This window comes from Cryptotermes secundus, unplaced genomic scaffold, assembly GCF_002891405.2.
Source record: "Cryptotermes secundus unplaced genomic scaffold, Csec_1.0 scaffold813, whole genome shotgun sequence".
Classification (NCBI taxonomy): Eukaryota; Metazoa; Arthropoda; class Insecta; order Blattodea; family Kalotermitidae; genus Cryptotermes; species Cryptotermes secundus.
Genome location: NW_019735471.1, coordinates 462102 through 606280, shown reverse-complemented (window position 1 = coordinate 606280; position 144179 = coordinate 462102). Strand labels below are relative to the sequence as shown.

The window sequence follows — 144179 nt, the reverse complement described above, 5'->3', positions numbered from 1 at the left end:
ATTATTTAACTCCACGGAGCTGAACTCTTCTTGAGAAGACACCAATTGTGCAACTACTCAAGAATTTCCCACCATTTTATGGAACCCAAAGGTTCATTATTGTGTTCACATGAGCCCTCCACTGGTCCCTATCCTCAGCCAGATCAACCCACTCCATACCACCTCATTCTGTTTTTCTAAGATCAATTTTAATATTATCAACCCACCTACTTCTTGGTCTTCCTAGTGGTCTCCTTCCTATATGCATTTCATTTCACCCCCCGTTTGTGCTACATGCCCTGCCCATCTTATCTTCCTTGACTATCATACCTGGAGAAGAGTACAAGTTTTGAAGCTCCTAATTATGCAGTTTTGTTCAACCTCCTGTCACTTCATCCTTCTTCGGTCCAATAATTTTTCTCAACATCCTGTCCTCAAACACCCTCAGTCTATGTTCCTCCCTTAATGTCAGAGACCAAGTTTCACACCCACACAGAACCACAGGCAAAATTATGGTTTTGTATATTCTAATTTTTACATTTTTAGACAACAGACAAGAAGCAAAAGGTTCTGGACTCAACGGTAGCAAGCCTTAACCGGAGTCAGTCCCCTCTTAATTTCCTCTTGAACCAAATTTTGATTTGTTTCTGTCATTTCCAAATATTTGAAGTGTGCCACGTTTTCAAAGGCTCTGTTAGCCATTTTTATATCATGATTTTGCCCTGCATTCTAGTGACAAGACAGCAACATATACTTACTTTTCTCTGCATTTACTTCTAGACCAGCCTCCTTACTAGCATCAGTTAAAGTTTCTGTGTTTTTCTTCATAGAATCTATGTTATGTCCTGACAGATTTACATCATCAGCATAAACCAGAAGCCATTGTGTCTCATTTAATTTCAGTCTCACCTGGTTTCCCTGGACTTTCCTAATGGCATATTCTAAACAAAGTTGAAAAGTAATTGTGACTAAGCATCCCCTAGTTTTATGTCATTTTGGATAGGATACTTATCAGACAAATATTTATGTATATGGGCTTTACTATAAGTTTCATTTAAAACATTTTAATCATCCTAATTATTTCCATGAGTACCCCAAACTCTGTGAGAATATTTTAAAATTCTTTCCTCCTAACAAAATCAAAGGCTTTCTTGTAGTCTGTGATCAGCCACTGTACTTCTTATTGTACTCTCATTTTTGTTCAGTATCTGACAAATGTGAAAAAATATGATCAGCTGTTGATCTGTTTAGTTTATTGCCGTTGTATATTGGTATGATAATAGACTCCTACTTATCATTCTTTTTTGTCCCAAATAGAATTAATGAGTTTATGGATCTCAGACCATAATGTTTCACCTCCTGCTTGAATCAGTTCAGCCGGAATTTGATCACTACCTGACGATTTATACTTTTCAACTTTGCAATAGAAATTTCAACCTCTAAAGACTAGGATCAGGTATGCATTTCTATCAGCCTAATATCACTGAGCTCAATAACAGAGAAGTAGTTCTTCCATCTATTCAAAATTCTGTGGGAATCAGCAAGCAGATCACAATTCTCATCCTTCACTAAGTTACTTCTTGGTTGGTAACCCTTCTTAAATTAATTTATTCTTCTATATAGATCTCTAATGTTCTTGTTCTTACTGTTTGTTACAAGCTCATTAATTTCGTCTTTCAAGTATTCTCTCTTCTTTTTCCTGAAATGCCTGCTGGCTTCACATCTTACATTGTTCAGATTATCCCCTTTTATTTTGCTCGGACCCTGTAACCTCTGCAATTTGGGTTGTTTCCTTTGATCTCATAGTTTTGAACATCCTTTGTCTAACCATGGCTTATGCTTCTTCAGTTCATAACAACCTAGACTCTCTTTGGCTGAAATTTAGTTTCCCATGTTCTGTTAATATCCATCTCAGTGTCTAAGCTTACCAAAGCTGCGAACCTATTTGAGATTGCAACATGATACTGCTCTTTAACCTTTACCTAGTTTAATTTTTTGAGATTGAACCTCTCTATGTGAAGTTTGTGCATTATTTGCTTACTCACTGCCAGTCTCTCTCTAATTTTTACTACCACTACATAGTGGTCAATATCACAGTCTATTCTCTGAATGATAGGACATCAAGTACACTAGAATGTCATCTCCTATCTATCAAACTGTGGTCAGTTTAATTGTGAGTTTTTCTATCAGGAGATGTCCAAGTAAATTTATGAAAGTTATGATGTGGGAACATTGTATTATTGACAATCAAATTTTTGGATGTGACAATGTTTACTACCCTGACTCCATTATCGTTATTAATTGTGTGTAATATCTCATTATGAATTGTTGGTTTTAAAATGTCAAAATGACAAAACCTGCATTCTTGCAGGTCCCACTGATTTTCTGCCCATGATTCTCTTTTTTGTGCGTACAGGTGGGAATTACGCTGTTTGACATGTATCAAGCTGGAGCGACAGATGTAACACACATAGCAGTTTATATCCAACCAATGCTTAACACCCATACACTACATTACAGGTTGTTCTAAACATCATGACTGGAATACACATAGTTAAGCTGCTCTCAGATTCTGGAATACAGGGATATGATGGGGTGGGTTAACAAGACATTTATGGACTGGTAATCATGGAATAAATCTGCAAGCACATTGGGTGCAAATCATTACAGGAAAGCAGTGGCAGCTGACTAGGAATCACTTGTTATGACATATGATGAAAAAAATTATCATTTTATGCAATTATTTTCCATACATATAATGCTAGGAAAATTAGAGTTCCAGTGTTGTCACTATTGTGAAGTCCTCATTGTGAACCATACTCACTCTGTCGCATTTTTGGAGTATTTCTTTTTTGTACTGCCCATGTGGAGGGTGCTGTATATCTAAGAGAAAGAGAGACTTCAAGCAGCTGAGCTAGAACCCAACCACTTTTTTGATCAGAGTTGTAAATGCTCTAATCTATGTTAATGATATACAGTATGTGTAATATTTCAACTTTCAGTGAGTTATAACTGCCATCTTGTTCATCATGTGCTAGAGATCCTCTCAGTAACTAAATCTGGCCCACGTTCATGGTTTGCTAGCCCCTGATATGACTTTATCTTTCTTTCTTTTCTTTCCCCTTTTTTGTGGGATGGGGGGGGATGGGTGTTAAGAGTAGCATCCATACAGTAATTAATCATTCTGTATGCCTGATAATACTGAACACAGATAAAGAGAAGGGGTGGTTGCTCAACTTTATAAGGAAAAATGGATTTTTTCTGAGTAGAGGCAAAGAATGATTGTGGTGCAAACACAGGCGAGGAAATGAAGACACTGGTGTAAACACAGATGAAGAAGATTCTGATATGATATACCTGTAAGTAAGGGAATGTTTTGACCATGAACACAACTAGTTAATGCCAAATATTGCTCTCTTTGAACACAAGCTTACAAATTAAACTACATATTTAATGTCATATTACAGAACTTTAATCAAAAAGAGTATTTACTATAGAGCCCTGAAATCCATATTCATTTGGTATGTTATAGTAAGGTTTTCAGGACCGTCAGATGTCTAATAGCAGCATTGCACATAGACAAGGATTATATTGTTATTCTTCCAATTCATAATGTTTATTTTATATCATATTGCATACAATTGCAATTTTAGACATCAGTGACAATTTATCTTATTTTTTATGTTATAACAGACATGGTATAATAATTGCTATCTTTTTTCATGACTAGAATTCACTCCCCTGACTTAATATTTTCATGATCTTATAATCATCATTAACCAAAATCTGGTCAATGTAGTTTACCATAATAACGTCCAGAAAGACTGCACCCAAGTAAATGTACATCAGACTTTGCTTTCATGTGCCAAGTGTTTATGTGATCGTGAAACAAACCAGGTTAGGCTTTTTATATGCCAGTAATTCCCAAACTATTATTTCACAAAACCCTTACTGGAGAAATCACTATATGTGAGCACCCACTTAAAAAAATCTTTTCTAAATTTCTCTTTTACATGTTCCTTTTCAGACATTCACATGACTTATTGTAACCCCTCAAACCTATTCTGGGCAGCATTGTTTTCCCCTCATTTTATGATGCCTCAATACACAAGGAAAGGAGAAACGAAAACAACACAGATCGTTAAAGAATTCTGTGAGAAAAAGGGGAAAACAACGCTGTCTTGACATCAGAGGATGGCAGATAACACCCCAATCTCTTGTTTTGACAGAAGAGGCAAGGAAACACAAATCCTAGCAGTTGAAGATTTTAAATGTTAATACTATATCATTAACTTAAAATACATTTTAACTTTAATAATTAGAAAACTTTTATACATATTTTAAGCATATGTACCATGTAATAGAGGTTCTTTAGTATGCTGTTATTGCCTTCTGAAGACGGTCACAACTGACCAAAACCTGTAAAGTCACTATAAATATATATTGAGTCAAACTGGATGGTGATGTCAAATCATTTCGTAATAATTAAGTAGTGTGATGGACCTGAAAGAATAAAGTGAAACTTAGGATAAAGTAACTAAACTAATCATCTCAGCCAGACAGTTTGAACAGATTACAGAGAATAATGTTTAAAAAAGAAAAAACAACACCAATATATTATTTTTAGCATTTTGCCTTAAAATAGTGCTGCACAAAAAATCTGCCATTACACAACTGTTTCCCAGCAAACCCACTGAAACCTAGCTCTGATTGTTGATGTAAGTATCCAATCAGCTTATGATTTACAGTCATTAAGTTCATATAGCTCACTTCTGGACATGGGTGTATTGCACTATCTTTTTGCTTCAGTCTTACAAAAATGAATGACTAATTTTTTATGCTATATTTTAATAATTTATTTCCACCTGTAGAGATACACAGATTTTAACATCCCCTGCGTCTTTGATTACGGCTTCCTTTCTTTGGACAAGGATATCTTTGCTGTTTTGATTTGCTTCTTGACCATTGGAATTGGAATCCAAACCACCAAGACAAAGTTCCACCACTTGGAGGTCTCTGTGGCAGGGGGTAACCACCTCCACAACTGCCACCAAAACATGGGAACCAGCAGTACATCAGAGGACCTGTGCAGAATTCATTAATTTTTAGTTCACCTTGCTATGGCAGAGGATGGAACATCTTCCATTTCTTTAGTCATTCCATCATGTGTGGCAGAACTCACTTTTACAGTGGACCTTTCAAAATGAACCCAAATAAACTACACATCTCTAATCTTCGAGCCTGCATATATCTGATATAAACATGTTTATACTAGGCCATTGACCAGAATGTGCAGCTAATTAGTTACAATATTAAAATGTAATGATAATGTTTATACAAGTCCCACATGATTTGTGAAGTGTGATATTTAAAAGAGAATCATGATGCAGATGATTTTAGGAAGGCTGTTTTCTGCACACACCAACATATTTTACATTTATCACAGACATATTCTACCACAGTGATGTACATCCTTTTCTTTCAGAGGGACACATTGCTAAACTACCCTTTGTGGGGTGCATAACATTGACTTTATAAAGAAAACAAAATTCTATTTGTTATTGCAGAAAAATTTTATCAATTTTTCTACAGAAATGAAGCTAAGCAAGAAACAAGAGTGAAGCAGACAGCAAGCAGGCAGGCCTCGGGTATTCTCTGAGTACTTGGGGTTCCCCTGCCAATCTTCATTCCACCAAATTCTCCATCATCATAATCACCTGAGGCAGGCTACAATAGGCCAATCAGTGGCCGCCGTGCCAAGTGGACCCAGTTGGACTCCCCCCACTAAGCAAATTAAAGAAGAAAAAGCAGGCAGGCCTAATATAATCCAGGGAATCATTGCCCTTGGCCTACATACATTGTGTTTATATTTGAAGAAAGCAGTCTTCTGGGATTTGGCACCGTGTATTTGTGGTGTTAACCGACGTTTCGGAGGAACGTATCGCCCCCATCTTCAGGGTAGAAGAAAAAGTATAAGAAATCTGCAAGCGACAACACCGTGAGAAACGGTAAAGCAGTCTGCAGATTTCTTATACTTTTTCTTCTACCCTGAAGATGGGGGCGATACGTTCCTCCGAAACGTCGGTTAACACCACATATACACGGTGCCAAATCCCAGAAGACTGCTTTCTTCATAGTCACCGCCGTGAAAGCCTCAAATCTTACATTGTGTTTATATTTGTTCCAGAAGAACTTTTAATGTTAAAAATGGTGAAATATTTCATTTTGCTAATAAATGTTGGTGAATTATTGGAACTAAAGCTTAGAGCAGGGTAAAGCACTATATTTGTATGCCCAAAAGCTCTGAATGATCTGGTTCAGGTATTTCAGATTCAAAATGGACTTTTGTACATATCTTCAGCCTTCGACTCTGCAGAATATAGAACTTATGAATACAAAGAGTACCAGACCCCCATCATCGTTTGGATTCATTTTAGGTTGTAGATCCCTTTTGTCATCCTTCAAGTGTCATCATCATATCACAGAGAGTAAACAGAATTACTGTCCATTTGCATTTCACTAGAGAAATGTATTCATATTTTCTTTTCACAGAAGTCACAATGCAATAAGGAGGGGAATTAGAAAAAGTTTAATTCTGTAGAAAGTGTTTTCATTATGAAATGCTTTGGTGATTAATATTATTCTTACCCCATGTAGTGACTGATGGCAGTGTTGTCATTCTACTGCTGGTTGTAGTAGGTGTTGTAGTTGAAGTTGTAGGCACTGTGGCATTAGAGGAGGTGTTATTTGTTGTTATGACTGTAGTAATAATCGTTGTGGTTGTGTTAGTAATAGTAACATTCTGTCCTGCCTGCAAGGTAATCAAGACATGAATATTTCACACAGTAGAAGAAAATATATCATTAATTCATTCTATTTTTAATGTGGATATTCCTAAATATAAATGACTATTCAGTCTTTGAACATTTTTAAGAAAATACTTCTGACTTTTATTCAAGCAAAAACTATTTTGAATCTTGGCTGTGACACTGGCTATCCTGAATGAGGATGTTCATGGTTTTCTTCAGCCAAATTCCAGGACAGTATCACAAGTTGGATTATGACCACTTTCTTCCAGATCCTTTCTAATTTATTATTCATTAAATCATCCTATTATTCAACACGGTATAGTGGGTTGCAGTCTCATTAAATGAACCACAAATAAACAAGTGAACATGTAAGAAAATACTATAATTACATTAATAAATTTGTTTAGATTTTACAAAGGATGTGAGAAGTTATATTCCAGGATGTTGATGGACGGATATGCTTGATCTCACCTGGATTCATTTTATGCTTCTGTGCAAAGAAATTCTAGCAAAAATATGTAAATATGCCACTATCTACATAGTGGCCACACTAAAATTTTTTATTAGCATACAGCAGGAGTGACTAATTATTTTTGCCTGGAACAGAATAAGGCTATTTCAAAATAACCAGGTCAGGAGGCCTCTCAAGAATCATTCACTACATAAAATACAAGTAAGCAGTTGTCAGTTATTCATACTGATTTACAGATATATCATAAGACAAGAATAACATTAACAATTCATTCAGAAATGATATCCTGAAATCAGACTGGTGCCGCCACAAATTTAGTCTAATCTGGAGTGACCCCCACTTTCTCATATATAGTTGTAGATGCAGTAATTTAGTGATAAATACAAGTACCAGGATCCCATTTCAATTAATACGTTAGATGTCTTGTCATTAACACACATTCATTTTACTGTATACAAGAAAGTAAAAATTAATGAAAGGTTGCACGTAATATTCACATCTACAATTCATTGTGTCACATAAGTCCTATGTGCTATGAGCTTTGCATCATTGGATTTGTATCTGCAATAATTTAATACCAAGGCCAATTCAGTATGCAAAATATCAGGTGATAGGTTTGGATAACATGTATCCCAGTGAAATATACCATTCCACTTTGTGAAATTTGATGTTTTCAGGCTAAAAGTAGCCAATTACTACTGATCACTCAACGACTGTGTTACATCAGAAGTAGCTCTTATTGTGTAATATCAAAATTGTTTTAATTTTGTCATAATTAAAACTCAGTAACATTCATAATCAGTCTCTGTCATCACAAATACTTACCACAAAAATGCCAATCTTGAGAATCAGAAGTGTGATTGCTGCAGATAGATTCATGACTGTCACTCTGTTGGTCCCTGCATTGCCCCTAACATCTCATGCCTGTTATATGTTCCCCACCACAGTCTACAATTCTAACTGGGAAAATCCCTTCCAGTGATTTGTTAATAGATGAATCAGATTTAATGTAACCTTTGTTACTGTCTGTAAAGTGCATTGGCATTTCATATTAAATTATACAGTATGAGTGATTTAGTATTCTATTATAGTGGGGATCAGGGCTAACCAAAATACACCACTTGGGTCCTATGAAGCATTTTCTCTAGTTATTCATAAAAATTGTTGGTTCTTAACAGTGTGAAGTACTCATACACAACCTTAGTAGTTACTGCAATGTGCAATGAAACCTTCATTGAACAAGTTTCATTGGGGAGTAGGGGATTTGAATGCTAGACTAAGGAAACCCCTAAATTGAAGGAGTTTCAATGAAGTGATTCCAGTGAGATAATTCAGCTTTAAATGAGGGGAAACACTAAATAGGAGTTCCACTGTACATAGGGGTGTAATATTCTGGACAGAAAAATTGAGAACCATACAAAAACTCTACACGCTGCTTCCAGAATTTTGATTACCTATAAATATATGTGTGAAAAATCAGAAAATTTACATCCCTGAAATAACTAAACAAATTATTTTTGTTAGAAGGAGGTCAGTGTGAAGTAATGGTAATCAATTTTATGGAATAATAATAATAAGCCTTTTATTTACGCTGTCAGCATTTTTTCAAATAAATATATAGTATTAATGGAACTTGAACCTACATAAAAGTGCCCTTGAAATTGTGCTAAAAGCAGCATACTAAAGTACTGGACTATCAACCACCACACAAATCTCACGCATGTGCAATATTTAAAGCCTGATTGCTGTACTGCTTTGTTTCTATATTTTACATTTAAAAATTACCTCTTGGAATTATGATGCATGTGGTTTCAATATGGTACTTTAATAATTTAATACTATTAATTACCACATTTTCATTGAGATAATACAATTTACTTTTTTAGTACCATTGACATGGCAGTTCATGTGAAATCTGTGATGATGTAAAGTAGTGATGGAGTAGGTTTTCAGAGTACTTCAGTTTTCCACTGTCTGTAAACTTTCTACTGACGCTGCAAACCAATCATCTGAGATATACTATAGACTTCATCAGCCAGCACAGCATCATAATTGCTTCAGTCCTCAGCATGGGCACCACCAACAGGATTTTTTCTTGGGGGAAGGGGGGGGGCAGAAAATATGCTTGAAAACTTATGTGTAAGTAGTTTTTCTTCAATTTTTATTTTTCCCAAACATCTAGGCCTTGTCCCCCTCCTCTGACCATAGGACTCAAATAGGTCATTATCATAATCAAGGTAGAAAGAATTGTTAGTGATAAAAAGAAACAAAACTGGAATTTTGTTTTCACTTTGCAGACTTCTGAATTACTTGTTTCAATGAAGTATATAACAGTTATTAAGAGTAATGTCTGAAGTTTTGATGAACCATGTTTTGCCTTGGTGTAGAGTTAATGAGATAAACAGTGAAGGGCAGTTCTTATTAACACGAATTAGGCCACATTTATATTTTGTCAAAATTGTGTTGTCGATTTTTCTCTTACCAAATTTCATCAGAATCCATTGAATGGTTACATTGATGGACTGGCACAGCATACCCACAAAAAATTCTTTGTTTTATGTATGCTCTTACAGAATGCCTAAAAGATCAAAGAAACATTCTTAAAAAGAATAAATATGCATCATAAACTTCATGGTACTGAATCACCCTGGAGCATTTGGTACTTATTCAACTGATAAAATGACGCACTGTCACAAGTCATTATCATCTTTCAATCTTACCCAGTGCTACATACATTCTGCAGCTGGAAGAGCATTGTTTGTATGCCAAGAATTAATTTGTCCCTGGACCTCCTATAATGTTTTCCAGTTAATATTTGGGCACTTCTTGTTTTCCTCTTGCCTGTTACATATAATTGTGAAACCAAGGCTTTAAAATTTATGAAATAACCCACATTACCATTGTGATTAAGGTACAGGTGGTTTGACAGGCTGTGAAAATACCTCTTGTTTACTGCATCCTGTTTGTCAGTGCTGTGAAGTCCCTCATCAGCCACACCTGACTTCTCTGGTTCATGCTTGAGGGATTTATGTATAATGAAATGTAGTTTTGACAGGAAGCATAACAACTGCATATTCAGGTCAATAACTTAATTCCCTGCTTGTATGTATTATGATGTCACCTTTAGAGCTATTATACGGAATGTTTTTCCCCCATGAATTTGTTTGTTTTGTGCTTATCAGAATTCTAAAATAAACATCACTGAGGTTAAAAAATATGCTTATATTTTTAAACATGATAAAACAGTAATAACAATTGTGTTTCTCATTCCAGGAAGGAACTTTGTAATTTACATATCACATGATCCTCTAAGGAAAACGGAAAATCCTAGCAAGATAATTAGTATGTACAGTACTCAGCAGTTGGCAGTATTTATGATTACAAACAAGCAACATCAGAACTGAAAGAGGGAAGGATGTTTTCACTGGCAGGTAGCCATTATAAAAGACATTTAACTTGACAGCTAAACATTTCTAGAAAGTAATTAATCCAAAATAAAATAAGTTTTATTCTGAATTAGTTCAAGAACAAATAATGACAAAAATAATTTTGTGACATTTTAGGTTCTCACACCAGTGACTTAATTGCAGTCTTCTGGGGTATGATGTCATGTGGTCTATTAAATGTTTACTGATGTTTTGGAGAAATATGCTGCTTCCATTCTCAAGGTAGGAGAGTGCAATATCAGTAAATATTTGCCAGATTACATGGTGTCACATCCAGAAAATAGTGAAAATAAATTTATTTGTTTCTTGTGAAATTATATTATGGTCATAACAACCTTGCTGCACACTCCATGTCTAGTGAGGTAAGTTTGTATCTGAATTAGGAGCAGTGTGGTGTGAGGCACATTTTGCTACCTCCAAAGGAAGGTTAACATTGTGATAATTTAAATTTTATATGACCTCAAAATCATGGTTAAGGCATCAAGAAGTGTTTATCTTGTCAGGTTGAAATTGTCACATGCGCTAGATCCAGCTGGTATAAAACTCATCACCTTAGTTGNATTATTATTTCTTCCTTATTCCATTACATCTATAGTAGGCTAAAGCCTTAGATACAGAATTGTGTCAATTTATCTTGCTAATACTATCAAGCAATTGTCAAAAAGACTTATAATATATGACAATGTTTGTTTACATCATAATACAATTACTCTCTAGCACAATACACTAAAATTATCATTTAAAATAAAAATTTAAGATAAAAATTTCCGTCAAAAGTAAGAGAATATTTTGGTCATATAGCTTTAACATATACAACAAATCCAACATATAAAAACATTTAATTATAAGTATGGTTATCGTACATTCACGATGATTATTCATTTGCTGTACTACTCAACATCTTATATATTTATATAGTTGTATAATCATTATCTCTTAAAAAATTCAACCAGTGTATAAAAAGAATTTAAATAGAGAAATTCCTTTGTTTTTAAACTTATTTATATCATTAGAAGTTACTTTAATTTTATTAGGTAGTGCATTGTAAATCCTTACGGCCATGTGAATTACCCCATTACCATATTTCGCCAAATTTACCTGGCTCATATGTATATCCATATTATGTCTAGTATTTATTTCATAGCGATCCCTATTTGTATCAAATATTTCTCTATTTTTACTACAAACATCAGTATAGAGTATATATACTGTGATCTTAAAAGAAATATATTCATATTCCTAACCAGTTCTCTGCATCACTCTCTGTAGCCACATCCTTTTATTATTCTTATAACTCTCTTTTGTATCTTGAAAACTCTTTCTGCATGTGTTGAATTACCCCAAAACATTACTCCATATGTCATAACAGAATGGAAGTATGAATAATAAACACTTTTTATGCTTTTACAGACACCACTGGTTTTACATTTCTTATCATATAACAAGCTGTATTTAATTTCTTTATTATCTCATCTATATGTCTATCCCAAGTTATATCCTTTTGGATAGTCAGGCCAAGAAATTTTATGTGATTTGTATTTAATAAAACTGTTCCTATGACTCTCATTTCTCTAACTACATTATTTTTTACAGTGAAGTTTATATAATATGTTTTCATTACATTAAGTGACATTAATTTTTTCAAACCAGTCCTCCAGCATCCTATATACNATTAGAAGTTACTTTAATTTTATTAGGTAGTGCATTGTAAATCCTTACGGCCATGTGAATTACCCCATTACCATATTTCGTCAAATTTACCTGGCTCATATGTATATCCATATTATGTCTAGTATTTATTTCATAGCGATCCCTATTTGTATCAAATATTTCTCTATTTTTACTACAAACATCAGTATAGAGTATATATACTGTGATCTTAAAAGAAATATATTCATATTCCTAACCAGTTCTCTGCATCACTCTCTGTAACCACATCCTTTTATTATTCTTATAACTCTCTTTTGTATCTTAAAAACTCTTCCTGCATGTGTTGTGTTACCCCAAAACATTACTCCATATGTCATAACAGAATGGAAGTATGAATAATAAACACTTTTTAATATTTTTACAGACACCGCTGGTTTTACATTTCTTATCATATAACAAAATGTATTTAATTTCTTTATTATCTCATCTATATGTCTATCCCAAGTTATAACCTTTTGGATAGTCAGGCCAAGAAATTTTATGTGATTTGTATTTAATAAAACTGTTCCTATGACTCTCATTTCTCTAACTACATTATTTTTTACAGTGAAGTTTATATAATATGTTTTCATTACATTAAGTGACATTAATTTTTTTAAACCAGTCCTCCAGCATCCTATATACTTCACTTATTGTATTTTTAAGTTTTATTGGATTGTCTTGAGAGATTAAAAAACTGGCATCATCAGCAAATAGAATGGGAATACTCTTAGTCTCCAAAATCTTTGGTAGGTCATTTATATATATTATAAACAGCAGTGGTCCCAGTATCGACCCTTGCAGGACACCATTAGTTACTTTAACCCATCGAGAGTTTACTTTACTACTGTTTGTCCCATTGGAGATAGCAGTTCTCTGTTTTCTATTCAATAGATATGACTTATATAGGTCGTATTGTTTGTCTGTTTGTATTGTGAGGCGGTTTGAGTATGCCAAGGACCCTGAGAGCTATACCAGTGGTAGCGTAGCTACTGACAGGGCCTCCGTTGCTGGACAGGTCAAAGGGTAGGCATCAGACGAAGAGAGACACCAAAAACTGATGCCGGAAGCAGCGTCATCAGCAGCGACTTGAAGCACAGAACAAATGATGCTCGAGATGGTTCAAGTTCGTATAGCAACAGGCGTGACCAGAGTGGTTTGAACGGCTGTTGTACTGCGATGTGGAAAGCAAATGGAAAAACTACCACATTATCACTTTTCCTGGATAGTCTCTTTCCAAAAACAGAAGATCACATTAAGTGGAGGAACTGTTTTGGAAGAGACTGTGGACCTGTCATCTGACAGATTACTGATAAATGAATATCGTGGTTAACACAATCGAAAGCCTTTTATAAGTCACAGAAAATCCAACAGACTTGCATTTTTTTATTTAATGAGTCTAGTATTCCAGAGATAAGTCTATAAATTGCATTTTCAGCCCCTTGATTTTCTCTAAATCCAAACTGGTATTTGCTTAATATACTATTATCATTCAAATGTTTTAACAATCTACTATGCATTACCTTCTCAAATATCTTATTAATATATGTCAATTTGGATATAGGTCTGTAATTTGATTCTAAGTTTTTACCACCCTTTTTGTATATTGGTACAATATATATTTTAATCTGTCTGGGAATATACCCTCATGCATAGCTCTGTTACATAAGCAACTTATAGGTTCACTAATAAAGATTTTACAGGCTTTGAGTATATTATTCGAAATTTCATCATACGAGTATCCATGGGTTTGATTAGATTTTAGGGACCATATAATCCTCTCTATTTCCCTACTCATAATTTTTATAGTTTTTATGCTAGGTAGTGAAAAGGAGCCAGTATTTCATGTAAACTTTAAAATAAAAAACACTGAGTATGCTGGTATATTTGTAACACTTTAAACACATATTAATGAGATGCTGAGTTTGAATCTCAACCAGATCACCAGCAATCCTGACAAGTCATTAAGGTTGTCCTCATTGTGTCCAAAATAGTACTTCGGTCAAGCAATGACAACTTCCTTCTAAATCCTCTCCAAAGTCTTATTTACCAATCATTCTAACATTCCATGATATAGTCTAGACACTGACAGTGTCCAAACTAAACCACAAAAAATAGGAAGTCTACCTAAAAATAGAAACAAAACTAACATGATCACATGCAGCTTGTTGGTCATTTAATTAACAATTCTATTTTAACTGCACAGATTATTTATTACTGTATGAGATGAATGAATATATACAGTGAAATGGGATATTTCAAAGAATTGTTCCAGCATTTGTGTCAAAAACAAGAAGAATGTGTCATGATAGCCAGTTTGCAGGTCAAGATTCAAGCTGGATACCTTCCAAATACAAGTCAGATGCATTATGCAACTTAACTGGCTCAATTCCATTTCATTCATTCATTCATTTATTGTATATTCCATAAATCCATATACATAGATATAGAACCAGTCACATAGTTAATATAGTAAAATAGCACATGTGAAGCATGTGAATGCTTTCATCATACACTGCCATATGTTCAAAACATTTCAAAGCATTTCTTATGCTTATGCTTCAGTTATACAGATTTTATTTCTCTTCTGGCTTTGTTGGCTCAAATGACTGAAGTTTAAAATGGTTTCTCTCACTGATCTTAACTACAGGATATCAGTCTATCCTGTCTGGAAGTAAAAGCCAAAGAAGAAAACGCTTCTTACATAAATAATTTATTTATTTTCAAGAACATACACATATATACATACCATTCAAGTCATTTTACCTTAAAAAACTAAATATTTTATAGGATCCTGAATGGACCCCTGAGACTATCTGGATGCTGTAGAGAAGAGAAAAAATATTTTTCTCTCGCTGGGAATCTAACCTTGATTCCTTGGTAATCAAGCTCCTAGCCTAGTTGCTATATACACAGCTATCTCATTTACCAATCACTGTTTTACATAGGTGCAAAACTTTGTGCCTACTCTGCAGGAAAAACAAGGATTTGTGTGTGCAAGAACCAAGTTTTTAGACACAAGGAAGATAAATGAGGCATAAATAAAAGTACATAATGAGGTATTTCACTGATTGTACTTAAAAACAATTAAATAAACTTGGTACTTATGAAAGGCATATGTAACATGGATGTGAAAAACAAATGTGTGCAACATTTCTCATTTGAAAATATCATGGATAGTAATCATTTAAGAAGCTAATGTACATAGATGGGAGTATTAAACAAATCTTACAGACTGAATCTGGGTCCCCTGCTTTCTGTGTCACATAAGGACACCCATCAAAATATGTTATCAATGCCCTTCTGGCAAAACTTGTATTTGGAAAATATACAACTGGAGTTTATAATTTATGGGTTTATATATTGATGCCTTATCAACTCCATGTTATATAGTGTTGAATGGCAGGATCATTACATGCTGAATTGGAAAGGATGAAAAAAAAAATAATTCTTTGCCCACTTCAAGCTCCTCTTCTGCAGTTTGTCTGGAGGGACTGAGAAAAACAACAGGCTAGTTATTTAACAAATCTTTATCAAGTGTACAGACTACCAAATATCAAATGGAAGAATGACTGTGACTGATGAATTTGGAAGGATTAGAAAGGAAACAGACATGAGGTTCTGTCCAAGAATTTGACTGAAGGGAGTGAGAGGAAATACCCGCCCCTCCTATAAAAAAGCCCCACCAGTCCAAGAAATCAAGCATCTGGGCTGATAATTTATACAGACTTCCACATAATTGTCATTTTCAATGGAAAAAGTATAAAATCCCTCCTCAAGATACATAAACTTTGGATCGAGATTAAAAATATGAACTCCCAAGTTGAAGCAAGAGTGTTATCCACTATGCTGTGTGACTTGGTAGAGCTAGGTTTATCATTATCTCATGTGAAAACATTTTTAACTTGAACCAAGTATAACAATATCACACCACAATATTATGTTTATTGCTCTTTCGACGCAATCTCCGCAGTATACCTTGTGCCTCCTGAATCTCAGCCAGAGGTCTTGCCCACCTGCTGACACCCACAGGCTGGCTGCTATGTCGCCGTTCACTCATCATCACACTATGATTTCCAACTGCCATCCCCGTAGTCATGACAGTTTCCATATCCTGGTCCACATGAAGAGCCTGGCGGATATCAGCAATGTCCAGCTGGAGTTGATGAAGCATCATTATAATGCTGCTGTGATCAACAGAAGCTACAGCCTCTTGATCTGACATTCTTCCATATTCACCTCCATCACTGATTTTGTTTTGCCGGTATCTGTAAGAAAATCAGAAGCTTTAGTTTTCTTGGAAACAAGTTTTATATAATATTCTTAGGTTATTTAATGATGATGTTTCAACTGTAGCACTCATGAATGAATGCTGAATTACAGATCTAAGATATGACATGAATACTAATTCTTTCAATAAGGGACGTTTATAGCCAACTCAACTACACTGGTGAACACAATAACAATACAAATCTAAATATGGTAACTACACTTAAAACTAATCCATCCTAATAGTATTTCTGCTATGGAAGATATAGTGGTTTAATGTGATGCCTGCTCTTCTGGATTGAGACTGGCCATTTCTGCCATATCGGACGTAATGATCATACCACATAGAGATTTTGTCTTTTGTAACTGAGTAGTTACTTTTGCATCACATCAGCCACAATGACTATATCGCCAGAACTCAGTTTCCATTATACTGCTTATAAAAATCAAATGCACATTTAGGTGAAGTTGATATTAAGACAAGACAGACTGTGAGAAATATATTCCACCACTAGTACCTCTCATCTTCTAGTTGGTTTCAATTAAAGTTATATCTAAGTTTTGTCATGGACCTGGTTCCTCTTCAGAAAAAAAATATTTATATCTGAGAACGCATGTAAATCCAGAAAAAGTAATATAATAAAAAGAATAGAAAGAAAAGAAACAGAATAACAAGTAAGGAAAACCTTAAACAGGGGAATTGAGGCATGAATCATACCTATTCGTACATCTATCTGTGCATTAACATTTAATGAGACTCTCAACAATACCTGTGGTAATCCTTTGAATACTCTGTATTACGTCCAGCAGACTTCTGCTCATTGTGAATAGCAACTCCAATAAGTGACTCCAAGAGCATAAAAGACAAGTCCTTCCTATAGGTTGAGATCTCACTTGGCTGGATCACAAACAAGGTTTCCATGCTACGTCTGTCATACAGAATTTTATGAAGCCAACCAGGAAATAGTGCTGAGCTGAGAATGTGATGAGAACTTAATTTTTCACAGTGAGCCAAAAATTCAGCCTGTTTCAACAGCCGCTGGACATGCCCTTTTGTCCGAAGGTCCTGCAGCACAAAATAACTTCAATTATTTATCATGCTCACAGAGATTATTTAATGTAAGTATACAGCACTTTCCTTGAGAATGTTCAAATAATTACAAAATTCAAGCTGATGATGAAATAAAATTACAAACATCTCATTTAAATGATAACTTCATTAAGCTGTCCTTGAGAGCAAATTCCCTCCTGACAGCTAATCATTATGTTCACAAGAGTCTGCAACTAGACCATGTCCAGAGACACTTAAATTTAATCCACACCCACAAACAAAATCTTCTTTCCATTTTATACATTTTAATACTGTCATAGAAGAAAAACTGCGAGGATATGTCACCTTTCCTGCATATAACTCTCATAACATCTGGATTGTTCATGGGGTTACTTAGTTGGCAACACAGGCTGAGGTCAACCACAAACTTGCTAGAAGTTCCCAGTAGGTTATGTGCCTACAACAGAAGTTTCCCAAGTTCTCACAAGGGCACAGTTCAGTTCAGTTCAGTGCAGCACAGAGCAGAGAAGTAAGCAGTGAGTCAGTTGTGTTCAGTTAATCAGTGAAATTATTAGTAGTTGTTCTCAGTGCAGTGTACTTGATCAGGCAGATGAGTTACAGGTCAGTCATCACAATAGTGACCGCAGTATTGTGACCAGTAGTGCTGCTATGAAGTGACAAGTGGGCACAAAACTGATCTCAAGAGCATAAGTAATTACAGATGGTGGAACAATAATTTTTCCATTAATTGATAATCTTTACAACTTGTTCCAGAAGTTGGTCATGCACTGCTCCTTATCAGGGGGAGTCCTAAATAGCAGGCTGTAGGGCAGACACAGCTCTCTCTCAAACATCACACTGGCAAGAGAAATCCCCACTTTATAGCTGTTAAGAAACACTTCGGCAAGCATGATTACATGATACCAACCAAGCCAGGACTGACTGAAGTACATACATGATATCCAAACATGTTGGGGAATTAGAAGAATGTGATTGATGAAAATTCAATAAAAGTGATATATTTCCTTGGTATTCTATGGTGATTTCATAACAGTAAATCAGGAAAAATGAACCCTATTGCAGTATGCAATACCCAGATTAGTAAGGATTTACTGTAATCACCTTCCTAAGCAGAATCAGTTTACAGAGGTTACTGCAAAGAATTGAATCTTTCAGTGTTGAAAGACGTAACCTCTCAATCTACTTTATAACGTTAAAGTCGTATGATCAGCATGAAAAACTACTTGTCTCTTAGTCAATATCATGCAAATTACCTGGATGTCATTAACTGCAAGACCAACCATGAGATTCATCAACACAATTGATGAAAGAACCACAAATGCAAGGAAAATGATGCGACTCGTTCCCTTCAGACGCAACTGCATCTTGTCATCTTCAGGAAACAGCTCTCCGTATTCAAATTCACCCATCATCATTACAACTGTCTTCACTATGGACCACCAGAGATTCTTGAACTGACCAGATTCATGAAATTGCACACAAAAACTGAAGGCAAATCCCATCACCAAGCCACCAAATGTCAACAGTACCTGCCATGTAAAGAAATAATTCATTTTAGATCCAGTTTTGAAAGCTCTAAGATGAGAGCCAAGACAGCATTACTCAACACTTCATTACAACCAGCATGGTATATCTGTGGTTAACTATTAAAATGAAAAAATAACAACATCAACAACAACAATAATAAATTAATACTTTCATCTCATCAATCAGAGTAGCCCATATTTTGTTGAATTCTTAATTTTATAACCGAACAATAAAAAAGAAACGTAAAAAGAAATTCAATAACTAAACATTAACCCTGCAACGGGGGATTATTTTCTTACTACATGGCAGGGTATCAATTTATATATATTCATCATACAAATAATAATAATTTAATTCATTAATATTCTCCACTACATGTTTAAATTTTATTACAACCATTATCAAGTGGATAATTAATAACACAAAAGGTTTACAGAGATTATGGCTATCAACAATGGTTTGGATCCATTACCAAATTTAGAATGTTGAAACGTATACATAATCATGCAAACAGATGACAGTTATGTAGGAAATGCAGAAGATTTATCAAAAGGTAGAAGAGGATATAGTGCGACAGAAATTAAAGATTTAAAATGCTACATATATTCTCTGTGTGAAATGGGAATTTTTATTAAATTTTATAGCAGATGACATTTCATAACAAGTTTATTTTTACGGTGTAGAGTTGTCAGCTACACACCCAACCCTCAAGCTGGAGGAAAACCTCTTGTCAGCTGTCCACAACTTCTTATTCAATATATTTGCAGCTACCCTCAATATCTGGAGGCCATCCCCTCCATCCACAACCTGTGGATGCCCCATGCTGTGCTGACAAAGGACCCACCTTGTGTCGCTGTTGTGATATAATTTTTCTGCATGTTCATGCCCCAACAGAGAATAAAACTGATGATGTGAAGAACAGCACACATGAGGAACTACAAGTAGAATGTGTATCTGACAAATTCCCTAAATTCCCTAAAATTTTTTTAGGAGATTTTAATGACAAAGTAGGTAGGGAAGATATTTTCAAACCAACAACTGGGAATGAAAGTTTGCATGAAATAGTAATGAAAATGGAGTTCAAGTAGTAAACTTCGTTACATCCAAAAATCTGACTGTGAAAAGTACAATGTTCCCATATTGTAACATTCATAAATTTACTTGGACATTTTTTGATGGTAAGACTCACAATCAAATTAACAATATTTTGATAGATAGGAGGTGGCATTCAAGAATACTTGATCTCCAATCAATCAGGGCAGCAGACTGTGATACTGACCACTAAATGGTGATGGTTAAAGTTAGGGAGAGATAAGTAGGTGGTTTGATAATATTAAATGAATCTTAAAGAGACAGATTGGGGTGGTATGGACTGGATTGATCTGGCTGAGGACAGGGACTTGTGGGGGGGTTCTTGTGAACACGGAAAGAACCTCTGGGTTCCATAAATTGTTGGGAAGTTTTTGAGTGGCTACAAATTGGCAGCTTCTCAAGAGGGGCTCAGCTCCATAAAATTAGTTAGTTAGTTTATAGCAGCTGTTCATATGCTCACTGAAAATCTTTAAGGGGCTGAGGGGATTAAAAAGTTCAAAGCAAAAACAAGTGCACTGAAATTTTCTATGTCAATCACCGTTTTATTGTTTTGTAAATATTTCATGCACGATGTCTCCAAACACTAACCTCACAAACTCAGATTAATGATGTTGAAACAGGATATGATTTGGCGCAAGTAAAAACATCGTACCTTTACCACATTCTGAAGGACTTGGTAGAACATAAGTGCATAGTATCCACAGGTTGGAAACCGCCCTATTAGTAACATAAGCTCAGTCCATGCAAGTAACACTGCAAAGGACATGACATGGAGCACCCATGTACTCTCAGTTGGCTCACGATCTCTAAGAAATGGCATCATGTAGTCACCCATCTCTCCACCCAAAGCAATGGTGAGTGAGAGAAGGATACACACTAGATTGACCCATGTCTCATACTGCAGTAAATAGTGGCGTGGGAGCAGCAGAATTTGGACCAATAAATGTATGAACAATACCAAGACAGATGCAAGCAGGACTCGGCGTGACACAACAACCTGAAAACAGAAAAAGAACAACAAATACTGTAAAATGAACAGACAAGGACAAAGTCCCCAATACCAGGATTTTGTGAAGGTAAAGATAGCCCTGTAAAAGGCTGCAGAGGCCCATAAGGTTGTGAAAAGGTTGAGGTTCCCATATTTTCTAGATAGTCAGCTCACAGAAGGTGGTGTGGTTGTCAGCCTTATGCACCGGCCATGCTTTACTTCCACGAAGTTCAAGGTTACACTAAACAAGAAAATTTATTTGTGAAATGAAAAGTAGTGCCTGTCAAGGTTACTGGATTTATTGACTAATTTGTTAATTTGTATGACAGTATAGCAAATATAAACTACAAAATCCCCATAAAACCTACCTTGGTATGTAGCAGAGAAACATGGACTATCTGGGAATCAGACAATAATATTAACTACTCGTAATGCAGAAATTAATTTTGACAGCTTGCATTTGTACTCTGTTGGATAAGGACAAATTAATCAACATTCTTAATGATGTGAAAATAGAATATTATTATATTCAAGTCCAAAATACAGTAAACTTTGGAAAGGACACATGAAATGGGTGAATATTTCTAAACAAAATCTATTTACTGTATACAATATAATTTAATTTAAGTTATGAAAACTTCATGCTACATAGTGTGACTTACTGACAGGGTTACTGAATAAACTACAAATAAATAAATACAATAGGTTATGAACATCTTCAAAAGATTGACAAAGACCATAAAAGACTATTGTGTCCTATTACTTGACAGAATGATGGTCACATTGCTAATGATAGATCTGACTGGGCTAAAATTGTTAACACAAGCAAGTTACTTTTGCAATAGTTTGTCTGATTCATATTTGGTAAGCGAGAAGTCTGAATCCTGGTATGAGCCATTTATACTCAGTGGCTTATTGTGGATTTCCTCAATCCCTCTTGCAAATTCTGAAATAGTATTTTAAAACAGGCCACAACTGCCAAATAAATTCCTCTGGATTTATTATTCATCCACTGATATATCTACTAACAATCGAGGTGGTCATTAAAACTAAGCAACCACTGCATTTAAATTTCTTGTTGTTTTTAAATTTATTTAATGCACTGAATGTGAAGATGATTGCAAATAATGAATTGAGACAGATGTGAAGAAACAGAATATGGCACATTTTAAGATATTACTTCAGTGTTTTGCTGGAGGAACTGAAAGAATATACAAAAAGAAAACCTCAGTGATAGGTGGCCTCTGGCCAAAGAACTGAACTTAGATCCACTTTAATAAGAATCAGCAGTGCTCACCACTCAACTATTGCATCTGGTCAATTTCATTTAAAGTAAATAATCATTATTTTAAGGGATTAAATTATATCTACAGTTGCCTGTAACATCTAATTGACCATCTAATTTAATTACCTCAATTAACGAAGAATTATTGTTGTTGTACACCAGAAGGAGACAATATGTCGAGAGAGAAGCCACAAAGCATGCATGCACTACTGCAAGCATGCCAAAGATCATTCGTAGGCGGTGCCACTTGAATCGTAAAAATGTCTCAAGCAAAGGATGCTGTAGAATTCGCATCTGCTGGAAATCACTTGCACCAGACATAAGAGCAGATACTACTGCCATCTGTTGTTCAGGACCATGAGGACATAACAAGCTGAAGTCAAGTGTTACCTTAAATGCAACAATTATAAAGACATTTGGGATTAATGAGCTTCTGGACATTGTCCATTATAATATTCTAAAAGAATGCAACATTTTCAGTTTCCAGGCCATGGCCACAGTTCATAAACTCTTCAATTCTATCTATAATATACCAATGACTTAGGAAGAAATTATTTAAAACGTAAGTCTTTGTTTGGAAGGGAAAGCAAACTTGAAGGGGATTAACACCAAAATCAATTATGAATAACCACTACCTAGGAAAGCTACGTGCAAATTTTAAGATGGTCAAATTGTGTAATGCTACAAAGCCATCTTCAGCAAAAGCAGAATTTAGGTAATTGTCTGCTGAGAAGTTCAGTCTCTCAGTTTCAGCCGAAAAAGTATGGACTTAACTGAATACTATGCAAGTTTTAATACACCTTCTATTACTGGGAGGGGCTGAAAATATGTCCACAACCCTCAAAAGCAAATACAGGAAGTTCATAAGTTACAAATGAATGGTCTCCCAAGTTTGTTTACAAGCTCTCTTTCATATCAGATCTTTCCAATATACTTAATGTTATAAACAGAGGTCATATTCACATACCAATTTACTATGGCCCACTTAAGCAACAATTATTTTGAAATATGGTATATTTGGAAAGACAATAACGGAACGTAATATTGTTACAAAATTAATAATGAAACAAAATAAAAAACAAACTGAAAAAATAGTTTATTATTTACTCATTTTTTCTCTTATTAGAAGAGTTTTTCTTGAGAAATAACAGGTTCAAATACAGGAAGATGAGGCAGAAGTCACTGTGGTGAACAACTGGCTCATACAAACTAACACACATGAGATTGAATTAATGAATTATTAAGGTAGGTAATCACTTAATTCACATGTACAAGCGTTGAAACATCAGACAATTACAACTCAGGGACATCTCATAAAGTCTAATTGTCAGTAACCTGCAATGTGATAAAATAGTATCAAAAATATATTTGGCTTTATTGGATTCTATAGGCTGAACCACACATATATCAATTTTTGTTCAGTTTTATATTGAATCTGTTGATCTTACACATTATTATGGAAGTTTTCTCAAAGGGGAATGGAAAAATTCCCAATATGCAAATCATTTTAAATGATACATAAAATGAGAAATCTGAGTTGCAATATCCTTGACAAATTTTGTATGATTTATACTTAAGAGATAATATCACTGAAAAATATAGTGTCATAAGGCAAACTACATTGTGACTTTCGCATATTTCCTCCACTGCTTTGCTCTGATTTCTTCTACATCATATACATATTTAATAATAACTTTATCACAACTAAAACATGCACTCTAAGAGGCAATGTTTCTATCAACATGGTATATGATATATAGAAATAAATAGAAAGTTGAAATTGGAAGAGTCATGAAAACAGTGAACTGGAGTAGTCCTATCCTGTAATTTCTTTCCAGGAATAGCTGGAAGTGAGTTTTGGAACTTCATCCAATAGTGACAAAGATGATGATGATGATGATGATGATGATGGTGGTGGTGGTGGTGATCATAAAGTGTTGCGCGCGCGCGCGCGCGTGTGTTTGTGTGTGTGTTATAATAAGGAACTGCTTGAAGTAAATACCTTGAAACTACGGTCATTAACAGAGGCACCATTAGGGATAACGCTCCCATTCAGGATATCTGTAAGGAAATGTAGTGGACGTGGGATGTGGGAGAAGATGACATCCATGACAGACACATTGGTGCTACTCTGAGCTGCCAGATCACCCCCATGCTTCAATAGTTTGGTCAAGCAGTGACGGGAACCAACATAGGCTGCCTTGTGTAATGGCGTACATCCAGTCTGCAATGCACAATACAGATAACAAAATTCCTTTCCTTTACTACTTTTTAACTACTCATATTACTAGTAATGTTTTCTGGGTTATAACACTATGTAGTCTTGTAGGAGGATACCAATATTTCAGAGAAACATACTGCCTCCATTTTCATGGTACTATAATTAAATTTGCCCCCTGCTGATATCTCTACTGTGTCATAGTGGTGGGGCTTGTATGACTAAATTAATCTGAGAGCCATGTCTGCAGTAACATATTTTACCAGTAGGGCCTCCCATGCCTCAAAGGTTATAGGCCAGACTAAAAGAGATACCCTAGTCAAGACAGATCTGTTGTTTGGAATTGTGAACTGCATGAGGAAAATAATGATAATGGACTAAGATTAATTGGATGAGCTAGTGCACTAGATTGGAATAAATTCCCATACAAGAAGATATATTTAGCAACTTGAAGGTCCCCAGATGGCACAGCAAATAATCAAATTGATCATATATTGAGTAATGCAAGACATAAAAATAATATGATGGACGTGAGGACTTACAGGGTTGCAAATGATGATTCAGATAATTATCTTGTTATTAGCAGAATAAGGATGAAAATTAGTGGGTCAAAATACGTTTTGAATAAAGAGAAACCAATAAGATACAATATAGGCAATGAAATGAAGACAAAGGTATGGAAAGAATATGAGCAAAAATTAAGGATTTATGTCGGGAGGTAGGGGAAGGAGTGACAATTGAAGAAGAGTGGACCAACACTGAAACAATTATCAAAACAGTAGCAGTATTTGGAAAGTTAAAAGGGGCTTTAGGAATGGTTTGAACAAAAGTGTGAACAAATGACAGTGGAGAATAGGAAATATTACAGTATGCTTCAAAGGAAATTTACTAGACCAGCAAGAGAAGTATACTGTAAAGCTAGAATGAAAAAAGAATCCCCAAGAAGAAAAAGAAGGATTATTATGAGAAACAACTTAAATGGCTATAAGAATGTGATGCTAAACATGATAGTAGGAAGTTCTACAAGCAAATGAATAAAACGAGGTTTGGCTTCCAGACTAAACCATTGAGTTGTAGGGTATAGATGGTGATATTCTCTCAGATAAAGCTGATATTCTGAATAGGATGAAGAAGTAATTTCAAAATCTGTAGAGTATGACAGGATAATTTGGAAATGCATCCACAGTGAACAGCACCATCTACCAATAAAGTTGAAGAAATACCATTACCTACCTTGGAGAGGGTGAATTTTGCAGTTTTAAAATTAAAAAATAACAGAGCTTCAGGACCAGCTGGACTCAATGTCGAAATTTTAAAAGTTGACAAAATGAGTCTTAGACTATGGAAGTTGATTAAAACGATGTGGAAAAAGGAAATATTTCCCAGTCAGTGGGAGGAAGGGTTAATATGACCTACCTATAAAATAAAGATCAAATGATGTGTGAAAACAATAGCGGTATTTCTTTGCTGAACATGGCATATACAGTATTCTCAGTTATACTATTTCAAAGACTACAACCCATTGTGGAGACAAATCTTGGAAATTATCAGTGCGTGTTTAGACGTGGAAAGTCCGCTTCAGACCATTTGCATTCATTCAGATAATTACTGGAGAATATGAGAGAATATAGAGTTAACATGTACTATATGTTTGTAGATTTGAAAGCTGCATATGACAGCATTGATAGAGCTGGGCTTTCAAGTCTATGGAGGAATTTCATGTCCCTAGATGTCTAGTTGAGCTTACTTTTAAAAATTTAAGATGCAGAGTTAGAACTTTTAACAGAATAACTGAATCCTTTGAAACCAATAGAGTACTCAGACAAGGAGATGCGTTGTTGTGCCTTTTATTTAATCTAGCCCTACAGAAGGTCATAAAAGAGTCAGATCTTGATATAAGAAGGGCCATACTCCATAAACCTCTACATATTTTAGAATATGCTGATGATATTATTGGTAGATATGAAAGAACAGCCAAAGACACATACATAAAGCTCAAGAAAGCAGCACACCAAATGGGGTTAACCATTAATCAAAAGAAAACTAAATTTATGGAAGTTAGCATAAATAAAATTAAAAAGAGAAGCATATTATAATACATAACAAAAATATAGAAAAAGTAAATGAATTTCAATATCTTGGGTTCATAGTCACCTGTGAAAACAATATTAATATGGAAATAAATCATAGAATAACTGTGGGAAATAAATGCTATTATGAGTTGCAGAATTTACTGAGATGAAAACTTCTAAGAAATGTTACTAAATATAAAACAGGTTGTACTTTACGGTAGTGAGAGGTTAACACTCACTGAAATAAATAAAGATAAACTGAAAATTTTTGAAAGAAAACTTCTAAGGAAGATCTATGGCCCAAGCTAAAAAAATGGAGTATGGAGAATAAAAATGAATTATATAAATTATTCAAAGAACCAAATATAGTTCAATCAATGAAAAGAAAGAGACTTACATGGCTAGGGCATATCAGAAGGATGGATAAAAGTTCGCTCTGCAAGAAATTAACCTTCTCCCAGCTAGAAGGCAGTAGAAAGAAAGGAAAACCAGAATGAAGGTGGCTGGATGATGCATTGTAAGACCTTAAAATTTTAAAAGTGACAGCTTGGTAGAAGGCACAAGACAGAGATAGTTGTAAGGCTGTTATCAAGGAGGCCAGGGCTCACAAAGGGCTGTAGCACCAGATAATAATAATAATAATAATAATAATTAAATTTGGTTTTTTAAATGTATGACTGAATCCAACAGTTATCTGAGCAACAGGAAACCTGAAAGTAATTTTTACGAATGTTGGAGCGAAGCCAGCATAAGACTTATTACAGTTCAAGGGGTCATCTTTGGAAATGCTTCAAGAAGGTCTGCATCAACGTAAATCATTATCAATTCTGGTCTGTGGACCATAATTATGGTCTTAAATGTTATAGTATCTTAATAAAATCAAGAGACCTTATCCTTGGCATTGACCAAATGACCTGCTCCCTGGTTCAACAGAAGTTCCACCACTGCAGCAGAATCTGCCCTTGCTGCCTCATGAAGCACTGTCATTCTCCCTTCACGTCCAACTTCTTCAAGTATGGAACCTGCATCCAGCAGACACCGCACGGCACGAACTGAGCGCAACACCGCTGCATGATGCAGGGGAGTTGAGCCAGTGTCTTGATTCTGTACGTTGACGTAAGCCCCTGCTTTTACTAAGAGTTCTACTACTTCCTCATACCTGCAATATAATGGTTATAATATGATGGTGAAAGATGTAAGATAAATTACATTACAAGAAGAAAAGAAAGTAAAGTTCTCCTTGTGTGCTTAATCATTTTAGCACTGTGTCATGATGACATATGAGGGAAGTGGAGGAAGAGCTCCACCATTCTTGAACTCAGCATTACATGGATATGATTGGACAGCTTCACGCTGTCCTATCTCTTGGACTCTTGGAAAGAGCCCCCAGTACCCACTGGACAGGAGGCTGGATGGGCCTCAGTAATGATAGGGATGCTGCGGAGAAAAATCTTGCCCCTGACAGGAATTGAACCCCAGCCATTTTGCCTGCAGCCCATCGTTATACCAGCTTAGTCAACTGGGCTCTTAATTACTATACTAGTATAAAAGAATAATCATGTCATGTACCAAGCACATTTTCTTAACGTTGTTATGTGAAGTCAAAGAGATGTAACCTAACCAAAAATTGCCATATTACTTCATAAGAATTAATAACACTTAAATGAGAGATCTGAACAGAAATTATTGAAATTTAAATAGGTCACATGGCTGTGCAATCGTGTAACATACATATGTATTGCGTGGAATACAAAATCAGCTCCTAAACATCATCAAGATGAACAATAAATAACAAATGATCACTTACTTAATAACCTGATTTATGTTGTCTGGTGCCACCCCAGCACCTGCTAGCAGAAGAGGAGTTGTGCCCTTCTCATCTTCAGCATTCACTTTTGCCCCGGCTTGAAGCAACAGAAACACACATGCAGGATTACCACTTTTTACGGCCTGATGTAATGGAGTGCGTCCCCAGCATTCCGGAACAGGTAACTACACAGAGCATAAAATTGTATTAGATTAGCAAAAATGTTAAATTACATTACTCATTGTTTATAACCATGAAATTTGATATTTTGCTTAATTTAGTTCATACCGAACTTTCTATTACAATTCACTAAAACTGACTCCTTTAGTTTAATTATTTTCACTCCAACTTTGTATTCAGAATGTTTCCAGTTTCAGTCTTGTTGAGAAGACTAACAATTCTGACTTAGGTTTTTCACTCTGTCCTCACTCCCCCCAGAAAGAAGCTGAGGCAATACCTTAAAATAAGCCATGACCACGAACTCCCTCAGCCTTGCCATTTTACCATTTGCAAGTCTCTTTTTTTCATTCAATGTTATGTAACTAATGCAGTTCACACACCATCATTAAATCAATCAAGAACAGCATTTCACAGTATTTTTAATAACATCTCAAAATAAGATGGAAAATATTTAAAAATTGATATTTTATGGTTATACTATGTTTTGATATACATATTAATGATGAAAAATAACTTCAGGAACGGCTGCAGCCACCTGCTCTTGCTGGTTCCTCGCTCACGGATTTCTCTACCCTGAAGATGGAGATGATATGTTCCTCCAGAACATCAGTTCACACAAGATCTACATGGCACCACATCCCATAAGACAGCATTCTTCAACTTTAAGAATGTTATCACCTATTTTGCTTACCTTGAATCCTGAAGTAGGATCTTTGTAATCCGCATCTACAGTGTAGTCTGAATCTAAAATGAAATGACTGTCCAACTGTTGCCTGGGCCCTGAACTGATCTGAAGACGAGAATCAACCTCAGCACCAGCTTTCAACAAAGCCTGTAGAGCCTTTTCATTGCCAACAAGGGATGCGTTGTGAAGGGCTGTTCTACCCAGTTTATCAGACACATTTACCCTTGCTCCATTTGTCAGCAGTAGGTTGACCAACTGAACTCCATGTTTGCCTGCAATGGGGGAAGTGTGTTGTTGCAATATTTGTAATGTTTTGCACAGATGCAGAAAATTTACTACATACCACTCATACTACTCATAAACCAATCTGCACAGCAATCAAAGTAAACTTTATGAAAATGTGGATGAACAACTGGAAAAAAGAAATTATGACCCAGGAGCGAATTCTGCAAATAAAGAGTGATATTTCCACCAACAGAATATAAAAATATGAGCTGTCAAATTTAACAATACCTTGTATGAATACAAAAATATCATTTATGTCATTGGTTCTCAAATATTCATAAAATACTTTATTTTCTAACATATGCAGCAGAAATTTGGATATGAACTAAAAAAATGTAAATATATTACAAGCAGCAGAGATAAGAGTTTCTATGGAGTATTATGAAACACATAAGAATAAACAAAATCCGGAACCAGGATACTGTACAAAATCTCAAAGTTAAAAATAAGGATACCGTAGTTTGGATAATAATAGGTTTCCTGCAGTACAAGTAAATGATCACTAGGGAGCCCAAAGACAGAGACAGAGTGCTAATGAAAAGATGCAGAACTGAGAACATCTCATGCTAAGAGAAACTATCCTGATGGAAATATCACTGTATTGGAGGATTTGAGGTTCGCCCGGCAATGGATATGGAGAATCCTTTCTTCTGGAATGTGACCCAAGTAGTCTGGTGAAAGTCAAACAATGTTTTGGAGGAACATGACGATGTCTCCATCTTCAGGGTTGAAGAGTAAACCAAGCAAGAAACCAGCATGAAGGTGTTCAAGAACAGGGTGCTGAGAATATTTGGACTTATGAAGGATGAAATGATAGGAGATTGGAGAAAGCTGCATAATGACAAGCTTCATAACTTGTACTCTTTATCAATTATAATTAGAATGATGAAGTCAAGAAATGTGAGATTGGCAGGGCATGTAGCATGCATGGGACAGAGGAGGAATGTATGTAGGATTTTGGTGGGAAAGCCAGATAGAAAGAGACCACTAGGAAGACCTAGATGTAGGTGGAAGGATAATACAAAAGATAGGATGGGGGTGCCATGGACTGGATTTACTTGGCTTATGAAAGGGCCAGAGGAGGGCTCTTATGAACACAATAATGAACCTTCAGTTTCTATTAAATGTTCGGAAATTATTGAGTAGCTGTGCAACTGGCAGATTCTCAAGGGCTCAGCTCCATGGAGTTAGTTAGGTATGTAAAGTGTAAGAATTGTGTATTACTTCCTTAGAATTACTGTAGAATATCAGGACCATATACTTCAGCCCCTTTAATAATATACAATCATATGAAATCAACTACCAAGAAATTTCTTGCAAAATTCAAAACTTATTTATGGTTAATAGAACCAACAGAAACATAATATTTATTAACTGAATTTATTAAATTAAACTATCTTGCCCAGAAGAGTTCTGTCTTTTGGGATGTAATACCTGTATTCCTGTATAAGTTGAATGTTATGGAGGACTATACTGCCACTATCTTCATGGTCAAAGAGTAAACAGCAAGAAATAGTCAGTGGACTTCTACCAGGTTACATGACATTATATCCCAGAAGATAATACTCTTCACAGTCACTGCTGTGAGAACTTCACATCTAATCTAACAAAACTTGGATTTGCTTCAGAAAAATAACAATATGTCCAAATATGTTAACAAAGCTTTCTTAGCTTTACTGTAAATGTTGTATTAACCAAGGCTTCATGGTAAAAAAAAAAAGCAATATTGTAAAGATATACAGTTTCCTGTTCCTTAAATTCAAACCGTCACCTCAGAATTTACTTTTTTAATTTAATTTAATTTAATTTAATTTTTATTTGGCATTCATAACTGCTACAACAGTTAACACTTGAACAAGTCACACCATTAAATACATCGTTCTTGAAATCCTTTTGCCCAAATGCCTAAAGGTTACATCCTCAATCTCTGTTATTTCCTCCGAATGACAGGCCAAGTTACATACATTTTCATACCTACCTTTTGCAGCTGCCAGCTGTAATGCTGTAACTTGTAGCCTTCCACAGGGGACATTGACAACAGCTGACACTAATTCCCCACTGTCTGTTAGCAGTTTCTCAACATCTTCATTAGCACCTCTATTGATTGCAGCCATTAACAAAGCACTTTGATGGCATAAAAATTTGGAATCCATACCTTCTATTACTGAGTCAGTTTTACGTGTCATTTCTATCATCAATATAAGATTTTCCTATTTTCAGTACTACCATATCAAGATGTTTACAAAAAGTTTTGAAGCACATACCCTTATTTGTATTTCTTGTTATATGGCAATGTTTGTTGTTTATATGAAGAGTAACGCAGTAAAATTTATTGTTCCTGACTCATAATCACATACACTGGAATATTTCCAGCTACATCCTTTCTGGCAAAACATGACTGTAAGCTGCTAACCCCATTATTTCCCAGTGATGATTATGCATCACCATTTCTTAGATACTGTATCCCATTTCCACATTAAACAACGGAACTGTTTCACTGACTATAAGCTCACACTGAAGTTTCTGTTCTTGATGTCTTTTGTGTTAACTTATCAAGGTACCAGGAAGTGGTCAGCTGGTAATCTAAGGAAGTGGTTAGTTTCATGTGATACACACAGCATAGAGATACTGAAAATATATGGAACTCAATTATAAATTTATAATTAATTAATTCAAACTACCATAATATTCATGGGAAATGGTTCTGTCAGACCTTGGACACTTCTTGCACAGGCTGCAAAGTTAAGACATGTGTTTACACATCATGCTGCGGTAAAAGGATGTTGATATGTAAAATGAATCATTTGAATATGTATAATATAAACTCCATCGTAAATGCAACACTTTATTGTAGTTCTTGTCCCCCTTCTTTCACACTACATGTTTCGGTCACAACCGGCCATCATCAGGTGTATTTTACTATACGTAGCTGTCATACTGCACTCAATATTAACATTTAAACTCCAGATTTCCAATTGTTCATTGGAATCATTTGAATTTTGATCATATTTTTGTCCCCTTGTTTGGAGATTTTGCTCTGAGATTGCTCTCACTGAATGATGAACCAATTAAGGCTGTGTTAGCCTTTGACAGTTGTTCCATAAAGTTGTAAAAGGCCATGAGACATACACCTTCAAAGGAAACTTGACCTCGATGACTGCTGAGGACCAATTTCACATCAGCATATATTTTCATTCTTTTGTTACCCTGAAAATCATATTTTAATCCTACCAGAATAACACTCTAGACTTTTTGTTCTTGAAGTAAACAGTTTAAACTTCAGTCAGCTTTGTGGTTTCTTTAGCAATGTTGACAGTGACTCAGATCATACAGACACAAATCTTGTTTTTGCTATATATCAATGATCTAGAAGCCGGCACTGAACATGGAAGACCAACGTTTTTTGCCGACGACGATACTAGTATTCTTATAACAGGAAATAGTGTTAATCATGTCCAAAGGAAAATAAATAAAACAATAAATGCACTCACAGAGTGGTTTGAAAGGAATAGATTAATTATTAATAAAGAAAAAACAACAGCAATATCCTTTCATCAACCTCAAAAAGTACAAGTCGAATGCCCATCAATAAAGCTCTATGATACAGTCATATACATGCAATTCAGCATAAGCCAGAGACAAACAAGGATTAAGCACATCTTCCAACCTTCTGTACAAATGTATAAATAACATCTAGTGACTGGGTCTGTGATTGGTTCAGATGGTTCAGGTACTGATAGGTGATGGACTTAGCGACCAGGATCATCCCTCATTACGCTCATTAATGATCATTATTACATGTGCTTAGTTCAAGTAATCAACTATAGATATGCTAAGATGTCGGTAGTGCTTTAACAGCTTACCTGTTCCAGTAAAGGATTTGTCCCATAATACAAAACAATTTAAATCGGCCTTTAAAAATTTGTTGTATTTCCATTCATTTTATACATTAGACGAATATTTTAAATACAATAATAATTAAACCTTTTATAATGCTGTTTATATGGTACATTGTATAAATTAATTATAATTTGGTATGTTTATATATTTCAAGCTATGTTTTTAATAAGGTGTTACTGTCAACTTGATGAGTACTGAATGCTTGCTAAATTACTGAATTATGTATAATTATTGTTTCCTTATCAATGTAGTTGTAAGATGACGAATTCTGTGCTTAGAACTAATGTATTCATACGTAACATGTTCTATATCTGATGGCTCTGATAAGCCAGTGGGGATCTGTGGAACTAAAATAAAGAATACAAAATACAGTGCATTTCCTCTGCCAGACAGACCCCGGTGCCAGCTTAGTTTTCTATGGTACCACTCAGTAGAAAAGGTAGAAATGTTGCAGGCTGTGGAATTTAAATCTTAGATACATACATACATAGCTTCACAGATCCGTTGCCCGTATTGGGCTGGATATTGAGCTCGTCAGATTAATTAAAAGTAGTTGTGATATGCAACCGAGTCCAAATAGACACAACCTAGATACAATAGGAATATAATTAGGTATTTGCCATATATTCATCAACAGAATAGAAAGCTTTCAAGATATGAAAGTCTTTCAGTTTTTGTTTAAATAAATTAACATTATCCTTTAAAATATATAATTTATGTGGCAAATTATTAAAAAATGTTATGAATGTATAATACATTCCCTTTTGTATAATTGATAGTCTAGCTGACATGACGTGTAGTCTATTTTGTACTCTAGTGTTAATTTTATGTACACTATCATTTGTAGGATAATTATTTTTGTTTTCAATTACAAACATGACCATGGCATATATAAACAAACAGGGAACTGTAAGTATCCCTAATTCTCTGAAAACCTCTCTACAAGAACTTCTAGGCCTCATCATTAACATTGCTCTAATTGCTCTTTTCTGAGCCACAAAAACTCTTTTCATTGATGACGAAGAAGAGCCCCAGAAAATAACACCATTTTTAAGTTGAGCCTGGCAGTAATCACAATAAACCATTTTCAACACTTGCCTATTTACTATAGGCTGTAGTTTTCTAAGCAGAAAGTTTGCAACACTCAACTTATTTATCACATCATAGGAGTATTATTCCCAGCCCAAATGACTGTCCAGGCACACACCTAAAAACTTAACATTTACAAAAAAATTTAAGTGTTTGGTCATTATATTTTATATGTAATGGATAGTCCGTGTCCTTGGGGGTCATAAATTTCATTACATGGGTTTTTTTTCCAATTTAGTATTAACTGGTTAGCTTGGAACCATCTATATAAATGTCTCATAAGTAAATTGATTTTGTTATTAAGGCTACTAATATCCTGTGAAGAGACAATAAAAGTGGTGTCGTCAGCATATAGAACCGTATGTGCCAACCCATTTAGAATTCTAGGCAGATCATTAATATACACACTGAACAACAAAGGTCCCAGTATAGATCCCTGCGGAACTCCATGTTTGCTAGTTTTCCATTTAGTAACATATGTAGTTGAGTCTTGAGTCTGTAGAATGATTCTTTGCTTCCTGTTAGATAGGTATGTTTCAAGAACTTTTAGTAGATCCTTTTATTCCATAGTGTTTCAATTTTTGGACAAGCAGTTCATGATTGACACAGCCAAATGCCTTAGTGAGGTCACAAAAAAATCCCCACAACCATATCCTTATTGTTCAATGCTTTATAAATATAATCAGTAACCGTAAAAATAGCTTTTTGCGTCGACGCACCCTTTCTGAAACCAAACTGATTATCTACAACATTACTGTTCTTATTGTTATTATTCAACTGATGAACATCAGTAAATTGTACAATAACACAAAACACTACAATATGTACGTGGTTACACCCTTTCAGTCTTCAGTATTGTTACTTGCAGAGTAAAGTCATAACATGCACTTTAGCAAATTGCAACACATTCGAAAACATTTCCTTCCGCCAAATGTTACATTCTATTTACAGTTTACAAGTATGAGATCAAAGGGGCAGAGTATTGCTTGCGCGGATCAATACCAGACTTTTAAACATAGATAACACACCTTCTGAATATGCAATGTTGATATCTAGTAAGGTTAGGTTCAGGCATGCGTATGTTCTCTTTGCACTGCAAGGTCGACGGGAAAAGAAGTCGAGAGTGAAGGAATAACAAATTAATTTATCAAATATGTTTTCCCGATTTGTGAGACCGCAGACTGCCTATGCCCTTCATAACAGTTCCAAGAACTTCGGCACAAGTACTCAGGTAGCTATTTTTGCCCATAGTGTGTTTCAAAATTTAAGATTTAGAATTGCTCCTACACTAATGGACTATTCTTTAACCTGGGCAGTGTTCAAAGATAAGTTATTGAGAGTATCTGTGTTACTGATTATGGAGCACATATTTTATCGAGGATTCGTGTATAAATTCACTCTTCCATTTTCGCTGCAGAGGAACGCAAAGGTCGCTGTATGTGGGGCTAGTGGTGGCATTGGACAACCCTTGGCCTTGTTGCTAAAAGGATCACCGCATGTGACAGAATTATCACTCTATGATATTGTACATACTCCCGGCGTGGCCGCTGACCTTAGTCACATTGAAACAGCCGCCAAAGTTAAGGGCTTCAACGGACCAGAGCAGTTGAAGGTAGGCATGTTAGTCACTGCTGCCAGAATCACTGGAGTTAATACAACAGCAAAATAAAGTTTGGAATGATCCCAGTATAGGTTAAAGAGAGGCCTCGGTGAACCACCACATCTGGCCCAATTATTTTAAAAGTAGGACACGAGTGCAGCATAGATTTGTAGTAAGAGATAATACATGTTAAATGAAGAGGAATTCAGGTGTAGGTAATCCAAGAAGCTAACCCGACAAATTCTCACATCAGAAGGGTCATTTGAAAACACCCTCTCACTGGTGGCTGATACTTCATAGCACATCAAGGCTCCCTTTTTAGAATATATCAGAAGAAGACTGCTATTTGCTGATTATTTAGTGGCGTGGTCTATTGATTGATAGTGAATAATTGTAGTGAATTGCAGTGCTGGCAATAGAGGCCTTGTAAGTTTGCTGCTAGTGGTGTCTGTGTTCTAGGCTTGAACTGAAACTTTAGATTAAACAAGCACCAATCTATAAGTCACTGATATTTTTGTTTTTCATCTTTCAGGATGCGCTGAAGGGAGCAGAAATTGTTATTATTCCTGCTGGAGTGCCCAGGAAACCTGGGATGACCCGTGATGACCTCTTCAATACTAATGCTTCCATTGTGCGTGACCTTGCCCAAGCCTGTTCTGAGGTCTGCCCAAAGGCTCTAATAGGAATTATTTCAAACCCAGTGAGTAATATTTTTATCTGAATACATTAAAACCATTTTATTTTAATGTTAACAGTTTCTGCAATCCCTTGGCATAGAGAAGTCAAATTCATTCATGTACTATATAATAAAATTGGCAGTGCCACAGTTTTTATGTGAAATTTTAGGGAAAAATTGGGAAGGATCAGGTGAACATATGAAAGAAAATTAAATTAAACTAACTAAACATAACATAACCTAACCTAACCATACTTTTAACACCAAAATAACTGTCATGTGTTAGTGACTAGACACAGGGTTTGGATTGATTATTGGACACTTACAGGTAACTGTAACAGTTTTGCTAATTCATTTACTTGACTTCTCACTGCAACACTTTACCAAGTTTCTCAGTTGTCTTTGTCTTCACCAGTCATTACCTGTGTAACAGATCCCAGCAGTGTTCCCTGATTGCATGCTCAGTGGCTCCTGTCCTCACTGGATGGCGATACCCGTGGTTAACGCATGATGGAAACTCCTTCACATTCTCATCTGACTAAAAGCTCCAGTTCGTTCTCCTTATATGACCCAGTAGTAAACACCGCTTCCAGCACTTCTCTGTTGTGATTACAACATGTTTTTTGCCATGGAAACATATTTAGTTTGCCTTTGTCTAACAGCAGATGGCTTCTCTTGTTAAACTATACCATCATATCACTATACATTATCTCTCCCCCCCAATCTCTAAGTGGACCTCCCTGATTCGTGTAAAGGTAAAGAGTAAAGTTGTCCCTGTGTGTATTTAAATGTAGATCATACCTTGAAGACACATGGGGGGGAATGGGATATAGCTTCTTCATTTTTGGCCTTTGCATTAGATGGGGGTAAGTGGTCAGCCTAGTGCCTCAGCTACGTACCTTCCCCAGGGAAAAGCTGCCAGTACCCTTTAAATAGGAGGCCGGGTGGGCCCCAGAGCCATTCTGAACACTGGCAAGAAGGTAAAAATGTCTTTTCTTGGGAATCGGCCCATAGTCCCTTGCTGTGCTGACCAAGCTATTGTGGCTTCATCCCTCTTTCAGGAGCATATATTATTTTCGATCTAAACAGCCAGGTTATATGAATGAAGGGCTGTAGCCCTAAAGACTCGACGTACTACTCAGAATTATTGGGTCTTCAGTCTTTGTCCTTCATTTGGTATTCTAAAAACTAGTGGTTAAACAGGGTTACAGTTTGAATCTTCAGAAGAAGTGGCGCTTAAAAAGGAAATTATGAAATTGATTTTAATCAAGATCTGAACTTCAAGAAAGTGTGTGCCAAAATTGTACTAAGTAAGTCTCAGCAGGTCGGTCACAGTAGTCGAGTGGTCTAAGGCATGCACTGTCTTCGCTCGCTCGGAAGCCATAATCGTGGGTTCAAATCCAACTCAGAATGGATGTTTGTGTGCGTTTTTCTGTGTTTGTGTACAGGTAGAGGCCTTTCAACGAGCTGATCACCCGCCCAAGGAGTCCTACCATCTGTGTAAGATCTAAAAAAACCGAAGTGAACGGAGAAGTTCATGGAGGTAGGCCTAGGCCCACTGGGGCTTTAGTGCCAAGGGGGGAAAAAAGTCTCAGCACTGAATGAGAACTTACAAGATTGTTGGAAAGACCCAACCCTTAAGCAGAAAAATGACGGGTGATGCAAGGAATTCTCAATATAACTCAGAAATAAATTGCCATAGATTCCAGTTGAAAGGTCCAGAGTCCCTGAGACAGAAGAAATTGAAGATCAAACATTTTGCAATTTTTAGATGCTATGGTAAAGAAAGTGTAAGAATTGTTCTGCTGTGTGGACATTTTTTAACTGTTTTCATGGAATCAGTCTGATTATAGTATTTAATTATCAGGCCATGTTTCTTTAATTTGTCAATATTTCAGATCCTCAGTACCAGCTTGCTGGGTTAACAAATCTTCTGTGTAATATTTGTGTTTGGCTGTTCTTCTTATGAACTTTAGATTATGAAAAATTCGCAGTGATAATGCATAATGTTTTTCTTTTCAGTGAAAACCAACCCAGGCATATGTTTCCAACCCCTCCTACCATCCTTCCCCATGTTCAGCCAGGCATCATCTTTGTATTCTGTTTGTTGCATACTGGATGCTGAAGGTTCTGTTTTCTGCAAGAATTGCCTTGAATTATCTTATTATTTCGAGAAACTTGTTTATATATTATCTTATATCTGAATATTAATTATGACATTTATAGTAATGGAGGATTCATGTTTAATGATTTGTCATTTAGGAATCAACTTTCAAAGAACATATCACTTTTGTAAAATTAGTTCATGTATTCTTTCATCATTTGCCAGTGTAAATCTTCACTATAAGGTTTCATATCTTCAATTAAAAGAGCATATTTTCTGTTACACTGGATGGTAACAAGATGAAAATGATTTGAGATTAAAGGTTACAGTTCTCTTGTGTCCTGCACAAACTATTGAAATGTAGCCAGAATATGTATTACTGAGATTCTGTCTTCATGGTTGTGGAACATAAATTATAATTACCAAAGTCTGTCTTAGGTAATTCAGAGATATGTAATCAGGCTACCAGAAAATCAACTCTAAGAATACTTCATTAATATCACACCTTAAAACATGTGAAGTACCAACTAAAGATAATGTATTATCATTTTCTTGTTAGCCAACTTCATTATCTTTGTATACCATTACACAGCAAACAGGAAGTATACTGATGGCACACTACTGATAAGTGAAACAGTTCTGATGGCGGTAACAAAAAGAAAAAACTCATTCATACTGTTTCTTATAATTTAGTGACATGACTACAGTAACATACAGTCCTATAAATGATGACTTTGCTTTCCATTAAACAGAAATAAGGTTCTTTGTCATGCCTGTAATCTGTATGTTTTCTAGAAAAGAACATAGGTAAAAAATCACTTGATATTTCTGTATAATACAGTTTTGTAAGTGCACCATTTCTATGGCTTGTTGGGTAGAACACTATTTAAACCATGTTTTCATGTATACTTTCAACATGTTTTGGCCACAGATATATATGTGTGTGTGTGTGTATAATGACTCATATAAATTTCTATATTATGTGCAATATTTTCATAGCACATAAAATGTGTAAGTGTAATATATATATATCAATTGCTCAATGCAACAGGATGCTCAAAATACAGTATTAGATCAAGAATATTTGTGTTTCAGGTAAACAGTACAGTGCCAATTGCTTCTGAGGTTTTCCAGAAAGCTGGCGTTTATGATCCAAACAGGATCTTTGGAGTTTCCACCTTAGATGTTGTTAGGGCAAACACCTTCATAGCAGAAGCCAAGGTTAGAGACAAATGCATTGTATTTAGGTGAACAGTAAGTATTACTGTGATATATCATAAAAATATAAACCCTTTCATTTTTAGGAACAGGACAGTGAATCGTAATATAGTATCTTAATTTGTGTTATTCTTTTCTAGTTTGGTTTTGCATCAGACGTCACTGTTAGTACCCAGTGTGTACTGTGTACACCTCATTATTTCACCTACATTTAAAACTATGTGGGCAGGGCCACATGATTATTGAATTTTTGTCTCACTCAACAATTGTCTTGTTAGTTTTCCTTCCAGTGCTGAAATTAAGAGCTTTTAGAAAGATTTACATCAAATCAATTAGTAGTTGTTTTGATCAGGTATCTTAATAGGTTGTGTCAACTTGGACTTGGTTGCATAGTGTGACTACTTTTAACTATTCTGACAAGCTCAATATCTGGCCCATTGCGGGCAACGGATCTGTAAAGCTATGTATGTAATCCTACTACTGCCATGCCCCAGCCTCAAAGAACCTACACGGTTTGCCAATCAGTTTTCTGTGAAAATACATATTGGCAAAACAAATCACAACTGATCTGATTTTATAGATATTGTTCTGCAAATAAGAGAAGAACCCGGAAAATTAAAAAAAGAAACTGCGTAAAATGTGGTATGTTAAATATATATGTTCATCTCTGCAAAATTATTTCCCCTTTTTCCCCCCATTTTTCTCTGTTTCGAAGTTTGGTGGCCCCAGCAGTTGTATTTACAATCTAATGAATGATATTCACAGATTATTATAAGAAATTGCAGAGTAAGCTGTTTAAAGGAACCATAATTAATTTTATATATTCTTGGCCGCTGGTTCCAAGAGAAATCCACTCCTCCAACATGTGCCATTGGTTTAGTTTGAAAACTAGGAGGTTCCCTAAATTAGTGAATTTCCAATCATGTTGCTTTGCTATGTGATTCTGGCAGTTGCTGACCTGACACTAAGGTTGACAGTGACTTGATGTATTAAGATCAGGGGATGAGGCTCTGGCCCTCCCACTTCTAAGTTATAGTTGTTCCAAGCTGTCAGCTCTCAAATTCTCAAAGACTTTCCAATTCTGCTGAAACTGCCAGAATTCCTGGAAATGTACCAGATGTTACTTCCTATCCACATAGCAAAACTTGAACTATGTCACACCTGAGTGTAAAAGTTGGCTATCTGCCAGATCTCTGTTTGTATATTACATGATCTTAACTTAATATAAACGTAATTAATACAGAAGGGTCCGGCAAATTATGATGAATGGTTAGATTGGATTTATTGGCACTTCTAGTACAGTCACAACCAATTATAACAGCTCATAATCTATGACTGTCTCAGACTCGCTCCATTCCTTACTGGACTACAAATGCCTTCCCTTCTGCATGACCAACTAGGTTTTGATTTTGAAGTTGGTCACTTCTTCAGCTTCTATTGTCCATTGGTTAACACTCCACTGTGGACACTCAACTTCTGAATTCTTTTATGGCTGTACCAATCAAAGTCAGTCAGAGTTACTTTACAACTGGTAGTTTATCACCAATCAGTTTGTCCTGGCTTCAAACCCCTTGAGACCCATGACCAGTTTTTTTTTTCTTCAACTGAGCTCTTGTGGTAATAGTCCTTATGTAACATCCTCTCTGACGAGATTGTGCGTTTGTCTCTTTATGAATATGCTTGGCCTTTCATCAAGTGTACATTTCTCACATATAACATGTTATTGAAAATTCTTCCTTTTACACTATGGACAAGTCCTCTGTCAGTACAGGCTTTATAGAGCAGATCATGCTTATCTTACGTATCTGACTGAACCAGTCAGAGTGCAGGGTTACTTTATGACTGGCAGTTTACCGCCAGTCGGTTCATCTTGGTGACAAGCCCCATGGAACCCATGACCAGAACTTTTATTTTCCAACTGAACACTTGCGGTTATAATCCTTATGTCACATTCTCTGTGACAAGAGGATGGGTCTGTTGTTTACAGTTGTTGCTGGGCCTCACCAGTGCATTCATTCTCAGGTCCGAGTCCCACGGGGCTCATGACCACATTTTACTGTCTCAGATTTGAGACTTGCCCAACCTGGAGGTTCAGGTCATCCCCCAGGAACAGGGTGGTCCGGTTATACCCCCAGGCACTGGGTTCCCTTTTCATCGCCTCCAACACACAGGGCTATGGTGGAGGTATCCGTGGAACCTATGTTGATTGCGTTGACATGGAAAGCGAGTTCCATACCAAGTCAGTCTCCACAAATCCACATCTCCATAGAAACCTGTGTTAGCGAGCCATTGTCTAGCAGTGGACTATTCCAGCTTTCAGGCATCGTGTCACAATATAAAATCCTATTTTAAAATTTCTCAAAATCAGCAGTAGGAAGTAAAATGTGTGAATGTGGTTGAAGTAATTGCACAGAAACATAAATAAATACAGTTCTAAAGATGGTTGCTTCATAAGTTCACGCGTGAGTAGTGTATTCATTCTTAACAATCTAGGTTTTATTCAAATAGCTCAAAAAATATATTAATTATAAATAATATTACCTGTTGCAGAATTGAGCTTTTAAATTTAAAAACTCTCCAGCCCTGAGTAGTAGCTACAAGCACAATTTAAATGCTGTATGCTGAAGATTAATGTATGCCAGGGAGATGAAATGGAGTATTAATAACATGCTTACACTTACATGTACTTATTTAGTATTTTGCATCTGTGCTTCGATTAATCAGTTTTATTACTTGTTCTGTTTTCATAAAAACAGAACTTGGATCCAACAAAAGTAAATGTTCCTGTGGTTGGTGGACACTCTGGAGTTACCATCATTCCACTGATTTCCCAGGCAAAGCCAAATGTTGACTTTAGCAAGGACAAACTGAAAGCTCTTACAGAAAGGATACAGGTAAATATCTGTCTTGTAGTAGTACAAAAACTGAAGAAAGAACAGTATATTGCTCTTTTTGAAAAAACTAATAAACCTTCATGTTCCAAAAAAGGCTAGAAATTTCTTGGTCAGCTGAGCTGTGATCTGCTTTTCTGCAACAAGAGTTAACTGATACTCAAGAACGAACTGAAATGTGTAACATGAGACCTCAGAAAAGTAATTGATTAGAGAAAGTTAAACGCTAATGTCATGAAATCATTAATGGCATTACTGAGTCGGATAGCATATTTATATGAACACATCACTAGATGTAATTTGAGCTAATCTTGTTTGAATTTTAAAATGTCATACTTCGTGTAGTAATGCAAGAAATGTGTAACATGAAGAGTACTGTCTTCTGGGATATGGCGCTGTGTAGTTTGGTAGTTTACTGACATTATGGCGGAAAGTACTGCTTCCATCATCAGGTTAAAGAGAGAGCCAAGCAGCAAGCAGAGTGACTCTGCTTTTGCTTTGGCCCTGAAGATGGAGACAGTACTTTCCTCTGAAGTGTTGGTAAACTTCTACCAGACTATACAGTGTCACATCCCAGAAGACAGTAAGGAATCTTCACAGTCACTGCCATGAGAACCTCAAGCCTCATAACTAACACATATATTTGAAAATCCCCCCACCCCCCAAGCTCATTCTGCTTTTGCCATCAAGTAAAAGTATGAAACATACTTTGCTGGATCCATTAAATTGAGCTACTTGCAGTCCCAAACAACATTACTTCCTGTAGTAGGAAAATAAATGCTTGAAAGACGAAGCATAACATTGGATAATAATAAATGTTATGAAATATCTTGGGGGAAATAGGCGATGGGATGGTGTCACTAGATTTGCTTGATAATATTACATTTTGGTGCAGTTTTGATGTAGTTGTGATCAGTAGCATTGAGCCATGTGACTTACTGAGTGTTGCATTGTACAGGAAGCCGGTACTGAGGTTGTCAAAGCTAAGGCAGGTGCAGGCTCAGCTACACTGTCCATGGCATTTGCTGGTGCTCGCTTTACATTTGCCTTGTGCCGGGCTTTGAAGGGAGAACCTAACGTCATTGAGTGTGCATACGTCCGCTCTAATATTACAGAGGCTAAGTATTTCTCCACTCCTCTGCTCCTTGGGGTAAGCACAATTTATGCGTTTATGAAATTTAGAGCAGATACAGTCTGTAGAGGACTATTTGATAGGATTGTAAGGAACTGAACTAGGTAGTGTAGCAGCATAGTATCTGATTTGTATTTGGAAGGTTAGGGCATCAGATGTCCTGACCGAAATATTCACGTTTGAGGATTGTCCTTAACCATTCTCATTATAATAATTTTCTGATCAAAAATCAGTTTGCACTGACTGTTTTCTGTTGTAACAAGAATTATTGCTACAAGAAAAGATGTAACAAAATAGAATTTGGATTGGCTGCAAGAGATGATATAAAAGTGGTGTTATCTTACAAGCTTGTGCTATGTGTGTCTGAGAAATCAATGTAGGAATGGAAGTGTTAAATTTCCCATTGATATTATTGTCTTTACTTCTATTAGTGAAGAGGAAGAAAGAGAGAGGGCTTCATTTTAAATACTATTGTAAGCATAGCCAAGTAATGCAGAATTTGTAATAAGTATTGGTAAGTTGCACTTCCATATAAGTGCCGAAGATTAAGAAAGAATGGAGTGATAATACTACTATTGGCATATATCATGCCATAGCAATTAATAAGGTACATGGACAACTTTACCTGGTTAATCGTCCCTACTTACGAAAACCTGAAGAATGAAATACAGTGCATACAGAGCAAATTTAACACATGAAACTTGTCTCAGCTACATACATTAGTTTCTAAAGTGAGCTTAAAAATCAGCAGAGGCCAGTCACAGTCCTATAATACTGGTGTGTCCATGCTGCTTGCTTAAAGCTCTCCATACGAAGGGTGTGGTGGTGATAGGCTGGGCAGATGAATTGAACAAACATCCTGGGACAGATGTTGTCTCTCTTTCTAAAATAATGGGTCAGTGTTCCTACCTGCAGACATTATTCCTTCAATCTGAGTGCCTCTTCTGATATAAACTTCCCATAGATAACTCTCTAGTTTGCTACCACAGATACTCTAGTTCCAAATGAGCAGCCTATTAAGAGCAGTGTTTTTGTTTAGATGACAGCAGGAGATACAGACCAGTTTTAATTATCTAACTGCTTGTAATTTTCTAGCACCAACATCCTTCTGGTACAGGTTGTAGACAAGTCCAAGTGCACGGGCTCAGATCCATCATTTCTGCAGGTGTCGTAAGATTGCAGTTGGGCTATACTAAAATAATGGTACCACGTTTTGAGAACTGCAGAGGCAACTGAGAGTAGGAATTGTTTCATGCTCATACTTCGTACATTTTACTTTATGCAGCTTTTGAAACTAAACTTAGTATAATGAAAAACAACTTTTATTATAGAGATGTTCAGAATGGAATGTCATTGGTATTTGCTAATGTCTCTTCCTTTTTCCAACAGATTATAAAAAACATTTGCTTCTTGGAATAACAGCGGGATAAAATGCCTGTCCCAGTCATATTTTGCCACAAATCCCATACAGGCTCATGTTTGTGTCCAAACATGTGCTATGAGAAGCCAGTGTCCGAATACATTATGGCACATCCTTTCCTCTGTGCCCCCTCCATTGTGTCCACATTGAACCCCCGTTTAAAGTTGCTTTTGTGACCAATGAATTTCAATAATAAATTGAGGAAATTTAATGCACATTCTTGATTTGAGATCATTCAGATTGAATGTTAGATGAGGGAAAACTTCAAATCAAACATTAAACGGGAGTTCCACGTACATTTATCTTGCCACATTTCCCTGTTGAATTCTGATTATGTGCAATTTTATGGTACACAGCCCAATGGAATCCAGAAGAATTTGGGTCTTGGAAAACTCTCTGATTTTGAAAATGAACTGTTGGTAGCTGCTATCCCAGAATTGAAGAAAAATATTCAGAAAGGAGAAGATTTTGTCAACAAGAAGTGAAAGCAGGAGATTACTGCTGTTGAGCAAACCTCAGGAAAGGGTGATTGCATCAAAGGACCTGCTGTGTGGGATTGGTCATGTAGATATACTGTATACTGAAGCTTTGTCATAGCTTGAAATTGTGAAACAATTACAGATTTGTATATTATTGTACAAAACACAGAAACTTGTGTAGTGGACTAATGATGTAAGAAAGAAGCCTTTAACACCTATTATAATGCTTTATTTTCTTGAAACCATTTTATTGTGTGTTTGAATTTGCTTTTCCAAGCTGTGTACATGTAAAAAGATGTACAGTGGCATAAATAATTTACTCTGAAACTGGATCCAGCATTTCTTCTGCCTTTGACTGGATGGTCAGCTACTGCTCAGAATAAAGCAGAACTTCTAGAAGTAATAAATACATATTTGCAAACCTTCAACTTCTTGTATAGTAGTAGCGGCGGTGGCAGTGGCGGCAGCAGCAGCAGCAGCCCCTGCCCTCCTTTTACGGTAGATGAGTATATGTTTTCATAATTCGTATTGCATAACATGCCTTTACCAATCTGGGTAACAGTGATTCAACCTGTGTCTTCAAATTCAAGAACTTGTCAATTTCAATGCCCAAAAATTTCATATGAGTTTCCTCTTGTAATAATTCATCGTTAAACTTTAAATGTACAGGCATATTGTCACGATTGATTGTTTCAAATTTTAACACTTTAGTTTTCCTCAAGTTTAGGGATAAGCCATTGTATTTAAGTCAGTGACTTAGGGAATTTAACATAAGTTTAGACCTTTCTTGAATTTCATCGATATTATTACCCGACACTAATATACTTGTATCATCGGCATACAACAGTGACTTGTCAGTACTTAATGCTGACGGCAGGTCATTAATATATAAAAGGAACAACAAAGGACCCAAAATCGAGCCCTGTGGCACTCCATATTTGACAGTTCCCCAGTCTGAACAGCATTTTCCATTTTCATGATTATAGCGTTCAACTCTTTGTCTTCTATTTTCCAGATAGGACTTCAACCATATTTTTATTTTACCACCAATGCCGTATGTTGCTAATTTAGTCAAAAGAATATCATGACTCACACAGTCAAATGCTTTTGTCAAATCACAAAAAATTCCCAATGAATGATTGCGTCTTTCTGTTTCTAAAATATGATTAGTTGATGTATATATTGCCATTTCTGGGTTACTGTTTTCTCTAAATCCAAACTGTGCAAGACATTAAATTGTTTGTATGTATGTGTTGCTTTATCCTATTGTACATCACTCTTTCAAAAATCTTAGAAAAACTTATTACCAGTGATGTTGGTCTATAGTTTGCTATAATTGTCTTCTCACCTGTTTTGTATATAGGTCTAAATGAGGCAAATTTCATTCTATCAGGATATATTCCATGCTCAAAAGATGCATTAAATATGTGACATAATGGTTTACTTATCTCAGTTATATAATATTTTAAAATCTTACTAGAAATGCCATCATATCCTGTAGAATCTTTTGATTTTTGCAACATAAGTATGCTCTTTATTTCCATCTCCATTGTAGGTATTAGCCTCAGTTCAGGGAATTTATCAAATTTCAAAGTGTCGAAGAATTTAATAGCTTAATTTTTATTGGCACTTTTTGTTTCCAGATTCTCAGCTACAGTTATAAAGTATTTATTGAACACTTCTACTACTTCCTTACTTACTTTGCTTTTCCCCACTTTTCTTACTTGATAAAGCCCTCTCCGAAATACAAGTACAAGTCATAGATTCTGCTATTCTGAATGATAAAACTTCAGATAATGGTATAACTAAAAAGTGTAATGCTGGGCCAGTTGAATTGTGTGCATATGCAGTTAAGTGTGGTACAGTGAATAGGTTAACAAAGGAAACTTAGTCATGTCACCTGATAAGACCATACATGAAAATACAATCCCTATTTCAGTTTGGTCCTTACCAATACAAATATAAATGTATAAGAATGCCTAAATTTGCTGGGGGGTACACAATAGCGCAGTTGGTTGAGGGGCTATGCTACAAGCCAGAAGGTCGCGGGTTCAAGTCCTGATGAGGTCATTGGATTTTTTCAGTTGACCTAATCCTTTCAGCCACACTAGGTCCTGGGGTTTACTCAGCCTCTAACAGAAATGAGTACCAGGAATTAATTAAATAATTTTCCTGGGGAGACAACCTTACCGCCATCTTTGAGCCAATTGTCTAAATAATGTGGGACCCCCAATGTCTCACAACCCTATGGGCCTTCATGGCCTGGTACAGGGATAGCTTTACTTTATGGCTAAATTTGCTGTAATTAGACAGTTTCCAGGAGAAAGGTTTCTGGTCCTTAACCTTTGTAGACTTTGCACCACTGGCCTTCAGCATGATCAAGCCTTACTCTCCCCCCCAAAACATATAACAGTAAACAGTTTGTTGGTAGTGTTAGTTCATCTAGCAACAAGCTGCTAAGGAAACAGATTTTAGTGAAATACCAGAAAAAATACACGATTTTGTATGTGCACTTTGCAAGGCTGTGATTACTGTCTGTGCTCATATTGAGAAACCATTCTTCATTTTAAGCTTGGGAGTAGCAATAAATCAAAACAACATGCATGATGAAATTAAATATGATTCTGGAAATGCTTCTTACCATTCCCTTCAGAACTTTCTATACAGGGTACACATAATTCTTCTCACCCATGTGGTTTACATTACGTGGACCTGTTTCGGACAGGGGAAAAAAGTTCCAAAAGCAACCTTCACACCTGTATAGCTTTTATCTTTCTTGCCTTCATATGTCATGTTAAATATGTGTAGAGGGTTATTTTCCATGAATCAAAACAGCACAAGCATGTCATATAAAAGAGTGGCAAAGAGATGATGTGCCTGAAAGTCCCATTTTCAAAAATCAATTTCAGACATAAACTTGAGTGAATATATCTGTAAGAAAAACAATGAACATGCAGCTGATGCTACCACACAGCTTTAATATAAGAGTATATAAGAATAAGGCAATGACAGTTTTATTATACAGTTCTGGTTTTGTTCATAACAGTCAAGAATGGTGCTACTCACTCACTTGGAACAGTGGCTTTGAAAGTACACATATGTCAGCAAGCAGTTGTTAATGGTCATGTGGCCTACAAAAGAACTGGTTGATCCTTAGCTAATTACATATATTGTATCAACTTCAGTGGTTATTTTGAATCATATAAGATTACATGAACTTGGATTAGAGCAGGAAGCTATTGTGACCTGTAAAATCATGATTGTGCTGAGATTTGAACTAGATACCTACCAAATACAACTAAAATATGACGAGCCAACCGGATGAAGGTGCCTTAGGATAACATGGGGAGAAAATGGAAATAAGGTTGAAGGGTACTTTTTCTAAGATGTGACACTTAGACTGCCTCAATATTGAGGGCCCAAGACCAAGCACAGCAACTTCGACCTGGCTTGCTCTTTGACCCTGAAGGTGGAAACATATGTGCCTTTGAAATGTTGATAAATTTCTGCACAACTACTTGGCATCATGTCCCAGAAGATAATATTCTTCAGAGTAACTGCCGTGAGAACTTCAAATTTTGTAAAGTATGGTTGTTATAATTGTTTTTAATTTCTTTCATGTCTCATTTTTTGAATGCTTCAGAAAATGCATGTGTACTTCATAAATTTGTTTTCATAGAATGATCTAGCCAAGGGCTATTCAGTTAGCAGACTCTGGGCCAAATCTTGCCTATGAGACCCAGTCCACTGACTCAAGTGTTGACAGAAAGAAAGTATCATGATGAATCTTTATTCAGTTTCTTCAATGAAATATTCAATATTCCTGTATACAGATAATAGAAACTGATTTTAAGTCTGATTTTACCAAGTACTGTATTGGTGTAACAAAAATCAAGAACAACAGGCATTGGCTTACCCAAAGTGTGAACCTTATGAAGTTGGTCCACTCAACATACTAATTAAATAGTCCTGACCTAATACTGTGGACACCATCTGTGTTTCTCTGTAGCAGCTCATCTACCCCATTCTTGCCATATGCATTCACATTCATATTTGTAACATAAGTACAGGCATGCAAATTAAAGGAATAAATAAAAGCGTGAGTAGTATTGTGAAAAGAAGTAACAAATAACAATACCTACTACAATTAAATAGGCCAGATTTGAAGATCCTCCAATAGCCATATCCATGCCCTGCAAACTGTTATCTGTTATCTACATCTATTACCAAAGGGGCTATTTCCACATCCTAGGTTTTTTACCTGCATGGATATATGGAAAATAAAGGAAATGAATGGATGGATTCAGAGATAATTGAACCAGCACTACTATACGACATACAGTCACAGTGTTGTTGATAAAGCATTACTCCGTGGCCTGTAGTCCATAAGCGAACTATACTGACTGAACAACCACTACTTGTTGGCGAAGTTAGTGCCAACTCTTGCGGATAGAGGGTGTCACGCAGTCAGCGCAATGGATCCCCAAAGCCATTAATCTCCGTTTTCTAGACTGGACCCGCTATTTCCTTGAAATAGCTCCCCAGTTATCCTCACAAGGTTGAGTGGACCCCGTTCCAGACCCATTATTTCTCAGAAAATCTGGTAGCACCGGGAATCGAACCCAGGACCTCTGACCAATAGACCACATAGGCAGTCCTGGTAAAGCATAATTTAAAAAAAAAAAAAGTAACAGAATCCCTAACAGGCTGTCAAGGCCCATAGGGTTGTGTGAGGTCAAGGCTCCCACATTTTCTAGATAGTTCGCTTACAGATGGCAGTGAAGCTGTCAGACTTGCACGCCAGCCGCCATTTACCCACCAGGAAGATTCCTGGTCCTCATTTCTGTTCGAGGCTGAGTCAACCCCAGGGCCATAGTGCAGCAGGAAGAAAACGCTGTGTAGTTAAGACATCTTCTGGACTATAATGCCATGTACTCTGCTGAAAGTCAACCAGCAATTCAGAAGGACATGTCACCTCCATCTTCAGGGTCAAAGATGAAGGCAACATGTTCCCCTAAAATGTCAGTTGACTTTCAACAGACTACATGGCATTATATCCCAGAAGACAGAACTCTTCACAACTACAGCTGTGAAAACCTCAAATACTGCACATTATGTAAAAGTTTGAAAAATACCACTTCCACATTAAATATAAAGTTTCATTACATTCAAGACATTTCTTTTCAAGTTATGAGAATAATTACACCTAAGACATGTCTTTGTAAGTTATAACTTATTATTTTAATTTAAATTTCTGTAATATATAATGAAGAAATTCACAGTTCAGTATGTGCATTGTAACATGGGAATGCTACCTTTCCATGGCCAAAATACTGTTGCTCTTTAAAAACATAACAAGAGTGTCATGGGGAAACTCGCTTATGAAATTCCACACACTGTCCCTTACCACTGAATACTTACTGGCTTTGACAACACACAAATGTTTCAGATAAACTAAGTAGTAAATGGTAAAATCCCTGTGCTTAACTGATTAAGAACTACACCATTTATACATATGAGGAGTGGATTTGTAGATTCACATATTATTAACTTTGGCACTAGTTGGACATGAGTGGTCAGCTTTACCCCCAGGATCCATTAGATAGGAGGCCAGTCTGGATAACATGGAGACTGTTACTCAAACTCAAGAAACTCAGGAGTTCATGAAGTAATTCAGGACACAAATTTGATCTTCACACATCAGTTGCTAATATTACAGTCTTATTAAAGAGTGTACAATGCTGAGATAAAAATGTAGCATAAGCTCCCCCTCAAAAGTGGTATTCCTTAAATAGAAAACAACTTAGAATAGGCTTGATTTCAGATTCTTTCAGTGGTGAGTGTGAAGAGTACCATTTTCTGTATTGTAATAGCACATACCTGACCACCCAGCATTACATCCTAGAAGACAGTATTCTTAAAGTAGTATTAAAATTCACACTTGCTGCTGTTAAGTATCCCTGTGTTCAATCAATTAAGCACTAAGCCATGAAGATGTATCAGGGAGCAGAGGAATAGCTCCATACTTAACCTTGGCACTAGAGGGAGATGAGTGGTCAGTTTCATGTCTGGCCCTTTTATTCCCTGATACCATTACAAAGAAGGCTGGATGGGCTCCAGAATTGATCTGGACACTACGGTCAAGAGAAAAAAAATTTGCCTGCCTCTGCAGGGAATCAAACCCTTAGCCTGGTTGCTATACCAACTCAGTTGTCTGGGTTCTTAGTTTGTACTGTGAATGAATTTATATAGAATTACTAGACTGTAATGAAGGGTTTAAATATAAATCCTAATGTAATTCTGAATTTTCTGTACAGTATTATCTCCCTAGTCTAAATGTGCTATATGCAGAGCTCTTGCATATGTGAATGTGTACTACCTATCTAAATACAGAAAGTTGTAAGGTCTACTGTTGAGTAGACAGTATAGCCTGGTTGCTATACCAACTCAGTTGTCTGGGTTCTTAGTTTGTACTGTGAATGAATTTATATAGAATTACTAGACTGTAATGAAGGGTTTAAATATAAATCCTAATGTAAAATGAATTTTCTGTACAGTATTATCTGCCTAGTCTAAATGTGCTACATGCAGAGCTCTTGCATATGTGAATGTGTATTACCTATCTAAATACAGAAAGTTGTAAGGTCTACTGTTGAGTAGCTTGTTCTTAGGACGTGTTTTTATGCTTCAATTTAAGGTATTTTGTGTTGCACTGTACACATACTGGTTGCACATCATAAACGTTCAAATTCATGAAATGCTTCTATCAATATGTACATATATAGGATTGGCTTTGGACAGATTGTGTGTTTTAATTTTGACTAACATTCTCAAAATAATAAATTCCATGCTCCAATTTTTAAAAAAATTTGTATTTACAGTGTAGGCGACATGAACTTTCATTAGACTAACTTCACTCCTTTGTTGACTTTCAAAACTGTCATTATGTTGACACATTTGTTATATAAGTTTCAAAGTTGCAAAAGGCATACACATTTGGAACTTGCAAATCGTAATTGCTACATATTATGCAACAATATTGCGTCAGCTGCTGAATAGGATGAAGCCAAGACAAAATGTCTGGCTGTTTTCTGGCGGTATCCAGTTCGGATCACGTTAACCTCTACTATCTACTTTAAAACACTGTTATCATTATTTTATTATTTACTGATCCTGTACATCACCATACGACTGATACTGAATGATTCCTTTCCTTGGTACATGTATTCTGCGTTCATGGCCATTCCTAGGTTACGAAGGCTCGTATTTTCTATGCAGTCTTGCGTGTAAGTCCATTCATTTAATTATATATGTTGTTTACTTTGTGAATATATATTATTATATTCAGATCTAGCTATAATACGTGTTCACAGCATTCTCAGACTTGAAACCTAGAACTCAATTTCAAAATTTTAAACAATCTGTTATGCACAAAACATTCCAGATGGCAGTGTACGGCAGTGTGCATTAGCCAAAGATCTGCGTAAACATTATAGTTTTCACTATCATTTCATCAATATTGTGGACAAACTGCAGAGTAGACGTAAATAAAAGGAAACACCTGTAAGATTGTTTATCTTATACGGCACTCAGGTTTTAATTGACATGCGCTATTTAGTTATAAATGTTATGAACATTCTAAATTGTTACAAGAGCTCAGATTATTGGGATATCTTTAAAATTACTGTCTTTGATTAAGATGTTCATTTGTTTACAATTTCATCCTATTGGTTGAATTTAAACGTTGGTTGATTTTGTACTACAGGAGTTCCGGCGTGGGAAGCGAATATGATGTAAATGTATGAGAGCTTCAGTTTATTAATATAACTTACGTAATTATTAACGACGAAACGTGTTTATTATTTGAATATGTTAATTGTTTATGCACCGGTTCTGTAATTAATTTTGTCTTGGAAATACTGAAACAATTTTGTGAATATGAAGGTTAGATAATTTGTAATATGGAGGGAACTTCAAACTATTTTGGCTGGTGATCTAACCAGCTCTAGATATATTTCTTCACAATGACGTGACCATGATCAGTTTGAATTTGTGAGGAAGCCGGTACGTTCACGTTTGAATCAGTGTTCGTTCTGCTGTACGTTAAGTAACATTTAAGTCATATTCACATTTTATTCCCACAAAACACGGTTTGTTTCCTAGTATATCGATGTCGAAAAGTGTGTCTGCTTGTTTCTTCGTTCGTTCGTTTGTTCGTTCTTTATACACTTCAACATGTTGCACCTATTACGACCAAGTCTGACATCATGGCAGAGGACTTCGCTGAGGAAGTTTTAAGCACTTGAAAATAACGTTAGCGGCAGCAGGGACCTAAATAAGAAATATCGGTTTCCTTGAATTAGGCTTTACCAATCAGATGTATTTCATTTCCAAAGTCCGGGCGAGAAATATCATTGTTGTGTGGCATCTGCTTTCAGGACTAGGCAGTGTTGAATGTTGAAGGTTTTCCAACATTTTGACAAATCTTGCAGTTACCATTGTCAGGCTTAGTAACTTTGGAGGAGGGGCCGTCAGCATATATATAGCTCCCCCTTTAGGCAGTGTTAGAGGTGAAGCTGTGATTTGGTCAACAAAGGATTTGGATTCAAGCCAATAGAGATCAATCATGTGATTAGTGGAAAGACATGATGGAAGAAGTTTTAGAGATGAGATGAGCTTGAAAAGAAAAATGTATCAGCAACCATGTGACAGTGAAAACAGGCAATGAAAAAATATTTTGGCGACTGGGTGATCCTGAGACGAGGTGGGGATAAAAGAAAGTTTCAATAATGTCATGTTTAGGAAATGATGGAATATCTTTTGTCCCCCACCCCTTCTTTCTCCCTGCATGGATATGAAAGGAAGTTCAGTGAATGTTGGGCAGAGATTGTTCACTGATGGATTTTGGGGGAGAGAAGAGGCAAACCAAGTTTTACTCGTTCTGTATCTTCATGGATGAAGTTATGGGAATGTTCTGTTATTTTGGTGGTTTCCGTAACGTCTGGTATGGTAGGTCTTGATATTGGCTGTGACCTCTGTTTGGTCAAAGTCAAATGGTTCACCTACCGCTGATCATTGGTTCTCCAGTCTAGTGTTTCTGACATGCTCCAAAGTCCTGGTGGCTATGTCTTGCTACGTGATTCAGGGTTCTTGTAAACTCAGAAATTTTTAGTTGGGTTGTCTGCCAATGGCAAACCAGAGGCAGGATGCCATTTTTTAAAAATGAGTTTTGGATTATGTGAATTCATTCCTTCTGCAGCAGCCTTAGATGTGGTCAGTGGTGCTGTGAATGTGTGCTAGGTATGCTGTGTGGTCTATCTTGTTGTTTTTATTGGTGGATCTGGCCCTAGTTGTTCGTCTAGAACAGGGGTCTCCAAACTTTTCGAACCATGGGCCACATTAGGCAATTCAGCACTTTCAACAGGCCGGATAAAATGAGAAATTAATTTCACAGAATTTCATAAACTAAACATAAAGGACATGAGAATAAATTACCGTATATTAATGACAACAGACAGTAGCAGCAAATGCTCATATTTTCATCACAAATTATAATAAAACAATGTGAATGTTGGAACTCTTTTTGCATTCTTAAAATCTGATTAAATTGAGGTTCAAATTTTGAAACGCTAATCACAAGTAGCGACTTTAAATGTTCATCGGATAAATTTGCCCCGTATTTCGACTTGATGTACTTCATCTAGGGAAAAGTTTGTTCACACAGATATTTCGTCCCAAAAATGGAGATAAATTTACAAGCAGATTTCTTTAAATTTGGAAACTGCTCAGAGTTCAGAAATTTATAAAATTTGATCAAATTTCCTTCCTTGTATTTGTCTTTAATATGATAATTTTCCTGAAGTTCAATAATTTCCATTTGAATTTGACTTGGGACATCTGCAGCATCACAGTCAAACAGATTTTGAAACAATCTAATTTCCTGAGCACTGGAATCCAAATCAGCAAGTCGCTTCCAAAATTGTTCTTTCAGACCTGAAATGACTAAATTTGCAAACAAGGAAGGAAATTCTGCTTCACCCTTTTTATGCAACTCTGCACAGTATAGCATTTGAACAAAGTTACAATTTTTCACTTGGCTTTCCAGAAGTATCAACTTTGCTCTGAATGCCTTGATAAGTGCAAATAAATCACAGACTGAGTTATTTTCATCCTGCAAATTTAAATTCACATGGTTCATATGGTTCACCAGATCAGCAAAAAATGCTAATTTCCAAAGTCACTCGGTATCTGATAAAAGTGGTTCCTGATTTTTTTCTCAATAAGAAATATATCAATTTCATTCCTGAGCTGAAAGAAGCGTGAAAGAACCTGTCCACAGCTAAGCCATCGAACTGCAGTATAATATATCAGGTCAATAAGCTCGGGATCACATTTACCAGTACATACTGGAAAATTAGTTCAATTGGCGCATTTCTGCACAATTCTTTCGGGGGGCCGGATAAAATCACATCGCGGGCCATAGTTTGGAGACCCTTGGTCTAGAACCTCAGCAGAGCAACCAAGGCCAGATTTGCCATCAAAAACTGCAAGAGAGACAAAATAGCTTGCTTACTATGCAACCAAGGCACCATTGGGTATATCTCCAGTCTGTTGGAGAAAAGAGGAATTCATATATCCCAGAAACTGTTTAACATTCTGGCATCATGATGAAGATCCACCATGGACAGATAGCTGCCAAATTAAAAATATAGAATTTACAAGATCCCCAGCTCATGTGGCAAGTTGTATATCAGCCTCACAGGCCACCATATATGCACCAGGATTTTGGAATACATCAGGACCACCTGGTCGCCACAATATATTTTCATCATATCTTTCCTTGTTTGCTGAAACATTTATCTTTATCTCTTTTCAAGAGTGCCCAAACTCCAAAATATTTTCCATTACCTCTATTTGCTAGGAGTATACCTGCTTCCTGTTGATTAGCAACCTGCTCCTTTGTTCATCCAATCACATCTTCACCTCTGACACACTGCCTAATGGAAGAGCAATATAAGAGCTGCCAACACCCTGCACCAGTTATTAACCCAGACGATGGCAACTACAAGGTTTGTCAGAGTGCTAGGAAACCTTTGACGTTTGTTGGATTCTAGTCCCCAAAGCCAAAGCTGCATGTTAAGCTCCAGCTGCAAAATCCTAAAGACTATGATGTGTGATACTGTAGGTCAGGCTCATACAGGAGAAAATGTGCAGTGTCTAAATCTATTTATTTTGTAGAGATCAGTTCTGATAACTAAGTAACTAACTAACTTTATAGAGCTGAGCCCTTCTTGAGAAGCCGCCGATTGTGCAGCTACTCAAGAACTTCCCAGCATTTTATGGAACTTGAAGGTTCATTACTGTGTTCACAAGAGCCTTCCACTGGTCCCTATCCTTAGCCAGATCAATCCAGTCCATGCCATACCATCCTCTCTCTCTAAGATCCATTTTAATATTGTCCACCCCCTACGTCTTGGTCTTTCCAGTGGTCTCCTTCCTTCCAGCTTTCCCACCAATATCCTATATGGATTCTTCCTCGCCCCCATTTTTGCTACATGCCCTGCCCATCTCATCCTCCTTGACTTGATCATTGCAATTATACTTGGAGAAGAATACAAGTTATGAAGCTCCTCATTATGCAGTTTTCTCCTGTCAGTTCATCTCTCTTCAGTCCAAATATTCTCCTCAACACCCTGTTCTCAAACACCCTCAATAAGTTCTGATAAAAGATTTGTTACAAATGTTTGTTTCATATATGTGTATATTATGCTGCGCAGATTATCTGGTTACAAAAATAAATTATATATCATCTACTTAAGAATTTATTTTAATGTATTCCATTCTAGGCACAGTGACAATGGCAGGAAGGAGGAGGGCAAATCGTCCAAGGAAGAAACATACAAAAAGGCAGAAAATGCTGAATTTGATGGAAAGAATAAAAAAGAAGGAAAATATGTCTGAAGACTTGGAATCGCCAATAAATGTAAGATGTTCAGAGGCTGACATATTTAATGCAGAATCTTCCCAGTCATCTGATGTGACAACCAGTACTTCAGACAATAATAATAAACAGTTACCTAACATTGATATAATACCAAACACTGAGAGTGAAGGAAAAGAACATATGGAAAAAGTCACACTTACTAACATGAACCCTTTGGAAAACAGGAAAAATGAATTATCATCGGTTAAAAGAGCAAACAAACGAAGTAGAACTTGCAGCCTGAATCGATCTGGAAAGAAAGATGTCAAATGGCCTAAAAGGAATTCATCAACCTCCTGCTTGACATCATGGCTTATTGCAGCAGAGGAGATACTGCTCCCACCTCCAACGACAGAAAATGTACCAAAAGCTAAAAGAAGTCGTGATGAAGTGACTGTATGTTCAGAGGACACTTCTGTTATATGTCAACCTGTTAAAAAAGCTAAGAGTGTTGAAAGTTCTACTGAATCTTTATGCTCATCTGCTCAACAGATAATGGAAACACCACCTGTGTTAATGCCTAGCAACAAGCGAACAAGGCACAATTCAGCCTTGAATAATTCCTTTACAAGTGAAAAGTATTCTGAAACAGAAGATTCACCTCCAGTACTGAGGCCAAAAAAACGTACAAAGAGCATATCAGGAATATTGTCTCAAACAGCAAAAGAGTCATCAGAACTTTTGCCAGATTGCTTATTATCTTCACAGGAAGCAAATTTGTACATGACACCAACTAAATCTGTTACACCTCCTGAAAACAGAGTGACCATACACATTCCTGCAACAAGTCCAGAACACTGTCTTGTGACACCTCAGTTACGATCGAAGGACAATAACGCAAATTTATTTAAGTCATTTTTATCTACGGATGCACAAAACAAGAGCTTACAAAAGGTATGTTGCTCAATATAATTGCAGTTTTTAAATGTACACATGTTCTGCATATTGAATATCAGCTTAAGAAATGTCAGGCTAAGGTAAATTATTTTCCATCTCTTTTACCAGTGATTTTATTGTTTTACACAGTTCATTCTAAACAGGCAACTTGATACTGGTGCAGCCTAATGGAACTTCATTTCTTGATTTCAGTGTACCAGAAGCTAAAGTAAAGAGCTGATTAGTTCGCACTATTCCTTTTTTTCTTTGTGGTTTCCAGTGTGTATTATGTAATATGTCTGATCATAATATCATCTTTTATAGCTGCAGTCATTCATACTCGTAGATGGGCAGCACAACCATTCATTGAGTGTCTATATTTGAATAGAAATGTAAAATACTGATACACAATAAACATGACACAAGATAATTTTTCACCCAGTATTGAGTATCTGTTAATAGATAAATATATTTTAGAAAAGTTACTGCTGTGTCAAATGTCAAAAGATGAACTTCATGTGAAAGTATATTTTAAAAAAGAACAAGTACCAAATGAAGGTGGTTTCATTTCATGTTTGAATGTGTACTTGGAAACTCGAGGGTTTCTTTGTTTGGATTTTCATCTACACATATATAAGTGGTACAGGAGCTTTTCAGGAACTGCACTCATGTTTCTACCAGTAGTGTTCAAGTGAAATAAACTTATTAATATATTTGTCATCTTGCAAATCCCAACTCAAAAGTTAGTTACCTATTCCTTTTACAGATTACCTGGGGTTTGCAACCGTATGGGGAAATTCATTTTCCTACTACCCTGGGTAACTGGGAGTCTACTGTGCTTGTAACCACAACAGATCAACTAGACCCAATGGTAGGAAGAATGATGAGAAATTATGAAACTTGATCTGAGCTTCTATAAGTGAGATCTGAGATTCTTGTAACAGTGATTGAAGATACTATCTTCTGAGATGTGATGCCATGTAATCTGTTAAATTATTACCAATGTTTCAGAAAAAAATATCCTCTGAATGTGGAAGCAGCACATTCCTCCAAAATGTTTGTAATTATCTACCAGACTACGTGGTATCACATCCCAGAAAACAGTAATCTTCATCCCCATAAATATTTAATACGAAACTGTATGGTTTATATCTATTACCTAGCCACATCACACAACTTTTGTACAAACATTACAACAGTAATATTGAGAAGGTTAAGTTCATTGCCCTTAATGTGTCTTAGGCTTTCTATTTAGTCATTGTGCAGTGTAACATATTCCTACCGAAGATTATAATAGCTCTTATTGCCTTATTAGGTGAAGGACATTGTATCTTACAGTAGAGGCATGTGCCTTTGTGGCCTGTAACAGTTTTCTGAAGCACAATTCATTCATTTATTTACAGTTCTACAAAATCCATGGAGGCGTCTGCCTCAGATATAGAACAAGTCAGTAATACAATATGGCATATGAATATACATACATAATCAGATAGTCATCATTGTCAAAATTTTAAATACTCAATACAACAAGACTACTGTACAACAGTACGTTCCATATATCAAAATAACATATAAAGTTACATATATGATCAAGAGATCACCAAGACTCTTAATATAGTCATATAAAATCTAATTTCTTAATATATAATACACCTATATCACAACAGTAATAGTACCTTTTTCCTGTGTATTTTATTCCATAGTCCGTTGAATCCTAGCAATAGGCAACAGCATTTATTTAAATATACATGAGGAATCAATCTTTATTCCAGCAGTAGTACTCTTCAACAGTGTAAAAGGAATTGGTGATAAGAAACTTATTTAACGTCACTTTAAATCCAGGGATGTCGTAAGATAATCGTTTAAGCTCTGGAGGGAGGTGGTTATAAAGTTTGATACCAGAATGCCGTCCACCTTTCTGAAATATCGTTAAGTTTACCACCGGAAGATGCAAGTCATGATTAAATCTGGTATTATTGGTGTGGACATCAGAGTTTGTTATATAGAAATCTCTATTATTGACAACCAGCATAAGTAAGGAAAATATATATTGAGATTGAAGTGGCAGTATATGTAACTCCTTAAATAAATTACGGCACAAGATCACTGTAGGTCGCGGTGCAAGGGCCTAGAAGGCCCACCCCTTATACATCCATACATTCAACAGTTTTCTGAATGTCTCTACGTTGATATTTTTATACTAGTAATCATTTCTTTGCATGTACTGTCTTCACTCCCTCGGAAGCCGGGATCGTGGGTTCGAATCTCACTCATGGCATGGATGTTTGGTGTGCGTTTTTCTGTGTTTGTGTACAGGTAGAGGCCTTGCGACGAGCTGATCACCCGCGCAAGGAGTCCTACCAAATGAATAACTCTGCTACTCTTCAGATATTTCATTTTCAGACATTTATTATGCATAATCTGCAGTAAGTATATATGTTCAATAAATACTGACTTGTGAATAAGTTATACCCAGTGGTGTAACTCACAACTTTTTTTTTTTTTGTTCACTTAGATATCATTTTAATTCTTGTATTGGGGATTCACTCAGGTCTGTCAGGCAGAGTGAGGATGGTGTATCTCTTCAGTCTGTGTGTAGTTTTGCTGTTGTCTAGTAGGTTCACTGCTAGTGCACTTCTCTCCAGATCTAAAATCAAGCAAACAAATTCTTTAGTATGTTAAATTGCAGCTAAAACATTTTGCCAAAATCTAATCCTGTTTAATATAGAACCAAGAATTTGTGTGATATCATTATTTCGAAGAAACAAACACTTTAGTTTGATTTGGTTCATCCTGGCCCTTCACACTAGTAATGTTATAAAATGTTAATCAACTCCATCTAGTGTGACCAGTAAAATGTTTCTTCTTTCTCTCCTTTTTAATCTTTCATCCTTGACATGTTTCAGTCTTAGAGACCATCTTCATCTGCTCTATGTTTCTTATGTGTTCTTTATATCTTGTTGTTAGATTTCTACAGTATAACAACACAGCGCATGACTGTAGTTGTTAAACGATTAGATTTTATATTCATGACATTGTGATGAAATTGTATGTATGTATTGATATTGGCCTCACACATTGTAATAGTAGTTTCTGCCTGTATTGTTATAGCCATCTGAAGATGGTCTCTAAGACTGAAACGTGTCAAGGATGAAAGATTAAAAGGAGAGAAAGAAGAAACATTTTATCGGTCACACTGGACAGAGATGATTAACCTTTATAATAAACACTTTAGTCTCAGTTAAGTCACTTATTGTAATCTGACTCCCATGCCTCAACCTACACTGTTGGCACCATCCACTCCAGCCACTGCTGTGTCAGCCTAAAATCTTATGACGGTTCATTTGTGTTAAATTGTTTTCATTGTCTTTGAAGTTTACTCCTATAAAATATGGTAAAGGTAAAGTTGTTCCTGTGCTTAATTAATTAAGCACTACGTCATGAAGGCATATGGGGGAGTGGATATATAGATCCACATTTACTTGACCTTGATACTAACTGGAGGTGAATGGTCCCCTTTAGCCCTGGGGAAAGAGCCCCCATACCCATTAAATAGGAGGGTGGATGAATCCCAGAGCTAGTCCGGACAACGTGGAGAAGTGAAAATTCTTAACCCTACTGGGCCTCAAACTCTGACCCCTCGGTCGTCCAACCCATAACCAGTCTCTATACCCTATAAAATATGCTTAACTAAAAAGGAGATAGTTTAGCTTTAAATTCTTGAACTTCAATAGTCACTGAAATTCTAGTCCCTGATCAAGAGCCATGTTTCATTATTGGTCTAAAAGGACCTTTGTATGGAAGTCTGACCTTAGGAATAAAGCCAGAGTACTTATTTGCATGTCTAAGATGTGAGATATTAATATTGTGGCATGTAGACCTGTTGCTGGGCAGTTACCATGAGATAAGCAAATGTACAACAGCTGTTATTGAGTAACGGCTTTGCAAACAAACATGTTATCATGGCAGCAATTGAACAAAAACAATGAGGAACGGTGTTTTCTGTGTGGTCTGTGCCGAGATGTTATAAGCAGATCAAGTTGGGAGCTGCAGTTAGTCAGTTGAGTTGAGTGAAGTGAAGAATAGTAGTTGGTTGGTGAATCACTCAGTCTCTCAGTCTAGAGTTGCTGTAGCTGAGACTGTGTACGGTTTGGGGACCCAGAGGAAGGGGAATGTCCACTGTTGGTAGCTGTTACCAGAAGACTTGAGAAGAATTAAGTGTGAGCTCTAGTAAACTTCAAAGTATGTGAATTAGCGAAACAGTTATAATTACTTGTAATCTCGACCACTGGAAAGACCAAGGCATAGGTGGGTGGACAATATTAAAATGGATCTTAGATAGGATGGGATAGTATGGATTGGATTGATCCGGCTCAGGATAGGGACCAGTGGAGGTTAACACGGTAATGAACCTTCGGGTTCCATAAAATGCTGAGAAATCCTTGAGTAGCTGCACAATTGGTGGCTTCTCAAGAAGGGCTCATCTCCATGAGTGAGTGACTGAGTGAATCACAATCTGTAAGAACAAAGTAAATCCAATTACCAATCCAAACCCTGTATATAGTCACTCAATTATGTGGCAGTATGTATTAATAATATTACAGTATTGAGATTTAGTTACAAATATAAAAAAATAAGTTTTTCATTTAAGCTTGATGGAGATGGCAGCAACTCTAATGCCGAAACACTCATCCAGTCTGCACCTTCGTCAGTCATTTTATCTGGGAAAGAAGAACTTGTTAACCAAATCAGCAGCACAGTGATCAGTAGCAGTTCTTCTTCTCTGCAGGTAAAATTTAGATAAAATATCGATGCATTTGCTGCTATTGTCACTGTTTACCACAGATATGCTGTCACAGCGCCAAACATAGTTTGCAACATCTTACTTAAATCTTTGAAATATTTGTTCTTTCTTGCAGTAGATGTTATCCAGTTGCTAAAATATTTTTCATTACTAACTTTGACTGATGGAAATATGTGTCAGTTTTTACTTTAAATTAAACAATAGCGGTGATTGTTTTTTCAGAAGTCTTCTTAGTTATTGTGAAACTATTTTCAGCCCATGAGCATAAAATTATCCAAGTTTAATCTCCTCTTAATTTCCTTGTGAACCAGGTTTTGATTTGTTATTGTTGTTCCCAAATATTTGAACTGTGCCACATTTTCAGAACACCTGTTACCTATTTCTGTTTCTTGATTTTGCCCTGCATTTTGGTGACAAGATAGCAACATATACTTAGTTGTCTTTGTGTTTACTTCTAGACCAGCCTTCTTACTAGCATCAGTTAAAGTCTGTGTGTTTCTCTTTATGGTATTTATATTATCACCCAGTAGATTCACATCATCAGCATAGACCAACAGCTGATGTGTCCCATTTACTTTTAGTCCCACCTAGTTTTCCTGGTCCTTCCTAATGGCATATTCTAATGCGAAGTTGAAAAAGAGTGGCAGTAAAGCATCTCCTTGTTTTAGACCATTCTGGATAGTGAAATTATCAGACAAATGTTTACCTATGCAGACATTACCTTATGTTTCATTTAAACACATTTTAATCAGTCTAACTGGTTTCATGGGTACCCCAAACTCTTCTGAATGTTGTACAATACTTCCAACCTAACTGAATCATAGGCTTCCTTGAATTCTACAAATAGCTGAAGTACTGTCTCATTATACTCCCATTTTTTCTCTAGTATCTGATGAATGCAGAAGATCTGATCAGTAGTCGATCTGTTACATTGGAACCCACACTGATGAACCCCAATAATTTCATCTATGTATGGACTAAACCTTGTGAGATAAATATTGGATAAAATTTTGTATGAAGTTGATAGCAGTCTTATCCCCTGATAATTACTACAGTCAATTTTATCGCCCTTTTTGTGAGCTGGTGCAGTAATATACTTCTTCCACAACAATGGAATATGTCATGCCATCGCTATGCAACAGAGGAACATTTCTTTTTACGTGGTACATACCGAGATGTTATATGCAGGACAGGTTAGGAGCCATGAGTCAGATAACCTCTGGGGTTCAGTCATTGAGAACTGTTGCTATGAGAAGCTGGTAGCTGAGGCTCTTTTCTGGAGGAAAAGTGACTGGAACATGAGGCTGAGCACTCAGCTCCATCTTCTTCTGAGGTTGAGAATGGTGGATTTATATTTCCAACCCCACATCTTTGTGGCATGGTGCTTAATTAATTAAGCATAAAGACAGTTTTACACACACACACACACACACATAGGCGAGTCAAATGAAAACCTTAAATATTTTTTTGAGTATTTATTGTGCACAAGTGGTAAAAAGCTGTATCACTTTTCAACATAATCTCCCCCATGCTCATTGCAAGTCCTCCAGTGCTTAAAAAGTGCATGAATTCCTTTAGAAAAAAATTCTTTTGGTAGCCCGCGCAACCACTCATGCACCATGTGGCGTACCCTCCATCAGAACAGAACGTCTTTCCTCCCATTGCTTCTTTGAGTGGTCCAAACATATGGAAATCACTTGGGGCAAGGTCTGGGGAGTATGCCAGATGAGGAAGACACTCAAAATGCAGGTCATTGATTGTCGCAACTGTTGTATGGGCAGTATGGGGCCTTGCATTGTCATGTTGCAAAAGGATACCTGTGGACAGCAATCCACATCACTTTGATTTGATGGAAGGCCAAAGATGATATTTTAGGAGATCTGAGTATGATGCACTGGTGACAGTGGTCTCTCTAGGCATGTAATGCTCCAAGATGACACCTTTTTTGTCCCAAAAGAGAGCATAACCTTCCCTGCTGATGGTTGTGTTGAAAACTTATTCAGTTTTGGAGATGAGGAATGGCGACATTCCTTGCTCGCTCTCTTCGTTTCCAGTTGGCGGAAGTGAACCCAGGTTTCGTCCCCAGTAACGATTCTTGCAAGGAAATCATCACCTTCTCGTTCAAAGCGCCACAGAGGTTCTTCACAAGCATCAATACATCGGTCTTTCAATTCAGGAGTCAGCTGCCGTGGCACCCATCTTGCAGACACTTTGTGAAACTGTGCACAATGTGGTGTGCTGAACCATGACTAATGTTTAAACTTGCTGCAATTTCATTCAATGTCTCTCGGCGGTTTTCCCTCACTATGGCTTCAACTGCTGCAGTGTTCTCCGGAGTCACAACTTGATGTGCTTGACCCGGACGAGGAGCATCTTCCACTGAACTTCCTACTCCATTCGTACACTTGCTGCTGTGACAAACATGCATCACCATACTGAAACTTCATTCTTCAATAAATTTCAATAGGTTTCACACCTTCACTACACAATAACCGAATAACAGAATGCTGTTCTTCCCTGGTGCAAGTCTCAAGTGGGGCAGTCATCTTATACCGGTGCTGTGACAGTGTTCGTGCATCTGCACTATGCTGCAACCTACAGGCCATTCTGCATGCTGTTTGTAGCACGCTTACCAACTTACAGGATAATGGCGCGAAATTTCGATTTTTTATTACAAATTTAAGGTATTCATTTGAGTCACACACACAGATATTCTAGTTTGAATAAATGTATAATTTTTTATATGACCATTTGTGAAATTAAGGCCAGTGTGGATTATGTTGGCAAGCATGGTATAATTTTGTAAATATTAATCAGTTTATGTGATCACATGTTATTCTTCAGGTGACTGCAGCCAATTCTGTTTGAAATGATCACCATCTGCTTCCATTTTGTTTTATTCGTATTTTATTAACATGATGTGATGACTGGACTTGTTCACATTTCTGTTTGTGACATTTTGTTTTATCAGATGCTTAGGTTCTGAAATTGTTTCCTTCCATGTCATATTGGCTATTGCTGAGAATCCTTTTTATTTAAATTTGTCTTTATTTTTTAAATCACTTGGTTTCTTAGCCATATCTATATACTTACTTACTTACTTACTTACTCATGGAGCTGAGCCCTTCTTGAGGAACCACCAATTCTGCCGCTACTCAAGAATTTCCCAGCATTTTATGGAACCCAAAGGTTCATTACCGTGTTCACAAGAGCCCTCCACTGGTCCCTATCTTGAGCCAGATTTGTCCAATCCATACCATCCCATCCTAGTCATATCTATATACAGAAATGAAATATGCTAATGTTATGGTGGATTGTTTCTTCATCCCTATATAGCATTCTTCTTTTATTGAAAGGTGATTGATCATCGCAAGGAATCTTTGGCTTACATTCAATCATCCATGTGGAGAGTGCTGTCCCTGAGCCTTTTGGGTTCTGAGAAACGTGTTCAATGGCCAACCTTTGTCTCCCTTTCCAAATTACTGGAGCTATGGATGTCAATCTGCTCAAAGATAGTCTGCTGGCTTGAACTGACAATGAAATGTATTAGGAAGGTAAGTTCTGTGGCCATTGAAAACCTTGTATCGTATAATTGTGGAAAATGTTTATGCCATGGGACTCAGTCTATCTCTTCCCAGTAGTTCAGAATATTCTGCAACTGCAAGAAGTTAACATTGCAGAATCTCACATTCTTATTTAGTGCCACAAAGTGGTGTAATGGGGGCATGTGGTAGCATAGTTGGTTGAGGGGCTATGCTACAAGCCGGAAGGTCGTGGGTTCAAGACCCGATGAGGTCATTGTATTATTTCAGTTGACCTAATCCTTCCAGCCACACTAGGCCCTGGGGTTTACTCAGCCTCTAACAGAAATGAGTACCAGGAATTAATTTAATAATTTTCCTGGGGAGTAAAGCGCGGCCGGTGCATAAGGCTGACAACTTTACCGCCATCTTTGAGCCGATTATCTAGATAATGTGGGACCCTCAATGTCTCACAACCCTATGGGCCTTCACGGCCTGGTACAGGGATAGCTTTACTTACAGTGGTGTAATACAGATGTCATGTATCTGCCTTCCTGTCATTCAACATTATGTCCACCTGTAATTTTGTATGCATCTGAATTCTTAATTGGTCATGAACTTAACGTTTAATTGACTGATTTTAAAGGTTCAAAGAGCAGACCATTTGTCAGTTTATGTTGTGACATGTCTGACTGTTGCTGGGCAATGGGAGATGGAACGAGTTACCATGAAGACAGACCCTTGATAAGTGGTTGGTTGCCAAGTTATGCAACAGTAAGGAAAGCGGTGTTTTTCTGTGCCATACTGAGTAGAGCTGAAGTGAGCCGAGCCAAAGCACGCTGGTTGCTACGCAGCAATAAACAACTCTTGGCAGCGTTGCCCAGCAACAGTGAAGCGATGTGGGTTTTCCACTGTCCGACTGAGGGTTTATAAGTGAGACTGGAATGCATAAGGAGTGAGTTGAAATGTAGCAGTCACCGAACCCAGTTAGTACTTGGAGCATTCAAGTCAGTGGAAGTCTCGCAGTCGCCGAGTTCAGTTGTAGTGAGTGAATCGTGAACGTGAAGAAGACATCATAAATCGGATGAAGTATAGCTGTCATGGAAGAAGAAGAACCGAACGTGTGATAAGAAGAGTTTCATTCATGAGTGAGTGATCTGTCAGACAACAGGTCCACACTCTTCCAAAACAGTTCCTCCACTTGATGCGATCTAGAGCTTTCTCCTTCAAGTGAGAATATCCTCTTCTGTTCCCAAGGTCATCCAGCATCTTCTTACGTCTTCTGGTCACTTCTATCCTCCCCTCTATCTTTCCTTCAATAACTTCTTTTAGAGGGCAGTTACTGCATAAGATATGACCAATCCGATTAGCCTTCCATTTTCTTATTTCATGTAGGATATTCCTAAGAAGAGTTTATATGTGATAATCAGTGATAGTTGGTGATAACTGAGAAGGTATTGGGAGTGTGTAATTCAGTGACACTTGTATAGCTCCCGCGTTGTAAATACGTGAAGACTACTGAAGAGATTATTGTGTGGGGTTTGTAAATTGTCTAAACCCGCAACATTGTTATAAGTATTTGTAGTTACGACTTATAGGTTGTTAAATAAACCAATTAACAATCAAAACTGCGTCTTCAGTAGCAAAACATGTTACAATATGGATACAAATGAAGAAAGCTGCTGTCACTGAGTAACTGAATTAATAATATTGACATCTTGTTCTAAAATTTTATGAAATATGATTTTTATCCCTGATTAGTATTTAGGATCCTCAAATTTTTATGACCTTTTTTTTATTTTGATAAAATTCTAAGTAGATGCTTTTGTACTTCTTAAATACCTGACCCTAGTTCTAAATATTGTAATGTATGTAAGACAGCGGGCAGGGGAATGCCTGCAAGATTTTTCCACGGCCGTTGAATAGCTTGCCCACCGTGCATACTCCACTCTGCCCAAGGACCACATAAGGAGATAAACAAGGAAAGCATTTGCTGACAGGGTAGTAGACCATGGAATAAAAGTTGCACTGCCGATAGGAGGGGATAAAATGGTAAACGAGGCCCTCAGACAGGCACTTGATCTACAAGCCATACTCTGGTCAGCCAGAGGAACAGACCTGGGGGAATCGTGGAGCACGCAAGGAATTTGCTGCCGCCAGCAGAAAGATAACCAGCCATGTAGGAGGGGCACGGCACAAAGGAAACTTCATCAGGTTGTGTCAAACAGTGTTGAACAGAAAACCCGGAAAGGATGAAAGAAGGAGAAGAGACACTAGAAAGGCCCAGAATGCAAAATGGGAATAAAGGACCCTGGCACAAGACAGCAACTGCATTTTAAGATCAAAAGTACATCAGAGGAGTTCGACAGGAAGGCTTTTGGACTGGCGTTCATGAAGCGAGCGGCCAGGATTTCCAGCAGGTTGCGGCAAATCAGGTACTGGACAGTATGGAGGGATTGCCCCCCCACCAAATCGGAAGAACCTGTTAATAGTGTTGGCACAAGAAGAGCCAGATTTGTGGGAGCACTGGCTGATCTAGGTAATTTTACCCCCACCGGTTGGAAAAAGGAAGAAATACTATGAAACAAATGGTGATACACCTGAACCTACTGGCACCTTAGCAGTGAGCCTCTCGTGGTGAGCGGCCTTAAGGAGGGAACAGTGGTAGTGCTTGGAGAATGAACACCGAGGGAGGAGGAAAAAATCCGAATAAGAGGAAGGAAGGTGAGACATCACAAGCCAAGACCACAGAAAGAAGGAACGGTAATACACCGCTGGACTATTCAGGATGTCCAGCCTTAAGGAGGGAGCAGTGTAACGTGAATACCCATTGCCAGGCCACAGCTCCATAAACATGAGCCAACATGCAACAATAGAAGGACATCTCTAGGCCATGCCTGAAATATGCGCACGCAACAATAGGGGAAGCTGTGTTTTCTTTGTGTCTGCAGTGATGTCACATAACAGTAGGTAGTGGTTATGTAAAATGTGTGATCTTTTTGTTTGCACAACTGGTGCATGCACTGTGACATCACACAGGAGCACGTAGCATCACGTGACATGTGTTTTCTGTTAGTTGTGTCTGTGCTGCATCTTCATAAGTGAGCATATTCCAAATAAGCAGGCAGTGAGTAAGTCAGTGAGTAGTAAGCGGCTGGAGTATAGTGGTAAGCAGGAGGAATACAGCAAGCAAGTAGTAAGCTTGGAGAGTACAGAAGAGTACAAGAAGTCAGCCTGTGAAGATTTAACTTTATGTGTGCTGCAGCACAGTGATATTGAGAGTGTGTGATTTAGTGAGACTTTTATAGTGCCTCTTGTCTAAATCCCTGAAGGCTGGTGCAGATAGACTGAAGAGATTAGTGTGAAGTGCTTTGTAGTGTGAAAATAAGCAATAGTGTAATAATTAATTGTAGTAACGACCTATAAGTGGTCTTTAGTCACTGATACATGTGACATTATTTAAGTTACCTTGTATATTAGATTTCACCTCCCCCCGTTATTTCCTTGAGGTTATAAATTGAGAATGTCTTATACTCGATGTGTCTGGCTGTCTTTCTCTTACAATTTCCGTCTCCTGACTCCTTATTGGGTTTAGATGAATTTTATATGGCAGTCTTACTGAAATTTATTGACTTGTGGGAATCACCCACAGTGAATCGAGAGCTAGCCAATCACAGGCTAGGAAGCAGCCAATGATAAGCAATGGCTGGGTAAACAGTCGTTGCTTGGTTAAACCTAGTTGCACTGAATCGAGCACTAGCCAATCACATGCCATGACCCAGCCGTTGCTTAGCATTGGCTGGTTCCTAGCCTGTGAGTAGCTAGCTCTTAATTCACTGTGGGTGGTTCCCATACACTAAATAATATTTGAAGCTTTAGTGATCATTTAATATAACTGAATAAATATTAAGTAAATAAATGTTAGTTAATGTTGTAATTTGATGGAAGTTACCAAATTATATTGAATCCTAATGCATACAATGGTACACAAACTGATGTGAAAATATTTTATTGATCATTTAGGACTGACATGTTATGTTGCGAAACAAGACCTCAAGGAGTGTATTCTTGTGACGTCACTTTATTACTCAACGCCATAACTACAGTTCAGCGTAACCATAACACAAAATGTTGAACAAGCTCCTTTCGTATTAACAACTCTCACTATACTGTAGAACTGCTCTGCTCTCGAACTGTCAAACTGTAACTGTGAACTTCCAAGTCCAAGTCATATGGTGACTGACAGTCAGCCAGCCAGTAAGTCTTGGTGTCAAGCCCTGTCTGGGGTTCATGACCAGATATTTATTACTCTGACAGTTACGGTCTTGTTATTGCGGGGCGCCCTCTCTGACGAGAGGACGGGTCTGTCTTTTGTATATGCTGCTGGCCCTTGCCAGCACAGTCTTCCTTGGGTCCAAGTCCCTTGGGACTCGTGACCATATTTTACTATCTCAGATCTGAGACTTCCCTTTTTGTCGCCTCCTACGACTTGCAGGGTCACGATGGAGGTATTCTAGCCCACCTCCACACCTATAGAAAACATGTGACTGTCCGTATTGTTGCAGGTTTTGCCTAGGACCAGTTGTTTACTCAGCCGTTGCTAGGCAGCAAATTGTTTCTAGCTTTCACTTGGCTAGCACCCAATCCTCTGTTGTTGTAGACCTTACATAACAACAACTGTTTACTCATTACTAAGCAATAGTACCTGAGCTGTCACTGTAACATTTCCAGGGTAATGTCACTGGCAACGCATGCGTTATCGCGTCATGCTGAGTCCACGATTCTCAACATGTTACTTGAAAGCATTATGTTAAGTTTTCTGTTATCTTATTAAATTTAAATTAAATTGAAAATGTTTTGAAGAAGAGTTATACATCTTAATTATGCAAATATTTATTGCTCACACTTCTCCCATAGGTCATCAGACAAAGTCTGAGCCCACATTCTTTCAGCCTATTTCCAAAAAGCTGAACATTGTGTGTAACACTTGTGTAGTACATGTTTTATAATTCATCAATTTATTAAACATTCTTACAGTTTGGTTATGAATTTACTGTGCAGGGTTACACATCAGTGTTATGTTATATGTCAAGAAGAGACCAGTTTGGGAAGGAATCATGCTGTACCTGCCAAATGCACAATGCAAAACTAGAACAGCGTCTTAGTGCAGTGGAGAAGGAGGTTGTGAAGTTGAAGGAACTTTTATCTACTAAAATTATTATTGACAAATCCAATGCTGAATTACTGACATTAAAGAACACATCAATATTACCACCTCCATGTTATTTTCCACCACCACCACCGCCGCCACCACCACCACCACCGCCACTGCCACCTGTTCCTGGTCAGGGAATGGCCACATTGAAAACTATAAAAAAGGCAGGAACATCACTGTCCACCAAACAGATGTCACGTTTGGCCATTACTGTAGAAGACATACGCAAAGTTCAACTCAAGAAAACACCATCTGCTGTACGTGTAAGTATTGCATCCAATAAACTTGTAGTTAATATTGTGACATGTTGGCCCATTGCTAGGGAATAACTCACTAAACAAACACACAACAAATATGCAGCCAACAATAGAGGACGTCTGTGCTAGGCAACGGACGTGTTTTCTATGGGTCCATCTTGAGACTATAAGTAGTACAGGACAGAACCTATTCAGGATCAGAATGGAGCAAATCCTTGGTAGTCTAGGAAAAAGTGTTCAACTGAAGATTTATTGTGAGTTCTCATAATCTATTGTGATTAAGAGTGATTGTAAAGGAGTGATCAATAAATCCAGTTATCCAGTCCAAACCCATTTATTAGTCACACCCATAAATACGTGACAGTATGTTAAACTGCAAACATTTTATTCAGAGTGTATTAGAATTAAGTGGGGATAAACTAAACAAGGGCATGAAAGTGCACAACATGTCAAATACGTATAGGAATGTGTTTTCATTAACTCTACAGTAGTAGGCACTGCCTTGAACAAAGAAAACATATATAAAGATTACTGCCTTCTGGGATATTACACTGTAGCCTGGTAGATTGTTCCTGACATACCTAGGAAACACAGGTAATGATCTAGGAGACTTCTCGGTGCCACATCACAGAAGACAGTATCTTCATAGCCACTATCCTGAGAATCTGAAACCTTTAAATGTACACAACCTAGGCTTAAGCAATAAACAGGACTTTGAATGACATTTCATGAACTCTATTATATAAGTAGCCCTTACCTTATTTTATTATCAAAACTTATACTGCGCTTGAAATTTCAAATTTTGGCTAGGGAAACAATTAGGGAATTCTTATCTTGTACTTGGATATTTTTGTGAAATGTAATATTGCAACTTCCTAATAGAGTCAGAGCGCAAACTTATATTTTTGGGCCATATTGAATATGGTAATTGCTGGATTCAACAAATTGAACAAAATTTTCGTTTTCATACATCACTACCAGAAATGTCTTTTGAGACACTTAGTTAATGTAAAATGTTTGACATCACCATAAAGGAAGATTAATTTGTATACTGGTTAATTACAGATTGTGTATTATTGGAAATATTTAAAATGTTAATTGTCACTGTAGCTGATATTAATCTTTTACCAGATTACTTTGGCAAAAGCTTTGTGACTGAATTTTTTAATTATAACGTTTTCTCAAATACCTATATATTCTCATATTAAAGTAGAGCTTTTATGCTAATTAAAGTGCTGTGGCCAACACAGGCATTATCTGCGTCACTTCAGTTAATTACATAATGTGTACATGTAATTGGCTTCTTCCTTCTCTAACACTGATGTAAAACCTCTAATTATTCTAGGGAGAATGTCGTACTCCAGCTGTAACTTTCAGAGGGCCTGTGGTATCACTGGAAATGCTACGTTCCGTTAAACTTCGCTCCAGTCAGTCAAGATGCATAAGTAACGAAAGGAATAAAAATAAAGGAACAGCCAAGTTTCCCTTCAGTTCACCTAGGTGAGACCACTACAGTTCATGATCTGGACAGAATTCAAAAAGCTTACTTCCCTAATGCATGGACTTCAGTTATATAAATCGTATATTGTTAATGTTATATTTTGGCAATATAGGCTTACAATGCAAAAATATAATACGTGGGTTAGTATACTATGCTCATTTATTGATGATCATATATCAAATTCTACTCCTGTCTGAATCTGTTTCTTGCAATTACAAATATGTTGTTGCGTGCTGAGTGTATAACGTGACAAATAACTTCACGCCTTATTTGATATAGCAAATTTGTAGAACACTCACTCTCACAGTGACACAGTTTACAATCTCACAATTACTGCCATCGGCAGTATCACAATTATCACATCAAATCTTCCAACCATACATTCAGGTCTTCTTCCTGTGACTGCTGCTATATTTCAACTGACTCCTTAAGTCAAAGTCAAAGTAATATTGCGACTGACGATCAGACAGTCAGTAAGTCTTGGTATCAAGCACCCTCCTGGGGCTCATGACCAGATATTTATTACTCCTCGACAGTTACGGTCTTGTTTCTGTGGGGCACCCTCTCTGGCGAGAGGATGGGTCTGTCTTTTGTATATGTTGCTGGCCCTTGCCAGCGCAGTGTTTCTCGGTCCTAGCACCTTGGGACTTGCGACCATCTGACTCCTTAGACAGTGTAGTTCTCTTATAAACCCTCAGCCAGACAATGGGAAAATGCCTCCCTTCCTTGTTGCCTAGTCGCCATGTTTACAGGTGTTGCTGGCAACGCTGTCGAGAGTTGTTTAATGCTTCATAGCAACTGCGGTATCCCTTGGTAACAATACACTCACTCTTCTGCCAAGTCACAATGGGGGAGGGGGACGCCCACCGAGCATCGCGTACTGGTGGAAGGAGTTCACGTGACCCCCACTTCCCATTGTACCATCCATGTCATAATATTATAGGTTATTAGTAGTATAATTATTTTATTTTAGAAGGAAAAACTGCTTACTTAAGTACAGACTCTTTTTATGTTAAATTTGTCAGATATACTCAGAAATTTTCACACTGTCACATGTTTGTAACTGTTGACATATAAGCATTATTTCATGTTATTGCATGAAGTGATTACTCTGTGGCTTCTGGTAGGAAAAGGATTTGTTAGGCACTGCCTACTCTTAGTGATAAGTAACTATAATCAGCTGTCTGACTGTCCTTGCTTCCCAGTCTTCCTCTCTTCCTTCATTGTCTTGTTCATGAAGTGTTCTTCCTAGTCCCTCAACACTCCTTAGCAGTAGACAGATTGGAAGTGGGCTTAAACTCAGACCAATCAGGTATACTTCTTTATATAGCCTCATGGGGGACTGCTGGATTGCAAATGTTCCCAACAGTACCTTGACCTGTGTGCTTATGCTGTTGCTGGGATACACATTTACCTTGAAGGTGCCCAGTAATGGATATCTCATGGCACTTGTGCAGTTCCAGGATACCAATCCTGTCTCATCCATTAAGCTGAAGGTTAAATGAAAAGTTTTGTGTGGTCACCATACTTTAGATTTTAACCCCCACCAAAAAAACTTAGCAAAACTGCTTATTTTTTAAGCTTTGTTACCATACATCATTGAAGGTCTATATTGAATGGCCCTAACATTGCTACCACCTAATAGATGATTATGTTCTTGCTACTGATTATAAGAAATTACAGAATTTGAGTCTTCAAGGAATGAATTCTGTTGTGTTATCCTATATAAATTCTTCATTTTGTTTCCATCTCAACACAACAACTATCAGAATCATATTCACATTTTTCTGTGTATAATGAGTTTATTGGTCTTAATAGTACGACAGAGTGCTACATGTTTCAGCTTATAAAGCCGTCATCAGGCAGTACGCATTAACAAATATTTTCAAACTATCCTAGATATAGAACACAAAGGCCCGATACTTGACACTTATAAGAGATTTCACATATACAAAATCAGAAAACAGAACATACAATTAAATGACAATTTCACTGAAACATATATCCCAATATACAATGTAGTAATAACCACCTACCAAAACATAGGAAATGGAAAACAGCAACCAGACTAATCCATCTTCACCTATGCATACCCCCACTACAGTATAATCCTCCTACAGCCTCTTTCCCTCCACTAACAAGTCAGCAACTTATTGCATACTAAGAAATACAGTTGAAACCTAACACACAACTAAGCCAGACGCGGAAACGTGATAAGTGGAGGAACCCATACAAATAGTAAGTAGATAATAATAGACTATATAACTTAAATATAAGTAATCATGCAATAAATCAAATATAACCAACCAATATTAGAATCTAATCAGACAGCAACAATGAACAGAAGAGAAAATGAAATGTTTATTATATTCTAAACAATATATTAACTATTACATAAGAAAACCAGACCATGGGAAAACATAGAATAAAACATTACAGAACATTGCAACAACCGATTCCAAACAGTGCAGCTGCTTCATAAAGAAATCAAATAGGAGCAGGAATAAAACACGCCTGCCCATTATCAAACATTAACAACATTTGAAGATAATTATATACAAGTTTTATAATGCTATAATTACGCTAATAGACACCAACATAAATGGTATATGCAACGATATTTGGACACGACAAGTACCATAAATATAATGAACAACAGTTTTTATTCACTGTCTAAATGTTTTAATACACCATAAAAATGCATTACATTTTATGACTTTGAATTTTTTTTTTTATTATTATTATATATACATTAATGTACATCTCTAAGCATTCAATTGAATGTAGAACCTTCATTCCAATTTTAATGCATTTTATAAATCTTGTACTAATTCAGATGAAAGTTGAATGTATTAACCGAATCAAAGTCATTTACATTAGTGCACTAACTTTGCTGACAAGCAGCAGTTGCTCAGTCGGTATAGTTCGCTTGCAGACTCAAGCCACGGAGTTTGTTTTTGTTTTATAGTTATTATATAGTAATTATGCATTCATATAAAGTGCAATGTATACTGCCTGCTGATGGCCTTATAAGCCTAAACATGTAGCACATTGTCATACTATTAAGACCAGTATACCCACTATACACAGTGAAACGTGAATGTGGTTCTGATAGTAGTTGTGTTGAGATGGAAACAAAACCAAGAATTTATACAAAATTTGAGGTTCAAGTCACCTCTGGTGGCATAGTATTCATACCAAATTTTCTTGTAATTGTTCACTCGATTGAAAATTTGAAAGCTGATACACCCAGGGAACATGGTTATTTCACAAGACTATCTCAAAGAATGTAGTGACAGGAAGATGCAGCTAAAGCTCTGGATTATATTAAATGTTTAAATGAGGCTTGTTCTGTGAAGAAGTTTAAGAATTTAAAGGCTCTTTGAAACATACTGTCACGTGTTTCCTAGGTATCGCAGCAAGAAATTTGTGCTAATAATTATTTATTCTGTTTCCATCTTGTGTGTGTTTTTATAGACATGTGGAGACATTCTCTCGTGTCCTGCAGAATGGAGACACCAATGTGAAAATGTAACACTGTACTCTAAAGGAAAGTGGGTCTCGTCCAAGTGATAAGATGGCAGCATCAACTCCTTAATCACAGAATCATTTCACAATAATGTGACTGCAACCATTCCATGCCATAAAAAGTGACAAAGTTTACAGCTGCAAGTAATGAAGCACAAAATATCTCAGCTGATTTTGACCAGATATGTAAGGATATAAGAATACCTCTTGGGTGCAATTTGTTTTTTATGACTTTACTTGAAGAAAATTTCTGAGCTGATATGTGAAATTTGTTTGTATGAAGCAATATATTGTCTTTTCTTATTAGGGGAGTGGTTTTTAACTTAGAGATAGGAATGAGTTTTTTGATTTGTGTTAGCAGAATTATCATTTTCAAAAACTGACAATGATAATATTTAATACTTTTTTTCATGTCAACTTAGCTTTCATAACCATCATTAAGAATTAAAATGTAATATTACAAAACATCTAAAATAAAGCCATGAATGCTTCAAGTCAGGGCAGTTGCTTAGCACTCTATGTAGAATGACTTTTACTAAATAAGTAATCTGTACAGAATGCTATAAGCACAATAAATGTTTGGAAGTGACATGAAATGAGTTTTATGGTCATTTATGATGAGGCATTCATGATGGTTTCATAAGACTTTCTTACTCAGCAGTTTGCATAATTGCATTATATTATTCTAAACTCTAATGTTGGATGCTGCAAGACTGACAAACAGTTGTTCCAGTATTTCATTACTGTTATTTCTGAAGGGAGGGGGGTACATTTCTTTCATTCTTCATTCTGATGCCCTTAGTCTGTTAATACATTTAATTTTTAGTATATGTTCATTACAATACAAGAATTATGCAACCTGCCTGTTGTATGAATGTCTAATGGATACATAAGCTACTTGAGAAAACATTACTATCCATGGTTTATGCTAACCGTCTTACAGTGTATACAGTTTTTCACCTTATTCTTCACTTCCACACTACATGTTTCAGCACTAATGTGCCATCCTCAGGTGTCTTTATGCACGTTAAAACTATTGTACTGCATGCCATGATGTCTTCATTCTAAAATGACTAAAATCTGTATTTGTCATATATGTCGATGAATTCTAAATAATAAAACTTTTCAGGATTCATCCTACGTCGCGCTCAAACACGCGAATTACGCCAGTCCTCTTTTATGTGAGCATTCTTCCTACATACATTTGTGTATTGTGTTCTGTGTTGTGTTTTGCTCCTGTTACTGCATGCGTTGTACTGCTGGATATGTGTGTTTGTGCTATCTTCATTTTGGTTGTGTTATGAAGACAGCACACACACACACACACACACACACACATATCCATCAGTACAACGCATGCAGTAACAGGAGCAAAACACAACACAGAACACAATACACAAATGTATGTAGGAAGAATGCTCACATAAAAGAGGACTGGCGTAATTCGCGTGTTTGAGCGCGACGTAGGATGAATCCTGAAAAGTTTTATTATTTAGAATTCATCGACATATATGACAAATACAGATTTTAGTCATTTTAGAATGAAGACATCATGGCATGCAGTACAATAGTTTTAACGTGCATAAAGACACCTGAGGATGGCACATTAGTGCTGAAACATGTAGTGTGGAAGTGAAGAATAAGGTGAAAAACTGTATACACTGTAAGACGGTTAGCATAAACCATGGACGTGAATCAGTGTAACAGAACGCTAAAATATAACATTTAAAACATTACTACATATAGTATATTCTGTGATGACTGATGAATAAACAGAGTAAATGAAAATTGTTGTGCTCATATGCAAGTTTGAACATAGACATCACTGCATTGTAAAGGGTTTAGTACCTTGAATGCTCAATGCACAGTGTGACTGGAAATATTTAACATGTTTTATGGATATTTAATTTGAAAATTTACATTTCAGGGATAATCTCCAGATAATGGAAGATACTATGTGACACCATTAAAAGAGGTGATATGTGAATTCTGTGATATTGAATGTCTGTTGTTAGGGATGTATTTAATTTCAAAATATTATAATTAGCTTGAAGATAATGAATCTGTGCGATTATTAAAATTAAACAGATTAGCAAATTTCTGTAAGACTTTCACAGTTTATAATGTTTCTTTTTGTACTATTTATCATTGGGTGTTGTGATCCTTATAAAATGACAATCTGTTCAGAAATCAGTTATTCCAGTGCTTGCATTTACATTAGCTGAATGCAGATTAATTGTTAACATTATGTCCACTAACTTATATATTTGATTCTCATTTGCATAGTGTAATACATACAGTGTAATTTATTTTTGATAATGTGATAGCATGTTTGCTTTGATAAATATACTGACTTTGTAACTTGTTTTCTTTTCTTTCTTTCTTTTTTTTTGGGGGGGGGGGATAATTTTGAAGCTGAAGTTGATGAAATCTGTTTACACACAGGTGATGATTAACAACTTAAGTTTTTATGTAAGAAATAATATGATAACCAGCAATAAAATCTAGCAAGAATTTTTTCTCTATGGCATACGGAACTATAATATACTATATAGCTTCCACATCCCTGATTTTAGGAATCTTGTGCAAGGGCTTAGACCTTGGCACTAGATGAAAGTGGTCAGTTCTATGCTCTGACTGTTATACTCCTGGAGATAAGACCCTGCTTTCTGTTCCTTATGAAAAGAAAGTAGGCTAAAAACGTACTATTACTATATAATACAGTGAGACCATTCCATAATTCAGGTGATCATTATCTTGTGATCACCAAGAGACAGGTTCAGTCACAAAGCAAAACATGTGGATTTGTGAAATTAAATAGCAGTGAGGTATATTTATTCAACTTTTTCATTTTTCCTGCCTGCCATTCCATCATTGCTTCATCCATGTTTATCGTTAAATATATTTGTGACACAAACTGGCCAGCTAATCCATTTTCACTGTCTCAGTACTGAGTTTGCATGAGTGTTATCCCTGAGCTGATATTTGGCTGGAAGAGGTGGTAAAGAAATAAATTTTCAGTGTCCATGCCAAGGAGCCCTATACCCACTAAATCTTAGTTTCTATAGGCCCAGAGCTGTTCTGGACATGGTAGTGTGGGGGGGAATTTATCATGTAGGATCTGTGGGTCTCACAGCAGTGGTTATAAAGAGTTCTGACTTCTGGGTTACAGTGCTGTGTAGTCCACTGAAAGTTAACTGACATTTCTGAGGAACCTGTCACCTGCATCTTCAGGGTTGAAGATTATGCCAAGCAGAAAACTAGTAGGCTGCAAGCAAAAACAGAACACTTCAAATGTATCAGTGTGTGGGTACAATATATTCTTTCCAACAATATGGAAGGTTCTAGGCAGCCAAGTGACCTTCCTTATCTGAAGCCTGTAACTATACTGCCTGTGTACAAATATATACAGTAATCCCTTGTTTATGACAGGGGTTACAATCTTGAATTATACAATACGTATCAAAGCAATGTTGTGTAAAGGCTTGACATGATGGGAAACAAGCAGCATGGGAAATTGCTCTATGAAACATACATATGCAGATTTCAAGATTCAAAATGAACACACACATATGTACACATAAACTAAACAAGATGACTTTTATTTATACTTACTGTACATATATAAAAACATTTTCTTTGTTCCAAACCTAAATCCACAAATGAAATGTTTTCTTAGCTTTTTCTGCTAATGGTTCATGGATTTTATAAACAACTTCTACACTCTTCATCATGTCTGGCTCAACGCTAAACCTATTGGCTGCTTGAGCTTGTTCAGCAGTTCTGACAGAAGATTCATTGTTATGGAATTGCCTTCCAACAGATGTTACACTTTCACTACACTCCTTTATCAAGTATGTCAATACTGTAGTCATTATTTCCTAACTCTGCATGACTACATTTATACTTTGAGGACATATTCTGTGGCAAGACAATATTGCACTTTACAAAAAGAAGGTAAGTTATTCCAAGCTAGTGAAATGCACATTACAGTATCCAACCTACATGTTCTTGTCCATGATTTATTCTGACCATCTTGCAGTGCATACATTTATTCACCTCACTCTTCTCTCTTGCACTACATGTTTCAGCACTAAAGTGCCATCTTCAGGTGCTTTTCTATGTACGTCGAACTACTTCATTGCATGCCCTGTTGTCTTTATACTAAAATGACTAAAATATATATTCGTCATATATAATGATAAATTTTAAATATTAAAACTGTTCAGGATTGGTCATTCTTATGTCGTATCTCGATACGCAAGTATAGAAGAAGATAGGTGTGACTTGCGTATTGAGATACAACATAAGAATGACAAATCCTGAACAGTTTTAATATTTAAAATTTATCATTATATATGATGAATATATATTTTAGTCATTTTAGTATAAAGACAACAGGGCATGCAATGAAGTAGTTCGACGTACATAGAAAAGCACCTGAAGATGGCACTTTAGTGCTGAAACATGTAGTGCAAGAGAGAAGAGTGAGGTGAATAAATGTATGCACTGTAAGACGGTCAGAATAAATCATGGACATAAATCAGTGCAACAGGACGCTAAAATATAACACTACATGTTCTTACATAAGTCACAGGATCAGTGAGCTCAGTGAGGCTGGGTTGTGGCCACAGTACTCCATGTAAGATCTGAGATTTTCACAGCAGTGATTATGAAGAATGCTGACTTCTGGGATGTGGTGCCATGTAGATATTGTGTAAACCGACGTTTCAGAGGAACACATTGCCTCTATCTTCAGGGTATAAAAATCTGCGAGCGAGGCTCCACATCCCAGAAGACTGCATTCTTCATGGTATGCCATGATCTCAATTGTACATGGACAAATGCTGGACCATGGGTAATGAAATCTTGACCCTGTATTGTATAAAACAAGGGATTACTGTTAGCTATTTCTATAACCAATAATTTTGATAACACTAAGCAACGGTCGGTTTCTTCCTTATCCTCATTGGATAAGACAAGGGTCTCAAAACTACGGCCCGCGGGTCACATCCGGCCCACAAAAGAATTGTGCAGAAATGCGCCAATTGAACTAATTTTCCAATGAGTACTTGTAAAAAAAAATACTTGTTCATAGATTTCAACTGATGTTTGTAATACCTCTCAACTATTAGTATTTTTTCGTGGTGTCGATGATAAACTTAATGTCACACAGGAATTAGCGTCACTTCACAGATTGCATGGCACTACAACAGGAGATGATATCTTCAAAGAAATACAAAAAACACTAACAGAATATAATTTGGACTGGAACCGTCTGCAGTGTGTGACAGTCGATGGAAGAAAAAACATGTCTGGTATAAAAATATGTTTGGTTGGCCAAATCATAAAAGCTTGTGAGGATACAGGAATATCAAAGCCAATGTTTCTTCACTGTGTTATCCATCAACAAGCACTCTGTGCAAAACACGTTGATATGAGCTCTGTTTTAAAACCTGTTATTTCTATCGTTAATTTCATTCACTGTCATGCACTTAACCATCGCCAGTTTCGGTCTTTTCTCGAAGAATGTGATTCCGAGCTTATTGACCTGACATATTATACTGCAGTTTGATGGCTTAGCTGTGGAAAGGTTCTTTTGCACTTCTTTCAGCTCAGGAATGAAATTGATTTATTTCTTACAGAGAAAAACCATCAGGAACCACTTCTGTCAGATACCAAGTGGCTTTGGAAATTAGCATTTTTTGCCGATCTGGTGAACCATATGAACAAGTTGAATTTAAAGTTGCAGGGTGAAAATAATTTAGTCTGTGATTTATTTGAACTTATCAAGGCATTCAGAGCAAAGTTGATACTTCTGGAAAGCCAAGTGAAAAATTGTAACTTTGTTCATATGCCATGCTGTGCAGAGTTGCATAAAAAGGGTAAGGCAGAATTTCCTTCCTTGTTTGCAAATTTAGTCATTTCAGATTTGAAAGAACAATTTTGGAAGCGATTTGCTGATTTGGATGCCTGTGCTCAAGAAATTAGATTGTTTCAAAATCTGTTTGACTGTGATGCTGCAGATGTCCCAAGTCAAATTCAAATGGAAATTATTGAACTCCAGGAAAATTATCATATTAAAGACAAATACAAGGAAGGAAATTTGATTGAATTTTATAAATTTCTGAACTCTGAGCAATTTCCAAATTTAAAGAAATTTGCTTGTAAATTTATCTCCATTTTTGGGATGACATCTGTGTGAACAAACTTTTTCCCAGATGAAGTACATCAAGTTGAAATACAGGGCAAATTTATCGAATGAACATTTAAAGTCGCTACTTGTGATTAGCGTTTCAAAATTTGTACCTCAATTTAATCATATTTTAAGAACGCAAAAAGAGTTCCATCATTCACATTAATTGTTTTATTATAATTTGTGATGAAGATATGAGCATTCGCTGCTACTATCTGTTGTCATTAATATATAATTTATTCTCATGTACTTTGTATTTAGTTTATGAAATTCTGTGCTTTCAATAAAACTCATATACCTAGAGTTATTAATTTCTCATTTTATCAGGCCCGCTGAAAGTGCTGAATTACCTAATGCGACCCGCGTTTCGAAAAGTTTTGAGACCCCTGGGATAAGAGGTTGAGTGGGTACCCATAAGTAGACTCCATGTCCTTCTTGCCATAAATCAAATCCCGGTTATGCAGCCCGTATCTATTCAATAACATATTGAGCATCATAATGCCTTATCTAACCTTGATCTGTCACACGGTTTCACATAAGAAATCTAGAGTGATGCACAGTATTTTTTTTTTTTCATTCTCGAAAATTTTTGGCATTATTCTATCAAATCCATATATTCATCCGCCTTGTCAGTTACGTCAAAACAGTTTTGTTTGTGGTTAAAAATATTTGGATAGTTCATTTGGCATCCTAACCGTAATACGCAACCACCACTTCTTGAGGTCGGGATTTATTTCGGGTTATTTCGACTATCGATGTGTCCTAGCAGTGATTATGTAAGTATTTCCTTTTACTTCTCCCGCTGTGTGTATGTAATCATATGGTAACGATCGTAACGATGATGTGCTAATAGCTGCCATCTTGAAAATGGTGGGAAGTGGTACGTGGATGAGAGTTGCGTTTGTGTAAATTTTACAAATAATTGTTAAAATGACGGAAGGAAAAGTTTCCAACAGCGAAGCCGAAATGAAAGGCTGGCTCTATAAATGGACAAACTATTTAAAAGGTTATCAGCGAAGATGGTTCGTTCTGTCGAATGGTGTGTTGTCGTATTACAGGTGAGTAAATTCTTTCCAGATTGCATTAAACAATACCTTCTTAGGCTATTACTTGTACAGCAAGAATTTAACATTAACATTAATATTTATTTATATAGATATGAATAACGGTAAGTTCTTTTTATTGGTTTATAAAGGATGTAAACTTACGTCGTTATCTTACTGTTAGAAACTATGTGAAGGACAAATTTTGACAATTGAGTTAGGACTTGTACTTTTATGTGTGAATTGCATGGTATTAGAGTAGTTTTGAGGGGGTGTTTAATCTGAATTATCCACTTTTAGTGTAGCTATTGTATGTATAGTGTTGGCACCTTCTTTTTCATGTGTCATGCTCCGTACAAATCAGGGTTTATTCTAGGGCCGAAAATTCAGGGGGGTCCAAACTGTCTATCCGCCGGCGTCGGCGGTCTGGTCGGTCCGAGTAAGTATAGTGGCAGCATGATCATGAGTTCACACTTGTTATTGAAAGAACTAACTATGCTCGANCCCCCCCCCCCGCCATTTCCAGCCTCTCAAATAGACATCTTTGCTGCCCCGCATCCCTTTGCTCGCCTACCAACCGCCACTAGAGACAGCTTTATTAGGTTTGCATGTTTATTCCACAGACCTGCAGGATGATCATAAGTCACCTACATTCATTCATTCATTCATTCATTCATACTACATAGTAGTGCATAGTAATAATATACCTGAAATGTTCAAGTCTTTAAAGAGATGGAGTAGTTTTGTTCAGTTTCATTTTAGAATGTCAGTACCACAGTAATTTTTATGAGAATCACGTAGAATAAACCCTGAGAATTGTTGACTTTTTTGCATGGACTCTCTTAATATGCTCTGATTTTGCACATATTCTACACAAATGAAAGGTATCATTTCTGTTTAGTACCACATTGGCAGTATATACACATAACAGTCTCTCTCAGTATTTCATTGAGTCTTTAATTGCTTGGGGTGTTACTATATTAACTTCACTCCACCTCCAATAACCCTTTTGTGTTCTATGTTCCTAGTATCAAATTTTTCTTACTTTTGTCATGCATCTAGTTATACATTGTCATATCTAAAATAACTCAGACCTCAGCTGCAGTCCTTGTTTGGGATATATAGTGTAAACAGATGTTGATTCTGACATGAGTAGAGTTACATTTTTATTTAATTTTCCTTTTGGGAGATCAGCACCTCTTTGATTTGTAGTTGCTTGTGACCATGATGCTATGTATAAAGTCTCTTTGTTTGCATATTCTTACAAGGACCACTGGGGATGAAGAGGCAGCAGGTATATGTCTATTTAGTCCAGGAGAGAGGAATATACACATTTTGAACATATAGTTGAAGCAAGTTTTGTAATTTATTATTGCTTGGTTTGTGTTCTTTGACTGTCTCTGTTGTATAGTGGTCAGCGTTCCTGGTTACAGATTCAGAGGTCCAGGTTCGATTCCTGGCGCTATGAGATTTTTTCTGAGAAGTAGTGGGTCTGGAATGGGGTCCACTCAACCTCATGATGATAATGGAGAAGCTATTTCAAGGAAATAGCGGCTCTGATCTAGAAAACCGAAATTAACGGCCGTGGGGATTCGTTGCGCTGACCACATGACACCCTCTATCTGCAAAAGTTGGCACTGAACTTCGCCGACGAGCGGCAGTCACTTGGTATAGTTCACTTGCGGACTAAAATCATTTAGTTTTTTTGTTTGTTTTTTGTTTTTTTGGTGTGTGTTCTTTGCAAGTTACACATTGTGGCTGGCATTCAATTTCAATTTTCATGATAGAGATGTAGGAATTGGAAGCTTCTGTTTTGTGGTTGAAATGTTTTCTGCTTTTTACTGTGTTACATAGTGAAATGTAATCTTCTTGTGTTCTCTACAATTTGGTCCTGATTAATTTGCACCATTATGTCATTTCAGCCTGGGCAAAGTAACTCAGTATAGTGACCTGGCTACTTGCTAAACAACCAGGGAATTTGGGTTTGATTCCTGGTAGGGGCAGAGATTCAGCTTGTTTCCACAGTGTCCATATGGGCACAGGAACCCATCCAGCCTCTGTCCAGTGTGTCTTGTGGTTCTTTCCCTAGATGTAGAAGCTGTCAGGGTGTGAACTGACCACACACCTAATGCTGATATGGAAACGATAGAGCTCTCCATTCTGCATCAGTTGCCTCATTTCCTGCTCAGTCAGCTGCGATCATAAGGAAGTCTGCTTTACGGGAGATTCTGAAAATGTTCACCCCTTGGCTCAGATACAGTCTCTGTGCCTTCTGAACGGAGTCTGTATCACATGCTGTAGCTATTCTCAAAGTATACGTCTTGTCGGAAAGAAACATCATCTTGGGATCAAATTCACAGTAATGGACTGAGTGAAATGAAGTCTGGCTACTGGGGTCAGGTGCAGCAAAGAGTACATAACTAGTTTTGTAAACTGTAGTCTTAACCTTCACACCAGATTATATCCTCCCTGTAGATGTTTACTGGCCAGGTTAACAGCATTTAGTTACAGCTGAGTCCCATTTTAAAAATATAAATTTCTCCAAAATTAATATTAAGAATATGAAATAAAAAGTTTCTTATAGCAAACAAAACACAAATCAGTGTGTTGTAAAAATTTTGCCTACAATTTGTTGCATGCATTATTCCATAATTGCCATCTATTCTCATAGTTTGAATAGGAGAGATTTTAGTTTCATCATTGGCTGAATTTGCAGTATTTAGGTTGTGAATTTAAAACATATTCACATAAGAATATAAAACAGTGCAAAGCAATGCTTAAGAAGATAATGAGGAAGACAGTAAATATTTTAGGCACTATTGTAACTTGGAGTTGACCATTTTGTTGTTAACATACTAATTTCCTTCAAGCTAATGATAGGGTATCTTAAAAGCAGACCACAAGAAAGTAACTGAGTAAAAATCTGTGACATTTCATTTAACTAAAGTGTCAGTAAAATGTCTAATGCAGGTGATGCTAGAAACTGGACTTTACTCTGAGTCCAAACAGCTTTTGGAACCCAGTATTAGAGTGTGAAAATCAGTTTGGTGTCAAAAGCAACACTTGAGTTATTTTTGTGCAATTTATTTTCCGTTGAATGCAAGAGCTTTTGATATAGTGGATCTCAGTTTGATCTAATATCATTTCAGGCTGGACTTGCGTCTTTGCCAAGACTTAACTTTTGTATCATTCATTCACTCATTATCTTCATAATTATCACACCAGTACCTACGTTAATTCTGTACTCATTTTCATGGTCTGTAATAATAGACCTGTTTTTCTGTTTCTATTGTGACCTTGCTCTCTTTAGTTTATAAGTCACTATGAAGTGTCATTTCTTTTGGCAAGAATACACTTTGGTCATTGCCAAATATGTGTTGCTTTCATTGCTGACACAGTTGTTTACAGAGCCCACAGAATCACTTAGAAAGTTGGAGCAACTTGTACAGAAAGTAATGAATTACCAGATGGGATTTCATTTTCAATATAGAAGCATTAATGCTGTAGTGTTGTCTATTTGTCCCACAGTATTATAGTAATTATTTATTATTGTGATTGGTTTCATGTAGATTATTTATCAGTGCTATGATAACTGCAGATGATTTTTAACATTGTATGAAATTAGTGTATTGTTATTCACAGTGAAATCCCCTGGTACTTTTTCATGCGGAGCAAGCATTTTGGACACTAAACTGAGGAAAATCATAAATGAAGGAAAATTAGCGCTGAGAGTATTGGCTTGGAATCATTGAAATTGAACACTAAGTTAGGGAAAATCTTAAATTTAGTAACATTAAATAGGGATCTTGCTGTACTATGAAGTAGAAGGGACTGAAGCAGAAGTGTTCATTATGATGCTTTCAAGGGTGCTGTTGTGGAATTTTCCTGAAAGGACTAAGGAAAACGATGAAAAAATACAGGCCTGTTAGGTGCTTCCCATGCTGAAACTAAAACTGAGTACTTTCAGATTTATATTACACATTTTATCATGTGAAACAAAACACAACTTGTAAAGAAAACTTTTTTCTTAAAGTAACAGTGAAATGTCTCAGTATTAAAGTTCCCTTTAATATAGGAAAAATAATAACCTTTAAATGAAAAGATTTGATAATGTGTAAGATTGCTAGATTATAAACCATTATGTGGTTATAACAAGTGTATGATTAAAATATTTTGAAAATTTTGGCAACAAGATGCAAAGATTCATATATACATATATATAAATGGATTTTTTTGCAAGTATTTTGTAAAATAATGTCCAGAACTACATTACACAAAATTTTACAAATTATATATTATTATACAGTGCGTACAATCAAGTGCGCGCCGTGGCTGCAATTTGCCGTGAGTCATACCACCGCAGAACGGATGCAGTCGTGGGGAGTGTTGCAACTCCTCCCCGCGACTGCATCCGTTCTGCGGTGGTATGACTCACGGCAAATTGCAGCCGCGGCGCGCACTTGATTGTACGCACTGTATATATAACATGCGACAATATTTTATTCCATTTCGGTCACACAATATATGTGTAATTCCAAGATAATTACATTACGACATGTTTTGGCCAATATTTCTGGCCATTGTCTGGCAATACTTATACAGGCCTTCTCAATTATTCTGCCGTCTCCCCTCACTGGCCAGTGTTTACAATTGGGGGGAGGTGGTGGTATTTTTTATAATGTAGGTTCATAGTACTACACAAACACCATGAACACAACATCAAGATACAAACAAGACAACCACATAAATAGCGAAAATATGCATATATGCAGCATGAGAATACACATACCCTAAGAGAACCACGTTCTTCTGTGCTCGTCAAGGAAATGGTCATTACACAGGACCCAGGACTACACATCTAAGATTAAGTAAATATAACAAAATTGTAATAACAGCAAGAACAATTAATCAGTATTGGTCTAACGTTAACTAGTTCAAATTATCCTATGTTTTAATCTAATTGAAATCAAAATAGCTATAGAAAGAAGAATTTTAAGACTGATGTTGTGAATAATGCATACCCTTCAGAAACTAGAACAGATTTGCAATATTTGTTTAAGTCTGTAACTGAAGACCTACATTGTAAGCAACAATACAGCCTTCCCTGAATTGTAAACGTTGGCCAGTGGGGGGATAGCAGAAAAGTTGAGAGGGACTATGTTAAGATTGCCTGATGATAGCCAGAAATAGTGGCGAAACATGTCATAATGTAGAAACTGTATAATTATCTTAGAAGTATACATACATTGTGATACTTAAACTGAATAAAATATTTCTATATGCAATATGACACTAAAATACAATATTATTGTACAAAGTAATTTTTAAAATAGTAATAAAATATGATCGTGAGATCTGAACCCTGCAGAAACACAAGAATGATGAACTTGGGACACATTTATGCCTGTAAAGGAGATATTGATACACATGAATATTATGGATGATAATATAGCATGGAATTGTAAATCTCCATAGTGAAGAATAAAAGGAAGACTCCAGCAGACCTTGGAAAGAGGATTTTGAAACCTGTGCAGGCATCAGTTTTCTAATCCGTGAATGCACAAGGAGTTAACCCCCTCACGTTTAGTGAAACATAACCTCTACCACTGTTGAAATTTTTTGAGTACTTCTTTTGTTTGCCTTTTTCTTCACTATATTCTAATTTTTGCCTTCATATTCTGTATCTTATTTTCCAGTGGCGTATGTGGTGTGATTTGAGTTAGGTACTGATGTTCGTAGAATTGCTGAATGTTCAAGGTCACATGAGTTGCACGATTGTCACGTGGTGACAGGTACACCAGTCATCTTGGCCAGAGTTTTGCTCTCACTACTGTATGATTCTTCTCATGAATGTCCAGAATTTCCGTGTATTATGCTACTGAAGTGTATGATATTGAACCTTATTACAATGGAACAGTTGTTAATGAAGGTGGAATCTTCTGGCTTGATATTGAACCTTATTACAATGAAACAGTTGTTAATGAAGGCGGAATCTTCTGGCTTTCATATCAAAATACAGTATGTGCCAAAAATTTCAGTACTGAAATGAAAAGACGTCCTGTTGATACCACTATCCATGTGAAGGCCCCATGCACGACAGAGCCTTCTCAAATCCTGAAGAAATGGTCTGATCACCATGTACTTGTAGCATTCTTGAGTGATGGTAAGAGCATTGCCTTCCTTATCCGCAATGAAATAGGGGCCTAAGCACACCATATCATCATACGTGTAATATGTAGTGGTTTCTGGATGATAAGATCTTGCCTCTCAAAACCAAGGAAGCGAGTTGTCTGGTGACCACTTCCGTATGAGCGGAAATAATACTCAACTATGAATACTTTTTCCTTCGTCAAGAGACCCATTTCCAACAACTTCACAACACAACTTCCTTTTCACTACTGGGACCACGTGTGGCTGGAGCTATGTCCCATTGTCAAGTGCATGTGCGCGTTCGAGAAGCGTGAGTTTCAGTACTGTAAATTTTGATCCATACTGTACATTAGCTCTAAAAAAAATAGGATGTGAGTGTATGTACTGGAGTCATCTGGCTCAGAACAGGATTCACTGGCAGGCTTTTGTTCACACATAATAACCTTCAGAGCCTGTAAAAGGTGAAGAATTTTGTGATCAGGTGATTGACTATTAGAAGGATTCTGCTATGCAGAATTAAGTAGGTATCATTGAAGATGGGTAAATAGATGATGTATCATTTAGCAGCTGTTGAGCATATACTCTTTCTACAGTATTGAAGGAAGTGCTAATAAATGTTAACACTTTGCTTCCTATCAGAAACCAGGCCGAGATGGCACATACGTGTCGTGGTACCATAAGTCTTCATGGAGCTCTTATCAATACAGAAAATTCATGTACATTTGTTATCTCAAATGGCGGCACACAGACTTTTCACATCAAGGCTGCTAATGAAGTTGAGCGACAGCGGTGGGTCACAGCTCTGGAACTGGCAAAGGCAAAAGCTACTCGTGCCATGGAGTCAGGTGAGTTGATTAACATAGCCATGTTGCTGGCATGTATAAAAAGTTTTGTGGGTTGGTAACATTTGAAGCTGTAATGAATATATTTGAAGGTTATGAAGTCAATTATAAACAATGTGCTCTGCTTGCTGAATCTTCTATGCTTGAAAACTTCCTTCTGTGCATCCATATAACAGGAGTGGTTCAGCATAAGTAACTTCAGCTGCAGAAGGAAATGCACTTCTAGATTTCATACTGCCAGCTCCTGTCCATATTATAGCCTGATTTTGCTTTATTCATGTTGTCATATTTGCCCCTGCGTGAAGATGAGGAGAGGTTTCAATATAACAGTGATCTCCCACTGTTAACATTCACAGAGAGAAAAGTATTCATGAACAGTGAATTATAGTGCTGAGGTTAATCCATTCATCTAACCCCATAAAGCATCTGTATCAAAATGGGTAATTTATGCCATATCATGTATGGAAAGTGAAATTTGCTTTTAAATTGTTAATCTACAATAGTGTTAATTGTCTTTTATGTGATCCTGATAATATGATTTTCTTTTATGTGTATAAAGAGATGCATAATGGAACCGCTTCAGTTTGGCTTGTTTCCTTTGATCTACTAACTTTCAGCATCCTTCATGAAACCATGGCATATGCTTCTTCAGTTCATAATAACCTAGACTCTTTTGGCTGAAATTTTGATATTTTGTCTCATAGTTTCTGAGAATATTCTGAGTTATATTAATATCCACCTCAGCATGAAAGTTTTCCAAAGCTGTGAACTTATTTGAGATTTTGATACAGTACTGCTCTTTACCCTCTACACCATTCAATTTCTTGAAATTGAACCTCTCCGTATGAACTCTGTGTTGTTTGTTTACTCACTGCCAGTCTCTTCCTGAATTTGCCATCACCAGATAGAGGTCAGTATCACAGTCTGCTGCCCTGAATGAGTGGATGTCAAGTATACTTGAATGCCATCTCCTGCCTATCAAAATATGGTCAGTTTGGCTGTGAGTCTATCCATCAGGCGAGGTCCAAGTAAATATATGAATGTTACAGTGCAGGAACATTGTACTTAAGAGTCAGATTTTTGGATGTGGCAAAATTTACTGTTCTAAACTCCATTGTCATTATTAATTTCGTGCAAACTGTCATTCCTAATTGTTGGTTTGAATGTGTCTTCCTACCTACTTCGGCATTGAAATCTCATAACAAGATTTTCGTTTGGTATTTAGGGACTATTTCGAATACTTAAGTAAAAGTAAGAAGTAAGGCAATCCCTGTAACAGGTCCTAGAGGCCTGTAGGATTGTGAGATGTCAAGGCTCTCATGTATTTTTTTAGACAGTCAACTCTCAGATGACAGTGAGTTTGTCAGCCTTATGTGCTGGCTGCCCCTTTACCCCCAGGAACATTCCTGGTACACATTTCTGTTAGTGGCCAAGTTGTCCCCAGGGCCATAGTGTGGCTGGAAAGATTAGGTCAATTGAAAAATCCAAAGGTATCGGGAATTGAATCCACCACCTTCTAGCTGGTAGGATAGTGCCTCAGCCAACTATGCTACTGCATGACCTATAATAAATAAAGTAAAGACTGTATTGGCAGCCAGTCACATGACACACATTGATCCAACCCATAAATCTTGTGTATGTCAAATATACGTGTACAATGTCAGTCAGTATGTAACACAGTTGTGTCTTGCACTCCATTTTTTCTCTAATGTTCAGAGAATCATAAATTTTGAAAGAACTTAATGTAATGCTTTTTACAACCCTGTTAATCACCACTCCCCCCTCCAAACTTAATTCTCATGAGGACTGTCAGCCCATATTTTGTAGTTTACTATAACACAACCCATTGTCACATAGTGCATAGTTATGACATTTGAGATCTTAGTTTAAAATGCTGCTTTTTAGTAACTTAATGCCATTTTAAGAACGTTTATTATTACACTTATTAGTGAGCACTAAAAAAGAAGATTCATGATATGAATTTTTGCATATAAGACTGTTCAGTCATCTTGTAAATTTATACTATTTTTATAATCATGCCTTTCAGCTTCTCACAGGTGAATGTAGATCTGAGTGTGGTGATTGTGCTTCATTAGAATGGAAGGTTAGGGTTCATGTCTTACTTTCCTTCACTTTCCAATCCATGTAGGAATTGCATATGGAAGGCTATCGTTTTACTTCTCATGTACATAGTATATATGAGAAAGTATTGTGATTGTGAAAATATTTGATCTTGAGATTTTGACTGATTTATGCATTTTAACCCCCCAATATGACTAAGTGATATTTGGAATGCTCTCTAGATGTATGCATGCTATCCTAGCCCCTGAAAGATTGGTTGGATTTTATTCATTTATTTTTATTCAGTGTTCAAGAGTTTATGCCTTATAGGTCAGTGCCTGGATAATATGGCAATTCTGGCTACCAGAATATGGCTCTTCAAATGTTTCCCAAAACAGAATGACAGTTTTCTCAAAAATTGCTGTGATATTTCTGATTAAATTTCGGTAATTTATGGAGTCCATCACCAAAATAGAACCGTGTATGCAGTATCTTCAGGAAGATATGCACAGGAAGCACATGCTATGGTCCTGAACAAGAAATGTCAGTTTACTTGAAACCAGGTTCACTGGTCAGACAGAGTTCACTGCTACTCAGCAGTCAGCAAACATTGGTCTGCTAGGCAACATTCAGTAAAGTCAGGGCAGGTCATATATGAGAAGTTACATGCGATGCCCTTATACCAGTTTTTATATTTGTGGTTTGTGTAAGGATGCTGTCATTGGCTCAGGTTGTATACTTTTAAATTGTAAGAAGATAGGTACAAGTGAATCAGAAAGTTTGATTATGCCTAATTTGAGGTACTATTTTAGCATTTGTCCAAAGGGGCTGAGGAAAATCATGAAAAACCTTAGTCAGGATAGATGGTGTTCTATCTGGGGTGACAGAAGTGTTATTGCTTTAGCCAGCTTTCACAGTAGGAAGGTTATCAAATGATTGTATTCATGAGGTTGTATTTGTGGGTTGGTATGATTTTACTGCCTTGTGCAACTTCTGAGTTAAGATCATTACTTCTGTGTTAGCATTTAGAATGAAAAACTGTACTCATACAGTAATTTTGGACTTGTGCATTAACAGCATGAGTACAGCCTACAAAGCCCTATTGCTGAGTGAGCAAAAACAGGGAAGGCAGTAAATTGCATTTACACGTATTTTATTACATAAGAATACGGTAAACCTATCCCTGTAACAGGCCATGGAGGCCCATAAGGTTGTGAGACATTGGAGCTCCCACATTTTCTAGACACTTAGCTCACAAGTGGCGGTGAGGTTGTCAGACTTATGTGCTGGTTGCCCTTTATCCTAGGAAGATTCCTGGTATTCATTTCTGTTAGAGACCCAGGTCCAAAGTGTGACTGGAAGGATTGGGTCAATTGAAAAATCCAGCGACTTAATTGGGAATCAAACCATCAACCTTCCAGCTTGTGGCATAGTGCCCCAACCAACTGCACTACCACATGCCTTCTTTTTCTTCTTTTTTTTCCATAGATGTGAAAAATAATTTGTTCTAAAAATTGGCTCCCGTATTTGCATTTGCTTAGCAGCTGAGTGAAATACATCTTGCTCACCTAGTAGCAGGATTTTGTAGACTATTCATGCCCTAAATGCACATAAAGTAATGTAAGTAAAGGTATCCCTGTAACAATCCGTGGAGGCCCATAGGGTTGTTAGATGTTGAGGTTCCCACATGTTCTAGATAATCGGCTCATAGGTGGCGGCAAAGTTGTCAGCCTTACGTGCCGGCTACCCTTTACCCCCAAGAATATTCCTGGTACTCATTTCTGTCAGAGGCTGAGTTGACACCAGGGCCATAGTGCGGCTGGAAGGATTAGGTCAATTGAAAAAAATCCAATGACATCCTCGGGATTTGAACCTATGACCTTCTGGCTTGTAGCATAGTGCCTCAACCAACTACGCTACCATGGCCCTAAATGCACATGTCTAAAATTATTACATAGTTACAATTTTTCATTCTGAATATGTATAAACATGAAATTAATGAGCAAAATCTCTTCATTCCAACTTTTTTAAGAAGTTTTAACACCAAGAAGGCCACCGTGAATGTGGAAGGTTGAACATTGCGTATATTGTGCATTTTAGACATCATATGTGTATCCAGACAATTAACATCTATTGTAATAGTAGTTCCCGAAAGTATTGATACCCTCTGAGGATGATCCGTAAGGATCGAAACATGTAAGGGAGATAAATCCTCAAGTGATAAAATACTTAAATAGTCACATTAGACAGTATTATTTTTGCTTTTGTAAATGTTAGTGTGATGGACCAGAATGAAACAAATCAAAGTTATTTTTAACCTTTTATAAGAAATTTGTGACACAGATATTTTAAATCTTTTATTTTTTATATAAATTGGTTGTAAAGTTCCCCCTTAATATGGTACACCTGCTGAATATGGTCTTGTGTGACTGAAACATGTAGGGGTTTTAACAACTTGTAAACATTACAAGGGCCAATCACAGTGGCCACGTGGTCTGAGGCATGAAGTAAGTGTCTTCACCCACTTGAATGCTGAGACATTGGGTTTGAATCCCACTCAAGGCATGGATGTTTGTGTATGTTTATTCTGTTTTTGTTGTCCTGTGTAGATAGTGACCGTATATTGAGCTGATCCCTCCCCCATTCAAGAAGTCCTACTGACTGTCCAAGATTAAGAAACTGGAGTGACGCAGAGTGTTTCACAGATGCCATACGCTCCAAGTGGGAACAACAGGAATAGATAGAAGGATAGAATCATTACAGAGTATTATATGAGATGTGCTTAGATGGCAATTTACATCTTATCCTAAGTAGAGAGTAGAGCAGCAAAATGAACTGTATCTGAGTAACATACAATCATTAGAGGAAAAGAGGAAGCTGAATCAAAACACCTAAGTCCTCATTGAAGTTGGATGAAATCAGTGCTGTGCTTGAACATTCTTCATGAAAATCTCTGACTCTTCTTCATAGAATTATGTTGTTGAGTACTCCTCTAAAATGTTTGTCTGCATTTCTTCCAAATCCTTGCACATCTTATTGCCTGTCATACTTGGTGTGTCATTAATTTTCCTTCTTGTACACATGTCCGAACCATATAAACTGTAAATATCCATTGTTTCTTTAACTCTAACTGACAGTATAATTACTGTTACTAAATATGTAAGTTTGTGCTGTCATCTCAAATTTTACTGAATAAATTGTTTTCACTGGCAAACTAAGAATTTTGTCAAATACCAATTCAGCTGAACTTTTGGCATCTTGAAGTGCAGAGTAACGTAACATGCAAATACTCGTATATCCTTCAAGTTGAGCACATTGTGTTTTTTGTTTTGTCATTGGATAATGCTAGTATCTTTCAAGCCCTGAAAATTGTGAGCATTGTGACAATCAACAGTGATCATCGTGTATTTTGCCACAGAAGAAGAGGAGGAGGAATATGATGAGTCAATGACATCACAAAAGAATGAGGTGCAGAATGTGATCAAATCACTGGCAGCTAGGTTGGAGGACCTGCAGACATGCTGTGACCTTACTCTTAAACATGGTAATGCTCTCCAGCGCTCTCTCTCAGAACTGGAGTCACTGGATACAACACAGGATGTTCTCACAAAATTAAAGTCTGTCAATGAAAGAGCTACGCTGTTCAGGATAACCTCGAATGGTATGATAAATGTGAGTGTATTTGATTGAGTTCTTCTAAAGAAATTGTTCTAAAGTAAAGATTTTATGTACTTGCTTGTATAATCACAAAGAAGTAACTGATCGTATTATGTTTTAAATAATATTTTATGCAGATATTCCCAAATAAGGAACTCCCATCATAGGACGTGTAAAAAGGGATTTAAGCATCAAGTTTACTCATATTCAGGGTATGTGGGTAATATCAAGCTTGAAACATAACTTAAGAACACCCTAAACTGGTTACTCTTGACTTTTCATTTTTAATTGTAAATGAAACAAGTTTGTGGCATTTGAGAATCACTGATATAAAGATCACCTTGCATTTGTTTTATACTCAAAACTAGCTGGTGACACTTGAGCATTGCTGACTTTGGTTTTGGACTCCATGTGTGGAGGTATCAGGAACTGCCCCACTTTTTGAACTTCACATTTGGCATTTACCCAATATTATACAAAAATAAATTATTTTATTAAATGAAGTGTTCTGAAGACCTTATTTGTGTAGACTGAATAAGATCCAGAAACAAAATATCACCATAGCAAAAGCAACTTAACTGCCATTCAAATGAAGTGGCAAGAATAGCAGGAAGCCATGTAAAGAATTCTTCAAGGATTGAAATGAGCAAAAATAATGGAGAAAATTCTTATTTCTTCAATTAAGATACCTGTTACCAAAATTGACCTTGAGATGATTGCTGTATTAAATATTTCATTTTATTTTTCAGGTTAAAATTTGAATAAGGGAAGGCCATTGAAGTTCAGAATTTTGTGTTATATTGTTATGTTTCTAAACACAAATTCAGATATTTCACATTAACACTTTGCCACATATTTTCCTGGACCCCAAAAAGACTAACATTTTAAAAGATAATGCAGTCACAACCCATTCAAATGATGTTTTTAACAACAAATATACATTAAAAGTGAAATTTCACCAACAGGCATCTTGATTCCGAAAGACATGAAAATTTTCCCAGTCACAAAGTATAAAGGAACAAAGGAAGCTCTCAGATTGTGATGAAAACATGGTCTCTAACATCATTAGTGACCTGTTTTCATTATACTGATAGACAGTGAGAATATATAATGCCCATCTTTTGTTAATGTATTTCTGTTGTTTGGACCATTATCATTAACTGCAGGTAGCATTCATGCTTACTGTCAGGAACAGTCCTTGTGATATTGGATTTTCATTCTAAGGTGTTAGATATTTTATATTGTTAAAATCTTTGGAAATCAGTTTATAGTGATTTTGTTCCAACAAGAAGCTTGAATGTGTTAGCTGGATGTGTAGCTCAAGCACAAGGTATTTCCCAAATAGGAGAGTCACATAATAGGGTACTAGAATTTTACTTCACAGCTAGTTACTTATGAGGGCTGTGGCTCCTCACTAACAGAAAATACTGTAGCATGGTTTATCCCAGTGGTTCTGTAGTGTAAGTACACCTGGCCATTTGCTTCCATTTCACTGGAATTGTATATTCAGATCTCACTCTAGGCATGGTAATTTGCATTTTTGCTTGTGAAAGCTAAAGGCTCCACCACAGTGGACTGCTGCAACTTGTCTCAGTACTGCTCTAAAGTTAGAGGAAGAGTTCATATACTTTCTTGAGTTTCACTTTCATATCCAAGTTAATTCTACTTTTAAACATTTGTAAATAATATGACCTTATCATTTTTAGAGTTAATTTCACCGACCACACAACACGTTTTTATTATTGTCACACTACATGTTCCGACCTCAAGAGGTCATCCTCAGGTGTACGAACACAGTTGCGCAATTACACGCAATCACATTCGTTTTTCCACTTATTTCGATCCTGTATCCTGTTCAGGTCTACGCTCAATAATATATGTCAAGTTTCTTCTTATAAAATACAAGTTAAAAATACTATTCCAAATGTTAAAAGTTAAAATTTAAAAATTTAAAAAATTAAAAGATTTTTGTTTTCGTGAGTCGAAGTTCAATTTTGATCACTGGTTATATTTTCACATTCACTTGTTTTCTCTGTGTATAGTTCACTTTAACTAGTTATATTATTACCACTGGTTAAAAAGTTCATGAATTGAAGTTCAACTTATCATATTGGCTGCACTTTCAATATAATAAGTTGAACTTTAATTCATGAACTTTTTAACCAGTGGTAATAATATAACTAGTTAAAGTGAACTATACACAGAGAAAACAAGTGACTGTGAAAATGTAACCAGTGATCAAAATTGAACTTCGACTCACGAAAACAAAAATCTTTTAATTTTTTAAATTTTTAAATTTTAAATTTTAACTTTTAACAATTGGAATAGTATTTTTAACTTGTATTTTATAAGAAGAAACTTGACATATATTATTGAGCGTAGACCTGAACAGGATACAGGATCGAAATAAGTGGAAAAACGAATGTGATTGCTTGTGATTGTGCAACTGTGTTCGTACACCTGAGGATGACCTCTTGAGGTCGAAACATGTAGTGTGACAATAATAAAAACGTGTTGTGTGGTCGGTGAAATTAACTCTAATAGTGATTAAATACACAACAGGAAGCAAGAAACAATTAAAGTGACCTTATCATTGTTACATTTTTTTAAGAAATTATTTTACCGTGAAGATGGAGGCAACACACTCCTTCATAACACTGTAAACATCTACCAGTCTGGATAGCATAGAAGACACTAATCTCCATAGTCAGTGCTCTGAGAACTTGGGAGATCCCATGCCATGAAGTCACTGTGTATCTTTAACTATTTAGAACATGTAAGATTTGAGGCTTTCACGGCGGTGACTATGAAGAAAGCAGTCTTCTGGGATTTTGCACCGTGTATATGTGGTGTTAACCGACGTTTCGGAGGAACGTATCGCCTCCATCTTCAGGGTAGAAGAAAAAATATATAAGAAATCTGCAAGCAAAGAGACCGTGAGAACCGGTAAAAGCAGACTGGAAAAATACCCAGCTATGTGAGAGCAGTGAGGGAGAAGGGGGAAGGGCAAGTATACAAGTGAAAGCAGTAGTGTGGGAGGGGTAGGGGAAGGGAGCTGGGACAAGCAGGGTTTTTGTGTAGGGGAGAGAATGGCAAGTTGAAGGCTGGGCATCAGCCGTGAGCTGAGGGGTTGGGGTTGTTATGTTGGTTGGTCATGGCCTGTGTGGCCTGGATCTGGTGTCATATCCCAGTGGGGGTTTTTAAGAGAACAGATGAGAGGTTTCCAAGACTTGCTGAGACAATAAGACCACATATACACGGTGCAAAATCCCAGAAGACTGCTTTCTTCTATTTAGAACATGTTTCTAATTTTTCAAAGAACTTTTTTTTTCCTTTATGATTCGATTTTGAGTTGATCCATAGAATCATAAAAGTTCTAAATGCAGATATATTTTACTATTCGATCAAGCCAACTGTCAGACTCAGGAGTTTTACAGTAGTCACGTGCTTCACTCACTCATGGAGCTGAACCCTTCTTGAGAAGCCACCAACTCTGCAGCTACTCAAGAACTTCCCAGCATTAAATGGAACCTGAAGGTTCATTACCGTGTTCACAAGGGCCCTCCACTGGTCCCTATCTGGAGCCAGGTCAATCCAATACATACCATCCCATCCTATCTAAGATCCATTTTAACGTTGTCCACCCACCTATGTCTTTGTCTTCCCAGTGGTCTCATTCCTTCTGGCTTTCCCACCAGTATCCTATATGCTTTCATCTTCTGCTCCATTTGTGCTATATGCCCTGCCCATCACAACCTTCTTGACTTGGTCATTCTAATTATACTTGGAGAAGAGTACAATTAGGAAGCTCCTCATTATGCAGTTTTCTCCAACGTCCTGTTACTTCATCTCTCTTTGGTCCAAATATTCTCCTCAGCACCCTGTTCTCAGACACCCTCAACCTCCCTTAATGTCAGAGACCAAGTTTCATGCCCCCACAGAGCCACAAAGGAGAAGACAGAAGGTTTTGGACTGAATGATAACAAGCATTACCAAGTTCAGTCTCTCCTTAATTTCCTCCTGAATTGGGTTTTGATTTGTTATGTAATGATTTTGTCCTGCAATTTGGTGATGAGATAGCAACATACACTTAGTTTTCTATATCTTTACTTCTAGACCAACCTCCTTACTAGCGTCGCTTAAAGTTTGTGCATTTCTCCGTATGGTATATGTATTATCACCCAGTAGGTTCAGATTCTCAGGATAGACCAACAGCTGATGTGTCCCATTTAAAGTCATGTGCTTGAAATATCTGTATTGCTGTTGGCAGAAGTCTTTTGTGTGTGTGCATGCGTGCGTGTGTTTGCATGCGTTTTTATGTGTTTGTGTTCCTGCAGGAATTGTATAATAAGTTCTGAAATGTATGTATTGCAGAGGCACAATTCTTGAACCAATCGTTTCTAAATTATATTTATATTAGACACTTGGTTTTAACACTTTGTGAATCATGGGCTTTTATAGCTCAGTCAGTATAGTGACTAAGCTACAGGCTGGTTGACCTGGCCTCCTATCCAGTGGTTACTGGGGAATCTGTCCCTGGAGGTAAAGCAGCCGGGGTGTGAAGAAGAGTGGTGGAGCTGTACCTCCACTTCCACATATGTTTTTAATAACATAATAGCGATAATTTTACCCGTGTCATTATTTGTGAGTTTGAAACCAGGAATGTCCTGTTTGGTGCATACATAATAAAAATTTGCAAAACTTTCTCTGTTATAACAGCTGGAGAACCACGGAATGGATTCCCATGACAGTTTATATTGAAAAGTCCTACTAAAATATGTCATCAGATTCCAGTTTGGGGGTAAAATCAAATAATATTAATGGACACTTTATGTGAAGACTTATGTGCATCTCAGGTATAACTCGCTAAATATATATCATAGCAAAAATCATTCTGAGTGGAAGTTGTAGGAGGAACTGAAACACACTTTATGTTGAGTACACTTATTTCATAAGTGTCGTGGTGTTTGTGGTAATTAAACAAAAGTGGTGGTTTATGCTGTATCATCTCATCATTCAAGAACCCTTGGATGGATTTTAGTCAAATTCTATACCGAAAGAAAAGAATAATTTATGCCTGTCCACTCATCCTCCACGCCTATTGCACACTGTTTATAAAAGAATATCTACAGTTAAGTAAGTAAGTATTAAGGGAAGAACACAGACTGCAGTAATATGAGAACAGGGTGCTGAGGAGAACATTTGGACTGAAGAGGATTGAAGTAATTTGAAGTTGGAGAATACTGCGTAATGAGGGAGCTTCATAACTTGCACTCTTCACCAAATATAATTGGAATAAAGTTGAGTAGCATGATATTGGCAGGGCATGAAGCATGCATAGGGAGAAGTGGAATGTGTGTAGAATTTTGGTGAGAAAGCCAGATGAAAAGAGACCACTAGGAAGACTTAGACATAGGTAGGAGGATAATATTAAAATGAATCTTAGAAATCAAGGATGAGATGCAATGGAATGGATCCATTTGGCGTAAGATAAGGAACAGTGATGGGTTGTTTTGGACATGGTAATGAGCGTTCGTATTCCATAAAATATTCTGATTATCTAAGTGACTGGCAGATTCCCAAGAAGGACTTGGCATCTCAGACTTAGTTATTTACTTTCTCACTTGGTTCGTTGGTTAGTTAGCCCTGTATTGAAGAGATCTTGTAATGTAGCTGAAAACTGTCCGAGGTTCAAGGAAAAAATTATTATAATTTGAAAGTGTTTGAAACTAAGAGCCCAGGGAAATTCAGATAGCCTGTCTGAAGAGTATCTTATAATTGGAGGCATTATAAATATACCTTAAGATAATATAGATACTAAAGGTTTCTGACAATGGAATGTAATGGCATATAACACTCAGAATTGCTGAGTTTTTAGGCTTTGTCAATCGTCTGGTACTCTGAAAAATTAGAGAACACAACGTTTCAGAAACTGGATCTGTTTCTGTCCTTGGGTGAGGGGGTTGATACCAACTCTGTTGGGTCCCTTAGAGAGAGAGAGCTGACCTCAGTCACTGGACAACCTATGCCAGTATAACTACAGCTGTGTAAATATAACTGAGACCAGGTCTCATCAGTGGGAGATAAGAAAAATATACAGTAAAAATTGATAAAGCATGCACAGACATGAAACATTGGAGTCCTTTAAGCCAATACATTGGATTAATTGGAGAATGTTGTGAAACCGTTTTATGCCCATTGCTAATGCCATTTGTGGAATGAAAACTGAACGCTTGGAACTAAAATCTTATAGAAACACATGCAGAAACTGTCAGATCATACTAATCTTCCCTGTGAGTTGCTGACTTCTTTGCTTATAAGGGGGCTCCAGATGGGAGAAATTTCCAGACTGGGTTGGCTACCCATTAACCCTCTTCATAAGCATGTTGGGCTAATTTTGATTTTTCTAGAAGACACTCAGAGCCAGGTGAGCGTAGTCGCTATAGTGACTATTTATGAGCTGGATGATCAAGGGGTAGGAGTTTGAGTCGTGGTAGAGGCAAGAATTTTCACTTCTCTGTGTTGTCCAGACCAGCTCTGGGGTCCTCCCAACCTCCTATCCAATGGGTACCTGGCGCTCTTTCTCCGGGGAGTAAAGCAACAAGGGCGTGAAGCTGACAACTCACCTTCGGCTAGTGCCAAGGTCAAGAAAATGTGGATTTATATATCCACTCTGCCATAAGCCTTCATGGCATAGTGCTTAATTAGTTAAGCACAGGACAACTTTACCTTTTTTTACCTAGAAGACCTTCCTTTTGATTGTGCCTCTGTTCATAGAGCCACATAGCTGGAGTTCTACTTGTTTTACCACTGTAGCTTATGCCCCATCTTCAAAGCTAAACACACTCCTAAGAATTCATTTATGAAAACAGGCTGGAAAGAGATCACAACAGAGGGCACAGTGCATCTATAGCTTTCCCTCTGAATGTGGCAGAAGCAACATTGGCAAGACAGGGTGACCTCTAGCTGTGCAGTTCCATGAACATAGGCACAGCTAAAAGAGGGTCTTCTAGAAAGATTAGAAATTAGCCCAACATGCCTATGAAGAGGGTCGTAAGGTAGGCTGGGATGAAGCTATGATTTTTTTTTAAATATACAGTTACAGCAGTTATAGGAAATACAGGGAACTGGCCCATATGGCATGCTTAACCAATCCAGTCAGCCAATCTAGTTTGAACATTTCTCCCATTTGGATCCCCTGTCAGCAGTGATGTTAGCAGCTCACAGGGAAGATTAGTATGATGCGACAGATTCTTCATGAGTTTGTATAAGGTTTTAATCCCAAGTGTTCGGCTTTTACTCCACAGTTGGAGCTGGCAATAGGTACAAAATTGTTTCACAGAATTCTCCAATTTTAAGCATTGATTTTCATGGACTTGGTTTGTTGGCTAGATTTGTTGCATAAAATTTTCACCACCCTTTCTATCTTAGTTTCAGGTCTGTGCATACTTTATCCCAATATTTCATAGTTTCCTGTTATCTCCCTTTGACATGACCTGGGCTTGGGTATTTATATAGCTGTATGTCAGCGATTGAGGTTATCTCTTTATGAGAGACTGAACCGAGTAGGCATCACCCACCTCACTTGAGGACAGAAACAGATCCAGTTTCCAAAACGGTGTTTTTTCATGTTTTTTAGAGTACCTGATGATGGGTAAGTTCAAAAATCCATTAATTCTGAGTCTTAAAGAATTGCTGTTGAGATAACATGCTATAGTGGAACAAATAATGCCCCTCTTCAAATTTATGAAATATATGGATTTACCTGAAATAAATTTAAAAATACAGGATAAGGGCAGTAAGAGGAGTATGTCATTGACAAGAAGTCAGATAGAAAGTAAATGTATAGTTTAAATCACTTTGGTAAACAGTGCCAGCATTTGGGTACATGTTTTACCTGAAATAAAATTGTTTTAATTGTAAATCTAAATATAAAACAAACTGGTGCTTACATCTTATATATATAATTGACTGAAATCAGTTCCTCACCCTGCACTCCTGAACATGAAGATTAGGGCAGCATATTTCTTTGAAACACTGCTTTCCGTGTACAAGACTGCATGGTGTCACAACCCAGAATACCACTATTTAGATCCTACTGTCTGTATCTTACAGTGTAAAGTTAAATTTACTGTTGCATTTGTAAGATTTTTAGTTTTCATGGCAGTGAAGATTTATATTGCAGTTTTCTGGGTTATGACACCGTAACCTGAAAGACCAGGATGTGAATTATATTTGTGGCTCTGGCATGACAGCTGCATAGTTTTACTTTGCAGTTACTAGAAATTGGTTAAACACATTGGATCTATGCTTGACTACAAAGTTTCCAAACCCTGCATTAAGACTCTCTCTGCATATTATTTTCTCGCCATTTTAGCAAAGTAATGCAAATTTAAAGTAAAAATAAGAAATTGGAGCAAAAATGCATTTTCTTTGCCCAGTGAAGGAAGTCAAATAAAGCAGCAAAAGGAAAAGATTATTTCTTAATTTGGACCAAATTTGAATGTTACACTGTATGGTAATGGATGCTTGTTCAACTTCAGTCCATTTTGCAGCAGTAGGATTAATTTCAAGGTCAGGAATGCAGGGAACCATGTCATTATTTGTATCGTAAGTAATATGGTTTTCATTTTTTTACATGTCCAGTGATTGCGGCTTCTTTTTCTTAGGAATTGCTGTGCTTTGCAAATTTTCATTGTCATTTATTACATTAAGTTTTTCACTTAACTGCTTCAGGGTGTTCTTAAAAAATTTAAGTTAAACAGAAAACTGTAACTCCTCTGTTACTACTTAACAAGTGAATAATTAATCAGTTTTATCTATAAAATGTATTCTATGATTTTACGTTTAAAATGTAAATGTAATGAGTGATGACTCATTCTGCTATCAGCAGTTACAGCAGCAGTCTGTGAGAAATGTTGTATCTGGCTCACACTGCTTTCCTGGTTTCCTCGATGACTGATCACCCTGTAGTTGTAACCCATACTTCTCTTTCAAAAAAAAATTTTTTTTTTTGCTGGTTTAGTAACCATGGTACATAGGTTGCCAGTTGTAATGTGTGCCCCAGATTCTTGTCTGCCTCCACAAAATAGCGTGTCACATTCTTTTCTTTTACAGTTAGAGAATGGTAATAATTTTAAGTTCTTAGCTCTGTTCAACATAATGGCTGACTAAGATATGTGGATTTGTTTGTGCTTCTGCCATCTGTGAAAAGGATTAATTATAAGCTGTATGCATTTAACGCTCATGCATATTGTATTGGTCCATCCCAAGCAGAGGTGTTCAGAGTACCTAGACGTTGCACAGACACATGGACGAAAATGGCAAAGAATGCTACAGCACGAAAGGGATCAGCGTTTGCAGCTAGAAGACATGGTTGAGCAGCTAGCAAGACAGCTTGGAGGCCTGGAACAGGCTGCCAAGGAGCACTCTATTCCCGTGCGGGATAGACGCAGTGAGTATTTCGGGCACAGTGGTGCTGTGTCCAGAAAAATGCATGAAGGAGATGTTCTCATCTCAAGGTTTTGTTGTGATGCATGAGTAATATGTTTCTAGGGGATATAGAGGGGCACCTCGCCATTACATGTAACCATTGTATACTGAATTTATATTTGTACATAGGCTTTTATAGATATGCAATACGTGCATCTTTGTGCCTTGTTCCTTTTTTGGGTATGTTTGGTGTATGCAGCATTAGAGAGTTGTGTCTGCTACCATCTTCAGGTTGGGGGCACGCGGTAGCGTAGTTGGTTGCGGGGCTATGCTACAAGCCGGAAGGTCGCGGGTTCAAGTCCCGATGAGGTCATTGGTTTTCTTCTTCTTCCCCAAGTGACCTAACCCTTCCAGCCACACTTTGGCCTTCGGGTTCACTTAGCCTCTAACAGAAATGAGTACCACGAATTAATTAAATAATTTTCCTGGGGAGTAAAGCGTGGCCGACACGTAAGGCTAACAACCTTACCGCCATCTATGAGCCAATTGTCTAGATAATGTGGGACCCTCAATGTCTCACTGTCCCTTCAGCCATATCACAAAGAATCAGTCAGCCATCATTTCACACTGAATCATACATTTTAACTACTAGTCTTTCTGTGTGTTGAAGAGTGTCCAGAATGCTCAACTTTTTTTTATATATTTGTCCCTCTTTAAAATGATGTAACCACTCAAGAACTCATACCTGGCTTATTTTTGCCTCTTTGAATGCAATTTGCATCCCTTGATAAGTGTTTGTCACTGTATTATCGCTCTCATGAAATGTACTTTACACAAGTTACTCTGTACTCAGACATTGTTAAGTCTATGGATGCAAAGTACTCATGATTTCAAGTGCTAACTATAAATGACTGATACAGTTGAATAAACTGTAGGTATGATTTGATTTGCAGCAACATGTTAGGCATTGTACTTTGAAGCCACATCCTGCACATTGTGAGTTACGTGAAATATGAATTCCATCTCAGTTTGAATAATGAACCTCTTGAAGACATCAAGGTGTTTAATAATAGTATGCTTATTAAGATTAATATTCATAGGGATATGGGACTGGTATTTTATCGGTTTCAGGCATGATTCCAGCTCTTTACCATGAATAAAAAATGAAGAGTAAATAGAAATATCTCTTAGTACAATAACAGGCGATCACCTGTAACAGTAATAGAGCCAACACCCAAAGGATTGTATACTGTTATATAGAATACACATCAGATAATGTACATTTACCATTACATTCATAGTATCAGCCATAATCTGAGACTTTTATGGAATCATCAGACATAAAAGTTGTTTGTTTTTGTAGTTTCTCAGAGGCAAAAAATAGAGGCACTGCAGAGGTTGATGTTTGTATAATTCCTGCAATAATGGCAGGATTGTTTCTTCTGTAATGTTAATCCAGTTGTTTCCAGTTCGGGTTGTTTCTTCACATGCATGCTAAATATGGTTGTGTTAAAAGTTCTTTGAACTTTTCCAAAAAGGCACTAATTGTAGTTCTTTGAACATTTGAACTTTTTAGTCTGTTGCAAGAATCACTCATAGTCTTATTCCGTCCATAATGCAACAATATCAGTAAAGTAAAAGTAAAGCTATCCCTGTACCAGGCCGAGAAGGCCCATAGGGTTGTGAGTCATTTAGGGTCCCACATTATCTAGACAATCGGCTCAAAGATGGCGGTAAGGTTGTCAGCCTTACGCGCTGGCCGCACTTTACTTCCCAGGAAAATTATATAGTTAATTCCTATTACTCATTTCTGTTAGAGGCTGAATAAACCCCAGGGCTTAGTGCGGCTGGAAGGATTAGGTCAACTGAAAAAATCCAATGACCTCATTGGGACTTGAACCCGCAACCTTCCGGCTTGTAGCATAGCCCCTCAACCAACGACACTACTGTGTGCCCCCGCAACAATATCAGTATAGATTTAAATGACACCAGTCCACATTTAATTCCCTAAAATGTGCATTAAAATGTTTTAAAATGTCATTAAAGTATATATACATTCTATGTACTATAAGAGTACTATTGACAAAGTCTAGAAAGCCGCGATTAAGGGCTGTGGGAATCCATTGCGCTGACCATGTGACACCCTCTATCCGCAAAAGGTGGCACTAACTTCGTCGACAAGCGGTGGTCACTCAGTCAGTATAGTTCGCTTGCAGACTACAGGCCATGGAGTTAATAGTTAATTGACAAACTGCACAGAGCAGTGGATTCCTTAAAAATGTGTTGCCTGAAGATGGACCTGTGTAGCGCATAAACATAGAAGTATATATGTATATATACAGGGTGTCCCAGGAGGAATGGACCAAACTTCAGGAGGGTGTTCCTTATGTTAAAGTATGCCGATATAACATAAAACACCTATGTCCAAAGTTGAACGGTTACGGAGATAATGGCCCAAGAAAAGTGCGGTCTTCTGGCAGGTCCACGCGCTGTACCTCTAAGCTGAGAGGCCTTATCTATGTTTGTCCTTGAGTGCGATGATTCACCTTAGCTGTGCTTATGTAGTTGGCTTATACCAGAACGTGCAGTCAGCACGTTATGTCAGCGCTTGCCATTCATGTGTCATGTATTGTGCTTGGAAACCCTAAGGACAATTATGACATGGCGAGCGAGTATTTTGTACTTCAATTTTATGGCTTCATGTCACTCACAAGTTAGTTTGATGTTACGTACATTATTAACATTACAGAATCCACATATTCCTGCCAGTTTTAATATGTCTTTTGTAATCAACAAGTGTGCAACGCCGGTCAAAGTTTGACACTTCTCTGGCCATTATCTCCGTAACCGTTCAACTTTGGACATAGGTGTTTTGGGTTATATCGGCATACTTTAACATAAGGAACACCCTCCCGAAGTTTGGTCCATTCCTCCTGGGACACTCTGTATATGTGTGTGTGTGTATGTGTATATTAATGAAATTTTTAAACATTTTAACTCTCATTTTAGTGAATTAAATGTGGATTACATCATCTAAATCCGTATTGATATCGTTACATTATAGACAGAAGAAGAAAACAAGTGAGACTTCAATGCAGCAGGATGGTGAAGTGTAATATTTTGCTCCTCCCACCATTGATTTCTCTGCGTACCTCTTGCCTGAACCTTGTGATGTGTTTGTGCTCAAGTCCCAGCATAGACCTCTTGCCTTCCTAGTGCTGAATTAGAAATGTTAAAGTGTAGTATGAAATGGTATCTCAGTGAAATTAATATTTATTTTTAATTAATTCAGTTCTAATTTAATGGTAATTGTCACAATAGAAAATTAAGCAAATTCAGTGATGCTGTAGCAGCTTTTGCTTTTGGGAGGTACCTGGTTTGAATCTTGGCTAGGATACTGACTGTTATGACTGTGTTTTTTGTTGTTGGTTTCCCTCACTTCCTCCAGGCATATTCTGGGCCAGTGTAGCTGGCATTCATGAGCCCCTTATGTAGTGGTCAGTGATGTAAGGCAATCATTCCGTTGACTTCATATTTTCTCGCAAATGACTGCCTGGATTTTGTTTATGATGGCACATGAACCCAGCCACTCAAAGTTCTGTTCAGTTTTGTGTTACTTATACCTTGAAATAAGCCACCACTAGAGTTCTGTGTGCCGTACAGTGCTGCCATCTCTGTCACGCATTCACAAAGAGTGCACACATATTTTAAATGAAACCGCATGTGTCTATCTGCTCCCAGTCCTGAGAAAAGAAATCAGAGACCTTAGAACTTGAACGCCCCTTGTAGAATCAGTCTGAGTAAATCTGTTGTTTCAGATGTATCTCACTCATCTCCTTCAGATGACGATGATGAGAACGAGTTCTATGATGCACAAGACGAAGCCTGTAGTCAGAATACAGAAGCAAACTTCATACTCAAGATTCCTTTGGGACACAGGAGAACTTCCTCTGGAGTAAGCTTGGAATCACAAGTTAGATTAGATTTTACTGTTACAGGTACAAAGTGATGGTTGAGTTCATACTTTATTAAGAGGATCTTACAACTATAACTATAAACAAAGTCTAGGTTCTGGCAGACATAAAGCAGGTATGAGCTGTTGAAGCCATACCCGCAGCCAGCTGGGACCCAGCCAATTTAAGAAGGGAACAACTGAACGACCAGGACATGGGGCCCATTCTGGAGGGAGTAGAGAGCAGACAGCACTCTGAATGGAAAGACATCACAGACTGCAGCCCCATGTACGGAAGCTACTGGACCCAGTGGAAATCCCTTGCTGTGAGGAGCGGCATACTAGAGTGCCAATGGGAATTCACTGATGGACCATCAAAAATAGCCCTGATATTTCTCCCTCAGAGCAGAGTGAACAATATGCTGACCAAACTACATGGCGGACCTCCAGGAGGTCACTTGGGTGTCAATGATAAGGTGTGGCTGCAGGCAGTAGATGATGTTGAGAAGTGGTGCCGGTTGTGTGACACGTGTGTAGCCAGTCATGGCCCAGAACCATGAATCAGGGCCGAATGCATCAGTACAATGTCAGGGCACTGTTTGAAAGGATAACCATTGATGTAGCAAGGCCCTTCTCTTGGAGTGACCAAGGAAACCGATACCTCCTGATCGCTATGGACTATTTTACTAAGTAGACAGAAGCCTACACCATTCCCAATTGAGAGGCTTCAGCAGTGGCAGCAGTGCTGGTTACCAACTTCTTCTGCCACTTCTGAGTACTGCGGGAGCTATTTAGTGATCAGGACTGTAACTTTGAGTCCCGTCTATGTAGGAGGTTTTGCAATGCCTAGGAGCAAACAAGAGACACACCATACCTCTCCACCCACCTTTTAACAGCATGGTGGAACAGTACATCAAAACAGTCAAAGAGTGTCTGCTTAAGGTCATCGCGTTACACCAGAGGGATTGGGTTGTGAGATTATCCATCTTCCTCCTTGCCTACAGGGCATCCACCCACAACAGGATGGGTTTGACACTAGTCAACTTAGTGGTCAGAGGAGAATTCCAACTGCTCTGAGACCTGCTGTTTGGGGACCCCCCCCCCAACTAGGAACCACCCACAATCAATCACATGGAAAATTTTGTGGACCATCTATATGATATCCATAATTATGTCTGCCTACACCTGAACCTGGCCAGTGACCAGATGAAAACTCAGTACAACCACCTGGCCAACACTGTGGACCACCAGGAGATCAACAAAGTGTGGCTCTATTGCCCAACTTGCATGAGGGGAAATCGCCCAAGCTCCAATCCTCATGGGAGGGCCCATACAAGGTAGTCACCTGGATAAATGACATATACAGGATTCAGTGGAACCCTAGAACCAAGATGGTGGTGATAGCTGAATTGGCTTATACTTTTTCAAGGAACCGCTGGACCTTCCTAATGTCACCTTCTAAAGCAAAGTTCATAAAGCAGTGGCGATAAAGCATCTCATTGTTTTAGACCATTCTGTACAGGAAAATTATCAGACTAATGTTTACCTATATGGACTTTACTATACGTTTCGTTTGAACACATTTCAATCAGCCTGACTAGTTTCATGGGTACCCCAAACTCTATGAGAATATTGTACAATACTTCCCTCATAACTGAATCATAGGCTTTCTTGAAGTCTACGAATAGCTGATGTACTCTCTCCTTGTACTTTCATTTTTTTCTCCAATATCTGATGAATACAAAAGATCTTATCAGTAGTTGATCTGTTAATCGAAACACACATTGATGGTCCCCAATAATTTCATTTAAGTATGGTCTTAAGCACAGCACTATTATGAGTTTTTTGTATTTGTTTTCAATGTGATGAAGTTAAGACGTGTACTATTTTTGCATTATGAAGTAAGATCTTAAACCTTGCTGTCGTGAGGTTGTCCATAAGATATGTCAGTCTCCTGAAAATCACTGTAAATAATGCACTAAGAAACTTGACTTTAGAAGTTCTTTTTATAGATACTGAATTCCGTCTTATCGTGTAGAACATGACATTAGGTAAATCTCCTTTAATATTGTGACATGATGCCTGAAAGCCAGAATAGCACAGCCAGAGTAGACATTCATTGCTAGGCAATGACTCAATAAACAGCTTCCTGCAGAAATGAACATGCACAGAACAATAGAACTACCATATGTATGCAACGATGAGGTAAACACACCTCTATAACAGTGGAGGAATTGTTAGGAAATGGAGTTTTCTTTTGGATCTGACCTGAGGCTCTATAACAGGGATCTCAGATCAGAATTGAGGGAGTCTTTTGCGATGGCAATCGAGGATGATTGAGAAGAGATGGTAACTAGCATGCTAGGATGTGAGCTTGGGAGCAGAGGAGCTGAATTGAGGTATTGAGTCGTCAGTTCAGTGGAGTTGAAAGTCTGGCTGTGAAGAGAAGACTTTATATGTGTGCTAGAGACCGCCTCTGTGGTCTAGTGGTCAGAGCTTCTGGGTACAGATCCAAAGGCCCCGGCTTCGATTCCTGGCGTGTTTCTGGAATGGGGTCCCCTCAGCCTCGTGAGGATAATTGAGGAGTGACTCCAGTTTAGGAAACTGAAATTAACAGCCATGGGGATTCTATACACTGACCATGTGACACCCTCTGTCTGCTAAATTTGGCACCACCTTCGCTGACAAGCAGCGGTTGCTTGGTCAATATAGTTTCCTTGTGGATTAAAGCCACAGAGTATAGTTCCATGATATTTGGAGTGTGTAACTCAGTGAATGTAATTCCTGTGATAAAAACCTTTACCAGAAAATGGATATTGGAGACTGTATTAGACTGAGGACAATAGTATTTGCAGCAGCGAATAAAGCGCAGAGATTAGCAGTAGCACTGTATTACTTGTAATTGCAAGTTGAGTAAGTGTAATAAATCCAATCCAAACCCTGTCTCATTGTCACCCCTACATATGACAGTATGTGTATACTGTTTGAATATTCCTTTCCAGTCTTGTGATCCAAGACTACAAATGCATGATGGACATGACGAGGCATCAGGTTCAAGCAGTGATGTGGATGACACAACAGAAACCAAGGTTCTGATTATTAGTTCGGGTGATCCTGCACCTGCATGTGGTAAATCCAATGTAAGTGAGACTGATTTGTTTTTCCCTGGAGGTTTTCCAGTTCCTTTCTGAAAGTGTGCAGCTGAACCTATTTAAGAAACTCTTGCTTCAAAATAGAAGTGTACATGCTGTGTTTTGTTAACCTGCCATACATGCAAACTGCTGATTTTACAGCAAGTTTAATGAACAGCCACTTTAGATGCGGGACCAAATTGAAAACCTAACATTGATACAGAAATTTTAAACCCCCTTTTCTCTCTTAACTGCATTCATTTGAGTTTTTGTATATGTATGTGGTTGGAGCATATATGTCTTTTTTTTAGATATGTCTTTACATATTATAACATTGGAAGAGCCACATTTGATAGCCACTCTCTTGTCCACCAGTACCTCATTGTATGCCACTGCACTGTTTTCTTATCACTTTCACACCCAGCACTGAACTAAATTTTGTCTCCATACGCACTGTTTAACATCTGTTTTGTACATATGCCTGCTATACTCTGCTTCTAAGTTTAGTTTTCCCGTTGTCATACAATGCTTCGAGCAATTCACTGTAACTGTGGAAACTCACTGTTAGAATTCCAATGCTGCATTCCATTCTGCTGTCCAGGAAATGTTATTCTTTGACCAGCAACGAATGCTGAAATATGCTCCATAGTCTGGCTTTTAAGCAGCATGTCACAATATCATACCATGTTTCTTACAGTCAAAATCGAATTCATTGGCACTGTCAAGACAGGAGAGTAATGGACAGCAGAGGACAACTGGTAGCTCCCATTCTTCTTCAGTATCTGCATCAGATACGAAGAGGTCACGACGTACGCGCGTCCCTGACAAACCCAACTATCCACTCAATTTATGGAGCATCATGAAGAATTGTATTGGGAAAGAACTGTCCAAGATTCCTATGCCCGTATGTACATGCATCCTTTATAAATCCAGCAGCCATAAGATATTTTGTGTTCATGCGGGGGTGGGTGGGTGTCTGTGTGTGTGTGTGTGTGTGTGTGTGCGCGTGCGTGCATGCGTGCGTGACTCTACTAAGCTAATGAATACTCGTGGAGTAGCCAGTCAGTATCGCGACTAGCTATGGGCCGGATGACCAAGAGGTTGGAGTTTGAGTCCTGGTAGGGTCAAGAATTTTCTCTTCTCCACATCATCTAGACCAGCTCTGGGGTCCTGGTGTAGTTCCGAGTGGTGTATACAATCCAGACCCCATCTGTAGTCACACACCCCAAAAACATGACAATACAAATGTAAAGCTATCTCTGTAAGGGGCCATGGAGGCCCATAGGGTTGTGAGACAGTGAGGGTCCCACATTATCTAGACATTCAGCTCAAAGGTGGCGGTAAGGTTGTCAGCCCTACCCACCAGGAAGATTCCTGGTACTCATTTCTGTTAGAGGCTCAGTCAACCCCAGAGCCATAATGCAGCTGGAAGGATTGCGTAAATTGAAAAAAATCTAATGAACTCATTGTAGCATAGTGCTTCAACCAACTACGCTACCACGTGGCCCTGACAATACTAATGAGGCACATAAAAATGACAACAATAATAACACCATACCATATTCATAGGGCTAAACAAAAAGCATGGACGCTGCAAGACGAAGGTAGCACAAGTAAAGATAAAGAGTGATGTTCATAAGCAAATGTATTGTAACATGTTTTGCTACTGAAGACACCGTTCAGATTGTTAATTGGTTTATTTAACAACCTACAAGTCGTAGCTACAAATACTTATGACACTGTTACCGGTTTACACACTTTACAACCCTACTCAATAATCTCTTCATAGTCTTCACGTATTTTTAACTGTAGCTATACAAGTCTCTCTTTGAACTGAATTGAATTGAATTGAATTTATTTACATTCTATAAATCCTAAGTAGGTTAGTACCTTTGGATACAGAACAAGTCAAAAGGTTACATACATAAGTACAGGCAATTTTAGCTTAAAAATTAATATAACTTAATTTTACATCATTCTCTATTTACATTGAAGTATTCATCTAAAGAGTAGAAGGAATGAGCATGTAGATAATTCTTTAACTCTGATTTAAACTTTTTAGTATCATTGCCCAAGTTTTTAATACTTTGTGGCAGATTGTTGAACACTTTTATGCCAGTAAAGTAGACTCCTTTTTGATATACTGATAAAGTTGATGAGGGTAGGTGGAAGTTATATTTTTGTCTAGTATTCATGTTATAGACATCAGAATTTAATTTGAATTTATCTTTGTTGTAAACAACAAATAAGAGAAGCGATAATATGTATTGCGATTGAAGAGGTAGAATTTTTAATTTCTTAAATAATTCTCTACATGAATCTCTACTTCTACATCCTGTAATGATTCTAATTATATTCTTTTGTATTTTAAAAATTATTACACTATGTGAAGAGTTCCCCCAAAATATTAATCCATAGTTCATAATAGAATGAAAGTAGGCATGGTAAACCATCTTCAATGTTTCCTGTGACATAAAAGGCTTAATTGATCTCATCGCATAGCAAGCTGCATTTAATTTAGGTATAATTTGTTCAATATGTATTTTCCAAGACAGTGTACTGTCTACATGTATTCCAAGGAATTTTGTATCAAGTACTTTACAGATTAATTTGTTGGCATAACTGATGTCCAGATCAATTTGGTGGTTGTTTTTAGTTGTGAATGATATGTAATGGGTTTTATCAAAATTTAATGAGAGTAAATTGGCTTCGAACCATCTGTTTAAGGCTTCAAATACAATATTTATGTCATTTTTAAAGTTTTCAAATTTAGAGTTCTTAAATATTATACTAGTGTCATCTGCATATAGAATTGGTTTAGATTTATTGTTGATGGTTTTAGATAGATCATTTATGTAGAGAAGAAAAAGTAAGGGACCTAAAATTGATCCTTGTGGAACACCGTGCTTTATAATTCCCCAGTTTGAAAATGCATTATGACTGGAGTTTTTATTATTTATTTCAACTCTTTGATACCTGTTTTTGAGGTATGATTTGATCCATTCATTAGCTTTGCCAGTTATTCCATAGAAATTTAATTTCGATAGTAAGATATCATGATTAACACAATCGAAAGCTTTTGCTAGATCACAGAAAATCCCTCCCACAATTAATCTGTCATTGAGAGCACTTAAAATATCGTTAGTTAGTTCATAGGTTGCTTTTTCTGTTGTTAGGTCTTTCCTAAATCCAAATTGCTCTTTGACTAATATGTTGTTAGAATTTAAGTGTTCAAGTAGTCTATTATACATAACTTTTTCAAAGACTTTTGAGAATGAAGTCAATATGGATATTGGTCTGTAATTAGAGATGCATTTTCTCTCTCCTTTTTTAAAAAGTGGTTTCATTACAGCGTATTTTAAGCGTTGAGGAAAAGTACCTGATGATAAAGATTTATTACATAGATGATTCAAGGGTGAACTGATGTAAACAGAGCTTGCTTTAAGTAATTTGGTAGAGATTTCATCATATCCATGTGAATTTTTGGGCTTAAGGGATTTAATAATGTTTTCAATTTCCTTCCTTGTTGAGAATTTGAGATTGATATTTGGAAATGAATTGTTAAAGGCACGAGACAGATAGTATATTGGATTATTATTATTATTATTATTATTATTATTATTATTATTGGAATATGTTTTCTCAGCTAATGAAAGGAAATATTCATTAAATGCACTTGCGATAGCTTGTGGATTGTTAGTGGACTTCCCTTCAATATTCAAACTTTGTACGTCTTCATTAACAGATTTCTTTCCTGATTCAACTTTCACAATATCCCAGGTGGTTTTAATTTTATTGTTTGATTTTAGAATTTGGCTGTTATAGTTATTCTGTTTGGCTTCTTTAATGACTTTTGACAAAATTTTACAGTACATTTTGTAGTGACTTTTTAGTCTTGGATCATTACTGTCCCTACTGGCCAAATATAGTTGTCTTTTGTGTTTACATGAAGTTTTTATTCCAATTGTTATCCAGGTGGATTTGTTTTTATTTTCATTTTTGACTATTTTTAAGGGAAAGCTTGAATAAAAGATCCTCAAGTATGTGTTCAGAAAGCAATTAAATTTAGAATCAATATTATTGCTGTCAAATACATTGTCCCATGATTCATTACTTAATTTTGTGACAAAATCTGCCATCGTATGCTTGTTGATTTTCCTTACTGTTTGATATTGTTGATTACTGGGCTGAAGGTCAATATTATTTATTTCTATGAGTTGAGCATCATGATCGGATAAGCCATTTATAAAGGGTCCTACAGTATAGTCTCTTAATTTTGAGTTATCAATGAATATATTATCTATCGCTGAACTAGAATTATTTTGAACTCTTGTGGGAAAGTTAACAGTACTGGAGAGATTGTAAGATGATAACAAAGAGTCTAAATTTAGTTTCCTATTACTGTCGATGAGATAGTTTATATTTATATCACCACAAATTATAAATTCAACTTTTGAACTATGCAGTACATTTAGGATGGTTTTTAATCTATTTATAAAGTGATCGAAGTTTCCAGATGGGGCTCTATATAAAGTCAGTATACAAATATTACATGCTCCCAATATAACTGTACTACAGCACACAATCTTCAAGTCACACAATAAGTCTTCACTTGCTGACTTCTCAGTTAACACACACTATCACATAAGATCTTCTAACCACGCGTTCGGGTCTTCTTTGCGCGACTGCTGCTATATTTCAACTGTCTTCAGCAGCTGCTATATTTTAACCGAGTCCTTAGGCGGTGCAGTTCTCTTATGAACCCTCAGCCAGACAACGGGAAAATGCCTCGCTTCCTTGTTGCCTAGTTGCCGTGTTTACAGGTGTTGCTGGGCAGCGCTGCTGAGAGTTGTTCATTGCTGCATAGCAACCATGGTTTCCCCCAGCTACATCACCGCGGGGGAGGGGGTGGAGTGTTGACTGGCCTGTTACCCTAGCAGTGACAGCACTTGATGTTGTTATGTCACTGCTGGAGGGGGAGGGGATGTCCTCCATAGCGCAATACGTCACAGTATTTTAAGGAGTGAGAGACAAAATTGGAGTAACATTCGAATGTATTACTATAAGAAATAATGCAGTGTAGCAATTTCAACAAGTGAACAGTTGTTTGAGGATGGCCAAGTGTGGCCAAAACATATAGCAGTTTAATTGTAATTTTAATATTATTTTTAAGTTAAGGAGTAATTGTAAAGTTGCAATAAAGATAGAAGTAAGTGTGTAAAAAGATCTGCAGTATTGGTTTATGTTTCATGTTCTACAGCCCAGAGCTTGTAATTTTATATTTCGACAGTAGAGGTCGATGCATAATACCAGTATGAAGTAGTGCCAACAAGAGTCAGGCAGTGCATTTAGTACTATGCTTCGGTTTGTGTATTCTCTTTCTCTCTGTCTGTCTGTCAGTTGCTCTGTCAGTGGATGCTGCCCTTCCCCCAAGTGTTCTCATATTGAAAAAATTTGATCAAAAAGAGGTCCTGTACTGTTCTAATAATAGTTTTGCAATGCAATTGAATGATATACAGAGTTGAATTTGTAGTATTTATATCATCAATATTGCTATATAATTTAAACTTGAGTGTCTTCATTTTCTGCATGTTGGTGCAACATTTTCTTTACATATGTAAAATTTTCACAATTTATATGCCACAATTGATTTTTTTTCTGTGACCCTTTCATCCCTGCAGTGGAGAAGAAAAGGGCACTTAAATGGCACTAGTTTCAGCGACTTAACAGCTCAATGTAATAAATGAAATCTGTTGATAAGAACTGTTTGCAGTATTGCTGTTACTGAATTCTTTTACAGGTGAATTTCTCAGAACCTTTGTCCATGTTGCAACGTCTCACAGAAGACTATGAATATGCAGACATTCTGGATGAGGCGTCTCGTTGCACTGACTCATGTGAGCAAATGGCATATGTTGCTGCATTCACTGTGTCCAGTTATGCCACAACCTGTAACCGCACTGGCAAACCATTTAATCCATTATTAGGGGAAACATACGAGTGTGATCGAATGGATGATCGTGGCTGGCGTGCTATATCTGAACAGGTATATATGTCTGATTAGTTAATCAGATCTCGGAAGTAAATGTTTTGTATAGCAACGTATGTTGTGAGATTGCAGGCCATTTGCCACACAAAGAGATTTAATGTCAGCAGTAACACATCTAATGTGTGTAAATATAAAGTTCATATGCTTTCCAGAGCCAGATATCCTGACTGAGATTGTTTTGATTTACCTCCGTCCCTCCAGGTGAATGCTGGTTTAATCAAAATTAAGTAATGACTAGTTCCATTCTGTCTATACAATATTATATTTCAGCATCCTGTTACACTCACACAATATATATGGACAAATACCGTCTTAAGTGCAACAATTTTATTGTAGTTTTTACTTCTTTTTCCTCCTCCACACTACATGTTTCGGCCCTAAATGGCCATCATCAGGTGAGCACACGTATTAAAGATAAGCAGCGACACACACAGAGAGCGCCTACACTGAACAACACATGAACGGCGATAAAAACAAGAAGTGGCCGCTGCAGCACCGTAGATATAGGGCATGTACCCTGAAAAACTTTAATTGAAAAATTTGAAAAAGAAAGAGAACAAAGATCTTATAGACATTTTAACTTGAATTGGGGTTTAAAAAGTGCTAATTTAAAGATCAAATTGACGCGTGTAGATTGACAAAGATTTTATACCATTGGAAAGACTGGTGTTTTTAAATTTTTAACAAGCAGTGTAACAGTTGCGTGAGTGATACACACCTGATGATGGCCATTTAGGGCCGAAACATGTAGTGTGGAGGAGGAAAAAGAAGTAAAAACTACAATAAAATTGTTGCACTTAAGACGGTATTTGTCCATATATATCCATTCTGTCTATAAATTCACAAATCACAGAAATGTGCATTTTATGGCAACACACAATGCGAGACTACCTGGGATTGCTGGTTGAAGCAGTAATGCATGTATGATGTGTTTAGGAAGTGTCCAGTTCAAATTATGCCTAGGCACAGTTATTTTGACTTTTTTTTTTATATGTTTTCTTCCAGATGATTAGGCCATGACTGTTTTTCTTTACCCTTCACTGTTTATGAACCTCACATGGCAAACACAGATTGCCTGCATTTAAAGTTTTATGAAATAATGACTACCCACTTTCTTATATATATTAGGATGTTAGACAACATAAGATATGCTTTGAAGCAACAGAAATGTACTTAAGAGCTATCGGAAAGTGTAGGAGAACTGACCACATTGGAACCTGTTAGAATAATAAAACACATTTGGCAGTGGAAATGAATTAGTTGACTGACAAATCAAATGGTTTAATTATGTGGCGAGAACGGGAGGAAACAAATTTCATAGAATATTTTATCATTTCGTACCATATGGCAGAAGAGGAGGACCATATAAAAACTGGACAAACTGATTTCTAATGCAAGTATTTGCTTCTGACCAGTCTAATAAGGCTAATCCTTGAATATTATGATGCATATGATGAAAAATGTGGCTTTTACTTTTCAGGTCTCTCATCATCCGCCAATGCTGGCACAGTACTGTGAAGGCCAAGATTGGCGCTGCTGGCAAGAATTCACCATGGCCTCTAAGTTCCGTGGAAAATACCTCCAAGTCATACCACTGGGTATGGCACATCTTGAATTTTCTTCTGGTAAGTTTACATGTTGATATAATGTACACTGTTATATTTCTTATTAATGGAGATGGTCCTGGAGAACTTATTTATAATCAGGCAGAATCTAAGCTGTAACTGAGCGGCCTTCGTAGTCTAGAGGTAATGTTCCCACCTCATGACTCGTGGTAGGCGGGTTCAAATACCCGGCGGAGGTTGTCGAATTTTTAAGGGCGGAAAAATTCAGGGAACAAGTCCTCTGGGAGGGACTTTAAGCTGTGTGTCCTGTGTCGTAACTTTACGGCACGTAAAAGAACCTCATATCTCCTAAGGAGATCACTGAGCCAAATTCCAGGATGTTTCCTGCCCAACAGTAGTTTCTAAGGCCTCTGATAGATGGGGGAAGCATTATAGAAAGAAAAGAAGAAGAAGAAAGAAAATAGGATATCCCAGCCTAGGACTTTACAATCTAAATTTTCCCTGCTGTAAAATCCTCTAATCTCATATAATGGCAATGTTAATTGCAAAGTGTTATGTGCCGAATAGCAGAAATCTGCAGAAAAATTCTGTGCATGATAGTTATATACACAATTATTGGCAGTAAAATGATTAAGTTTCCAAATTTCATTTACTATGATACAGTGTTTCTGGGTGTATGAGGTTCTATCAGAAAGTTCCAGGACTAGGGCAAAAGAGAAATGCTGGCTTAACTTACTCAATTTGCCTGCCATCTCCTTCAAAATAGTCTCCCTGGGAATGTATACAGTAATCCCATAATTTTTTCGACGCTTCAAAAGCACCATGGAAGTCATTTTCCTTAATGCTGTTGAGTACCACATGTGATTCCTTTTGGATGTCAGAAACTGTTTCAATACATTGTCCCTTCAGTTTCATTTTCAATTTGGGAAGCAAAGCAAAATCACGGGGGGTTAAGTCCAGCAAGTATGGAGGATGGGGAACGGTAACCACGTTGTTGTTAGTCACAGACTCAGTGGTTTTCATGTACAGTGGGCAGGCACCTTGTTGTGATGGAGGAGTCATTTTTGGTGGTGCCAAAGTTCTGGCTTTTTTCATCACACATTTTCTCTCAAGCATCTCAAAACAATACAGTAAAAGTCAGAGTTGATCGTAGTGTTAGGAGGAACAAATTCAGGTGAACTATCCCCTTAACATTGAAGAAAACAATGAGCATGCTCTTTGTCAAACTCTGGCCCTGTTATGCCCTTTTTGCTCTTGGTGATTGTGGGTTCTTCCACTGCAATGACTTTCTGGATCATATATGATATAACTCCGTCCTAAGTGCAAAATATATTTATAGGTCTTTCGTTTTGTTCTCCTTTATACAAAACGAAAGACGTATAAATATAGTTTGCACTTAGGGTGGAGTATATCATGTATCGTATAAAGTGCAACAGGATGCTTAAATATAATATTCTGGATCATAAACGTAAATCCAACTTTCATCACCATTATGATCCAAGATATAAAAGTTGGGCCCTTGTTAGCCTTCTCTTGTAGCTTAAGACACACGTTAACACACCTCTGGTGTGATCATGTGTCAAAAATCATGGAACAGTCTTCGCAGCATTGCAGTGCTTGTTCAGATTTCTGTTACAATATCCTGGCAAACTCCATAACTGATCCCAATGGTGTCTGCGAGCATATGGATTGTTCAGCAACAGTCCTTGTGAACGAGTTCTTTAATTTTTTCAACATTTTTTGTTGTTTTGCTGGTGCTTGGTCACCCTGAACATTCATCATCTTCAACTGACACTCAACCAGCCGTGAAATGTGAATGCCATTCAGTGACTGCTGTCCAGCTTAAAGAATGTTATCCAAAAGCCTCACAAAGCATTTCAAGTGTTTTGGTAGCAGATTTACTGAGCTTCATGTAAATCTTGACGCAGACATGTTGCTCAGTTTTGCCATCCATTGCATCCATTTCTTCAGTACAGTGGAACCCACATTTAATATTCTTGAGTTAACATTAGATTTTAATGGTCTGAAATCAGTAATCTCATTCATAAGTTTCCTCCATTGAAGTTTCCATTTAAGATTTTCCTCAGTTTAGTGTCCAAATCCACTGCTCTGCAGAGAAACCTTAAGCGAGGCTTTCACTGCTGTATATATGTCACTGAAGCATGAAATTGACCATCATCATCCATCTGGTGACAAGGAAGAATGTGTGGCTTAACATCCAGTTCTGTATATCATCATGTTGTGGTGCTTAGATACAGGGACAGTTATTTTATGGTGGCAGGAAGAATTTACGTGCTTGGGTGAAGACTGAAGGATGCAGACACCAAAATGTAAGGGAAGTGTTGTAACCAAGTAAATGTGGTTCTTGAAGTTGATATTAATTATCTCTTCTACAGGTGATCACTATACATGGCGCAAAGTTACGACCACAGTCCATAACATTATTGTTGGTAAATTATGGGTAGACCAGCATGGAGACATGGACATTGTGAACCACAAAGATGGAGTGAAATGTCACCTCAAGTATATCCCATACAGCTATTTCACACGAGATGTACAGCGCAAGGTGAGAAATTGGTTGGAACCGCAAGTCTGAAGTGATGATTTTGGATTATTTCAATCAAGTAGCCACTGTATTGCTAATACAGAATAAGATTTTTCAGGAAATGCATGAAGGTTCGGTGAACATCATTCCTTTCTTGGCCCATCTTTCATCTATGTTTTGTTAACTGGTTTTTTATATAGTATATGTTTGTTACAAAATGCGGTATACTTTCAGTTATTTAATCTAATTGAAGGGGAAGGGGAGCGTGAAAATAAAAAAATGATAATCCAAAATATTATTTCTGTTCTTATACACATTTTGTCATGTTCAGTGCAACCTTGATATAAAGGTAATTTTTAATATTCATAAGTTCTCATTATAACAAGCACGTATAACATATAAGAATCATTGAAATGCCAGTGTATCTCAGACATATATTGTAGCATAAGTTCTAATTAGATATATTTCTGTTTGACAGAAGTTATATACACATTCACAGTGACAGGCTGAAAGAATGTATTAGTTTCGCCATGTTTGCCTGCCCATCTGACTGCATGTAGCAAATCAAGATCTACTAAACAAGAATTTTGTGAAATTTGGTATTTTTGAGATATAGTAAAATTTACCACCATATTTCAGTTTTGATTAAATTCTGACATCAGTGAGGAACACTTTACATGAACACTAAAATGTGATTCTGCACATACCTCACACTTAACCTGCTAAATATATATTAGAATAAAAATGATTTCAGATAAAATTTGTAGATAAATATGAAATACACATTTTGTGCTCAGTACACTTTTTGCAGAAGTCATATAGTTTTCAAGATAACTAAATGGATATTATTGTGTCTACAGATAGTAACGTAGCAAATACGCCAGAATTGTTATGCTGTATGAACAGCAGTTGTTAGAAGTGGTTATCTTGTAGAATATGGTACGGGGGTTTCCTTGGCCTTCAGTTTTAAGAATCCATAGTCAGCCTGTTATAGAGAAGAATTTTGTAAATTTGATTTGTATTTATGACACAAGTGCCCGTGTGGAGAGCCACACCTTGGACCTGGATGAGAAACCTCACTAATTTGGAATTCGCGATAATTTGAGCAACTTCTTTTTTGTGCATTATGACCTTGATGATCACATTGCTACGATCAGCAATCACAAACTGTCGTTTGTAGTGCAAGCCTAGGTGACAGTAGAGACATATAGGCTCATGTCAAACATCAAGACCATTTTAAAAGAGATTTAAAAATACACCCAAAGTCCCTAAGCATATTTTTAGCAGCACTTCTGTAATTCAGACTTTACTAATTTGGACAAGGCTTTGCTCCAGATTAGTTTTTTTTTTCTCCCCCTGTGGCGTTACAGCCCCAATTTGGGCCTAGGCCTACCTCCATGAGACACTCCGTTTCACTTCAGTTTACTAGATCTTACACATATGGTAAGACTCCTTGGGCAAGTGATCAGCTCGTCGCAAGGCCTCTACCTGTAGACAAACACAGAAAAACGCACACAAACATCCATGCCCTGAGTGGGATTCGAACCCATGATCCCGGCTTCCGAGCGAGCGAAGACAGTGCATGCCTTAGACCGCTCGGCTACCATGACCGGCCCAGATTAGTTAGGTCTGACTGTAATCTGTGTGCTTATTCTTAGACTTTATTACATATTCTTTTTTTTATTACTAGTGGTGTAAGTCCCTTGTACTGCGGCCACTTCTGGCCTATTGTACCAGCCCCAGATGATAGGTGAAGGTTATTGTGGAGCAATTGATGGAATGAAGATTGGCAGAGGAAACCAAAGTACTCTGAGAAAACCTGCCCCAAGCGGCCTCTGTAGTCTAGGGGTAACGTTCCCACCTCATGACTCAAGGTACACGGGTTCAAATCCGGCGGAGGTCGTGGAATTTTTAAGGGCGGAAAAATTCAAGGAACAAGTCCTTTGGGAGGGATTTTAAGCCGTGGGTCCCATGTCATAGCTTTACAGCACGTAAAAGAACCTTATGTCTCAAAGAGACCTCTGAGCCAAATTTGTAAGGACATTTCCCGCTCAACAATAGTCTCTAACGCCTCGTAGATGGGGGAAGCATCTAGATACCGCTGAGCCAGTAGAGGCCGAACTCGCTGGCTGAGTTGGGACTGATTGGACGCACCTAGATCAAACTGGTCGCCGTGCATGGGGAAACCCACCCCCTCCAATAAATAATAATAATAATCATAAAATAAACCTGCCCCAGTGCCACTTTGTCCACCACAAATCCCACTTGACCAGACCCAGGATCGAACCCGGGCTGCCGCAGTGGGAAGCCAGTGACTAACCGCTTGAGCTACGGCACGGCCTATCACATATTTACAGATAAAATTTAATGAGGCCCAAGATACATTCATTTAGTTTAAAAGAATAAGTTACAATATTGACAAGTGTAAAATAATAAAATTTACTAAATTCGTTATTCAGCTTTTTGTGTTCTGACTTTCAGTGCAGTATTTTGTATTTACTTTTTATTATTTGATTGGTACTAAGTGGCTGATATATTCAGAATTACATTCATTGTTGCACCCTGAAAATGGACTGATTCAGTTATCATTAGCAGGTTCAGGTACCCAGTCCATTTTCCAATATACCAGATCATGTATTCCTGTACATAAACTCTTATCTCATGTGGAATCTAATGCCATTAAGCTATCCCAGCACATTGAATCAATTCATATTCCCATACTCTGCAGTCCTAATCATCATTACCATTTTTGTCTACAATCTGTGATTCATGTGGCCCAAATTGCAGTGAATGTGTGAAGTGAGTTTGGGCAGCCTTGATATCAGCTGTAATCAAGGTAAGAGGTAACAAGTGAAAAAAGATTAAAAGAAAGGGAGAGGCACAATGTACGGTTAAATGGTACCTTCACACACCACCAGCTGTCTTGCAAAGAAAACCTGCGATTGCAGTTGATGCAGCTGGCTAAGAATTTCTTCTCACGATGAAAGAGCGGAAAACACCCCCTTGTTTTATGTGAAATTTTTCCATACATGTAACATTAAGAAACTGATTGTTCCAGTTTTTTCTGTCTCTTGTAAGGAAGTTAAGACATGCTCATTCTTATGCTGTAGTTGCAGCGTTATGATCATAATTTTGGCAGTTGTAAGTACTGTAGTATTACGTCACAGAATTCGGTGAAGAATGTTCTGTCTCTTAGCATACTAACCAGCTTGTAGCAGGTGTGTTTGTATCAAGTACTTGGCTTGTATTGATAGATGCCATGTGTCATTCGTATCCCTTGTGCTCCCATATTCAAGGTTGGTCATTCAGGGGTGCTTTGTCCAGACTGCCATATCTGATCAGAATCTGTTAGTAACATGCCATGTCAAAATAACTCTTCTCTGAATGAGCATACAGCACATAGTTTTTCGTCCTGCAAAAGACAGCTAGGCTGGCAAGTAGGCCAGTACCAGTATTTCTGGAAGTGAAAGTTTTAGCTCATGCTTTTATGTTTCAGGTGAATGGCTGGGTGATGGACAGTGATGGCAATGTCAGGTGGATTATCTCTGGGATGTGGGATAACAAAATAGACATAGCACCAGTCATTAGCACAGAACACGCCAGCCCAAACAATCCTGTATACACGAAAGGCCCAGACAGAACTGTATGGAAACGGAATAGCCCTCTGTAAGTGTTTACAGCTTTGCTGTCATTTGAGACCAAGATAGTAATCTTTTGCTACCAATGATAAGAACACTAAATTGTTCTTTGTTGTTCTTATATCCCCCTTGATAATCACTTCATATAACAAGATATGTTGCCATATCTGAATTCTTATTTAAACCTTGGTTTCATATTGTAAAAAGGTAAAAGGTAAAGCTATCCCTATAGCAGGCTGTGGAGGCCTGTAGGGTTGTGAGAGATTGAGGCTCCCACATTTTCTAGATAATCGGCTCACAGATGGCAGTGAGGTTGTCAGCCTTACACGCTGACTGCCCTTTACCCCTCAGGAAGATTTCTAGTATTCATTTCTATTAGAGGCTCAGTCAATCCCAGGGCCAAAGTGTGGCTGAAAGGATTAGGTCAATTAAAAAATACAGTGACATCATTGGGAGTTGAACCCATGACTTTCCAGCTTGTAGCATAGTGCCTCAGCCAACTATGCTACTGTGTGCCCCAAGATTTCATGTTGTATTGATTGGAATTTAAAGGGCAGACCTGTAGATAAAGTATTTCAGACATTTTCACATATGAATATCTGCTACAATGGCCATTATTACAAATTTTGTAAGTTCTTGTAATATTAAGCTTCTGCTATATGTTTTTGAAGATTTATATATGGAAACAGAAATTAGAAACTTCCAGGTTGTCTGTGAAAGTGAACTTGTATGAGGTACTTCGGAGTTCTGAATACATGTACAGGCTATAAAATCTCACCTATCATATAGGTTGGGCAGATGTGACTGAAACAGCATATTACTGTAGTGCATTAAAATATATTGTGCTGAATTTTGTTGTGTATGATTTACAGGCCACATTCAGATCGGTACTACAACTTCACAGAACTGGCATGTCAGCTAAATGAGCCAGAGGCTGGAGTTGCACCAACTGACACACGTAACCGTCCTGACCAGAGATTGATGGAGGATGGGAAGTGGGATGAAGCAAATGCAGAGAAAGTTCGATTGGAAGAGAAACAGCGAGCTGCTCGAAGGATACGGGATGCAGAAGCAGAGAAAGCTGCTGCTGAAGGTATTAAAGTCTGGATATTTAATAGATGGCATTATTGTTATGAAATCTTAATTTTTCATAGTTTACATGTCTGTTTCATGCTTTGCAAGAAATTCTTCAAATTTCTTTCTGATGCTTACTGAAAATGAAATGGGCAATATGATAGCTTCATGTTCCAAGTGTTTAACAAATCTGGCTTCTGGCTGTCAAAGTACACTTGGATTAGTATTTGTGAGGCCAAATGGTAATTGGAAGGTAGGTCCTCTTAGAACCTGTAACTCTACTAGAAATAATTCACAACTCATATTCAGTAAAAGTAACAAGGTCCATGATATGTGTCTTTATAACATCCTAATTAATTGCCCCTTCCCCCACATTATAGATATAGCCGCCTACTCCCTTTTTAGGTTAAGGCTGACATAGCTGCACATCGAAAGTCTCCCTGTAGTGGCTTCATTGATTGACTCAGTGATGTAGCCTCGCTTGGGGGTCACTTACTTAGATGCTCTCTTCCTTTGATGACGTCTTTCATAAACTGTAGAGGTTGCTGCGGCTGGGTCAACCTGTAGTTACCGCCAAATGGTGGCTTCTTTAATCCAGGTGTTATAAATGTTGGGCGCCATCTCTCTTGTCGGAGAGCACTAGACTTGTCTCAGAGTCTTACACGGGCCTTGTTCAAGCAATACATCAACATTTTTACAACATATATCTCCCAGAAATTATTTCATGCTGTTACCCTCTGGCAACTGTCTTACCTCTAAGTGCCCTCACATTCTTGGCTTCCAGGCCACAATTGACTGACTTACTTAGCACAGTTCAGGGAGAACTCACAAGTCAGTCAGTTATGGCCTAGAAGCCAAAAATGTGAGGACTTTTGGAGGTGGCATCATGCAAGTTAAACTCAAAAACACTGTGAAAGTTTTTGCACAGAATGAGCAGTGTATTTACTCCAGAAATCTGGTATCTTGCTCTGCTTGAATCTTTTAATTTGCTCTTCATTCAAACACATGACAATTTTGACTATTGTATTAAGAATTTATACTGATCCAAGTTATTTTGCCAAGGAAGTAAGGAAATGGTTTGTCCTTCCTTTTGTGTTATCGTACCCTTCAGACATGCAAATTCAAACAAAACCACTGCAGTGCACATATCAGATTTTGCTAACAGATTAAATAATAAAAATAATAGCTAATTTTAAAATTGCCATACATTGAAAGCTAATAGTGATGCTTGCAAGATGGTGGCTAACTTGTCAGAGTAGCCAGCTGTTGGAAAGAAAAGTTTGCTAATCAGAATGAGGGTGTGGGGAGGAGCAAAACCCAAAGAAATTCAAATGAAATGACATGTATTGTGCTGGAACTAAAACTACTGAAATGGTAGGAAAGTTAATGAGATTGAAAGAAGGAGTTACGTAAATCACTGGAAAACATACATTCCAGGAATATAAATGCAAGGTTTTACTGTTTTCTTTTGCTATTATTTTTATCAGAAAATAGTGGGAATGTTATTTGTGGAATTTTTCAAGGCCTGATTCTAAATTTGGATAAGATTTCTCTGTTTTTACTTGTAATGTAGTTACAGTGAGTAAACACTTCAGTGGTATTCCTGGAATGTTTCCATGATTCACTTTATGCTCTTTCTCGGTATATCCTGGATAACTGAAGTTTCTCAATCCTGTGTGTTAGCTATTGCATGTGGTTCTTACATTCCTCAGAAGATTTCAGTACCATATGGAATCGTTTGTCATGGTTTCCTGGATTCAGTGATGATGTGTTTCATATTTTGGAGAACCTACCTACCGTTCGGTGCTACAGCCCTGGATGAACCTTGGCCTCCTCCACAACCACTGCCTGCTGCAATAGGAATGGACCCACACATGATGACCTGAAGCTGGTTGTTAGGTTTCTGAACATAATTCTTTTTACAGGATGAGGTTGTTAGCCTCATGCCCAACTCCAGCCTATAGGACCAGGGTACCTCTCTTAGGCTGGACTCTACCCTTTGACCTTTCCAGCATGGATGACCCTACTGGTAGTTAAATTACTGCCAGCATAGCTCTCCAGGTCACAGAGTCCCGCAAGTCCCACCACCACAAGGTGGAGACACCTTTGGGGGGACTTTGGAGAACACAAATTCAATTTGAAGTCACCACTGAAGGGTTACATAAAAAAATATGGGAAAGACATGTAACATGAAACAAGAAGTGCATACAGCATTTTGGTTTGAAATCCTATCAACTACTCCAGGAAGGCCCTACACCATGGAAATTTGTATGTTGTTTAGTTATATTTACAAGTACTCTCTCCCAGTTTTCCCATTTTCTAATTCTTTAATTAATTATTTCATTAGTGTATAGGCTATGAAGATATATGTGGATGGTAATTCTGTTTCACAGGTCGCCTGTATCCTCCATATGAACCACTATGGTTTAAGAAGGAAGTGGAACATTGGACAGGGAGTATAATTCACATGTACCAGGGAAAATACTGGGAATGTAAAGAGCGTCAAGATTGGTCGATGTGCCCAGACATCTACTAGTATCCATTTGCCTGCCATTCCAGTGGAAGTGCTGTCAGCATGTGAGGACAAACATGTTTTAGTGATGAAACTTATTATATCATGCAACATGGACTGATGGTAAACCATTGTCTGTCATGTAACAAGAATGCACTATAGGCAGGCAGGTATTCAGCTGTCTTTCTGTATAGGAATGGCCTTGATGTGTTTATTTACTGCTGAGTATATTACACAATAGCAGTAAAAGACTGAAAAGGTAGGTCAGGTAATGTGTGTGAATGTCTATTAAGTTTTGCCTTCAACTTTGACTTTCATTCATGAGTTGATATGCACCCTAATTTTTTTGCCCTGTTTTTGTGACTGTCAAATTATGTGATTCAGATTATTAATTATTGCACAGTGTCAGATGTAAACAGGATTATATCAGTCTCATCTGAGCTGCTGGCAGTGATTCTGAATGTGACCTAGAAATTTAATTTCTGCAAGTTCTCTCCTGTTTGTATCTTCCAAAATACAGTCAACTCTCGATTATCTGGGATAATGGTGGGGATGGAAATCACGATTAATCGAAATCCTGGTTAAGACAGATTTTATTAAAAGTAGTACTGTAATACTGTACCTTCATAATACTATAGGCCTACCTGTATTTAAATTTATTCAACCTCATTTTTATGTCATCTCATGGCCTATTTAATACTTTTTTTACATTACGCTGAAGTATGAATTAGTTATTTCAGTCACAGTCTTCAACAACATCCAACACTTTTTACGAATATTCACACTTAACACTTAAAAAAATTTAATATTGTCATTTACTTTTTCACGGCATTTTCCTTTTTTCTGTTGAATACTTAACACAACACGCTTCCTTTTACACCCTGACATTTTGCTAACGCACTTGAAGATCGATACAAAGAAACTAACTGGGGCAATGTATCTGTTCTTGAAACTTTCCACAAATCCTTGCATTCTTTCACCCCTACCCTAGAACAGTGTGTTAGCATAACATGACCAAAGAATGCAGAGCTCGGTTCACACTAGTGCTAAAATCGTGTTACAACTCACCATGTGAAACAAACGTGAATGAATATTAAACAAGATATAAGCCTCAGAAAAGCCTCAGTAGCCCTGGTTAAGCTGCAAACCGGTTAATCCGCCCCTGGATAAGCTAGAGTTGACTGTAGTAGTTATATTATGCTATTCTGTACTGTTGCTAGTTGCAGATGTGTAGCTGTTTTGCCCTCTTAATTTTTTGATAAACAGAATAAGGGATAATATTTGAATGCAGTGGATTAAATATTATATGTTTAATTTTCGCATTCAAATTGCCTAACTAGATGCTAGAGGTTAATCCATAATACTGCACAAGTGTGATTGAGTTTTCCAGATATAGAAGCATCCTGATTATTCATTTTACATGTAGTTGAAAGACAGGATGCAGATTGCCCTTCCAATGGTAAGGTTATGAAAGTAAATAAAATTAAACCAACATATTCGCCTGTGCTTTGGGCTTCCTCATTTTTTACATTTAAAATTTTAGTTTTATGTTGATAATACACATAAGACCCTTGTCTAAGGCAGTGACAGTTGTTAGTAAACCTGTGGCCTAAATTAAAGTTTAATATGTAGCTTGAGAGAAGTATGAGATTTTAAGGATTTAGTTGAAGGAAAAGGTTGTCTACCCTCTCCATTATGTCACCATTGTACCTCAGTTCAAAACTTTTTTTTTGCATCAAGTATGTGGGCAGATCTTACTTTGAAACTATTCTGTGCTAATCTCTGTTGACAATAATTGCCATATATTTGCACATGTAGCCTGAATAATAGTCATACCATCAGATTCGGGTATGCTAAAAATTTGATGAAGGATGATATTAGCCCTTATAAGTTGAACCTTAGAAATGTTTGTTATATGTTGTGTTGAAGCAAAATACTTTTAAAGTACAGAATTCTTATATGGATTTATATTCAAAGGAATACTCTACAGCAGTGCTGTCCAACGTTCTCATGTACTCAGGCACAATTCACTGATGCCTATGGAGGTGCGGGCGCCACCACACTACTACTACTACTACTCTACTACTACTACTACTAATAATAATAATAATAATAATTCAATTCAATTCTTGGTTTTATTTACGTGCTGTACTCAACAGCTGGTAGCCAATTACAGAGTCAGCACGAAGACAAGTGAACAATATACAGACAGATTGATGAAAAAAGTATATAATTCCATTGCAATATGCCCAAGTGAAAAAAACACAGTTGGAGGTTAGAGACAGACCAAGCAGTATCTAAGTATAACATATGTCAAAGGTTTACAGAAGTAAATATATTAATGATGAAGTGATAACAAGTGTCCTGCAAAAAATTACATGAACAAATTAAATAGACAGATATTCTTAATAATAATTACAACAATAATAATAATAGATATTCATTGTATTTAGGACAGAAACAAAATGTTTAGATAATTAATTGAGACATAAATCTGATGCAACTATAAGAACAATTTAAATAGTCAGATTTTGTAAACTTATTTTAGTCTAGAGAATTACACACTAAATTAGCAGCAGAGACACATCTGGCTGAAGGGCAGTGACTAGAAGAGCAGCAGAATAGGGAAAAATTACGGCTGTTCCAAGAGGGAGCTCGAATACCAACTGTTTCTAGGACCGAAGGACAGTTTTTGTCACCTTTAAAAACACATTTAGGAACAAAGCGTCAGTGTGGCGACGCCTAGTGTGGAGTGATCGCAGATTTAACATATCAAGGATATTGATGTAATGATATTCCGTGTCATGAAAAAATCGGTTGTGGCAAAGTGCTGCGAATTTTCTTTATATACGCTCAAGTTTATTAGAGTCAGTGTTGGGTCCAAACCACAGAAGCGTACTCTAATTTAGATCTGACAAGGGCAGAATATAATGTCATTAGACTGTCTAAGGTGGAAAAGGAGAAAGTGATAGTACGAATTAAGTCTAATAATTATAAAGCATGCAAAAATAAATAATTTACATGTTGATGAAAGTAAAGTTTGGAATCAAAATATACTTGCAAGTCTTTAATTCAGTCTGCACGAAGTATGACAGAATCACCCAGCCTATATGGAAAGCACAAGGCAGTAGTTTTCCTTGTAAAGGAAATAATTCTAATTTTGCTAAGGTTGGGTTTCATAAAATTAGCCATGCACCAACTGTAAACTCTATCGATGTCTGACTGTAGAAGTATACAATCAGTGGGGGACTTAATAGCTCGATAGATCTTGAGGTCGTCTGCATACAAAAGACAGCAGGAGTGGTTAATTCTAATAATAATAATAAATTTTTTCTAAAATATTTAACAGTACTCAGACGTTCAAAAATGTCTCTTGTCCTACAATTTGAATTAATATTAAAAATCGGCTCAATTATGTGTGGTTACGGAGGGCGCCAGAAAAATATACCATGGGCGCCGCGTTGGACAGGGCTGCTCTACAGGGTGAAGCATGAGCTTGAAAAGGAGGAGCTTTTGCATGATGGGGACTGACATAGAGAATGACAGGAGGAGAATGTCTTGCGTTATATCCAAAATATTAACTTTTTCAGTAATATGACAACATGCTGAGGAAGAACTGAAGTAACAGTAATTGTCACGTTTGACCTGAAATGTATCCCAATTGACCCACAAATCCAGTTCTTTCAAGGTGAAAATATCTATTCCACATCTATTCTCCCACATATTTTCTTTCTTTGGCCACTGTGTGGACATAGTATATGGTGCAGTACTTTTGTCTGTCTACAAAAGTTTTTCCTTCCTTTTCATCAAATTTTCATTTATGTTTGAATTGTTAAATTCTTTAAAACTGTTTATAAATATTATGTAGAGAAGGGACAAGAAGGAGGTGAGAAGTTAATAAGAAATCCTGCACAGTGTAGATACTTTTTTGAGTGATGGCACCATGTAGAAGTAGGGTATATTGCAGACATTTAACATATTTGTACTGTCTCCATTTTCAAGGCACAGTGACTGCCCAGTAGCCCAGTTAGTAGCAGCACAGCCACTTCCATGTGATGCCATCTCTCAGGGAATGAATCCACATTAGCATTAAATCACTGCAAACCCGGAAACTTTCAAAATGTTCTACAGATGCCTTGTCTGCTTTGTAGTAAGAGTTTTGTATAATTTTGTTCTTGGCTGAATACTTGTGGAAGAATCATGTTTTGTTCGTATAAACACAACTAACAGTTATATAAATTGAATTACAATGGATAGTAGTAAATTTCCATAAAGTAATAATTTTTGTGTTCATCAGTATAATTACTTTAAAACATGGTACAAATCTCAGAGTGTTTCACTTGGTGATAGCAGTGGTTTGTGCATGAAATGTTTGCTGATGTTAGTTGCATCTTTCTGTGTATATATATATTTTTTAAGTGTAACGTATGTGGAAGAAAATGTATTTTAATTTTCAGTCCAATTGATACACATTTGTGTGTAGGTCCTAGAGACATCAAGAAATATCAGGTAGGTATGTGATATTCAAATTAAGAATTGAATTTTAGCATTGCTTCAGCCGAAGTAACTTGTATTATTTCGTTATTGACATTGCCACTTAATGAAAAATAATTATGCCTAATTCACCCATAGTTGAACCTAGTGTATGATAATCAGCTACTGGGATAATTTTTGGTAGTGGTAAGCTAAATAGCTCAAGTTCACAGCGAATTGAATCTTGCATTATATGTTGTGAAGTATTGGTGCTAGAAGTGAGTCTTTGCAAGACAGGTATACTTGATTTGTAATGAGTGAATCCTTTGTCCAGTATTTGCATTATCTTCCTCATAAAACAAAGATCTTTTGCTTCATCAGGCACATAAACTAACTGACAATCATGGGATTCAAGCTCCATATCCTTAGTAATTTTGAAGACTCTTGAGATTTGTTGAAAATACTCTGTAAATTTGCTAGTTTTAAATTGTCGATTTTCCTTTCTGATGCCATCATAACTGTATGTAATAGTATAGTAATTTCATAACATTTATTTTTGCATGAGTTATAGAGTCTGTTCTCTGATGCAGATTGTTGGCCGTTGTTATACCTGTCACATACGTTTACAAGATTGAAGAAGTGGGCATATTCTGTAATACTGTTGGTGAAAGATGTGTTTGTTTTAGGTTTACATACATAAAGATGTACCTAGAATGTAAACACAGTGGCATTATAACTGAAATATGGTTCCATTTGGTGTTGTGCACAGGTTTGTGGTCTTACCACATGTGGACAGGACTGTCTCTTATAATCATAAGACTTTTATTTGGCTTCTCTTATTATCCATTCTATTTTGATTCATCCTATTAGAAACTCCAGATTAGAACTTTTACCTTTCACAATAAAACCACTGATGATGTAAATGGAACTGACAACCAGACATCTGTTGCTGTCTGTTGTGTCATTGCTGGTCTCACACAGGGTGAAAGCATGGGACGTGTTTTGCCTCTCCAAGCAACTGCAAGTTACGCTATTATCAGTAGATATATGACTGTTGTAAGGAAACTGTACAGCATATGATAACTTCCAAGCCATGATCAGTAATCAGTTGCTAATGAAAGATTTGTACATTTTTAAAAACTGTTGAGCAGTTGTATATGTTTTGTTGACCATACTGGTTGATCATGTCTTTGAAGTTATTCAGAAGAATATTTGTATTATAACTTCGTTTTATTTAATAATCAATGAAAATAATCATTGGTCTACACAGTATTGCATGTATGTACATATATAATATAGCGTGATATATTTTTCTCTTCACTGAGGATTGCTCCAATATAAAATTAATATAAAACTCTTTGAATATAAAGATTTTAAACACAGACACACAGATACATACTTAAAACTACCATACACTGCAATCCTCGTACTGTAATTTTAATTGATAATGCTGATCTTGAGACATTTAGGTGAAGAAGGGTCTGAAGGATGTAACAAAGTACTTTGCTCATGTATAATAAGTTTGTAGGTTACTGCTGTACATTTATGCTTATAGTGTGGATATTGTGTATCAGGGAATTTACTGTTCCATATAAATTAATAATAATAGATATTTGGCTGCTTTAAAAATTATATGAAAATATACAATAACACCTGTGTGTATATATTTGTGTATGCAAGTATATATATAAATTCTATTTGAGAGGTACTTTTGGGCCTCATAAATAGGGTTAACTGTGTGAAAATTGAAAATATATATATTTATTTCGTTCAGTTGATGTTAATATGCTATAAACAGCCTTGCAAATACAGGAGCCCTTGAAGGTTGATCATGGCTAGTAAGAGATTGGCCCTGAAAATTAAATTCTTGTATAACTACAATTTTAGAATGTTTAACCCTACAACCAGCAAATGTTGAAATTGTCAGCAGTCTAAGCCATTACATCCCACCCATGTTTATATCACTGACATATAGAAAAATTGATGTGAACATATTGTCATGTATCCTTGTAACGCGACAAGAAGTTGATGGGCTTCAGATTAGATGAATTGATTTATTGGACAATTTCACCAGGTGGAACTACGGATAATTATAACACACTCAAATTTCTTTGCTAAACTTTACTTTAACTATAAGACGCAAAACACGGTCTTCAACGTCTGCTTGCTTGAACGATGTTCTGCCTCTTGGAAGCACACTAGCACACTTCGGACTTCACTTCTGCCTTCTCACGTCTTGCTTTTACTTCTGACTTTTGAACTGTTCTCCATTTTTACCTTCTAGGCAGCTGGGGTAGCAGACAACTCCTTGAACAGTTCTGGTTTCCATTTCCATGGTACCTCTGTACCCATTATCGCGTGAACGTGTTTACAGTTGTCACCCTGATGATGATGCATTCACTGCTCTTATTGTAGCAGAAACATGACTACTGAGCCATTGTCCAGCAATGGATGCCCGCTCTGACTCTGATATTCTGGCTTTTAGGCGGCACATCACAATATGAAGCATACATTCAGGCACCTCTGAGCTACAAGTACATTGAAGTGAAGGATGCAAGCAAAGTTGTCCCTCCTTTCTTGGGTTATATAAGATAGTTATGTAATGTATCTTATTCAGAAATAGAGAACCGTGTCAGGATGGCATCTGGTAGTGGTGCATATGTGCATACAGTACAGCACTCTGTAGCACCAGTGATACCAAGCTAGCAATGTGAAATTTTGGCCCTGTTAGAAGAGATAATGATCAATACATTCCATAGTATATTTTGCTTTTGTGTTTTACAGCATGATATTATCAAAAATAAAATACTTATTTATTAATCATTTTTTCTTTATACGAGTACTTGAAGATGATCATTTCAACCCCATTTTTTGTGAAAATCTTCCGGATTATAGTTGCCACTTCAAAAGTGGTGTAAGGAACTTTTATGTGGAACAAAAAGTATGAGAATTATCTTTCCAAAAATGTATACTTCTAATGAGGAACTGGCCTAGCAGTGTATAAAATAAGACTGGTGGTCCTGGGATTAACAATCAAGAATTTGTGCAAATTAGTTGATAAGGAAGTTGTAAAAGGGATTTACATACTTACTTTTTAATTCTGAAATGCCTGTATATTATGAATTGGGAGTTCTGTTCATTCTTTGCTGTATATGAGTGAGTACCCTTCAAGTGCTGGTCATATTTGCAAGGTTGGGAGTCACAGAATCCTTGAAACAATTGATCTACCTCACCAATCGTTTAAAGCACCATATCAATATTCCTTCTTCCATTGATTTAATTGGGTAACCATTACAAAGGAATTTCTACACAAAATCTATAGACACCAAATATCATTCTCTTGAAACATGAACTATTTGAAAAAGATATAACAATTACATGTTATATGTAAGTTAATAAATTAACATAATTTAACAGTTAATCTGGCTTGGTATTTTCTAGCCTAATCTGTAATTACACCTAAGCCAGTAATCTTTTCTCTCATTTTTCATATTAAGTGGATTACACTCTTAAGACTTGTTTTAATTCAGACATTTCATAAATCATGATAACCATATTATTTTCTAAACCTAAATACTATCCTCCATCTCTGTCCCTTCAAATTCATAGATGCCATCATCTGCACAGCTTGGTTGGATAATACTGCCTTCTTTCTGTTACTCAGGCACTGTTCATAGACTTCTACGGAAAACTATTGACTGCCTGTTTCCTGCCAAAGCATTTCTTAAACTGTGATGAAATAATCAAATTGCAGATGTATTGTAAAAAGTAAAGCTATCCCTGTAACAAGCCTTGAATGCCCATAAGGTTGTGAGACGTTGAAGGTCCCACATTTTCTAGACATTCGGCTCAAAGATGGCAGTAAGGTTTTCAGCCTTACACACTGGCCACACTTTACTCCCCAGGAAAGTTATTTAATTAATTCGTGGTACTCGTATCTGTTAAAGGCTGCGTTGACCCCAGGGCCATAGTGCAGCTGGAAGGATTAGGTCAATTGAAAAAATCCAATGATCTCATCGGGACTTGAACCTGCGACCTTCTGGCTTGTAGCATAGCCCCTCTACCAACTATGCTACCTGCAGATGTACTGTAATAATCTTAAAGTGATGGCTTTTTGCAGTAAATGGTTGCCAAGCAACAGAACAAAAGTAGACATTGATTATTTTACATGCTATGTAAGACATAATCGTGGCCATCTAGCTACCAGACCAAAGTGAAAGAAACAGAAAACTTGAGAGGCAAAGGTAATGTAGGTAAAGTTGTCCCTGTGCTTAATTAAGCATACATTATTAACCTCATCATTAAATATGAAGGTGAGCGGCCATCTTCACTCCCTAGCTGCTTGACAAGAAATAGCCTGTTACACACTGGACAAAGATCTCAGAAGGCCATAGAGCTGGTCTGGATAGTGTGAAGAAGATAATTGCCTGGAATCAAACCCTGATTCTTTGGTCATTCATTCCACAGCCTGTTCACTATGCTGACTAAACGATTCTGGCTCTGAAAACTAGAGGAGCAAAGTTATTTTATATGTAACATAATTGGTTACATTATTTACAGGACACTATCACCTAAAAGGACACTTTTTCAAACTGTGATTGACAGATGACCCCACTTGCAAAAGGTGCCTAGAAGCAGATGAATCAGCCACACATATCCTATGTGATTGTGAGGGCATAGCTTCACATAGTCAATAGAAAGTCCGTCTAATGTAACAATTTGTAGGTCACTTCTTTATCTCTTCTGCCTTACATGTTTCGGTTTAATACAACCATCATCAGAGGCACATAGTACAATCATGAAAACACTGTCGTTGTTTAAGATGTACACAGTTATGTTTGCTGCGTGTACACAGCAGTACACAGCACACAGCACATTGGAAACATCTAACCATAAGCCATACAACCTCAAGCTGACATCTCCCATCTTCGGGATGAATTAACAAGGAGGAGCTTAACATTTTACATCAAATGTTTAAAATTTTTAAATATTTTAACATTGGCGTTTTAACTTGAGGGCAGTTTCGGATGGAATGTGAGAATTGATAGTGCATTCAACAATCCTAGCAAGTGTTGTGCTTTTACACGTCGACATATTGTAGCAGCGTCCACGCAGCAAACATAACTGTGTACATCTTAAACAACGACAGTGTTTTCATGATTGTACTATGTGCCTCTGATGATGGTTGTATTAAAGCGAAACATGTAAGGCAGAAGTGATAAAGAAGTGACCTACAAATTGTTACACTAGACGGACTTTCTATTGACTTTGTGATTGATAGTGTAACGGACCAAAAATGAAACAATTCAAAAAAGGTCATAGCTTATTTAAGATTTTGCCACATGGGCCAGTTCTTTATGGAACCAAGTGACTACTGTGATGCTCCCATAAACAAAGTCCTACATTTCATCCAACTTGTAGGATTAATAAGGGGTTGATCAAAGGGGAAGCACAGTAGATCATTGAAGGTCGTGGTGCAAGGGCTGGATTATTATGGCCCACACGTCATACATTCATTTGTTCATCATTGGTTGCACTGAAATTCCAATTGGCACTTGAAAGAATGGATGGGACAGTTATTAGTTTTGTAATAATCAGTGCATTATTGCTTGTGACATGAATCTCACTAACAGCGAATCATTACTGCAATATACAAATAGTGTGATAACAGTATATTGAGCATACTGCATTTACTCAACTATAAGGGCCGTGCCATAGCTCAAGTGGTTAGTCGCTGGCTTCCCACCGTGGCGGCCCGGGTTCGATCCTGGGTCTGGTCAAGTGGGATGTGTGGTGGACAAAGTGGCGCTGGGGCAGGTTTTCTCCAAGTACTTCGGTTTCCCCTGCCAATCTTAATTCCACCAATTGCTCCACAATCATCCTCACCTATCATCTGGGGCTGGTACAATAGGCCAGAAGTGGCCGCAGTACAAGGGACTTAGTCCCACCCCACTAGCATTAAAAAAAATACTCAACTATAACAAGATTCTTTCCCTCATTCAACAATAGGGCTCATCATATATTTGAGACAAAACTGGATAAAGAAACACATGATTCAGTGATCTCTTGGGAATAAACTTATTGAAAATGCAAGTTTTACCAGAAAAACGTTCTGTGGACCTAAAGTGAGCTATGATGTGAGATATGCTAAAGAACTGTACTCAAATATTTTATTTTTGGAAGTAGTAATGTTACTTTCCCCTTCTATTGTAAAAAAGAATAATTTTATATCAAAGGATGTCTTGTGAATGTGTTAATGACTGGTTATTAAACACTTGACCTAACACTGCATATAATGTAGTATGAGTTTCTCAAAATAAATTTCCAGTGGGTTTCATGGAATGTTTTTGTAACGTTTGTACAGGTTTTACTTCATAATACTCATAATTCTATTTTTTTGATGTGCTGTTACTGTTCTGTTTGTACTTATGTAGTATTAACTCAGTTATCAGGATACAAAATGAAATTAATGCCAATGCTGTGAGACCTATCAGTGGAACCACAATATCTGCCCATTCTGTTACAACATGAAGCATCCTGTTGCATTGTTGAGGTTGTGGCATCCATCTGAGTTTTAGACGTTGAAGTATGCCACTACTCTTCATTTTCATAAGACTGAAACATCAGGAGAAGATAACATAAACGCATATCCACACAGAGTGCTTTTGTACCCATGTAACTACATAATTTTTATGAATAATGTTACATAAATTTCCATCACAATAATTAAGAGAAGTATTAATGAGCTAGTAACCATGGTAACACATTTGGGCAGTGGACAGAGAAGATGGCCTCTGGATATAAAGCAGAAATAAAGGGTAGTTACAATTTTCTGAATAAGTCATTTCAGACAGATCACAAGGGCTGGTGCTCCATGTTAGGAATTGAGTGTAAAATAACAATGTTTCACTGCAAAATAATTCTAAATTATAAAAATTTGAGTGAAACCTTGGAACTAGAGGAATTTAGTGGTTATTCAGCTCAGCTTCTACTGTTAGAGAGCAGTGAAACTAAGGAGGTTACAATAAATTGAATATGATCAAATGAAGGACACAAATATGGACAGGATTTTGGAAATCCTATAGGTATCACCTACTAGTAGGAATGAAAAAGGCCGCACCGTAGCTCAAGCGGTTAGTCACTGGCTTCCCACTGCGACAGTCCGGATTCGATCCCAGGTCTGGTCAAGTGGGATTTGTGGTGGACAAAGTGGCACTGGGGCAGGTTTTTTGCGAGTACTTCAGTTTCCCCTGCCAATCTTCATTCCACCAGTTGCTCCATAATCACCCTCACCTATCATCTGGGGCTGGTACAATAGGCCAGAAGTGGCCACAGTACAAGGGACTTAGTCCCACCCCACTAGCAATTAAAAAAAAAAGAATGAAAAAGAAGTGAAATTTGAGCAGTAAAATGGAATATATTCTGAGGTGAATGAAACTGGCTTGTGATCATGCACACTGGCAGTCTTTGGTGTTAATAGCATTGCACATTTTTGTTGTTATCAGAAAGTTAATATTTATACATAAAGTAGCTTTGTCATTAATAAATTTACGGCCTTTTGAACTCGGCCATTTTGTTATGTCTGTGAAACATTTTGATCCTTTGGCATGCCTAATGAAGTCATGTTCCTTGGCACCCATAACATACCAAAACATTGTGTATGCAGTAGAATGAAATCAAGTGGTCTAACAGTACTGGGGTACAATGAATTTAAGTGATTGACCAAAAATTTAAACTGACCATAATGAACTCTTAGCTTTAAGAATTACAGTAGTACCTTCACCTGTAGT

General features: G+C 37.0%; 7 protein-coding genes across 13 annotated transcripts in view; 4 read left to right on the top strand and 3 right to left on the bottom strand.

Annotated features, from left to right (window-relative positions):
- Window positions 1-31, top strand: part of LOC111869418 (citron Rho-interacting kinase) — a 57547-nt gene extending 57516 nt beyond the window's left edge. Inside the window, exon 35 of the mRNA XM_023860936.2 lies at window positions 1-31. This exon is cut by the window's left edge and continues 643 nt beyond it. The gene's annotated coding sequence lies outside the window, so the exon portion shown is untranslated.
- A 3100-nt stretch (window positions 32-3131) lies between these two features.
- LOC111869401 (cell wall protein DAN4-like) lies at window positions 3132-8162 on the bottom strand. Its single transcript, XM_023860901.2, has 3 exons — window positions 8086-8162; window positions 6628-6790; window positions 3132-5063 (listed from the first exon to the last, which is right to left on the bottom strand). Exons 1-3 carry the CDS (start codon window positions 8137-8139, stop codon window positions 4864-4866), a joined length of 417 nt encoding a protein of 138 aa, XP_023716669.1. The 5' UTR covers window positions 8140-8162; the 3' UTR covers window positions 3132-4863.
- Window positions 8163-13668: 5506 nt separating this feature from the next.
- LOC111869429 (transient receptor potential channel pyrexia) lies at window positions 13669-32414 on the bottom strand. The gene is made up of 10 exons (XM_023860953.2): window positions 31854-32414; window positions 29597-29862; window positions 28726-28910; window positions 27807-28077; window positions 24631-24852; window positions 22755-23018; window positions 21008-21352; window positions 18990-19265; window positions 17435-17730; window positions 13669-16663 (listed from the first exon to the last, which is right to left on the bottom strand). The coding sequence occupies exons 1-10, from the start codon at window positions 32068-32070 to the stop codon at window positions 16321-16323; spliced, it is 2685 nt and encodes an 894-aa protein (XP_023716721.1). The 5' UTR covers window positions 32071-32414; the 3' UTR covers window positions 13669-16320.
- A 3522-nt stretch (window positions 32415-35936) lies between these two features.
- Window positions 35937-46716, top strand: LOC111869430 (malate dehydrogenase, mitochondrial). Its single transcript, XM_023860954.1, has 7 exons — window positions 35937-36095; window positions 36282-36476; window positions 36997-37164; window positions 40340-40465; window positions 43219-43356; window positions 44312-44503; window positions 46262-46716. Exons 1-7 carry the CDS (start codon window positions 36018-36020, stop codon window positions 46388-46390), a joined length of 1026 nt encoding a protein of 341 aa, XP_023716722.1. The 5' UTR covers window positions 35937-36017; the 3' UTR covers window positions 46391-46716.
- Window positions 46717-54439: 7723 nt separating this feature from the next.
- LOC111869437 lies at window positions 54440-79058 on the top strand. The gene is made up of 8 exons (XM_023860970.2): window positions 54440-54482; window positions 58231-59261; window positions 60010-60114; window positions 63895-64032; window positions 67404-67601; window positions 72630-73046; window positions 74386-74540; window positions 78019-79058. The coding sequence occupies exons 2-8, from the start codon at window positions 58242-58244 to the stop codon at window positions 78074-78076; spliced, it is 2091 nt and encodes a 696-aa protein (XP_023716738.1). The 5' UTR covers window positions 54440-54482; window positions 58231-58241; the 3' UTR covers window positions 78077-79058.
- A 5573-nt stretch (window positions 79059-84631) lies between these two features.
- On the top strand, window positions 84632-132502 carry LOC111869438 (oxysterol-binding protein 1). Of its 7 annotated transcripts, none has more exons than XM_023860974.2 (14): window positions 84632-85323; window positions 85685-85747; window positions 92098-92303; window positions 97783-98033; window positions 107295-107472; window positions 111293-111405; window positions 114405-114542; window positions 115231-115437; window positions 120334-120579; window positions 122063-122207; window positions 124544-124713; window positions 128189-128358; window positions 129203-129423; window positions 131798-132502. In XM_023860974.2, exons 1-14 carry the CDS (start codon window positions 85196-85198, stop codon window positions 131938-131940), a joined length of 2379 nt encoding a protein of 792 aa, XP_023716742.1. In that variant the 5' UTR covers window positions 84632-85195; the 3' UTR covers window positions 131941-132502. The 7 variants fall into 7 exon arrangements, with proteins under 7 accessions (XP_023716742.1, XP_023716740.1, XP_023716741.1 ...); XM_023860972.2 differs by having other exon boundaries at window positions 84633-85323; window positions 111269-111405; XM_023860973.2 differs by having other exon boundaries at window positions 84633-85323; window positions 97780-98033.
- Window positions 132503-142294: 9792 nt separating this feature from the next.
- Window positions 142295-144179, bottom strand: part of LOC111869416 (probable glutamate receptor) — a 23967-nt gene continuing 22082 nt past the window's right edge. The window contains exons 10-11 of the mRNA XM_023860933.2: window positions 144173-144179; window positions 142295-143004 (exon numbers count right to left, since the gene is read on the bottom strand). The exon at window positions 144173-144179 is cut by the window's right edge and continues 274 nt beyond it. Of these exons, the coding sequence (XP_023716701.2) occupies window positions 142779-143004; window positions 144173-144179 (233 nt within the window). The 3' untranslated portion in view covers window positions 142295-142778. The remainder of the gene's footprint in view (window positions 143005-144172) is intronic.

Coding starts and splice junctions, on each gene's coding strand:
- LOC111869438 (XM_023860971.2), top strand. CDS start 85,196: ATGACGGAAGGAAAAGTTTCCAACAGCGAAGCCGAAATGAAAGGCTGG. Junction 92,304..97,779: donor TACTCGTGCCATGGAGTCAG/GTGAGTTGATTA, acceptor ATTTTGCCACAG/AAGAAGAGGAGGAGGAATAT. Junction 111,406..114,404: donor ACAGGAGAACTTCCTCTGGA/GTAAGCTTGGAA, acceptor ATTCCTTTCCAG/TCTTGTGATCCAAGACTACA.
- LOC111869401 (XM_023860901.2), bottom strand. CDS start 8,139: ATGAATCTATCTGCAGCAATCACACTTCTGATTCTCAAGATTGGCATT. Junction 6,791..8,085: donor TCAAGATTGGCATTTTTGTG/GTAAGTATTTGT, acceptor ATTACCTTGCAG/GCAGGACAGAATGTTACTAT. Junction 5,064..6,627: donor GCCATCAGTCACTACATGGG/GTAAGAATAATA, acceptor AATTCTGCACAG/GTCCTCTGATGTACTGCTGG.
- LOC111869437 (XM_023860970.2), top strand. CDS start 58,242: ATGGCAGGAAGGAGGAGGGCAAATCGTCCAAGGAAGAAACATACAAAA. Junction 59,262..60,009: donor AAAACAAGAGCTTACAAAAG/GTATGTTGCTCA, acceptor TTCCTTTTACAG/ATTACCTGGGGTTTGCAACC. Junction 60,115..63,894: donor CAGATCAACTAGACCCAATG/GTAGGAAGAATG, acceptor TTTTCATTTAAG/CTTGATGGAGATGGCAGCAA.
- LOC111869430 (XM_023860954.1), top strand. CDS start 36,018: ATGTTTTCCCGATTTGTGAGACCGCAGACTGCCTATGCCCTTCATAAC. Junction 36,477..36,996: donor ACGGACCAGAGCAGTTGAAG/GTAGGCATGTTA, acceptor TTCATCTTTCAG/GATGCGCTGAAGGGAGCAGA. Junction 37,165..40,339: donor TAGGAATTATTTCAAACCCA/GTGAGTAATATT, acceptor TTTGTGTTTCAG/GTAAACAGTACAGTGCCAAT.
- LOC111869429 (XM_023860953.2), bottom strand. CDS start 32,070: ATGATAGAAATGACACGTAAAACTGACTCAGTAATAGAAGGTATGGAT. Junction 29,863..31,853: donor ACAGCTGGCAGCTGCAAAAG/GTAGGTATGAAA, acceptor CCCCCATTGCAG/GCAAACATGGAGTTCAGTTG. Junction 28,078..28,725: donor AACATAAATCAGGTTATTAA/GTAAGTGATCAT, acceptor ATTATATTGCAG/GTATGAGGAAGTAGTAGAAC.